We start from the raw sequence: 143649 nt of genomic DNA on the forward strand, positions 1-143649 counted from the left end.
ATGGCCAGGTCAGTAAATACTAACTTTCTAAAAGTAGTATTTACAATCGCAGGATATTAAAATAAACTTTACTAAAAGAAGTATTTTATTATTCTGAGTTCAGGCATACTAAACATAATTTTCTACCATGCTCTATGAGTCCACTGGGATTACAGGGTGTAGTAATTCCAGCAGCCAATTCTGGCCTATGGAGAGCAGGTAGCCTTCAAAATTGAAAAACGAAAATGGCTGTAATTCACTATTAAGACATGCCACACACATCAGGGCTTGTCCTACCTTATGCTTACAATGCACCCTGCCCTTGGGCCTACCAGAGGGGTGACTAATATGTAGTTAAGGGAAGGTTTAGGGACTGGCAAGTGGGTGCACTTGCGCAGTCAGAGCGACAGTACCAGACTGCGCGCAGGTTCTGCAGTGGCAGATCCTAGACACATTTTACTAGGCCGCTTCTGTGGGTGGCACAACCAGTGCTGCAAGCCCACCAGCGGTATTTGTATTTACAAGCCCTGGCACTCCTGGTGCACTTTACTAGGGGGCTGACAGTAAACCAAATGAACCAATCATGGACACCAATCAATGTAGACATTTTACCATAGGGAGAGCATATGCACCTTAGCACTGATCAGCAGCGGTAAGGTGCCCAGAGTCATAAATCAGCCAACAACAGATCAGGAAAAATACAGGAGGACGGCAAAAAGTTTAGGGATGACCCCACAAAAAGGGCCAGGTCCAACAGGGACCCTTGCTTCTAGTCAGGGAAAGGGGGTACACTCCTAAAATAACCCCTGCTCACCCCCTTGGTAGCTTGGCACGAGCAGGCAGACGCACCACAGGAGGTGGAGCCAGCATTGTGGAGGGAAGGCCCAGCCCTATTCAGGTCCCAGGTGCAACTCCTCCCACCCATCTACATGCAGATCTCTCTATTCAGCCCTTGTGAGAGGTTGGCCTGGCATATGCTGGTCACTAGTTATAGTGGCCACCTTGCACCAGTCCAATTTGACTCTTATGGTAGATAGGTTTAGACAACCTTTTAAAGAAAGCTATCCTAGTGGTAGCTGTGGAGGGCAGCCTTCAGGCTAAGTCTCTGAGGAATGTAAAGCAGCTTGTTTTACCTTATAATCTCTTGAATTACCAAATGAAAGGACACCACACAGGTATATATATCAAATATATATGTATTTATTTCTAGACACACTCTACTAATCTCTTTATGAGATTAGAAGCCAGGTACACATTCAAATGTCAACAGTTCTCAATAAATTAAGCACAAATATGGCTGGAGCCCTAGGGGCGTACCAGACCATATACTAAAAAAATGGGTTAACAAAGTCGACTTGCAAAATGACAAGGCCTAGGGCCTGGGGAATCGCTGGGGCTTCAATACTGCAGTGTTAGCAGGTAAGCAACAAGCCCACGGGAGACGCGTGCAGTGTCTAAACACAGCCGCGGGTTCCCGATTGGTTTCAATGGAGCAAGTCGCGGTTTGTATTTTAAAGTTCTTGGGCACTTCGAGGAAGTCAACAAGCAAGCCACTTACAAGGTAAGTACTTCGAGGGCCAACACACACTTGGGCACCGGAGTGCACGAGTTACCTCACCCAGGGAAGCCGGTGCATAGGTGTCTTTTGGTGTCGGGTCGAGGCGCTGTTTTCAATGGAGACCAAAGAAGACTTGCCGCTTGCGACGACTGGAGAGGTGTCCGCTGGAATCCGAAGATGGATTGAAGATGGAGAACACCTGAAAATTGAGGGGACAGTGTTCAAGGTCACTTGCCAGTGACCGGTGGCCAACAAGATGGATGACCACTGATGTTGCGTCGATTCAGGCTGTTGTTGGGGTTTTGACTCTTTGCTCACGAAGTCCAGGAGAGATTGATGATGACCAGCAGCTGGATTCGGAGTGTCCCACGATGTCTGCAGCTGATTGCGAAGTCGGCAACCAGATTGGAGCCAACAAGCTTTGGCAACTGCAAGTCTTGTGTAGACTGAAGATAGTCGATGATGCAGACCAGCAAGGTCTGATGGACTCACCCAGCAAGGGTAAGTGAGGGCAGGCCTGGAGCAACCAGAAGAGTCCTTTAAGTTGATGGGAAAGTCTTCAGGGGACTCACTATCCAACGGGCAAGCGACCGCAAAGATGCCGCCTCAGGAAATGCTTCACAGGAGCCCACAGTCACTCGGGACGGGGTAGGCAGCTGATGTTTGGTGCAAAACCAGCTGGAGGCTTGGGCCATAAATGGTCAAATGCACAAGTTCGTGGAACGTTGTTTAGGGTTTGCACTTGACAATAGTGCACGGTCCCCGGGTATTGCTGTTCCTCGTCATTTGTGGGGTCCACTCGCCACAGCTTCGCTGGAGTCTCACAGGGGCCATCAAGAAGTCAGGAAATCTACTTCTGGGGCAGCAGGGACTTCGAACTCCGGCGGGAGCGGGAACGTTTGCAACCATTGATTGAAGTTTCTGGTGCCTGCCAAGCAGGGGAGTCACTCCTTGACTCCAAGGGAGATTCTTCTGTCTTCCAAAGGTAGTGGAACATCGAAGGGCCAGGATTCTTCTTTGCAGAGCATCGTCCAGGGTTATCTGCTTTGCAATGGCAATTCTTGGTATCTTATAGTGAAGATAGGGGAGGGACTAGCTCTATGACCACTCCTCTAGGAGGGTCAGGGTAGTGGGTGGTTACACCCACTTCCCTTTGTCCAGTTTTGCATCAGAGCAGGGGCAGGTAGCCCCTGAACCGGTTTGAGCTGGCATATGCACAGAGGAGCTTACTGCTCCCCCAGTGCAGGACTTCAAAGCACTCTAAGAGTGCACCCACCCAGCTCCAATACACTAAATCCTGTCTGGGAGGTGGTAACACCTTCCTGTGACAGGATGCCTTTTGTTGGGCTTCCTCCACTGCGAGTTTCGGTCAGCAGCAGGAGGGCAGCCCAGTGTCTGTGCTGGTGGCATCCATTTTGTGATGCCAGGGCTCCTTTAGATTTCTACCGTTTAGTACAGTGGGTACATGTCATCCCCTCTAGAAGGGTGGGATCATACTCCCACACCAGTTACTGGTGTGGGGTTATGATTCCAAGTTGTTTGACACCAAACACAACATGTTTTGATGCAGTCATTCCAAAGTTAGCATTTACCGCGAGGTTATAATGCACTTAAGAGTATATGGTTTAACCGCATCCACAAACAGCAGCAGAGAATAGACTCTGCCAGCTGCAGAGGGGTCCTGCTCATGAAGAAGCACCCCCTCACATAGTAAACCAAGCACCCTGCCCTCAGGATTGATAGGGCCTACTATAGGGGTGGCTGATAGGTTTATATGTGTGTGTATGGTGAGATATAGGAATCTATACCTCAGTGAGGAGTGCTAACACTACCTCACACAGGCTGCAGTAGCAGGCCTGTGGTGTCAGATTGAGAATGCTTCCCAGGGGTGGCATAACATATGCTGCAGCCCCTGGTAGGCCTGTGAAGTACCAATGCCCTAGGTACCTAAGGCACCATATACTAGGGGCTCATAAGGTACCACAGTATCCAATCACTAGTGCATCTAATATGCACACCAAGTTGTTTAGAGAGATCAGTGAGACTGGGGCCCTGGTTAGCAGGGACCCAGGCAGACTATAGCCAGAAGCCAGTGTATACATCAGAAAAAAAAGTGGGGGCAACATAAGTGCAGATCCTACTCTCCTACAGCCCTGTGCTGACTCACCCTGCCTCCTGGAATCCCCCAGCCCCAGCCCCTGTCACTCAAACTCCAGACAAGTAACACACAACCTAGCAGAGGCAGGCTAGGATAGTTAGGCAAGAAAATACGTATTTTCTAAAAGTGGTATTTTACTAGGGTCTGGCAAGTGAACCAAACCAGCCTATCATGGAGTCACTAATTCATACATCAATTTACCACAGGGAGAGCATATGCACTTTAGCACTGATCAGCAGTCCAGAGTCATAAAACAGCCAACAACAGGTAGAAGAAATATAGGAGGAAGGCAAAAAGTTCAGGGATGACCCTGCAAAAAGGGCCAAGTCCAATAGTATGCCTGTGTGTGTATATATATATATATATTCAGTGAAAAAACCATAGGTTTCACACACGTTATAGTTAGGAATTAGCATTTAAAAAACCTTAGAAATTCAGTGAAAAAACCATAGGTTTCACACATGTTATAGTTAGCTGGACATTTTACTCGTAAAAAACCAATGAAATTGCCCCGTTATAGTTAGTTCAGCTAACTATAACTCGCGCGCCCGCAATGCACTGCTGATGACGTCACATATTACATCACTCATGACATGGTCAGTGACATCACTCATGACATCACTGATGACATCTCAAATGACATCACTGATGACACCATCCAGTGAATGTGTGTTTTTCTGAAAATTAAATATGTTTTATATATGTATATCTCAAGGTCGATGGAAGAATAAATGGGTATATTACTGTCTAAATGGATGATTTCTTTTTGAAAAATTGATTGTGTAACTGACTGATTAAGTGTATCATAGTGAATACATGGCTTAGTGAGTAATGTTTAAATATATAAATATCTGTATCAGTCTCTCACTTTGTGTATAAGTGGCTGCATGGGTTGGTGAGTAGCTACATGGGTGTCTATATAGGTTATTAGTTGGTTTTTTGAGTATCAGTCTGAAGGTCTGCATGGTTCGGTGGGGGGTATTACGTAGTGCATAGGTGCATGAATGAGTGACTCACTCTTTGTATGTGTTGAAGACAGCATGTGTGCAGGACTGCATGGGTGGATGAGTGTGTGTATGGGTGTGTTAGTGAGTGAATGACTGTCTCAATAGTGTTTTTATGAGTAACTACATATGTTTAAAACTAGTATATGTGACTATTGGTGTATATATGTGAGTATATGCAAGGGTGAGAGATTGGAAGAGTTCCTGTATGAATAAGTATGTGTTTCTATAAGTGATTGTTTAAAAGACTAAGTATGTGTAAGTTTCCGTAGAAGTAAGTATGGTGGTGTGTGTATAACTGTATATGCAAGTAAATGTATGTTTGATTCTTTATTAGCATGAGTGACTATGTGTGTGAGTAACTCTATGGATGAGTGGCATTGTGTAACAGGATGTATAGGTGTATGAGTACATATGATGACTGAGTACATGTATGAGTGACTCTATAGGACTGTTGGTGAATGAGTGGATGTGGATCTTAGAATTACTGAAGAGGTTGTTGTAACTGTTATTGGTATGTCCATTGTTTTTGAAAATTTTAGTCTCTATTTTTGAATGTGTGTGTCAAAGGTTATATTAGGGTGAGAGGAGGTCTGCCACTCTATCACAAGGATGATGTCATCAGTGATGTCATCAGTGATGTCATTTGAGATGTCATCAGTGATGTCATGAGTGATGTCACTGACCATGTCATGAGTGATGTAATATGTGACGTCATCAGCAGTGCATTGCGGGCGCGCGAGTTATAGTTAGCTGAACTAACTATAACGGGGCAATTTCATTGGTTTTTTACGAGTAAAATGTCCAGCTAACTATAACATGTGTGAAACCTATGGTTTTTTCACTGAATTTCTAAGGTTTTTTAAATGCTAATTCCTAACTATAACGTGTGTGAAACCTATGGTTTTTTCACTGAATTTCTAAGGTTTTTTAAATGCTAATTCCTAACTATAACGTGTGTGAAACCCATGGTTTTTTCAGTGAATTTGCAAGGTTTTTTAAATGTTATTTTTTTTTTTCTTCTATTTTTTCTAACATATTTTTTATTTAATTATCTTACCTTTTATAAAGACTATGATTACATTTTTATAATTCTTTAATATGTTTTTTTTAATATATTTTTTAAAATAAACATGTAAAATTTATTTGCAGTACTTTTTTTTTTAAAAATTTTTTTAGTACGCGTACCGTAAGCTTACGGTAAGCGTACGGTTTACGCAACGTCCGTAATCTATCTACGCTGCTTGCGTATAGTTACGCACTTTGCGTAGCCGCGCGTACTGCGCGTGGGACGCGTGCGCGCTTACGCCACACGCGCACGTTACGCGGAAGTGCCGGGTAGTGACTGTTATGCGCATGCGCGCATGCGCGTGTCTTTTTTACGCGCATGCGTACTTTTTGCCGTAAGCGTACCGTAAGCGTACCGTAAGCGTACGGTAGGTCATGTGATCTTGAAACACAACTTTTGATTGGTTGAAACTACTTTCAGTTCTAGAACTCTCCTACACCACACCCATTCCCCTCATTTCTGCTTGTGATCCCTTGGGAGAAGGAGCTGGTTTGTCTTTGGGATACGATGGCAGAACAGCAGAGCCCTTCTGAGAGTGAGGCTAGCACCAGCAGCACTGTCTTGAGGCAGAGAGCGAGGAAACAAAAGCCCTCTTATGTATGGGATTATTTTACTTTTCCTGAAGGCCAGCAAAAGGTGAATGCACCCTTAGTTACTTGCAGGCTGTGTCAGCGTGTACTTTCTAGAGGTAATCCTGACAGGAAGTATTCCTTTGGGAATCACACCATGAAGAGACACCTCCAGGATGTACACAGAAGGACACATGGTCATCTTTTTGGAGGTAACTCTTCAGAAAGACGAGCCAGTACATCCACAGCAGCTCAGCCTGGACCATCATCTGCAGGGCTGACTCCTTCTTCTGCAGGTCAGGTGAGCCCTTCATCTGTGGGGGGAGAATCTCCTTTTGCTGGCCCTCTGGAAATGAACCCTCGATTTCGGAAGGTTGATATTAATTGCACATTTTGTAAAGATCTAATTTGCCATAGGGAGACCAGTGTTTCCCTAGTGAACAACAAAATAGATCAGCACATTTGTCGCTTTGAATAATTTTCCCATGCTTCCTTTCCTCTGTCCCTGCATGAACACAACGGTTCTTTTAAGAGCCAACCTTATCTTTCATCTTTTTTTTACATATGTTTTTAAAAACTTTTTTTTATTTTTTTATTACCGTACGCGTACGGTGCGCGTACTTTTTTTTTATTTTTAAAAAAAAACACTAAAAATCATTTATCACATTACAAGGTCCTTGAGAGACTACTGTCACATTATAAAACCACTTTTCAGATTTTTTTAAAAGCCCATGTCCAGACTGCTACACTACAGCAAGGGCAACCAGCCTTAGTGATGCTGAATGTATTTGCATTACAGACTGAAACCTGAAAACCCCACTCGCTTGTAAATACTGTGCATGACTATACATGGCAAGCACATGGGTGTGTGCTAAGACTCTGCTTCTTCCCCCAAAAATTCGCTCCCCCTTTCCATCTAATGCAACTGTGAAATCACCAGAGCAATACGCAATAAATCTCTGCCTATAATTCCTCTCTGCACACAGAGTCATGTTTTCACATTAGTCCCAAAACGAAATTTCTTTGCCAATTTGAAAGCACACTTACTGCTCTTTTTTTTTTCGGGGCAAGTGAAAATCACTTTTACAGACTGACACATTATGAAACCACTTTTTTGGATTTATTTAAATGCACATGTCCAAACTGTTTTTTCAGACCACCACCATGTGTATTCTCGGTGACTGCCTACACTCCAGCAAGGGCAACCAGCCTTAGTGATGCTGAATGTATTTGCATTACAGACTGAAACCTGAAAACCCCACTCGCTTGTAAATACTGTGCATGACTATACATGGCAAGCACATGGGTGTGTGCTAAGACTCTGCTTCTTCCCCCAAAAATTCGCTCCCCCTTTCCATCTAATGCAACTGTGAAATAACCAGAGCAAGACGCAATAAATCTCTGCCTATAATTCCTCTCTGCACACAGAGTCATGTTTTCACATTAGTCCCAAAACGAAATTTCTTTGCCAATTTGAAAGCACACTTACTGCTCTTTTTTTTTTCCGGGCCAAGTGAAAATCACTTTTACAGACTGACACATTATGAAACCATTTTTTTTGATTTATTTAAATGCACATGTCCAAACTGTTTTTTCAGACCACCACCATGTGTATTCTCGGTGACTGCCTACACTCCAGCAAGGGCAACCAGCCTTAGTGATGCTGAATGTATTTGCATTACAGACTGAAACCTGAAAACCCCACTCGCTTGTAAATACTGTGCATGACTATACATGGCAAGCACATGGGTGTGTGCTAAGACTCTGCTTCTTCCCCCAAAAATTCGCTCCCCCTTTCCATCTAATGCAACTGTGAAATCACCAGAGCAATACGCAATAAATCTCTGCCTATAATTCCTCTCTGCACACAGAGTCATGTTTTCACATTAGTCCCAAAACGAAATTTCTTTGCCAATTTGAAAGTACACTTACTGCTCTTTTTTTTTTCGGGGCAAGTGAAAATCACTTTTACAGACTGACACATTATGAAACCACTTTTTTTGATTTATTTAAATGCACATGTCCAAACTGTTTTTTCAGACCACCACCATGTGTATTCTCGGTGACTGCCTACACTCCAGCAAGGGCAACCAGCCTTAGTGATGCTGAATGTATTTGCATTACAGACTGAAACCTGAAAACCCCACTCGCTTGTAAATACTGTGCATGACTATACATGGCAAGCACATGGGTGTGTGCTAAGACTCTGCTTCTTCCCCCAAAAATTCGCTCCCCCTTTCCATCTAATGCAACTGTGAAATCACCAGAGCAAGACGCAATAAATCTCTGCCTATAATTCCTCTCTGCACACAGAGTCATGTTTTCACATTAGTCCCAAAACGAAATTTCTTTGCCAATTTGAAAGCACACTTACTGCTTTTTTTTTTTTTCGGGGCAAGTGAAAATCACTTTTACAGACTGACACATTATGAAACCACTTTTTTTGATTTATTTAAATGCACATGTCCAAACTGTTTTTTCAGACCACCACCATGTGTATTCTCGGTGACTGCCTACACTCCAGCAAGGGCAACCAGCCTTAGTGATGCTGAATGTATTTGCATTACAGACTGAAACCTGAAAACCCCACTCGCTTGTAAATACTGTGCATGACTATACATGGCAAGCACATGGGTGTGTGCTAAGACTCTGCTTCTTCCCCCAAAAATTCGCTCCCCCTTTCCATCTAATGCAACTGTGAAATCACCAGAGCAATACGCAATAAATCTCTGCCTATAATTCCTCTCTGCACACAGAGTCATGTTTTCACATTAGTCCCAAAACGAAATTTCTTTGCCAATTTGAAAGCACACTTACTGCTCTTTTTTTTTTCGGGGCAAGTGAAAATCACTTTTACAGACTGACACATTATGAAACCACCATGTGTAACTACAACAAAAACAATTTCCATTTCTATTATTCATTTCTTAAGTTACCACATACATCCCCTCTCAAACTGTAAACTCACCTTTAAAATTAGTTAGTTGTGAAAGAAATGTGACACTCAAACAGCAGATTATCAGAGCCAGGATCTCTGTTGTGTTCACCTCTCTCCTCTCAGCAGAACCAGATAATGGCAAACTTTCCCTCTATTTTTCCACACATATACTTGTAAGTTTCAAATCTCAGTGCTTCCCCCTTTTTTTCAAATGTAATCACACATTTCTATTGGTTGAAAACCAACCCTTTTCCAAAAGTACCCTTCCCCCAACTTGACTTCTGCCTAGTACCCTTCCCCCAACTTGACTTCTGCCTGCTACCATAGCAACAGCTCATGGAACACTGCTGTGTTGAGTTAGGTCAGAAGTTCGCCAAACAATGTTTCAATTCCACAGAGCAAGAGTGCTTGACTTTTCAAACCTAACAGCAAATCCATAGTACTGTTCTTTGGTTACACATTTTTTTTTACCAATACAAAACATGCTTCTATTAATTTACACATACAGCCTAGTTTTTATTCTAGAATGGTATGAAACAGCCAATCAGTTCTTTTTGTTTTGAAAAAAATATGTATGCCTCCATTTCCAAACTGTCTTTCTTTTCATATTGCCATTCTACTGAAAGACACCTCCTGAGTGCATCCAGTTCTCCTTGGAAGATGTTCACAGTGTGGATTGTAGGGCACAGCTATGTTTTCTGGAGTGAAAAGTTTGCAGAGAAAACAGGTATGGTGAGAGACCTTGCTTTGCCAAATGTAGACATTAAATGGATCGGTCAGAGAGGGTTAAAGTGGCACCAATTGATGCCATTGGTGAAATCCTTCATGCAAATCCAACACCCTGACCTCATAATAGTGCACTGTGGTGGCAATGACCTAGGCACTTTGACTGGGGTAGGTCTGGAAATGCTTATGAAGGACAACTTTGCACAACTGTTTTCACTTTTCCCTAAAACTGCCTTTGTGTTTTCTAACATATGCCAAAGGCAAAAATGGAACTGGTCCAATCATTTCTGTCCACAGATTGACAAAGCAAGAAAGCACGTCAACAAATCTGTTTCTGCTTTCCTCCGTGACTATGGTATGGGTGCCATTTACCACAACAACTTGCGTTATGACATGCAAGACATTTATAGAGGAGATGGTGTGCACTTCAATGATGAAGGGAACAGAGTCTTCCTCTTGAACCTTAGACTCTGCATCGGTACTTACTTGTAGGTACCACTAAAAAAATGACTTCATAAACACAACAGCTCTTTTTAGAGCTCCCTAATTTCTAAACTCTTAAATCTGCTTTTCATTTATTTATTTTTATTTTTTTTACCGTACGCTTACCGTAAGCTTACCGTACGCGTACCCCGTGATTTTTTTTAAAATCAATAAATGTTTTTTTTGTACTTTTCTGTCCTTCTTTGACCCCCTTACAAATGTTAGGGGGTCTGTAACTCTCCTCATTGCCCCCTTTCCTTGTTTTCACTCTTTTTTTTCAGAGTGAAATACACAAAATGGCGGCCGCCGCTTCCTGGTTTCGGCCGATTCGAATGTTTACTAAGATCTAAGAGCCAATCAGAATCGCGCTCGCGCACGCCACCGTACGCTTACCGTAAGCGTACGGTAAGCGTACCGTAAGCGGGCTCAGATATATATATTGATTTAAAGGCTATTTTCTCAGAATCTACTGAACAGATTTACACCAAACCTACAAAAGGCACTTCCTTGACCTAGGGACTACCTCTCTGCCAAATTTTGAGTAATTCTGTTCAGCCGTTCGGGCTGTTGCTCGTTCTAAAGGTCCTATGGAAAAATGCATGGGAAAAACGCGTTTTGGGACCCCCCTTTTATCTCAGCCCCCGCTTGACGGATCCCCCCGAGACTTTCAGGGTAGGAGCGGAGCGTAGCGCCCCACCTATTTTGAGAAATTCGCGAGGATTCGTCGACCGGCGCCAAAGTTATTCAAAATAGAATGTTGAGGTTTTCCTATGGAAACGTGGTCCTAACTATAACTACCTACTGGCGACCGCCAGTAGGTAATATATATATATATATATATATATGTGTGTAGGCATGTATGTGAGTGTCTCTACGCGAGCAGCAGAAAGATGCAGCGCCCTCTTGTGCTGCACATGGTGCTGTTTGCGCTGATTATCTAGTGCAGGACAAACACACGGTGTTAAAAATCAGTGCAAACTGCACAACCTAGCGCACTCCACCACTTGTAGAACTCTGTGTAGTGTGGCAGAGTATTTTGGTCACTTCAGGGAGTTCCCACTCTGCCCAGTCGTAATTATATCTAAATAGGGGGATTACCCTACTACAATGGATGGCCTCCAACCTAGATTCTGAATGACGCTTCACTCGCACACTGCATGGATTATATGAATCAGAAACTGTCAGAGACTAGTAACAACAAGAACAGATTCTAACAGAACCCATAACACAGAACTTCATCAGGCTACATAAAGGATGATCTGTCTACAAACAGAGTCTAGCGCACACACGTTTTCATCAAATACTATGAGCAGTTACTTTTCTAAGGGACAAACTCAAGGAGCCGTGACAGTAAGAGTGAAAACAACCAGTCTTCATCAACAGAAGCGATTGCCCCTACCTCTAGTCTTATCTTCGACACTCTAATGGCAGAACTATCCAAAATTGGCACATACAGAGGGAAAATGGACACTAAACTTGTAGGAGTCTCAGACGAGGTAAAATAAATGTAGACAGAGCTGACCTCCTTTCAACACTGTCTTGACACCACAGAAAATGGAATAACAGATGTGAAAACAATTGGCTGGTCTCTGACAGGGGGCCAAACATATGGGCAATGAGAAGCAAGATTGCTGACCTGGAAGATAGGTCCTGCTGGTACAATGCCTGGTTTTAAGGAGTAGCGGAGAAGTCAGAGGGAGATGATCTTATTGACTCTGCAGAACATGATGCCCAAACTCCTGACAGCTGTTTTCAACGAACTGCAGGAGTTCCAGAGAGCACACAGACTCCAGCAGCAAAATGCATCCACTGCAAACTCACCCGACCAATGATTGACTTAATCTTGCAATACCAGCAAGCAGCAAGTAAAACAAAATAGGCCATTCATTTTCGACAATCTCCTGATTTATGTTTTAGCTGATTCTTCGTTTGAAACAAATGTCATTAGAAGGTGTTTTCTTTCTCAATACACACGACTTAAGCAAGGGCACAATAAATATGGTCTCCTGGGGCCCCCAGCAATGGGGATCTCAAGAGAGAGCAAGACATAAGGGTACGTGAATCAAGAAGACCTTGTGAAATTCTTGGAGACTTTGGTCTGGACTCTCATAGGAACCCAACCATTCATTACCAAACCAACCTTGAATATAGAACACAAGCGACCAAAAAGACTAACCCTGGGCAGAGTTGGCATAGAGCCACTACGCGGAGTTCCAAAAAATCAGTGGAACAGGAGCCCACGTCTTGCGGCCAGCCGAGGGTCCTGAGGAAATATGAATTTTGTGATCAGTTATGTCCCCTATCTTAGACCCCAACGGCTCCATGTATATGCTACAAGTACATGTATGTTCCCTCCGGTTCCAGTTATGAAGACGCAAACACATGTGCGTCCACCGTCAACCTGTCCTCTTTCAGATCCGCCATGAATGGGCCGGATATTCCATTCCTAAGTAAGAAAGGCCACCGACTTTATATGGCTCATTTACTCCATTTTGCAGTTCAGGCGAGTAGGCCCTGAATTCTGCCATCAAGCTTTTTCTGCCTCCTACCTTCGACAGCTCCAGTCTGAGCTCGCATCTGTACCCATGAACTTTGTCCTACTCCCTGCGCGGCTAACGGTGCCTGACTCGGCCTGTCTGCCTGCCAAAAACTGTATTTCACCTTCAAGATTATCTGCTCCGCTCCTCATCCAATGCATTCCTGTCTAGTAGTTTAAGTAAACATTCTTCCAGCTACCAAGCAAGGGGCCCGGCTTCTCTGTCTTCATGCAAGTAATTCATAGTCCCCGTTACTATGGAAGATTTCTGCCCCTCGCATCTCATGTAGACATTTAGACGCTTGTACACGCACTCACAGTCAGTATAGAATAGATTTCGTCCGAGAGACCTTTCCTTTTGGATAACACAGTTCTTTAAACATAGGATATTAGATATGATTTGGGATTAGGTTGACTTGACCCCCCAGACTTCTGTCTCCACATGTAGAGCTAAATGTCAAGTCCCCTTCACCCCCTAGTTGCACGTCAATCACACGTCATGCGGCTGCGCGCGCATCTATGCCAAGTATTTCTGCTGACATTGCAAGATTCTTTCATGGATCCACCCATTTGTGACATCATGTATAATGACGTTTTCTAGTTACGCCTACATGTCCGCCTATTTTAGTTACGCATGCATATCTTTATCTGTTTTATCAGCTGTTACGCCTCCTGCATCTATTTCACTGTAATGCCTTTTCTATAAAAATGATTACCTGTCAATAATGTATTGCTATTCCCTTCCTGAACCCCCGTGGTGATGGAATAAGATGCCTGCAGTTCGAACTGTAAAGGAATAAAGCCCTTTCAGAACCTCTAATACCACGGATTCTGCCTCTTATTATACTGAGTTATTCTTATTAGAGTTACCGCATCAAAAATAGTATAGGTAATTAAATATTTACCACATAAATTGGTACCCGAATAGGGACACTTTCTCATCTCACGCGCCGGAGGTGCGTTGCAGGCCCGGTCTCCTGCCACAGCTGGACGGACAACAACGCGTACCCGCAGGATTTCCTGTATCTCCCTCCTGCCAAGCGGGGGTGACTGAGGCTGCGATCAACACCCAGACGAGGCGGTGAGAAGTGCGAAGTATCCCGACCAGAGCCTAGCTGAGAGAGCAAGATCCGAGGTATACAGAGGCCCACCAGGTTCCGAAGTTCCGCGTCGAGTCGAGTCCAGTCCAGTCCAGTTCAGTTCAGTTCCGAGGCCTTCCGTTCCGAGCTACCAGGTGAGTACCATTGCTGGGGAGGCATTTAGACGTGCACATAGTCTGTGCCGGTCAAGACGGGTTTGGGTACACAAATCCGGTCTGCACTGTTTCAGCAGTGTATCTGTACTGTTTAGCAGTATATCCAGTATGTCTAGTATATAATTCAGTATCACCTAAGTGTCAAGTATTATGCCAAGTAACTAGTTCCCTATAGTCATTATTGTTCGTTAAATGTTAAATATTAAATGTTTAATACGTTTCGACATATTGTGGTGTGAATGACTGTTCATTATTGTGTTTTTTGTATTAAGTGTGTTCAAGACTAAGTAACCAGATCTCAAAATGCCGCTCTTTTCGAAATTAAGACAGATCAAAACTAGAAAAGGGGTACTCGAAGAAGCTGTTCCCATTCCTCCTAGGGACACTCCAGGGTACTTCATGTATCATAAACATGGCCTAGATGCCGTATTATTTCTTGATTTATGGGTGGACTACACCAAGGAATTACCAGAAAGTCAGAGGTGGCCCGCAGCTGGGACCTGGGATGCAGATTGCATCATGAGAGTAGAAGAAGAATTATGGAAAAAGAAAGCCAGACAATCACAGAAAGATGCCATTGAATTATGGCGTAAAGAATCCTATAGGCGTACAGAAAAAGCACTCAGACAGGAAGAGAAAGGTAAGGAGAATTCAAATAAAGCCCGAGAAAATCTATTAATTGAGGAAGGTACCCGAGTAAAATCAGAACAAGTAGACAGACAAAGAAACGCCCTTATGAATGGTATGTATCCTCTTCTGACCGAGGGGTTACCTAAGGCTACCCCGGAAATACCAAAAGACTTGCCACCTCCATTGTTTCCGATAAAAGCACATCCCAAAGGGCATCCCAAAAGCGCAGAAGATATTTTCCTTTCCTCCTATTTAGATGACGCAGCTCCCGAGTATGTTAACACCGCACCACATAGACCGCTTGCCGATGGTGCTCAACGCCAAGATCATTCGTCTGTACCTCCGCAACAACAAACTCCGACACACATCCAGACAAGCCCATCTGTTTCTACCGCTTTTCCCGCATCTACAGTTTCTGTCTTACATCCAACAAATCCTTTCACGCCCAGCACCTCAGACGGTGCTACAGGAGGTACGACAGACATTTTTTTTACGCCCCCTCGAGGAAATAAATTTTCCCTTAGAGAATTAGCACACCAACGTACGCCCAAACTAGCAACTCCCGACATGCTTAAAGAACTTCTAGTGGATTGTAGATATGATCCTGTGCCCGGTAAACGGGACGAAATGCTGCTGTCATCATTACGTATCCGACGAGCTACAATATATTTAGCGATGCTACCAGGAATGACGACACATTTAGAAAATATATATCACTTTGTCCAATCAGGGCGAGGTCCCGAAAGTATTAACAGAGCCATGGAGTACCAGAAAGCGGAGGTACAGGGGCAACTGTTACGTTTTTTCATAAACTGTGTAAAGGAAGACTGGGGTGCAATCTCAGCCTGTAAACAAAAGCAAGATGAAGACACTAGTGATTTTTATTCTCGATTCGAAAAATGTTTTGGTATAAATAGTGGCATAAAAATAAGTAGCGAGTCATATCCACATCTGTTTGTGACAAAATTAGTTGAAAATTCCCTGCCCCAAGTTAAGAATAGAGTATTGAAATTCGAGAGTACCTGGCAAGGTAACACCCCGTCACAAATGTTACAGATGTTACAATATCACCACAATAGAATTAGGGAGGAACAAGAACATGAACAAAGACGCATGAAAGACTCGAAAATGAAAATGCTTGTTGCCCAGTCAGTTCCAGTTGATAGTCATAGAAAGGGTATGACACAGTCCAGTGATTCAGCAGGTCCTGTGAAAGGGACATGCAACTATTGTAAACAGCCAGGTCATTATATACACGATTGTCCAGTTTTAAAACATAATATCGCCACAGGTAAAACACAGGAAAGACCACGGCCACCTAGACAGGATCAGAACCAACAAGGAGTCCCGCAGCATGCGCAGTCCATGCCAGTCCCACAACAGTCCTTGCCAGCTCCACAATAGGCAGCTCCACAACGGAACGTAGTTACATCACAGCAGCAGCCTATTGCTGCCACACAAGCAACAACGCAACAGATGTACCAGTATGCACAAACTGACTATCCCGATTATCAACGATACGTATGAAATAGCCTAGAGAGGGAAATTGGCTTACCCCTTATCGAGGTTCCTGTAGATCAAGAGGGACCTTATGTACATAGTGAACTATTAGGCCAAGACAGAAAATTTTTACTTGATACAGGGGCAAGCAGAACAACAATACGACGTAGTGAAGTTCCAGGGGCACCCCTCTCAGGCTCACAGAATATTTCCCTTGGTTTTTCAGGAAAACCTATTATTAATGAAGTATCACAACCCCTTCCACTCACGGTTGGTCCGTGGACACGAACTACAGATTTATTGCTTACTAAATCATGTCCAGAAAACCTGTTAGGTATAAAAACATTGAAAGCTCTAGGAGCTATAATATGTTGTTCTCCGGAAGGAGTAAGATTATTTTTACGTGATTTCAAGGGGCACTTGCAGGCACATGCATCAAAAAGAGAGTTTGCGAGTCCTTATTTGCGAATTTTAAGGAATCGCAAATAAAGACTCGCAAAACACGATGCAACAAAAACATTGCGAGAATATTGCGAATCGCTAAAAATCGCTAAATAAATTGCGATTTCGGCATTTGCGAACTCGCTATTAGCGATTTCGCAATTAGCGAAATCGCTAATACCGAAGTCGCTTTTTGATGCATCCTGATGACATCACAACCAGGAAGTGAGCAGCACCAGCCTCATTTCCAGTGCACAGTGTCAGGGAGAGGAGGGAGCTGGCTCTGGGAGCAGAACAGGAGTGTGACAGAGACAGAAGAAAAACTTGTGATATCAAATGGAAGCCTCACAAACAGCAGAGGAGAGCCAAACAGGCAGGAAACGCAAAATTAAATTTGCAGAAAAAGAAATTGACACCCTCATTGAGGGAGTAGTCCACAGCCATGACAAGCTGTTTGGAAAGGCATCATTGAAAGTGGCAGAGCAGGAGAAAAGGAAAATCTGGCTCCGGATCCAAAACAGGGTCAATGCCATTGGGGTGACACACCGCACCATTGAAGAACTCAAAAAACGATGGTACGACTTGCGCAGTCGGGCTAAGGTGCGCATAGCTGACCGCCTGAAGGAGGCAAAGAAGACAGGAGGGGGAACACCAACAGACACTGGGAACACTCCCATGGAGGACTTGATTGAATCCACCATCCAGCCAGAAGCTGTTGTTGGTGTGACCCAGCTGGACACGTCCGGAGCAGCAAACACATCTGAAGGTAAGATGAATGTATGTTTTCTTAGTGTTACAAAATGTAAAGGTAGAACTCGACCACAGCACAGCCCAAGTGCAGACCCTGAACATCCAGTACACAATGCATTCAGTAGGTGAGGGGCATTATGGGAGATGTAGTCAGGTCAAGCAGTTAAAATGTCAAATCTCAGAGTAACAACCCAAAAAAGCTTAATAGAGTATAAAATCATTTACAAAGGCAGAAATTTATTACTGTGCAATTAATATCACAGACATGAAATAATACAGTGTTGCACTGTTTCACCTCACAGATGCACAACGTGTAGAAGATGTGGATAGCGATTCCCCAGACATGCAGGACACCAGCGCAGGTGAACAGATGGACACACCTGTGGTGCAAATAAATCCCTCACGTCCAACAAAGTCACGCAGGGCTACTGTTCCATCCCTAGTCACCATGGAGTGTGAAGATGATGAGGCTGATGCAACACCAGGTGGCAGCCATGGCCAGACAACTTCCATCACACAAACACAACCACAGGTCCCCAGAACTAATCACAGAGCCCGGCGTAGGAGAGGAAGAGCACTCAGGACACAGCAGGAGGAGCAACCAAGTGATGTCTGGGGTGGTCTTGAGGGACAGATGCTCCGTATGCAGCGCCTGCAGACAAAAAACACACGATTAGTACAATTGCAAGTTGGCAAGATGGCTAGCAACATAGCAGTACTGTCAGAAAGTGTGCAGCAACTGAGCAAGGTGATGCATGAGGGAAATGTATCCCAGAAGAGACAGCATCGTCAACTAATGCTGCAATTGAAAATGTTTGCTAAATCAAACAATAGATTGGCCACGACAACTGCACTGCTGGCACGTAGGTCTGTGACCATGCAAACTGAAATGTGCCATTGGAGCGGCGATGTGGCTAAAGCACTGGACCAGGTCACCAATGCAGTTGATTTGCTAAATGCTTCCACAATTGCGGCCAACAATTCCACGCCCGAAGAGGGTAGTGAGGGTGGCTCAAGCCTAAGTAGTGTGGCAGTTCCAGTCCGCACTGCAGGAAGACGCAACACACGCAGCAGTACCCCCGCCGCTTCCAACATAACGGATGACAATGCTGGGTCTGACAGGCGTCTGGGTGTTCGTGGGAAAAAGCGCTAGACTGGCATGTACAAGTGCATTCCACTATGGTGACGTAACCATTTATTTGGATTTGACTTTTCACAGAGTGACAAGTGAATTGACATTTGCAAACCACTTATGTCCATTGCACTGGTCAGATTACAAGTGTGCTTGAACACTCATGGCAATTTTATTTAATTAAAGAATACTCTGATAGCAATAGTCAGTTTCTGTGTCATCATTACTCACCTCAGAAATAATTTTGTGTGATGTCAAATCTTCTCCTACGCCCTTCTGCTGCGCCTGCCCCTTGTGCTGCATGGTGTTGTGGCACTTGCTGGTTCCCATCCTCCGAATCGCTGTCAGACACCTCGATGTCCATTCCTCCCCTTGTCGCTATGTTGTGCAGCATGGCACATGCCGCTACTATCTTGCAGCATTGTTCAGGGTTGTACTTCAGTGCTCCACCGGTCTTATGTAGACATCTGAATCGGCTCTTCAACAGCCCAAATGTGCGCTCTATGATGTTCCTTGTCGAAATATGTGCTGCATTGTACCTCTGTTGATTGGCAGTTGTGGGATTGAGGTAAGGCGTCATTAGGTAATTACGCAAGGCGTATGCGCTGTCACCTACATGTAATGGAGCAAAGAGTCAGTGGCAGCTTCACATTGACATACGTACAATGACAGTGATAAACTATAACACATATTTACCAAGCAGATGTCCCTCTCCAAATTCTCCCCTGACAAGACGGGTGTGTATGCCACTTTGCCTGAAGATATAAGAGTCATGTGCACTCCCTGGAAATTGCGCAACAATGTCAGTGATAATGTTTTTGGCATTGCAAACAACCTGAATATTGAGGGAATGGTAAGATTTCCTATTTCTATATATATATTCCTGTGTTGCAGGGGGACATATTGCAACGTGGGTGCAATCAATACAACCCAAAACATGTGGGAAACGAGCTATCTGGTAGAACTCCTGTTTGGTTTTTGCAAGGTCAAGCGCGGTGGTAGGGAACTTGATATGAGACCCGATCACGGCCATCATGGCATCAAGGAATGCTTTCAATATTCTTGAAAGTGCGCTTTGTGACACACCTCCCGCAACAGCAATGACCCCCTGAAAACTGCCTGACGCCAGAAGGTGTAGGCAACATAGGACCTGCACATGCGTTGGGATGGCATTGGTCCTACGTGTCTGTCGTTGCATTATGGGGTCCAATTCATTGATTAGGTCATGGATCATTGCTGCATTGAGCCTATACTTGTCGTATATCTCATCCTCTTGCTGGCCTAGCAAAGTTATGCGGACTCTTAAGATGCGCTCATTCATTCGCCTCCGTCTCTGTGCGGCAGCCTGCAGCCTCATCCTCCTCGCCATCAGGTAAATCCCTGCCATTGTGAACAGTGCTGGCTCATTCTGGGTGTGTTTAAATGGGTTTCAGTTGGTTTTCACCTGTCTGTGATTTGCACTCATGATTACCACCTGGTTGTGATCCTTCTTATTTAGCGATCGCTAATTTGCGATTTTCATGGAAATCGCTATTTGCGATTTGTCATGCATACATTTTGCGATTCGTTGTTTGCGATTCGGTAATTGGGACACGCTAATACCGATTCGCTATTTGATTCGCAGAATGTTTTGCGATTCCTTATATTTGCGAAAAAATGGATTTTCGCAAATATACAGTTGATGCATTTCAACACTGACTTTTGCGATCGCAAACGGCCTATTTTTGCGATTCGCACCCTTTGCGATCGCAAAAAGGTTTGATGCATGTGCCTGTAAGTGTCCAGAGACATGGATCACCGACTACAGAATTTACCTACACATTTATGGGCACAAGGCCCCACTGATGTTGGTTGCATGAAGATTACACCATATCGAGTCACACTAAAAGCAGGAGTGGTACTACCACGAATGCGACAATACAAATTACCACCAGATGCTGTAGTGGCTTTACTGCAAATCATTGACGAGCTTATTGCCCAAGGAGTGGTTGTGGAAACCAACTCCAATGTATGTAATTCCCCGATAATTCCGATTCTTAAACGAACTGATCCAAAGGCCCCGCCAGTATATCGATTAGTTATTGATCTGCGCGAATTAAATAAATGCATTGTACCACAATACCCCGTGGTCCCAGACATTTCTTCATTACTGACAGCCATTGACTCCGAAGCAACGTTCTTTACTGTAATTGATCTCAAGAATGCCTTTTTCAGCGTCCCAATAGATCCGGAAAGCCAATACTTGTTCGGATTCAGTTTAAATGGACGAAGTTTTAAATTCACACGCGCACCTCAAGGATTCACAGAAAGCCCCAGCATCTATAGCCAAGCATGGAAACGAGAACTTGACAGTATCCATATGCCAGTTAACACTGCTTTGCTTCAATATGTCGATGATCTGCTGATCACCGCTCGCAGCGAACCTGAATGTGAAAAAGCATCACTGACGGTTTTACAGTTTCTGGCCGAAAAGGGGCACAAGGTGTCCCCTTCTAAGCTGCAATTTTGTGTCCAGCAAGTTGTTTATCTTGGGCACTCGCTGTCCAAGGAGGGAAGACAGCTTACACCTGATCGCATCCAGTTAATTGCTAACATGCCAATACCCAAGACACAAAAGGAGGTGCGGGCTTTTATAGGCCTCACTTCATACTGTAGGCAGTGGATCCCTCAATATGCATTCTTAGCAAAACCACTCATTCAGTTGACAACACAGGAGGCAGCCACATCGACTGTCCTCCCTTGGACTCAAGAACATACACAAGCCTTTGAAAGCTTAAAGAAAGCTTTATGTCAAGCACCTGTTTTGGCAACACCATGTTACAATAAACATTTTACACTCTTTGTTACAGAACGCGAAGGTACTGCCTTGTCAGTACTCACTCAGGAACAAGCAGGATCACACAAACCATGTGCCTATTTCTCTAGTACATTAGATCCCGTAGCTCAGGCCCTTCCTGCGTGCCTGAAATCAGTGGCAGCAACAGCTTTAGCGATCAGACAAAGCGACGCCATAGTATTAGGACATCCATTGACAGTACAGGTACCACATGCAGTAGAGGTTCTTGTGAACCGAACGCAAACACAACACTTGACTATAGCAAGACTTACCGGTTATGAATTAACATTGTTTCCTCATCTCGTTAGGATTTGGAATCATCGTCGTCTGTGTTAGAAGGAAGGCGGGGTCGCAGAACACCACCACTATCAGCAACACCATACATCGCTCCCGGAGGACCTCCTCCAGCTCTTGAAAGCAGGTCATGTGAAGAGCAGCCGATGAATCCCTCTTTTTGTGTCTCTGTCAGTGTACGCCAGTTAACGGCACTCCCCCTAGTGCACCAAGGCCATGATCAATTCCTACCTGCCCCTGACTTTCCACTCAAATCCCCACATCAATGGTGTCAGTAAAGAAATGTGTTTTGACATCTGCTTGGATACAGAGAAGGGCCAAGAAGAGGAGTGAATATTGGATGTTGACTTCTCTCAGCTTGTGTTTGACTGCTAGAAAAGTGTGACGTTTACATTGGACCCCCAGTGCATAGTCTGGGAAAATCCTCACTTTGGCATTGTCAATTGGCAAATTGTTCTTCTTGCTGTCCTCACTCAAGACCACGTCTCAGTCTTTATAGTGGATAAGGCATGCCACCAGGGGTCTATGCAGGACGCCCGGCAGGGGTCTCCTCGACAGGACCCTTTGATCCTGCTCCACTGAGAAGAATGATGAAAGTGTCTCAACGGGAACAAAGCTGCGAATTCAGGTTTCAAGATATGACTCTACTTCTCAGCCCTCCACGTTTTCAGGCAGGCCCATCAATCTTATGTTATTTTGCCGCGACCTGCCCTCAGCATCTTCCGCACGCTTCTCAAGGGTGCAAACCTGCTTGTGTAGCATATGCAGGTGGGCCTGCATGTCTTGTGTCTGCAGTTGGATAGTTGCCAGCTATTGTTACGTTAAGTGAACCCTGATGGAGAGTTTCCGATGATCATCTCTCAGTAGCTGAGATCTGTTGCTACTGCGTCTATTTTACACAGTCAGTATGCCCAAGAGAGGGACCATTCAATGGGGGAATGTAGTTTTCAAAATAATCATAGGGCTATGCCCCTTATGTTACGTTATTTAGATTAGCCTTATAATGCTAAATAATAATGATGGTTGTTGTGTTTGTAGACAACCCACTGAGCTGTAATGTTGATAATACAGTAGTATGGCATTGGACTGCTGGCAGCCATTTTGTATGACGGTTTAGGTATATTAGTAAATGTGCTCCAAACTGTGAATATGCTAGGCCCAAGTGATTGTCAATATTGTGCTGTTCACTGAGTTTTGCTCATACGTCAGAGGGAGCCGAGACTGTGCAGAATGAGCTTGGTTGGAGACAGGAATGTACACTCCTTCCAGATGGCGGCACAGCCCTAAAATCACTCCCTTATTCTTTGTCCAAGTTTGTAACTTTGCCATGTGGGCGTGGTTTGGAGGACTTCTGATGAATCTGTATTGTGTACTGTGCTGGTGGGGGTCAGTCCCTCAGCTCTCTGTGTCTGATGCAGGCTACAATGGACTCTCTGCAGAGATTAATAATAAACTGCTTGTTTGCATTCTCTACTGGCTGCCCGACTCTCCATTGATATAGGTAAGGCCGAGAGGTGGTTTAGAGGAAGATGGAGAGTTTGCGATATCCCAGGGCAGGTACGTTTGTATTCAGCAGAATTCATGGGGGCAGGACCGTTTTAAACTGGGTAAATAGAGGGAGGTGTATCGGATTTAACGGGTGGAATGTCTCATTACGTGGTGGCAAATCATTCACAAGAGTTAATCACTGATGCTTCAGAAACAGAGCGCGATGGATAGGGGAAACCTACATCAGTTCAAAGCGAGTGGCTGTTTTTTGAAGGGTTTTTTTCATTAAATACACACGGGCCATGTCGATAGTTAGTTAAGAAACTCTGTAGCATTAGGCAGAAGGGCGCTAGATAGGGGAGACCCACACCAGTTTTGAGCGAGTGGCTGTTCTTTGAAGGTCTTTCATTCAAATATACACGGGGTATGTTGGTAGTCAGTTAAGAAACTCCGCAGCATTAAGCAGAAGGGGGTGTTCACGGGGGCTGGGCATGATAATGAGGGGGATGTGTGTATATTTCATTTATTCATTCATTTTTTCGTTTTCACATTTGTGCACAATAATGTATGGAGTACAACAAGATGATTGATAGATAATAGTTTATTGTTGAAGATATGCATCATATTACATGTACATGCTGATTATTGATTATTAATTACGATATATTTTATTTGTAGTTACCCCTGACGAAGGACTCACGTAGTACGAAATGCATTGGGTTTTAATAAAAAGAACATGCCTGGGATGAATCATGCGTTTATCGTGTTTTTGACAGAAGTCCGGATGGTCTCATCAGATACATAGGAAACCTGGGAAATTGCATGATGTTCTTAGTGTGGATCAAGTGGAGTCGAGTTGAAGCAGAAAATTTAATGAATAATTACCTAAACACGGATTTAACTTAAACATTTGTGGACTTGTGTATGTTGCAGTGCGACTGGTTTTGGGGCGTAATGACGCCCCACCCAATTCACAAAAAAGCAGCCGCACCCGAGCACTTCACAGGTCTTTAAAATAAGGGTGGGCGTAGTTCGCGAAGTAGCACTTCGCGAAGCTACGCAAAGTGAAGTTCGCACTACGCGAGCTACGCGTAGCACTTCGCGAACTGCGAAGTAACATGTTCGCACTGTGCAAGATGTTGTTTTCAATGATTGCACAGTGCGGACAAGCAACCGGCACTGTGCAATCATTGAAAATGGCATCTTGCACAGTGCGAGCTGTAGTTTTCTGCTGCTCGAGTAGATTTTTCCTCGAGCTGCAGCTTTCTCAACGCGAACTGGTAGTTTCTCATCGCGAGCGGTCGCGAGCATACGCGACCCCTCGCAATGAGAAACCTGACCTTCTCGCGTTGGGAATCTCGCCGGGAGGTTTATTTTCCATGCTCGCGATCGCGAACAAGGAAAAAGTCTCGCCAGGATGTCATTTTGCTTGCTCGCGGTCGCCAACTTGACGTTGAGGACCGCGAGCAAGCAAAAAATGACCGCAGCACTACGCAACACTACGCTACGCGTGTTCGCACTGTGCTACGTGCAGTTCGCGTAGTGCGAAGTAGCGCGAACTTCGCAAACTACGCGAGCGTAGCGTAGTGCTTCGCCCAGGCCTACTTTAAAAGACCATTTGCATGTTAATGAGGCCTCGCTGTTGTTTCACCCCATATAAGAGCCCCTGCAGCTCCACTCTGCCGATTGCTTAAAGTTCAGCCCCCCCCGAAATTTTTGCTCAGCCCCCCCCCCCCCCGAAATTTGGCTCTAGTTGCGCCTCTGGTATGACATTGTCGGTGGCAGGCCCCTCGTTGTACGAAATAATATCGTAATAACCAGCGCAACTTACTTGAAATGGCCGGAACGTTGCGTGCAACAAGCAAATGCCAATGAATATCTAAAATGTAAATACGGATTGTTTTTAAAGGGCTGGTAGGGGTGGGATTAAATCATTTATTTGTTTACTTTTGTTAAAGAAAACTCGGCCCAAAGTCTCTTTAGTGAAACCGCAGGGAGTGAAAAAATAAATAATTTCAGCGATTACTAAGCAAAAACAATAAATAAAAGAAAAAAAAAAGCAGCATGGGGTTAATCCAATACTGTACAGAGTTCCTGCCGGCAACAACGGTTTCAGATGTTGTGGGCAGCTGCAGAGAAGGAGGGGAGGGGGGCAGGTCTGGGGCAGGTCTGGGGCAGGCTCAGCGGCTGATCACCGTGGCTTTTGCAGCTGAAGAGGTGATCCGGGGAGAGGCGGAGCCCAGCTGATGACGAAAGGGCAGTCTCCTTAACCTGGCCGCGGGGGAGGGGGGAGGTAGTCTGTTTTAAGTGGTGGAAGTGAGGGCACCCTACGGAGAAATGCATCGTCCAAACTGCAAACGAAACATAGCGGAAGAGTCTGAACCGGGTCGCTGATGAACTCCTTAACCTGGCAGCAGGGGTGGGAGGGGAGTTCCACAGGCAACCTGTGTTTGGTGGTGGGAGGGACGGCACCCTACGGGGAGATGGAGCTTTAAAGTTGAAAGCACGGCGCTCGTGAAATGGGCGCCGCGCTCAATAGTGTGAAGGTAAATAAAACAAGCATTTACAATGCAATGGTCTCGGCATTGTTAAAGTTAGAGCTATTGGCATTGCTCATGACACTCTCAAATGCGAGACCTATTGCATTTGTACCCACACACACAAAGCCACCCACACACACAGAGCCACTCTGCATCAAACGTAAAATAAGATAAAGCTGGAGACAAGGTCGAGAGCAGAGCACAAGACTCCTGTCCTTGGCTCCTGCGCAGCATCACACTCAGAAACTACAGCAAAAATTATTTTCTTTTTTGGATCCATTTCACAGGGATCAAATAAAAGAAAGTAGAGGAAAGAGAGTGAGAACCCCATCTTGATGTCAAGGTTTTCAGTAAGAGAAGAACTGCTAGACAGAAAGAGAGGGAGGAATGAAAGAGTGGGGGGGGGCAGCTGAAGAGGAAGAGCAGAAGCGGACACTGTATTTTTCTTCTCTAAGTAAGAAGGAAAAGACAGAGTCCTGTTACTTCTCTGCCGCCCGTGAACCATGTGAAATGCAAGCAGGAACAACATAGTTACCTTAACGCTTGTACTCACCGGACTTGAAACGCCGATCCAGCAGCAAGGAAGAGGCGAACCCACGTCCCCTCCGACCGCGCACAAAATGGACGAATCTTCAGACGCAGAGCGTAAAAAGCAAAACAAATTAAATTAATCTGAACCAATGGTAATTATGCTGGTCACAGTCCATTCCACTGTTTAGAGCTAATCGGTGCCATTCCATACGTAGATCAACCATGTACAAATCAGCCTTGACCCAAGTGCGAAAGCGCCTTGAAAATAATGACGAATGTTGTGTTATAATGCGAGCGGAAGGATGGAATATGGCTTATGTATATAGTTATACATGTATTACATGATCACACACAAGCATTCATGCACACCTTCACATAACGCTCATTCACTCATGCACCTGCACACATGAAGTGTTCAATGAGTGGTGACTATGATGACAAGTAGAATGTAATTACAGTATTTATGAGGTCCCAAAATGTTCACGTTAGTGTTGGAGACGGATTGCTTAGGAGCTGGTCGCTTTACTACGATGATTGTATGTGTGCCTACTTGTTTCATACTTGAAGAATAAAGAAGCTTTTAGAAACGCTGTCGTCTATGACTCTCCATAACAATGGCATCCATACATTCAAAGTCAAGGCGACATATAGATGGCAGCACCGTCCCTTGTTCCTACCCAACAACCCACATGGGTTCATTAGTTTCTTCCAGATTTCCCCCAAACATCTCAGACTCAACGTTTCATCCTATGTGCTTCATAAGAGACACCCTGCCCTTGGCTGCTGTTTATCTTTAGTAAGTGTGAGTAAGTAGCCCCCAAATTACCACACAACACAGCAAATCGTTCACCGTACAGGTATGTTACTCAAAAATTTCAACTACAATGAGGAAACTCAGGGATTTTTAAAAAAAATTCCGCATGGTCCCCCAAATTACCACACAACACAGCAAATCATTCACCGTACAGGTATGTTACTCAAAAATTTCAACTACCATGAGGAAACTCAGGGATTTTTTTTAAACATTCCGCATGGGAAGTTAATATGCAGAGAGTTGGACCCTGACAGCAGAATACCATTTATTTTTCTATGCACACATCTGCTCTCTACCTGTCAAGTGATTGAAACGTCACGTGTGGTTTCTTTACCCATCCCTAGCTTCTTAGGCAACAGGTCTTTGCAAGCTGGTGCCTCTAGGTCCTGGCTTTGCGATAAAATGAAAATCAGAACTGCTAAGAATGTGTGTGCTATGCCGATTCCTACTGCGAACTGAAAATGGCTCACATAATGCTTCAAATGTATATATTTCCAAACTTGTTGTACTGGAAGACTCCATGAATCAGGGTACATGGGCTATAACTGGGGTTGGGGCAGTGTAGGTTTGATGAAAGAGTACAGCACCATCTCCACAAGTCTGATAGGCAATCCTGTTGATACTAGGAAATGTGCACACTTCACAGTCTGAACCAGCCACCACTGCACACCAGCCAAAGCATACAAGCTGCAAAAAAATGGTCAACCTACAGCATACAGTAGTAAAGAATTAACTTGTAATATCAAAAGAAAGTGAACTTTAAAAATAGAGCGTATGAAAAGTCCATCCCTCATCTTCACAGGTAAATTCAAGCGGCTGCAGAAGACACAAGCTATGTGTTTTAGCTGATTGGGAGGTGGTGCAGGCAAGGGGCCTACAACAGCCAGGAGCTGCTTCAGGCAGGGAGACTCGGCTGGAGCTGTAAGAAACGGGTTCTAGGGAGGTAAGAAGCAGGGTGGTCCTGTGCAGCAGGAGGGGGGCAGGCACTTGGCATGCGGATTCAGAAGGTAGGGTGGCTGATTGGAGCATTCACTGCAGAAGGCAAGGGGGCTGGGTCAACAACAGGCCTGTGGTGCTACATGCAGGAAGCAAACTCTATCAGCATTGGGCGCAGGGGTGAAGCTGGCAGCGTGCTGGACAATGGCAGGCACGAAGTTATGGGACAGGAACAAGAAAATGGCCCAGGATAGCGACATGTAATGGGTCTGGAGCCACAGTGGAGCTTGAGATTCAGGGACATAAGGCTGCTGCAGGACAGGCAAAGGGCAGCCGGGGTGGGAAGAGGGGGCCATAGGGCTGCAGCAGAAGGGGAGCGGTTACGGATGCAACAGTCATAGAGCCAATAAATGCATCAATAGGAAACATTAGATCCCAGTACCAAATGTGGCATAAGCACGAGTAAGGAAAAGGGCACTGGGCTGCATGTGCATGCTCATCTGATATCCGTGCAGCAGGGATACGACTCTCACTATGCTGAACACTAGCCTATGTGCACTTGTCCCCGAACACTCTTAAAAGTGAAACAAAGAGCCCTGATGCAGATTCACAATACCATTTATCTGTGCCCGGCGCCACGCACTAACTCGGCTTCCCACCTTTTTAAACGGCGGAACATATCCTGCCAACTCTGTCCTGATCACGCAAACTCACCAAGCTTGCACTGCCCGGGCTCTCTGTCCCCGGCAATGGAGAAAGCCTCACACTTTGTTTCTGGTTTGTCAATCCTCTAAAACCGTGGGAAAAACGGGGAAGCAAAGCGGCGCTGCCGGTCCGAGAAGGAAAAATCCAAAGTCAGAAGCACTTTCCAGGGAGCTCTGAGAACAGAGCATGCCGCGCCTCCGACCCCTCACTGGCTGCATGGAAGAACAAGCCAGCTGTCCAAGCCACGCCCACTGTCATCCTATTGGGTAAAGGAAGCCCTTTCCTATAGGTTGAAGTAACAAGCGCAGCCTTCGGTAGCCGAGACACGAATCGTCCCTGTAAAAAAAAAAACACCCCACACCTCCTTGCTGGCTCCTCCGTTTCTTTTCCGGGACTTCCAGTTGCTTCTCCCCAACGAAAGTGAAGTCCCCAGCTGCGAGGTGCAGTCTGGTGTGTAGCGGGGGCTCACGTTCCAGACTCGCATGGCTGGCGGGGCCAGGGGGAAAGGCCGCTGCTGAACACAAGCCACGCACGCTGGGGTTCGGGTATATGCGGAGAAGGCCGAACCCCAATACTGCGCTAAACTTGCTGCCCCTGTGGGGGTCCATACACCACGTGGGCACGCCTCAGTGAACACTGAAGCCCATAATTATCACAAACCTGCAGGCACACTTTCAGCCGGGTGCTGAGCAGAGGAGCAGCGGCAGATCGGCACAAACGCCTGCAGGGTAAACAAGACACAACGCGCCAGTAGGCTCAAGCAGGGGAGAGAGGCTGCAGAGTGAACCCGAGTGGAGAGGCACCCGGAGGTGGTGGGAGGGTGAGAAGATGCAGACATGGAAGGCAAGGCGAGAAAGACGGAAGGTGGGGGCCGAGGGAGGGTTCTAGACGGACGCCGGGACACCACCGCCTTTCTCCGAAGCAGCGAAAAACTGCCTCGGAGAAACGCAGCCTCCTTTTCGGATTGGGGGGCGTGTTTTGCTGTTGTCTCCTCCCTGAGACTTCTCGCAAAAAACACGCCCCCCGATCCGAAAAGGACGGGGCAGGATTAGAGTGACGGGACCTCTTCTCCAATGGCTGGCCAGCATTTACTAGGCCAGCCAATGGAGAACAGGGAAGAAGAGGGGCGGGTTCAAGCCCCTCTTCACCCAAGTCATTATGTCTCGCGAGCGAGACTGCGCAAGCGCAGCCATCGCTAGCCGAGACCTAAAAAGGAAGAGCTACGAAACAAACAAGTGGGTTTACAATCAACACAATTCCTGTCCCGTGAGTCATCGTGGTTACATCAAAGCTCAGAGAGCAGCAGTGACTATAAACTAGCGGCGGCAGATGAACTGATTCGCCCACAATCACGGAACATTGCGTTAAAGCCAAACTTCCAAACTCGGCAGCTGGTGGTGGAAAATAAACAAGGAAGTAGTCCCTAAATGAGTAGATAACCCCGAGCAGCGGAACTAAACTGTAGTTGGTCAGTGCTGCTTCCTGCAAAACGGAAGAAAAACGAAGTGACGTTTCAGACCACCAGCCAATCAATGAGCTACATAAAAAGAGCAATGCCAGATTTAACCAATGGCAAGCCAAAATACAAATATAAACGCAATGGGTGGAGTTTCACCCAACTTACTAATTACTTAATGCCTCGGAGAGGCAGCGCATGCGCTGCCCTCTGCGAGACCTAAAAAGGACATTACGTTCTCCACCCTCAATAGTGCAGAAAGCCGAATGCCCTCCATCTGATGCTCCCTACACCGTAGGGCCCTCAGAGGAACTTGTCTATCAACTGAGCCAGCAGAGGCTTCATCCACGGACAACGTACGGTCGGCACATCTGTAAATGAGGCACGCAAAGGAGAGTTTGGCCTACGATAGAGGCCATGTGTGTGTATTTGAGCAAGTGTACTGTTGCTGCCTGACTTAGTCTCCTGTGATCATCACCAACAAATGTTTCACATTTTATTTGAAAGCAGAGAAAGGCAGCTAAATTCAGAAATACGAATTTTGCATCTTGTGATGGACAGGAAAGACACATTGGGGAATATTTACGACATTTTGGTGCAGGGCAGCGCCGCGAGCCTTCTAGCTGTGCTGCCCTACGTCAAAAGAAAAGGGCAGGGATGAGCCATATCTGCAGCATACGGTGCATTCCTGTCCTTTCTGCCAGCGCCGGCACACGGCCTGCAGCCGAGCACCAACGGAGACACCCTTGCAGGTGTCTGAGCACCAACGGAGGCACCCTGCAGGTGTCTGAGCACCAACGGAGACACCCTTGCAGGTGTCTGTGTTGGCATAATTGTTTTTGTGCAGGAAAGAACACCTTCCTGCATAAAACAATCAAAGGAGGTGTTTTCCTTGTTCTAAGTGTCCTGGCAAGAGGAAAAAACGAGGAGAAGTGTAGACATTTCTCCTCGTTACGCCTGCATTGGGCAGGCGTTAGTTTTGGCGCTGCGCCAGATACACTATGTGTAAATCAGAGGCTGTGTCAAAAAGCATCGGTGTTGCCTGGGAACTCCCACAGCAACACCCATGGAGCGCCCCTTCCGCGCAGAGTAAGGCATTGCCTTACTCCATATTTACAAGGCGATGGAAAGCCATGCAGGGTGGCTTTGTGTGGCCTTGCAGATATGGGCCGGCACGCTGCGTCTCCGGAATGTGTCACAAAAGTGACGCTCTGGTGGTGTAAAAGTGCTGCAGGGGCATTGTAAATATGCCCCATAGTTTTAATAGCGCATTGAAGTTACACATGTTTAATACTCAGTGACTGCTCTACTCCAGGGTGGGAAGTGCTGAAGAAGCGCTTGGTTATTGTGACTGGAAGAAAATGAGGGCCCTGCAGTTTGGATCGTAAAAGGAATTCACCCTTCCTTCCTCACTTAATCTCTCCTCTTTGTTTTCTTTACCTCACCCTCTCCTTCTCCCTCACCCTCACTCTCTCTCTCTCTCCCTCCCTCTCTCTCCTCTCCACCTCCCCTCTCTCCTGGTTCCCCCCCCCCTGCAGTGGAGAGAGCAGTATTCTACAGCCCCAGGGTGCAGAGCGGTGCTGGTCTCCGAGACGAGGCTGGAGATTGTCCAGGGTCTTCCCAGAATCCTCCGCGCTCTCTTCTGAAAACCTCGCTGTGCCTCCGTCCAGGTAAACACCCTTTTGTCTCTTGTTTCTGCATGTTGTGGCACATGACATGTTCATGTGTGTTAGGGTCCAGCCATGTTAGTGAGCGTCACTCTGGGACAGTAGATGCTGAAAGTGAGGGCGGGGGTTGAAGACGCAGGGATTGTTCAGTCTTGGGTAGTCGTGGTAAATTCAGGCTTCTTACTTCCACCGAGTGCAGCTCGTTGAACATATCTGCCTCATACCAGTGGTGTAGCAAGGAAGCCAAGAGCTCTCAAGCAGCTACAATAGTGGTGCAGAGGGCCCCTCACAGCACTGGGGCCCCTCACAGCCCTGGGGCCCCTCACAGCCCTGGGGCCCCTCACAGCCCTGGGCCCCGGTGCCACTACACCTGCTGCACGCATAGTAGGTACACCCCTGCCTCCCACCCCTCCCACCTCACCCTCTGACATGTAAATATGTTCCTAACATGTCGTGTTGTATGTACTAGACTGGTCAGGCTCACATCCCTCACAGTCCTTCGTCCCTGGTCTGTGGTACCTCCACCACTGCTGAGGCTCTTGTGTTACTGTGGACAGCATTTCTATCTCCAGCTGTGAAAAGACACACAAACACAAAGAGGGATGTGTGTCAGTGTCATTGACAGAAATAATGCCTGGTTTTCATATAGTGTCTAAAATATCATTTACATAAAGTGAATCTCTTTGAGTGTTGATTTTTTAACTCTATTGTGTGATACTTACAGTAGCGGCTGCTACTGGACCCGGGTGGTGGGCAGGGTGGGGGAAGGTGGATAAAAAAGTTTTAAAAAACACTTACCTGCGATGGCCGGCTGCCGCCACCTCTGTCCTCTTCTTCCTGTCTCCGGTCCGGCAGCAGGAAGCAGAAGGAAGCACCTGGGCTCCCAGGCTCCCCTGAGCCAATCACAAGGCTGCAATGCACCGCTGTGATTGGTCTGAGCGCCGTGGATCAGCCCTCAGACCGGGACATAGAGCCTTTGCATGTTCCTCATCAGGCTGTGTAATGCAGCCTGGTGGGGAAGATGCAAAGTGCGCATGACTGTTCGGCCGGCCCAAGACGGCCACCCAACCTGTCCAGCGCACTTAGGGAGTGCAAACCACTCCTCTCCCTGCCGTGGCCAGCCCCGCTCCGCGAGCCACTGAAAACGAAAATGATAATAACGATATGTTATCGTTTTAGTTTCCTTTTGGGTAGTGGGGCAACGCTCCTCCGCCTTAGCGGAGGAGCCGCCACTGGATACTTAAGGTAGAATATCTTTGTCAGACGATATTTACTCCACGATATTCTGCTGCCAGAGCCGCAAAGAGGAGTCACTCTCGGATCCCATCAAACTTTTCAACACTTTGTGCATGAACCACTTTATCAGGTTGATCTTCACTCCTCTCGTTTTCTCCTTCTCTTCCTCTCTGACTCCCGTTATCTCTCGCTTCCACTGTCTTTCTGCCAACTCTTTCCCTCTTCTTTTTCCTTTCTCTATCTCCCTCTCTTTCTCTCCTTTCTCTCTCCTCTCTCTTTCTCTATTACTGTTTCTCTCCCTCCTTCTGTTTCTCCTTCCTCCCTTTATCTATCTGAACCGGTCTCTCCCTCCTTCCTCCCTCCCTCCATCACTCTGTATCTGTCTCTCCCTCCTCCCCTCCTCCATCTCTCTGTACCTGCCTCTCCCTCCTCCCTCCCTCTATATCTCTGTACCTGTCTCTCGCCCTATCTCTCTGGACCTTTCTCTCCCTCCCTCTATCTCTCTGTACCTGTCTCACCCTCCGCCCATCTCTCCGTACCTGTCTCTCCCTTCCTCCATTTCTATGTATCTATCTCTCCCTCCTCCCTCTCTCTGTCTCTCTGTACTTGTCTCTCCCTCTATCTCTCTGTACCTGTCTCTCCCGCCCTCTATCTCTCTGTACATGTCTCTCCCTCCATCCATCTCTCTGTACCTGTCTCGCCCTCCTCCCTCTCTCTGTCTCTCTGTACCTGTCTCTAACTCTATCTATCTGGACCTTTCTCTCCCTTCCTCTATCTCTCTGTACCTGTCTCTCCCTCCATCCATCTCTCTTTACCTGTCTCTCCCGTCTCCCTCCCTCCATCTCTCTGTATCTGTCTCTCCCTCCTCCCTCTCTCTGTACCTGTCTCTCCCTCTATCCCTCTGTCTCTCTCTCTATCTCTCTGTACCTGTCTCTCCCTACCTCTATCTCTCTGTACCTGTCTCTCCCTCCCCCTCTCTATGTACCTGTCCCTCCCTCTATCTCTCTGTACATGTCTCTCCCTCCCTCTCTCTTTACCTGTCTCTCCCTCCCCCTCTCTCTGTACCTGTCTCTCCCTCTATCTCTCTGTACCTGTCTCTCCCTCCCCCTCCCTCCAACTCTCTGTACCTGTCTCTCCCTCCTCCCTCCCTCTATCTCTCTGTACCTGTCTCTCCCTCTATCTCTCTGTACCTGTCTCTCTCTTCCTCTTTCTCTACCCTTCTCTCCCTCCTCCCTCCCTCTATATCTCTATACCTGTCTCTCTCTACCTCCATCTCTTTGTACCTGTTTCTCCCTCCCTCCATCTCTCTGTACCTGTCTCTCCCTCCTCCCTTGCTCCTCTCTGATCTGTCTCTCTCTTGTTCTCCCTCCCTCCATCTCTCTGTGCCTGTCACTTCCTCCTCCCTCCATCTCTCTGTACCTGTCTCTCCCTCCCCCTCTCTCTGTACCTGTCTCTCCCTCTATCTTTCTGTACCTGTCTCTCCCTCCCTCCATCTCTCTGTACCTGTCTCTCTCTCCCCCTCCCTCTATCTCTCTGTACCTGTCTCTCCCTCCGTCTTTCTGTGCCTGTCTCTTCCTCTGTCTCTCTGTACCTGTCTCTCTCCCTCTCTCTGTACCCTTCTCTCCCTCCTCCCTCCCTCTATATCTCTATACCTGTCTCTCCCTCCCTCCATCTCTCTGTACCTGTTTCTCCCTCCCTCCATCTCTCTGTACCTGTCTCTCCCTCCTCCCTGGCTCCTCTCTGATCTGTCTCTCTCTTGTTCTCCCTCCCTCCATCTCTCTGTGCCTGTCGCTTCCTCCTCCCTCAATCTCTCTGTACGTGTCTCTTCCTCCCTTCATCTCTCTGTACCTGTCTCTCCCTCCCCTCTCTCTGTACCTGTCTCTCCCTCTATCTCTCTGTACCTGTCTCTCTCCCTCTCTCTGTACCCTTCTCTCCCTCCTCCCTCCCTCTATATCTCTATACCTGTCTCTCCCTCCCTCCATCTCTCTGTACCTGTTTCTCCCTCCCTCCATCTCTCTGTACCTGTCTCTCCCTCCTCCCTGGCTCCTCTCTGATCTGTCTCTCTCTTGTTCTCCCTCCCTCCATCTCTCTGTGCCTGTCGCTTCCTCCTCCCTCAATCTCTCTGTACGTGTCTCTTCCTCCCTCCATCTCTCTGTACCTGTCTCTCCCTCCCCTCTCTCTGTACCTGTCTCTCCCTCTATCTCTCTGTACATGTCTCTCCTTCCCTCTCTCTTTACCTGTCTCTCCCTCCCCCTCTCTCTGTACCTGTCTCTCCCTCTATCTCTCCCTCCCTCCATCTCTCTGTACCTGTCTCTCCCTCCTCCCTCCCTCTATCTCTCTGTACCTGTCTCTCCCTCCGTCTTTCTGTGCCTGTCTCTCCCTTTATCTCTCTGTACCTGTCTCTCTCTCCCTCTCTCTGTACACTTCTCTCCCTCCTCCCTCCCTCTATATCTCTATACCTGTCTCTCCCTCCCTCCATCTCTCTGTACCTGTTTCTCCCTCCCTCCATCTCTCTGTACCTGTCTCTCCCTACTCCCTGGCTCCTCTCTGATCTGTCTCTCTCTTGTTCTCCCTCCTTCCATCTCTCTGTGCCTGTCGCTTCCTCCTCCCTCCATCTCTCTGTATGTGTCTCTTCCTCCCTCCATCTCTCTGTACCTGTCTCTCCCTCCTATCTCTCTGTACCTGTCTTTCCCTCCTTCCTGGCTCCTCTCTGACCTGTCTCTCTCTCTCCCTCTCTCCCTCCCTCCATCTCTCTGTACCTGTCTCTGTCTCTCTCACTCTCCCTCCCTCCATCTCTTTGTACGTTTCTCTCCCTCCATCTTGCTGTACTTGTCTCTCTTTCCCTCCCTCCCTTCATCTCTCTGTACCTGTCTATCCCTCCTCCCTGGCTCCTCTCTGACCTGTCTCTCTCTCCCTCCCTCCCTCCCTCCATCTCTCTGTACCTGTCTCTCCCTCCCTCCCTCCCTCCATCTCTCTGTACCTGTCTCTCCCTCCTCTGTACCAGTTTCCCAGTACAACCTTCATGACAGACAAGGACGTCTCCCTGGACAGAGCTGGCCCAGGGTGAGGGATGAGCCTGGAACAGAAGATTTCTCTCCATGGAGAGATTTGCAGCCTCATCTGAGAGAGACTCTGTGTCTCCACAGAGGTGAGATAAATTTACCTTTTAACTTTCTTCACACACATTTGTTTTTTCAATTAAAATACAGATTGTTCTGGACATTTACATTTAATTTCAAGACTTGCACAGAGCAGTGCTTGTTTTGAATGTGTTTTTTGCAGACCCCCTCCTTCCATATATTCAAATTCACCTTTGCTCTTGGACAGACCAGAACAAACTCTGAAAGTGGTTCAGGCTTACCAGAGCCTGCACCGCTTGTGGAAAACTTGCACTTGTGGTTCTAAAAAGACAAAGTAAGATGGAGGCAGAGCCCGGGAGGGACTGAGAGAGGAAGGAGAGAGGGGACAGATGCCCCCAGTCCTTTGACTCCAGTGGGCAGCTGCACTCAGCACTTTGGACATACTTGGTGTCTGGGTTTGGCACTGGGTCAATGCTGCACATAACACAAGCTTGCTTCACCTCTGGGGGTTGTTTGTATGACAGCAGTAAAGATGCTTCGTGTATTCTGAGCTAATCTGCATTTACTTTCAGAGCTCTAATGCTATGTACGTTTATAGAGCAATGTGTACAAAGGAAGCTTGGATGATGTCATCAGTGATGTCTTCAGTGATGTCATCAATGATGTAATGGGAGTTGTCATCAGTGAAGTCATAAATGATGCCATAGAACATGTCATGAGAGATGTAATGTGTGAGGTCATAAGCAGTGCATGGTGGGGGCTCGAGGTAACTGGTGAATTTCTGTGATTTTTTAAGTTCAAAACAAGACTGTCACTGACAAATTCTTGTAACTATAACATTACTTTAACTTTTGTTTTTTTCAATTAATTTCTAGAGGTTTTTTTTAATGTGAAGTCATATTTTATTACCATACGGAAGTCCAACCCGGCAGGTGGGTTGGCCACGGGACCTTATGTGTTTTAAAGGGGAGGATTCCATGGCCCCCTCACAAGGGATAGGAACCCCATCCCCCAGGTATCATTCTTTTAAGGGGAGGAGGGGCCAAGTGCACCCCATCTTTGAGCCTTTTTAGGCCCTGGGGACCACATCCCCTAAGTCTTTTTCTTAAAGGGGGGGGCAAGTGGCCCCTCTCCCTGAGCCTTATTAGCCCCTGGGACCACATAATCCGGGGCATTTTTCTTATGAAAGGGGATGGGGGCCACATGGCTCCCCCTCACTGAGTCTTATTAGGCCTTGGGCACCTCATACCCTGGGCTGTTTCTTTTTAATTAATGAGGAGGGGGCAGTGTGGCTCACCTCCCTGAGCCTTATAATGCCGTCCCAGGGCCATTGTTTTTAAATCAAAGGAGAGGTGGGCCTCTTGGCCCCTCCTCCCCAAGCATTATTAGGCCCCGGGGACCCCACCCCTAAGGGCCATTTTTTTTTAGAAAAGGGAAGGTGGGCACGTAGTTCCCCTCCCTGACCCTTGTTAGGCCCAGGGGACTCCTTGGCCCAGAGCTGTGTTTTTTAATTAAAGGGGAGGTAGGGTACGTGGATCCCCTCGCCGACCCTTGTTAGGCCCAGGGGACCCCATTCCCAGGGTTTTTTTTTAATTTAAGGGGCGGGGGCCGTGTGGCCCACCTCCCGAGCCTTATTAGACCCTGAGGACCCCATTCCCCAGGGCCATTTTTTTTAATTACAAGGGAGGTGGGCTGTGTCCCCTCTTCCCCAAGCCTTATTAGGCTAAAACCCATCCCACAGGGCCCCCCTCCCCGATCCTTTTTAGGTACTGGGAAACCCATCCCCTGGGACAATTTATTTTAATTAAAGGGGAGGGGGGCTGCGCGACCCCCCTCCCCGTGCCTTCTTAGGCCCTGGGGATCCATCTCCTAGGGCATTTGTTTTAAAGAATGGGCTGGTGGGTGAGCCCTGTTGGGCCCTGGGGGCCCCATTTTCCAGGGCCCTTTTTTAAAAATTAATTGGAAGGGTGGCCACTCTTCCTGATCCTTGTGAGGCCCTGGGGACCCGATCCCCCAGTGCCTATTTTTTAACAAAAGGGCGGGGGGCCGCTAAGACCCCCTCTCTGAGACCCATAGCCCATGGGACCCCCATCCCCAAGGCCCTGTTTTTTTTATTAAAGGGGAGGGGGGCCACGTGGCCTCCCTCCCAACCCTTGTTTGGCCCTGGGGACCCCATCTCCCTGGACCACAATTTTTCAAAATGGGGAGTTTGGGGGCACGCAGCCTCCCTCCCTGAGCATCTACAGGCCACAGGGAGCTCACCCCTGGGGCCTAAATAATTCAAAATGGGAAAGGGGGGCACACAGCTTTTCCGGGACCCCCTAAATCGAGCCCACAATGTCAAAGGTGGGTGCGCCGGGTGCCCATACACCAATATATACTTGTGAGGGCCACAGGGGCAGCCCCAAGGCCCCTGCGACCCCATCCAGTTCCCCGCATGCAGAAGGAGCCGGCATTGCTCCCGTTGAGAGGGAGCAGCAACTAGCACTGCTCCCTCCGGGCAGGAGCAATATTTTGATCTGTGTGAGGGTTTGGGTATCCTATATGATATGATTGTGGGGCCTTATCGTGCAGTACATTCACAAAAACCCGTGTTGGGTCCAGTCTGGCTTGTTTACTCAACCTTAAGCTCAACCCTGGGTAGCTGTGGCTGTGAGCAGTAACGCTTAGAAACAAACTGTGTGTAAAGCATTTAACAGCACAAAACAATGAAATAGGGAAGTCACAACATACAAAAGAAAGCAATTTATAAAAAAATAATATTTTTCTATGAATTTCGAGAGACCTTGATAAACAAAATCAACCGAGACTTTTGAAATGTTTGAAACAGTTACTTCGGCTACTACGGCACCTGTTGGGTGACCACTTCTGGCAGGACAGGGATCTAGGGGGCCAGAGACAACACTTTGGACTGTTACCTGGGCACCAGAACCTTTTTAAAGCAAGATTCAAATTTTACAAGTCAACTGCTATAGAAATTAACAGAGTGGTCCAGATGCTGAGAGATGCAGGCAAAGGATGCTCAAAGGATGCTCTGTTTGTGTTGCAGTCAACAAGGGTGTCTTCCCACGCATGCATTACAGCGCATGCACTGTAACCATGCATAGACATTACCACGCATTGTTTTAAAACGCATATGTGTTTACCATGCATGCCTTTACAATGAGTTAACATTGTAAAGGTATGAATGGGAAAGGCATTTACCTTGCACTGGTGGTAAGGGCATATGCTGGAAACGGTGATAAAGGTGTCGGCGTGGTCAAGGCTTTCGGCATTGTTAGAAGAAATGGTGATACCCTTCCGCTTCCTCTTGTTGACCTGTGCCACACTGCGCCTCGTTGTCCTGTAGAGGTAAGGGGGATGGGGCCTGGGGCAGGGGGATTGTTTTCTTTTTATTATTTATTGGGTGCGGGTGTCCGGTTTTAGGACTCAGAGCCGGGGTCGGGTATTTTTTAAAAAGGGGGGAGGAGGGGAGAGGGGTGGAGGAGTCATGCTGGGGTCTAGTTTTAGGGTTCAGGGCAGGCGTTGGGTATATTTAAAAAGTGCCGGGGGCTGGAGGTGCACTGGTATATACTTTTAGGTTTCAGGGCAGGGGTTGATGTTGGGTATTTAAACAAGGGCTGGGGGCTAAGGAAGGGTGCCAGGGACCGAAAACCCTTACCACGCATAGGCCTTAAACATACATGCCTTAACAATGACATTTGTTGTATAGGCTATGCGTGGTATAGGCATGTGCATTGAAACGCATGCGTGGTACCGTCATACATTCCTATTTTAGAGCAGACTTATGAATATATGTTGTCATGGGGTAGGATGGCTTTGGCATTGGTGTGAACGGCAAAGTGGAACTGGCAGTGGAAACACTGTCATTCCAGTCTGCAGTGGCAGACTGAGTGCAGTTCTGTGCTTTGACGCACACAGGGTGGCACAAACCGTGCTTCAGCCCGGAGTGGCCTTCCATGCCTGGGTAGCATATCCCTCTGTCTATAAGCATTTATTTTCACTATAGATATGTACCTATCTTTGTATAAACATATAAAATAATTATGTTAAAAAAAAATCATCTTTGGTCTACATGTACTTGCTTCCATTGTGCATCTATGTACCTCCATGTACTTGGATCTGTGTGTCTGTTACTTTTCTCCTGAAAAAGCATTTCCAATGCACTCCCCTATTTCTCATCCTGTGCCTCTATCAATATCTTGAATCTATATATACTTACCTCCTTGATGCATATATATACTTTCAATGTACTTATGGATCTATACATTTATCACTTTCTTCTAATTCAGCATATCCAATGCGCTACCCTATTTCTCACCCTATACTTCTCTCAATATATCCTCTACATCCACTCTCTTTTATCCCAAACCCCATACCACTACTATGATCCCCAAAATAACCCTTTCTGGACTCTCTCCTACTCTACCCCTCCTTGCATCATCTGACACCTCTTTTACTATAACAAACCCCAAAACAAACCTTTCTAAACTCTTTCTTCTGACTCTTCCCCTCCACAACCTCTTTTTACTCACCGAAAAGCCTCCTCCTACTGCTCTGACCTCCAAAAAAAATCAAAATCCTTCACTCTCCTGTCCCTCCACTATCCTTTTCAATCAAAATAACAGACTAACATGTTCACCTCTCAAATTTCATATTCCACTATACTAATTCACCACTAATCCTGTCTGGGTTCCGGAGTAGTGTGCTACTCGCCAATAAAGCGCTTTCACCCCCCATCAGAGTTACAAGCACTATATCAATGCAAACCTTTTCCTTTTCTACCCCTCCCCAACCCTTCTCAATCTAAATAACTGACTAACATATCCACCACTCAAATTACTTTCATATTTCACTATACTAATTCAACACTAATCCTTTATGGGTCCTGGAGTAGCGTGCTACTCGCCGAAACAGCGCTTCGAGGCCTCGTCAGGAGTAGTAAGCGCTATATAAATGCAATTACAATAAAATACAAAACAATATACTACGGACTTACAAGTAATTCAACCCTTGCCAATATGGTGTATCTAATTTGACATGCAATTTGTACAGGGTCAGAGCACTGCTACTGAGGTCTGGTTAGCAGGTCCCAGTGCACTCTCAGAGTCAAAAAATCAGCAGCATCAATCCTAAAATGTAGGGGTGAAAAAGCCAAAAGATGTATTTCCTTACAATCTGTTTCCAAACAGATCAAAAACCTGTTCCCAGCCGGTGACCCATACAGCCACTCACACATCCACTCACAAACCCATACAGCCACTCACACACCTACTCAAACACCCACAAAATCTTTCACACACCCACAAAATCACCCAAACACCCACTTACAGACCCATTCATAAAAAGGCAAAATGGATCAGCCCGCTAACTATCATCTGACTTCCCTCATCAATATTCCCTCTAAACTCTTTGCTCAAACATTATTAAAATACCTATCTGCCTGGGCTTTTGATACTGGGCAGATCCCTGTGGAGCAAGAAAGTTTCACACCAAAGCACTCAACAATGGACCACGGTCTCACACTGTGGGGAGTCGCAGGGAAGTCCATGGTGTCCATAGGTGGCCTTTGCTGCTGCTTCGCCGACTTCAGAGCGGCATTCGACAGGATGGACAGAGGAACACTTTGGCGAAAACTCCTGCAGTGGAATATATCTGGAGCCCGGTTAGGCCGTGTGATGAAGATTTATAGTGACAATTGGGTCCAAGTCGACCTGGATGGGCTAGGTAGCCTGTCAAGTAATATTCCGGTACAGAGCGGCTTACGGCAGGGGTGTGTCCTAGCACCCCTGCTGTTTAGTCTGTTCCTTGCAGACGCCCTCAAACGTTAAGTTGCAAGCATAGTTACTCTACAAAGATTGGGGGTGGCATATCAGCTGCCTTATGTACGCCGATGATCTAGTGGCGATGGATCTCACGCCTATAGGGCTCCAACAAAAATGAAATGCCCTAAATTCTAAATATAATGATTAGACGCCATGTAGGCGGTCGTAAACTGCGGCTTGTCCTGTGCCCAGGAAAAGGGCCACAGCACAAGCCGTAGTGGAAAAAAGAATTTGTGCACATCCATGCACCGTGTGCCAGGCACCATGTGGTGCCTGGATGTATGGGGGGCAATACATGTTCCCACAGGCCACTTAGCAGTGGCCTACAGGGGATGGGGGCCCTGCTAGGGGCCCCCAAAGTCCCTTTCTGGCTGCCTGTTGATGGAGGTGGGACCGCCATATAAAGGAACTCGGAAAGAGATATCCTAAACCCTACAGCACTGCCTGCGCAGGCACCGCCCCATTGTAGAGTTAGGAATCTGACTGCCGTCCAGACGGGATCTTTGGTTCTGTTGGAGGCAGTGGTTCTACCCCCAAACCTCTGCATCTTGACTGCCGACATTGTAATCCGGCTGTCAGACCGATTCCCAGAATCTCGGACGGACCGCCACTGACGGCCTGTCAGCCTGCCCAACATCATGATGACCCCCAATGTTGGTCCTCCCCTCAGGTCGGTAGTGTTGCGCCTCTAACTGGTAAGCAGTTGCTGACCGCATTAAGAGGATGCCCTGACAAGGTTGGGTCTGGAGATGAAAAATTTGACCTTGCCAGTAAGGTTTATTAAGAAAGGGGTATATGTATCAAACAAAATTGCGATCGCAAACGTCGAAATTTGCTGAATTTCGGCATTTGCGATCGCAATTTAGCTAAGTGGTATGTAACAGCCTGCGTAAACCAAAAAAGTCTTGTGGTCTATATGTACAGGAGAGAGAAATGAACAGAGACATGCAAAGAGAAACAAGCCTCGAAGTGCTGTATAGCTAGAAGGATTTCCATCAACAACCAATAAATGGTCGATTTCATCATCTGGACATCCAGCCTTCCCACCACTATCAACCTCTCCAACAAGAGGTATTTGTTGTGGTTAGGTGTCAACCAGAACACCGAAGGTGCAAAAGGGAAGGGACAAGAAAACAGCGTGGATTCCTGTCTTGACCAGAGCGTGTGTCACTAATTGATGAAAGAAGTGCAGTGCAGAAAAAGTGAGATAAAAAGGAATTTAGAGGAAGAAAAGAAAATGTATTCGAGATATTCCATCTAATCCGTGGATTAAAAATGGTGCAAAGAACAGCTTTAAACAAATAGGCTGTGTTACAGTACGGTCGACATGTTTCAGCTTTTTTCGACCCAGTGGTCAAATAGCTTTCCTCAGGACCTTATACCATGTTTGTACTGCTACTGCAACAATTTATGTGAACAAGAAAAAAGAAAAAATATTAAGTGTGTTAAAATACAACCTTTGCGGTGTGCATCCTTTCGTGTAAACGGTATATCTATATTACCTGTTTAGCACGAGGAATATGCCTCACCTCACCCGGAAACAACTCAGGTTGAAGGAGGCCCCGCCCTATCCGTCGGTACCTCAGCGACTTCCCGAGTCAAGTGGGAGTATGTAACAGCCTCACAAAATAAGGAATCGCAAAATAGCGATTCCCTATTTTGCGATTGTATTTAAGGAATCGCAAATTGCGATTCCTTAAATGCAATGTACGAGGCACAGAAAATGTGCAATTTGTCCATAATGAATCGCAAATTACCACTAACTTCAAGTTGGTGGTAATTTGCGATTTCCTTGAAAAATTCACTTTTTTGCATTTTTCAAACTGCCATGTGGCGCACATACATGGCCTCAGGGCATGTATTTGCACCACATGTACACACATGCACATTTCAGGGGTGCAACAGGGTGTCCTTTTGGCACCCTGGCACCCTTGAAATAGCATTCTCAATTTGCGATTCTCTAATTCAGAATCGCAAATTGAGAATGTCTTCCCATTCATTCCTATGGGCCTCTAGGCCGATAGGAATGAATGGGGAGGTATTATTTAATTGCGAATCGCAATTTGCGATTCGCATTTATGGAATATGTAGGATTTGCAAAAATATTTGCTAATCCTACATACATACAGTTTTGCTATTCTCAAATAGCGATTCCCTAAAAATCGCTATTTGAGAATCGCAAAACTGTTATTTGATACATATGGCGCATGGTCCCTTGTGATTGTGATAAGTTGTGTTGGAGGGAGGACCACCGGAGAGTCGGGTAGACTATTCCGGGGCACCTTCCTACCGCAAAGTTATAGCCGAGCGCCGCTGAGAAGCCCCCTCGGGGAGGTCCTTCTCCTATGATCGTACTAGGCCCAGTAACACCACCACACAGGACTCGGTATCAGTTGCTTGACTTGGTTCTTTATCAACAGTATTACGTTCAATATTTACAGTGGGATCGAGGGATCCAATAAGAGTCTCAATGTCTTTCAAAAGGGATAGGGTAGCGGGACAGTCTTCGTACCATCCAGGTACGGAAAGGCTCTGCGCCAGACCTTGAGTGCTGGTCTCAGAGCGGCTCGGACGTGGGGAGCCGCGACGGTGTCTGCAGGGCTCGGGTGGTAGTTCCGCTTGGGTCGAGCCGTGACACAGTCAGCAGGGCTCCGGTGGTAGGTCCGCTTCGGTCGAGCCGCGACGAGGTCAGCTGGGCTCCGATGGTGAGGTTCAACAAGGTCGGGCCGCGACAGCGTCAGCAGGGCCCCAAAGGTTCGTGAAGGTCTTTAAGCACGGTGGAGCCGCGACGTCGTCAGCAGGGCTCAGAGTGTGGGTTCAGGATGAGTCTTCTTCCGTAGGGTCAGCCGCGATCCGATCAGCAGGGCTCTTGACTCCAGGATACAACTGTTGTCCTGTTGTCGGGTCGCCCCAGATATAGGACTGGAGCCCTTTGATGTCCGGACCCTTGCGTCCGGAGGGGGCGGAGAGGCCGGGTAGGGAGCGGCCAGACGCCCAGCAGGAGAGGCGCCAGGCCCCAGAAACTGTGGGGCGATCGCACCTAGGTGTGGAAGGACGGTTGGGGGTACCATCGATACTGCCCTCCGCCGGGAGTGGGAAGGGTTCACGTGGTATCCCCCGGGCCAGGGGTTGGCGCCTCGATGTCGGGCCTCGCTGGGACAGAGGCCGGGTGGAGCGGGGTCACGTAGGTGGTCACGTGGAGTGACGTATAATCCAAAATGGAGGAGCCCCGAGGTGCATGGGACCTCGTGCGGCTTAGCGAGGGGGAACAGGACCACGCCACGAGGCCGGCTCCAACACACGTCCCCCCCAGCTGAAGGCAGGGAGAGTCACCCATCTCCTTGGGGGTTCTCCTCGCCGAGGCGGAAGAATCTGGACAGGCCGTCAGCATTGGCGTGGTCGTTGCCGGGCCGGTGTTCCACGGCGAAGTCCATCCCTTGCAGCGAGATGGACCATCGCAACAACTTGGGGTTCTCGCCCCGCATCTGCATGAGCCACCGCAAGGGCCGGTGGTCAGTTTGGACTCTGAAGTGGGTGCCGAAAAGGTAGGGCCGGAGCTTCTTAAGAGCCCATACCACGGCGAAGGCCTCCCGCTCGATGGTGCTCCACCTCTGTTCTTGTGGCAGCAGTCGGCGGCTGATAAAGGCCACCGGTCGGTCGAGGCCCTCGGCGTCCATCTGGGAGAGGACCGCCCCGACCCCGTACTCCGAGGCATCGGTCTGGACTACAAATTCCTTGCTGTAGTCAGGGGCCTGTAGCACAGGGGCAGCGCACATGGCCGCCTTGAGGGCCTCAAAAGCGGTCTGACAGCGGGGCGTCCAGTGCACCGCCTTTGGCTGTTTCTTGGAAGTGAGCTCCGTAAGGGGGCCCACAATGCTGCCATAATCCTTAATGAAGCGTCGGTAGTAGCCTGTGAGGCCTAAGAAGGCCCGGACAGCGGTTTGGGTTGCGGGGGGCTCCCACGCCTGGATGGCGTCGACCTTTAACTGGAGGGGCGCCACCTGGCCACTCCCCACCTGGTGGCCCAGATAGGTCACAGATCCTTGACCGATCTGGCATTTACTGGCCTTAATTGTGAGCCCGGCTCTTTGGAGAGCGGCCAGGACTTCCCCGAGGTGTCCTAGGTGCGCGGCCCAGTGGTTGCTGAAGACTGCAATGTCGTCGAGGTAGGCCGCGCTGAAGGCTTCTAGTCCGGCCAGGACCTTGTTCACTAGCCTCTGAAAGGTCGCTGGGGCGTTCTTCATACCGAAGGGCATTACCCGAAAGTGGTAGTGCCCATCGGGGGTGGAAAAGGTGGATCGTTCCTGGGCGCCGGGAGTGAGCTTGATCTGCCAGTACCCAGCGGTGAGATCAAAGGTGCTTAGGTAGCGGGCGGCCCCTAAGCGATCGATCAGCTCGTCTGCTTGTGGCAAGGGGTGGGCATCGGTCTTGGTGACTGCGTTCAGGCCCCGGTAATCGACACAAAATCTGAATTCCGGGGCAGTGCCGGGGGCGGCGGCCTTCGGCACCAAGACTACCGGGCTGGCCCACGAGCTGTCTGATGGCTCGATGACTCCGAGGGCGAGCATCTTGGAGACCTCGGTCTGTATACAGGCTCGGACTCGGTCAGGTACTCTGTAAGCGCGGTGTCGCACAGGAGGGCTGTCCCCGGTGTCCACGTCGTGGACGCACCAGGGGGTCACCCCGGGCGTGAGGGAGAAGAGGGCAGCGAAGGGTTGCAGCAGCTTCTGGCAGTCATGGCGCTGTTCTGGTGTCAGGGTGGCGGAGAGGCGGACGCCCTCCAAGGAGCCGTCTTGGCCCGAGGACCCCAGGAGGTCTAGTAGGGGCTCGGAGTCACTTTCGCCCCCATCGTCGGTAGCCAGCAGCAGGCTTAGTTCAGTTCGGGCAAAGTGGGGCTTGAGCCGGTTGGCGGGCAGGACCCGGAGGGTGTTCCTCGGGGACTCCATGTCGACCAGGTACGTGACGGGGCTCTTCCTCTCAACTACCTTGAAGGGCCCGGTCCACTTGTCCTGCAGGGCGCAGGGGTCCACGGGTGACATGACCCAGACTTGCTGGCCCGGCTCGAACTCGATGGTTGAGGCATTTTCGTCATACCAGCGTTTCATGTCTTCTTGGCTGGCTTCGAGGTTGGCTTCGGCGAGGGCCCGGAACTTCCGAGTCTGGTTCCGCAGGGTCAGGAGGTACCGGTAGACGTCGGGAGGGGCATCTTGGACTTGCGCCTCCCAGCCCTCCTTGACCAGGCTGAGGGGCCCTCGGACGGGGTGCCCATACAATAGTTCGAAGGGGCTGAAGCCCAGGGATTTCTGTGGTACCTCCCGATAGGCGAAGAGGAGGCAGGGCAGCAGGACATCCCATCTCCTCCTCAGGGGCTCTTCCAGACCCTTGATCATTCCCTTCAGGGTTCTGTTGAACCGCTCGACCAGTCCGTTCCCCTGGGGGTGGTAAGGGGTAGTGAATTTATAGGTGACCCCACATTGTTGCCAGATGGATCTCATGTACTTGGAAATAAAGTTCGTACCCCTGTCGCTCACCACTTCTCGGGGGAACCCCACCCTGGAGAAGATGCCCATCAGGGCCCGGCCCACCACTGGAGCTGTCACGGTGCGGAGTGGGATGGCCTCGGGGTATCGGGTGGCGTGGTCGACCAGTACCAGGATGAAGCGGTGTCCCAGGGCGGTTCGGGGGTCGAGGGGCCCCACGATGTCGATCCCCACTCGTTCGAACGGGGTGTGGATGGCTGGAAATGGTTGGAGGGGGGCTTTCACTCGACCCCCAGTCTTCCCGCTAGCCTGGCAGGTCGGGCAGGACCGGCAGTGATGGTCTACGTCTCTTCTCATTCGGGGCCAATAGAAATGGGTCACTAGGCGGCTGTAAGTTTTGTCCCGCCCGAGGTGTCCGGCGAGGGGCACGTCATGCGCCAGGTTCAGGAGGAACTCTCGGAATCGGAGGGGGACCACCAACACCCGGCCGGCCCCCAGTTCGGCGACTTTCTGCTCGCTATACAATAAGTCATTGTCCCAATAGACCCAGTGTGTTCCCGTGGGGTCCCCCGCGGCCTGGGCGGCCGCTTGCTGTCGGGCCCCCTCGAGGGACGGGCAGGCCTTCTGCTCTTGCTGGAATTGTTCGCGGGTGGGGCCCCCGTCGTGGCGCCACTGGGCCAGCTCGGGGATCTCGCTGAGGGAGGCGACCTCTTCGGGAGAAAGTTCGGATGGCCCGGCCTCTTCGTCAGGTTCCTCCGTGCCGGAGGAGGGTGGTAGTTCGGGGCCCGTCGGCTGGTCGGGGGCCGCGGCAGCGGCTGGTTGGGCGGTCATGGACCGGGTGGTGGCGCAGGCCCACTCGGGCAGTCCTAGCATCCCCAGATGCTCTCGGCGTTCCACCTGGGTCCAGGGGGAGCTCTCTAGGTCATTCCCCAGGAGGCAGTCCACTGGGGCGTCGTCGCGGACAGTTACTTTTAGGGTGCCGGACACTCCTCCCCACTCGAAGGGGATCCTGGCCTTCTGGCACATGCTCTCGGTGTTGTCCGCGGTCCGGACAGGGCATAGGACATGTGGCAGGATTTGTTCGGGGGTCACCAGGTGGCAGCGGACAGCGGTCACACTGGCCCCAGTGTCCCGGAGGGCTTCGGCCCGTCGTCCATTGATGGTGACCCACTGCTGGTACTTCTGGGTGTTGCTTGGGATGGCCGCTCGGGGCACCATTTCTCGGGAGCCCAGGCATACAAGCGACATGGCAGCTGGTTACCACTCGGGGGACCCTCCGTCGTGGTTTTCCTCCTCGTCTTCTCCCTCCCCCAGGGCTGCGGCGGCTATTTGCCGGGGAGGGGGCCCAGCGGTCCCGTTCCGTCGGTTCACGGGGCAGGCCGGGTCGCTCGCATAGTGGCCAGTCTGCTGGCAGCCGAAGCAGGTCACTGTCGGTCGTGGTCCAGGCCGTGCGATAGGGGTCCCCCTTCGGCCCAGGGTCGGGGACGTGTGGTTGGTGGCTTGGCCTCGTGGCGGGCTTCTGGGCGGCCCGGCCGGGAATTCTCGACTGCAGTGTGACCCCCCTCCTCCGCCTCGCTGGCGGGGAGGTCGCGTGGTACTCCGTTGGTAGTCCCCCACGGGGTTCCGGGGGACCCGGGTGTTGACCCATCGGTCGGCTTTGGCGGCGAGCATCCGGGGCTCGGTCAGTTTACTGTCCAGGAGGTGTTGCCTTAGTTCAACAAAGCAGTTGTTGGCGAGGTGCTCCCAGACAATGAGGTCGAACAGTTCATTGTATGAGGTGACCTTGCTCCCTTTTATCCATCCTTCAAAGGCTCGGCTGAAGAAGTCCACGTATTCGACCCACGTGGTACCGGAGAGCTTCTTGCAGTCCCGGAAGCGCTGCCGGTACATCTCGGCTGATAGTCCGTAGCGTGTGAGTAGGGCTTCCTTCATGTGGTCGTATGATGTCATCACCGCGTCGGGGAGTTGCAGCAGGGTATCCCGGCCCTCGCTGAGGAACCTCCCCCATAGGCCGGCACCCCAATTCTTCCGGGGTACCCGATGGGAGGTCATGGCTACTTCGTATGCTCGGAACCATTGCTGGATGTCGTCATTTTTATAGTACTCCTTGACGACATCCTTGGGGATATGAACCTTTGGCTCGGTCAGTGGCAGCGCGTCCCGGGCTCCGGGGGTGCTGGTCTCCCCCGTTTTAGATTTTAGTTCAAGTTCATTGAGGCTCCTCTCGTGCTCGAGGGTTAGCCGTCCCTCCTCTAGTTCCCGATGCCGTTTCTTTTCCTCGATTTCTTCTTGCAGCTGTAGTTGCTCCAAGGCTATTTTCTTCTCCGCCAGTAGGAGCTCCCCGTCCAGCCGGAGTCGGGCGAGGTCCATTTCGTGTGTCCGGACCCTCTCCCGTTCTCGCATTTCTTCGTGGGAAAGGCTGGTTTCTGGGACGTTTCGCCCCCCATCTGTCGGGGTTGGGGTCGGCAGGTTTCCGTCCCGGGCCGAGGTCCCTTCGGCTCGGGGTGGAGTGGTCTCGGGTTCTGCCCAGGCTTTCAGGGCTTTCTGCATTTCTTCCTTGGTGCCCAATCCTGTGGTTGGGATCCCTTTGTCCTTGCAGAATTGTTTCAGTTCTTTGTGGGTGTATTCTTCCAACCTTTCTGGCTGGAAGGCTGCGGCCACGGGTGACTCTTGGCCGTCCATGGTTCCCTTTTCTTTTTCCGTCTGGTTAGGTAGTGGGTGCGTTACTTGCCTGTACGATTGCGTCTGGCTCGGATCCCGTCGCTGGCCACCAAATGTTGGAGGGAGGACCACTGGAGAGTCGGGTAGACTATTCCGGGGCACCTTCCTACCGCAAAGTTATAGCCGAGCGCCGCTGAGAAGCCCCCTCGGGGAGGTCCTTCTCCTATGATCGTACTAGGCCCAGTAACACCACCACACAGGACTCGGTATCAGTTGCTTGACTTGGTTCTTTATCAACAGTATTACGTTCAATATTTACAGTGGGATCGAGGGATCCAATAAGAGTCTCAATGTCTTTCAAAAGGGATAGGGTAGCGGGACAGTCTTCGTACCATCCAGGTACGGAAAGGCTCTGCGCCAGACCTTGAGTGCTGGTCTCAGAGCGGCTCGGACGTGGGGAGCCGCGACGGTGTCTGCAGGGCTCGGGTGGTAGTTCCGCTTGGGTCGAGCCGCGACACAGTCAGCAGGGCTCCGGTGGTAGGTCCGCTTCGGTCGAGCCGCGACGAGGTCAGCTGGGCTCCGATGGTGAGGTTCAACAAGGTCGGGCCGCGACAGCGTCAGCAGGGCCCCAAAGGTTCGTGAAGGTCTTTAAGCACGGTGGAGCCGCGACGTCGTCAGCAGGGCTCAGAGTGTGGGTTCAGGATGAGTCTTCTTCCGTAGGGTCAGCCGCGATCCGATCAGCAGGGCTCTTGACTCCAAGATACAACTGTTGTCCTGTTGTCGGGTCGCCCCAGATATAGAACTGGAGCCCTTTGATGTCCGGACCCTTGCGCCCGGAGGGGGCGGAGAGGCCGGGTAGGGAGCGGCCAGACGCCCAGCAGGAGAGGCGCCAGGCCCCAGAGAGCTGTGGGGCGATCGCACCTAGGTGTGGAAGGACGGTTGGGGGTCCCATCGATAATGCCCTCTGCCGGGAGTGGGAAGGGTTCACGTGGTATCCCCCGGGCCAGGGGTTGGCGCCTTGATGTCGGGCCTCGCTGGGACAGAGGCCGGGTGGAGTGGGGTCACGTAGGTGGTCACGTGGAGTGACGTATAATCCAAAATGGAGGAGCCCCGAGGTGCATGGGACCTCATGCGGCTTAGCGAGGGGGAACAGGACCACGCCACGAGGCCGGCTCCAACAAGTTGCTACGCACACTACACTTTATAATGTTTTACTTGGGCGATATGAGTCGCACGCTTCTTAGTAATCTGTCACTCTCTTTCTTTTTCAAGTGTTTTTAATATATGTACGACTTTGGGCTGCTGATCATCTATTGGGTTTTAGTGTGGAGAAATATTAATGCTCATATTGTTATATCCTCAAAAGCCGAAGTCATGTGTTGGCTGAATTGATTGAAATGTGTGCTGCGCACTACTGATTTTATGATCCTCGTGATTGTTTATATTTATGCATTGGGTAATGAGCAATATTTTTGTAAGAATTTATTTCTTAGAAATTAAGGGGCAGATTTACAATAACTGGCGCATCCCTGTATATCAGCAGGGATGCATGCGCCAGTTATTGTGCGTCACAGCTCCACCACCATGGATGCGCCGCATTTAGAATGCGGCGCACCGCGGGGCAAAAACGGCACAGATGCGTGACGCATCTGTGCCGTAAAAGTGACGCATTGCTGGAGTTGTGTCGCAAGCTCTACACAGCTCCAGCAATGCTCTGGGGGGCCCTATCTTGTTAATGCTGTGTCAATCCTTACGCCTGCTTCATTCAGGCGCAGGGTTTTGACGCAGCATGGGCCTAAAAGTGACTGAGTGAAATCTTGTAGAATTCACTCAGCCACTTTTAGGAGGCGTTCCTGCACCGGAACGCCCCCCCCTGCGCAGGAATGCCTACATGTGGCGCAGGGCTTTACAACGTGATGCATCTCCCAGATGCGTCACGTTGTAAGTACCCCGCACCATGGCGCAGTCTTTGCGCCGCCGCTGCGTCACAAAAGTGACCCAACGGCGGCGTAAATGAGGCGCAAGGGGCTTGTAAATCTGCCCCTCAGTATTTTGACTTGACTGAACCCATACAGTCACTCACACACCCACTCTCAGACCCATACAGTCACTCGCACACCCACTCACAGACCCATACAGCCACTCAAACACCCATTCACCGACCCATACAGCCACTCACACACCCATTCACAGACACATAAAGCCACTCACACACCCACTCACAGACCCATACAGCCACTCTAACGCTGTTGGACAGGCCTCACAAACGGCTCGCTCCCTCCCCGCTCGACGGGGCCCGAACCCCGGCCCACCTGGCATATCCCCGCAACAAGCACCTGTACTCCGTCTCCCGACGGACCCTCTGCCCTCGGACCCCTACTCATCACGGGGTCCCGCCCCACCGGCTTTCCCGGCCGGGTCAAGCCGCCATCTTGGGCCCTGCACCACGCGGCCGCACGGCCTCCCCTCGACCCTAACCCCGGGCCTGGCCGGCCCCGACATCCCGGCACCACCATCCACCCAGGAGGTGAGCGGACCACTTGGCAGGTCAATGGGAGAACGAAGTGTCAAGGGCTCTCCCCCGCCAGGTGCCGACCGCCCCCAGCTCCCCCAGGCACTGGCTCCACCCCCTGCTGGGTGTCTGGACCCCTTCATCCCGGACCCTCCGACCTCCAAGTGCGAGGGTCCGGACATCAAAGGGCACCAGCCCTATAACTGGGGCAGCTCCGGAGCAGGAAGGCAGTTGTATCCTGGAGTCGAGAGACACCGAGTGAACTCAACCCTGACGGTCTACTGGCGCTGCCGTAGCCGCTCTTGTGAACCATCGTCCTGCCTGCTGGCGCTGCCGCGGCCTTCTGCAACCTTCACCTTCCTGGGACCTGCTGGCGCTGCCGCGGCCCGTTGTAACGACCATCCTCACCGGGACCTGCTGGCGCTGCCGCGGCCTTCTGCAACAGTCACCTTCCTGGGACCTGCTGGCGCTGCCGCGGCCCGTTGTAACGACCATCCTCACCGGGACCTGCTGGCGCTGCCGCGGCCTTCTGCAACAGTCACCTTCCTGGGACCTGCTGGCGCTGCCGCGGCCCATACCACCTAATCACCAAGCTCGAGGATTGTGAGCTCATCATCATCTCATCCGAACTACCTGATTGGTAAATAGACTGTCCCGCTACCCCCTTCCCTACCTTGCGAGACTCTAATCGAGGGGACCCCGGAGTCCAGACCTCCTTGTACCATTTAACCGTACCTTAAATAAGTGCTTATAAAGAACACTGAACCTTATCCGTGTGTGATATCTGTCTGTGGGGGGGAAGTTACTTGTCTGTACGATCGCTGGAGACGGCTCTCCCCGGAGACCTCTCCTCCTGACCCCGGCCGACCCTCCCGGTCCATCTACCTTTTCTAACATTGGTGGCCAGCGGCGCGATCCGAATCAACGCGTAATCGTACAGAGAGTAGCTCACCCCACGACAAAGCACGATGTCGACCAAAGATAGCAGCTCCACCGAGAAGTTCCAAATGGAGAAATTAGAAGAATACAACCACCGCGAACTGAGACAATTTTGCATAGAACTTGGCATTGCTACCACCGGCCTGAGTACCAAGGATGATCTAAAGCGCGCTCTTGAGTCATGGACAGAAACTGGGGTCACAGGACCCTCCGACCAAAACAGCATCACACCAGAGGGGAACGCCACGGCTCCCGAGGAGCAGGGAACGGGCCTCTCACAGGAGGAGATACGAGAAAGAGACAGAGTCAGATTACACGAATTAGAGATGGCACGACTCAAGATGGATGGGGAACTTAAGTTGGCTGAACAGAAAATCAACCTCGAGCATATGCGGCTTCGAGAGGAACGAGAAGAAAAGCAGAGACAAAGAGAGCTGGAAGAGAAAAAAATAACGCTCGAGCACGAGCGCCGACTGGCGGAAATAGAACTGCGCAAACAGAATAAGGAACTTGGGGTGCCTGAGCGACCACACACCCCGGGGCCTATTGAGAAAAAAGTTCACATCCCCAAGGATGTGGTCCGCGAGTATGTCCGAGAAGACGACATACAACAGTGGTTTAAAGCCTATGAGATCGCAATGACCTCCCACCGGATCGACCGGAGTGATTGGGGAGCCGGACTTTGGGGGAGATTCATCAACGAGGGTCGCGATGCCCTGCTGCAGCTCCCCGATCACCAAATGTCGTCCTACGACCACATGAAGGCTGCCCTCCTCACCCGCTACGGCCTCACGCCCGAGATGTACCGCCAGAGGTTCAGAGATTGCACCCGGATCCCAGGTACAACTTGGGTGGAATACGTGAACTATTTCAGCCGGGCCTTCGAGGGTTGGATCAAGGGAAATCAGGTCACCACCTACGAACAACTCTTCAACCTTATGGTATGGGAGCACCTATCAAACAACTGTTTCGTCGAGCTCAGGCAGCACCTACTCGACAGTAAGCTGACTGACCCACGGCAGCTCGCCGCCGAAGCTGACCGGTGGGAAAGCACCCGAGTGGGCCGGAGAGGGCCCCACGACCAGAACAGAAGCAACCAAGGCCAGCACCGTCCTCGGGGAGGAGGAGGGGGCCAGGGGCGAGGGAGAGACACCTTACCAGCAACACCCGTGGCCAGCACCCCACCTCCGGCCGGCCGGGGCAACCCCCCATTGCGGCCTGGGTACCGAGCCCACGTCACGTGCCACCGGTGCCAGCGACTAGGCCACTACGCCAACGATCCGAACTGCCCGCTAAACCAACCACCCAAGCCCCGCCAGGTAGCTGCCGCTGCCCTGGGGGAAGAGCAATCTTCGGAGGGACCCGAGGAGTATGAGCCGGACCAGCAAGGGTGGGAACCGGCCGCCATGGTCCTGGCATGCTTAGGGGGAAGGGACATGGTTCCGCGGGCTCCCCTACCCGCCAACACCAGAAAATATGGTCAGTGGGTGACCATTAATGGACAGAGAGCCGAGGCCTTGCGTGACACCGGCGCCAGCGTGACGGCCGTCCGCTGTCACCTGGTGAAGCCCGAGCAGATCCTGCCGAACATTCTCTGCCCCGTCCGCTCGGCAGATAACTCTGAGAGCATGTGTAAGATGGCCTGCGTCCCGTTTGAATGGGGAGGGGTCTCCGGCCTACTGAAGGTGACGGTCCGGGACGATGCCCCCGTGGACTGCCTCCTGGGGAATGACCTCGAGAGTTCCCCGTGGGCCACCATCGAGAGAAGAGAGCACTTGGGGATGCTGGGCCTCCCGGACTGGGCCTGCATAACCACCCGATCCATGGCCGCCCGTGCCGCCCCCCGATCAGAAGAAACCGAATGGCCAGCACCTCCGCCCCCGGTTGCCCTCGTAGAGGACAACGGCGAGACCGACCTCCCGGACCCGACTACCGAGGAAGACGCGCAACACCAGGACCTCCCGGATCTGGCTCAGTGGCGGCAAGAAGGGGGGCCCACCCAAGAACAGTTCCGCCAGGAACAAAAGACCTGTCCCTCCCTCGAGGGACTCCGCCAACAAGCCAGCACCCAAACCGCCGGGGACACCACAGGAACCCACTGGGTCTACTGGGATAACGACCTGCTCTACAGCGAGCAAAGAATCGCCGAACTGGGGGCCGGTCGAGTTCTGGTGGTACCGCTCCGCTTCCGAGACTTTCTGCTCAACCTAGCCCACGATGTCCCCCTGGCTGGACACCTGGGCCAGGACAAAACGTACAGTCGCCTGGTGACCCACTTTTTTTGGCCGAAAATGAGGAATGACGTCCTGAACCACTGCCGATCGTGCCCCACATGCCAAGCCAGCGGGAAGAGTGGCCGGAAGCTGAAGGCCCCTCTACAACCCTTCCCGGTGGTCACCACCCCGTTCGAGAGGGTGGGGATAGACATTGTGGGACCTCTGGACCCCCGCACGGCACAAGGACACAGGTTCATCTTGGTACTAGTGGACCATGCCACCCGCTACCCCGAGGCGGTGCCTCTACGGACAGTGACCGCCCCAGTGGTTGGCCGGGCCCTGATGGGGATCTTCTCCCGGGTAGGCTTCCCCCGAGAAGTCGTCAGCGACCGAGGCACGAATTTCATATCAAAGTACATGAAGTCCCTCTGGCAACAATGCGGGGTCACCTACAGATTCACGACCCCCTATCACCCCCAAGGGAACGGACTAGTGGAGCGTTTTAACCGCACTCTCAAAGGGATGATTGGGGGATTGGAAGAACCTCTCCGTCGCCAGTGGGATGTACTGCTCCCGGGCCTCCTCTTCGCCTACCGGGAAGTGCCCCAGAAGTCCCTCGGTTTTAGCCCCTTTGAACTCCTATACGGACACCCTGTGCGAGGGCCCCTCAGCCTAGTCAAGGAAGGTTGGGAGATGGCCCCCCTAATGACCCCTCCAGACGTCTTCAAATACATCCTGGCCTTACGAAACCAGACCCGGCGCTTCAGGGAGATGGCCAAGGCGAACCTCGAGGCCAGCCAGGAGGACATGAAGAGGTGGTATGATCACAATGCCTCCTCCGTTGAATTCGAGCCGGGGCAGCAAGTATGGGTGATGTCCCCCACCGAACCATGCGCCCTGCAAGATAAGTGGACGGGGCCCTTCAAAGTGGTCGAGCGCAAAAGCCCCGTCACTTACCTCATCGACATGGGGTCCTCCCGGAACCCCCTGCGGGTCCTCCACACCAACCGGCTCAAACCGCACTTTGTGCGCTCCGAACTAAGCCTCTTGATGGCTACAGACAGTGGCACAGAAGAAGACTCCGAGCCCCTCCCGGACCTCCTGAGGACTCAGGAGAAGGACGGCTCCGTGGACGGGGTCCGGCTCTCGGACGCCCTCACGTCAGAGCAACGCCAGGACTGCCGGAACCTCCTGCTGCAGTTCGCTGCCCTGTTCTCCCTCACCCCCGGGGTCACCCCCTGGTGTTTGCACGACGTAGACACCGGGGACAGTCCCCCTGTCCGGCACCGGGCCTACCGCGTACCAGATCGGGTACGGGCCTGCATCCAGGAGGAAGTGGCCAAGATGCTCACGATCGGGGTCATCGAGCCCTCGGACAGTCCCTGGGCCAGTCCGGTCGTATTAGTTCCCAAGGCCGCTGCCCCCGGCTCCGCTCCTGAACTGAGATTCTGCGTCGACTACCGGGGCTTGAACGCTGTCACCCGGACCGACGCTCATCCCATCCCCCGAGCAGACGAGCTGATCGACCGGCTGGGGGCCGCCCGCTACCTTAGTATCTTCGACCTAACGGCGGGCTACTGGCAGATCGGCCTCACACCCAGGGCTCAGGAACGGTCAGCCTTCTCTACCCCCGATGGCCACTATCAATTTAAGGTCATGCCCTTTGGCATGAAGAATGCCCCCGCCACGTTCCAACGCCTTGTGAACCAGGTCTTGGCAGGGCTTGAAGAATTCAGCGCTGCCTACCTGGACGATATCGCTGTATACAGCCGCCACTGGGCCGACCACCTCCGCCACCTCCAAGAGGTCCTGCAAGCCCTCCAGCGGGCCGGCCTCACCATTAAGGCCGGCAAGTGCCAGATTGGCCAAGGGTCTGTGACCTACCTTGGGCACCAAGTGGGGAGCGGGCTGGTGGCCCCACTACAACTTAAGATTGCTGCCATCCAGTCCTGGCAGCCCCCCGTCACCCAGACCGAGGTCCGAGCCTTCTTGGGGCTCACCGGCTACTACCGGCGGTTCGTGAAGGACTACGGCAGCATCGTGGGGCCCCTCACGGGTCTCACATCCAAGAACCAGCCGAAGCGGGTCAACTGGACTCCTGATTGTCAAGCGGCCTTCGAGGAGCTGAAGGCCGCCCTGTGCACCGCCCCGGTGCTCCAGGCCCCCGATTACAGTCGGGAATTTGTGGTGCAGACCGACGCCTCCGACCACGGCATCGGGGCCGTCCTCTCTCAGCTGAACCCCGAAGGTCATGACCAGCCGGTGGCCTTCATCAGCCGACGTCTCCTGGCCCGAGAACAGCGTTGGAGCACCATCGAGAGGGAGGCATTTGCAGTAGTGTGGGCCCTCAAAAAGCTCCGACCCTATCTCTTCGGTACCCACTTCCGGGTACAAACCGACCATCGACCCCTGCAATGGCTGATGCAGATGCGGGGGGAGAACCCAAAACTCTTGCGCTGGTCCATTTCCCTGCAGGGAATGGACTTCACCGTGGAGCACCGACCAGGCCAAGATCACGCCAACGCAGATGGCCTGTCCCGCTTTTTCCGCCTCGACGAAGAGAGTCCCCAAGGAGATGGGTGACTCTCCCCGCCTTCAGCTGGGGGGGACGCATGTTGGACAGGCCTCACAAACGGCTCGCTCCCTCCCCGCTCGACGGGGCCCGAACCCCGGCCCACCTGGCATATCCCCGCAACAAGCACCTGTACTCCGTCTCCCGACGGACCCTCTGCCCTCGGACCCCTACTCATCACGGGGTCCCGCCCCACCGGCTTTCCCGGCCGGGTCAAGCCGCCATCTTGGGCCCTGCACCACGCGGCCGCACGGCCTCCCCTCGACCCTAACCCCGGGCCTGGCCGGCCCCGACATCCCGGCACCACCATCCACCCAGGAGGTGAGCGGACCACTTGGCAGGTCAATGGGAGAACGAAGTGTCAAGGGCTCTCCCCCGCCAGGTGCCGATCGCCCCCAGCTCCCCCAGGCACTGGCTCCACCCCCTGCTGGGTGTCTGGACCCCTTCATCCCGGACCCTCCGACCTCCAAGTGCGAGGGTCCGGACATCAAAGGGCACCAGCCCTATAACTGGGGCAGCTCCGGAGCAGGAAGGCAGTTGTATCCTGGAGTCGAGAGACACCGAGTGAACTCAACCCTGACGGTCTACTGGCGCTGCCGTAGCCGCTCTTGTGAACCATCGTCCTGCCTGCTGGCGCTGCCGCGGCCTTCTGCAACCTTCACCTTCCTGGGACCTGCTGGCGCTGCCGCGGCCCGTTGTAACGACCATCCTCACCGGGACCTGCTGGCGCTGCCGCGGCCTTCTGCAACAGTCACCTTCCTGGGACCTGCTGGCGCTGCCGCGGCCCGTTGTAACGACCATCCTCACCGGGACCTGCTGGCGCTGCCGCGGCCTTCTGCAACAGTCACCTTCCTGGGACCTGCTGGCGCTGCCGCGGCCCATACCACCTAATCACCAAGCTCGAGGATTGTGAGCTCATCATCATCTCATCCGAACTACCTGATTGGTAAATAGACTGTCCCGCTACCCCCTTCCCTACCTTGCGAGACTCTAATCGAGGGGACCCCGGAGTCCAGACCGCCTTGTACCATTTAACCGTACCTTAAATAAGTGCTTATAAAGAACACTGAACCTTATCCGTGTGTGATATCTGTCTGTGGGGGGGAAGTTACTTGTCTGTACGATCGCTGGAGACGGCTCTCCCCGGAGACCTCTCCTCCTGACCCAGGCCGACCCTCCCGGTCCATCTACCTTTTCTAACAAACGCCCATTCACAAATCCAGAAAACCTCTTACACACACACATATACACAGATTACCCTGAATTGTGATTTTTTACTTTTTAAAATGTAATATAATAATAATTGTGAAAATAAAATGTATTTATATAGTTGTAAAAATTAGTATTACTAGATTAAATTTATAGGTGGAATTTTAGTAAAATGTATATAAAAAACAGTGAAATTCACTAAAAAACAAAGGTTACAGACACGTCATAGTTAGAAATTAATTTTTTAAAATGTAGAAATTCACTGAAAAAGACGAAGGTTACAGTGACATTATATTTGGGAAATAGAATTTAAAAAACAAAGGCTACAGGGACATTATGGTTAGGCTCAGATTTTACATGCAGAAAGTCAGCAGTTATGGTTACCTGAGCTAACGCACTGCTTATGACCTCACATATTACATCACTCATACTGACATGGTCAGTGACATCACTGGTGATATCACTAATGACATATCAAATGACATCACTGATGACATAATCCACCAATGTAAACTTCAATATATTTACTAAAATACCATTAAATCTTTTTTTTAAAAATGAATGAAGAAGGATGACTGACATACAGCACAGGGCTCGCTGTACGCTTAACAACTACTACACTCAGCTATTACTCAGGAGAGAGTCGTTTGTGGATAATCCGGCCTCTTAAAATTCATTGCTCTAACAGCTAATCAGCAAAGTAACAAATCAAACCAAACAGATAACTCTATCGGAAACCAGAACACCACCATTCGCCAGCATGGAAAGAGGTTTTAATGGATATGTCAGTTTTGCACATAACACAACAACACACAACCAGAACAGAGGTCTCAGTGGACAAGGCACTATGGGCCTGATGTATCAAAAGATACTACCCATTCTGTGTCTATGGGAAAATGTGTTGATGCTTAAGGGCCTATGTCACAAGCCACTAGTAAAATCATCCTTCATCCTGGAGAAATGTACGAGCAGGGAGGTCAGTGTGTTGTAGATGTCTATGACACAGAGTCATCACACAGGAGAAAGGTCTTAGTGAACAGATGAAGTTATTGTAATGTATACTACAGTCATTCATGGTGAAGGGCAGGGGTCTAAGGAAACTGGGCAATATGTGGCGAAACAGAACTATACTCAGCCATCACTGCGGAGCGACGTCTCAATGAACAGGGTAGACTGTCGCAAAGCACTACCATACACATACATCGTCAGTAGACCTGTGACAGTGTAGAGCCTGAGAAATATTACATCCGCTTTAATTACACGATTATAGATCAGATGACATATGTTACAAATAGTATCACTAATTAGTAGTACAGAAAGAATAGTAATTTAACTTATGCAATAGTTTGGTAAATATCTATAAGTCTCAAAATCGTTTACAAAATGTTAACACTCACTGGATGATGACATCAGTGATGCCATCAGTGATGTAATTTGAGATGTCATCAGTGATGTCACTGACCATGTCATGTGTCATGCAATATGTGAGGTCATAAGCAGTGCACTGCAGAAGCGTATGTTATACTTAGCTCAGGTGTTAGACCTGGCACCTTGGCGTGAGTCTCCCTTCCTCTTTTTGTTGCTGTGCCTCATGTGATTTTATGGTGTTGGCCGCTCAGCGCGCTGTGCCACTGCCAACCAGTGTCGCAGTGCGAGTGCTCCCTTGTAAATTGTATATGTTGGTTGGATTCCATGATTGGATTGTTTGATTTACTATCAGACCCCAGTAAAGTGCGCCAGGGGCGCCAGGGCATGTAAATGCAAACACCGCTGGTGGGCTTGCAGCACTGGTTGTGCCACCCACAGAAGCGGCCGGTAAAATATGTCTAAGGTCTGCCATCGCAGAACCTGCGTGCAGTCTGGTACTGACATGCTGACTGGCAAGTGCCCAAACTTGCCGGTCCCTAAAACCTTCCCTTAGCTGCATGTTAGTCACCCCAATGGTAGGCCCGCGGGCAGGGTGCGTTGTAAGCCTAAGGTAGGACAAGCCTGGATGCGTGGCATGTCCTAGTAGTGAATGACCGCCATCTTGTTGTTCACTACTGCAAGGCTACCCTGTTCTCATAGGCCAGTATGGGCGGCCTGGATTGTTACACCCTATGATCCTAACCGACCCAGGGAACATGGTAGAAGATCGAGTTTAGTATGCCTGAACTTGGAATAATAAGGTACATCTTTTCGCAATGTTTATTTTAATATTCCGGGTTTGCAAATGCCGCTTTTAGAAAGTTGGCCTTTGCTTGCCTAAACATTTCAGCCCGCCTCTGCGTGATGTGTATCTGATGTCTGGCTGGTGTGAGTGACAGGGCTGGGGGAACCCAGATGGGCAGGGCTAGGTAGCCTGGTGGTGAATGGGACGATCGACAGGTAGATGGGTGGGAGGAGTGCTCCTAGGCTCTGAATAGGACAGTACTCTGCCACCTCAATGCCGGCTCCGTCCCCTGTGGAGCGTCTGAGGACTCTGCCCTGCACTCTGAAAGGAGAAGCCTGCATCGCGTAAACAAAGTGCTCAGAAACCGGACTGAACTAGGCAAGGGCCCCCCTGGCCTGGGAGAACAAAAGATTCGCTGTACAAATGGAGGAGCCCTGCTCCTGAGAAACTAGATCCGCTTTTGACCAAGAAGAATCTCTGCCTGAGGAGGGGGCACCGGGAAAGCTGTAGGAGGAAGACTGTCCCTATCCTGAGGGATTGGCCTGCAGTGGTGACCTTGCTGCCAAAGGGGAGAAGAGAAACTGTTGCTGAAGACTTTGCTTTATTTTTACTTTCAAGACTTGTGCTTTTCCAAAACGATCTCCAAGGGCTTGGAACTGAGCTTGCCCCCTGAACGGAGCCCCAGGACCATTGGGCTCTACCTGATCGTCACTCGCCTGCCGCTGGACTGTGGTGTCCTTTCCCTCGCCGGAGCTGTGACCCTCGTGCCCCAGTCCCTCCCTGAGCCGTGACCAGGACTGCTTAGCCGCCCCCGCCTTGGGAAGAGCCTCGCTCGATCGGAGCCGCTCCCCCTACGCTGTGCTGGGCTGCCCCTGTCACCTCGCTCGCCGGAGGCTCGCTGTGCACCTTCACCCTCCCGCCGGAATCGGCGTTTGTGAGCATCTCCAAGCCTCGGACAGCCCGGACGTACTCTGCGTGCCCGGCTGCCCCGCTTTGTTCACCCGCCACCTGCAACACCCGCTCTTGTCGTGAGCCTGAAGATCAGACCCCCATCGTGAAGTGTGGGAGCCTCGGACGCCGCCTCGCCCTTCTGTCGAAGAGCCGCTGGAATCCCGCACCCGCCTTTGCGTCAAGAAACAAGGTACTGTACTTACGAACTCGACCGCGAGCTCGCATCGGATCCAGGGTCCGCAACGTTCTGATTTCCCTGTCATCTGCCGTGTGCTTCCCGGTCGCCGCTTCAGCACGGAGTGCGCTGAGGCCTGCAGTTACCTTGTGCCCACCTAAAGAACTTTCCGTAACAAAGAGAACTTGACCGTATTCCAAAGAATTGTGGCCCCATCAACGTTACTGGGCCTTGTATTTGAATCTGCTGAATCTACATAAAAGCTTATTTTTATATACTACCTGATTGGTGTCCGTTTGTGGTGCATGCAAGGGATTTACTGTATGTGTAATTGCATTTGCTTAACCGTGTACGCCTGAGACTTAGCCTAGACTGCTCGCGCCACGCGCCTAGAGGGTGAGCAGGGGTTATTCTGGGGAGTCATCCTTCGCCCTGACAAGAAGTAAAGGGTCCCTGCTTGTTGTGGGTTCACACCTGCGTCAACCAGAGCCCCCTCATTTCTAACATCAGGTAACTATAACTGCTGAATTTCTATGGTTTTGTGTGTGTGAGATCCAAGTCTAATTATAACGCCCCTGTAACCTTTTTTTTTCCAGTGAATTTCCACATTTTTTAAAGTTCTATTTCCTAACTAAACGCCACTATAACCTTTGTTTATTATTGTGAATATATATATATATATATGTATATATTACCCAGTGACAGTCGCCACTGGATGGTTATAGTTAGGTCTGCTTTTTCATAACCATGCCCGCTTTTGGTTTGCTAATAACTTTGGCACCGTTTGACAAATCTTCCTCAAATCTTTCACAGAAAAAAACAAAGTCACTTCAGCTTCTTCCTGGAAAGTTGAAAGAGTAATCAGCCAAGCGGGGGCCAAGAAAAAAGATGGGTTCAAAACAGAGAATGTCCCCATACATTTTCCATAGACTTCTTTAGGCACTGCTACTGCAAAAACGTCTGAACGGAATTACACCAAAATCAGCAGGAAGCTAGATCTTGGTTTGCAGAGTGTGCTTTTTGTGATTTGGTGTAAATCCGTTAGGTCGTTTTTCCAAATGCTGAGACGCAATAAAAGAACTGCCACGAGTAATGCATTTTTGGAAATGCAAAAATGGTTCTTTGGGGAAGGGACCACTTGTTTCCCCACCCGAGATGTCACTAGTTTGTGGACTGCATATACATTGTCACTTGTCAATTACACGTATACAAGGCCACCTCAGTTTGCCGAGGTAAAGGGAGTGTTTGGTTTTGGTTATCCGGGACCTTGCCTATACCATAAGAAGCCACTAGGAGCGGGATACCCAGGTTATGATAACAATACATATTGTGATAACTTCTATATGGAAGAGCAGAATGTTACGTTGGTGGGTTGGCATTATAAGGAGTTGACAGTGCCTCAAGAAGCTGGTTATTACCCTGTTTGTTGTCCTATAATAAACAGCACTGACACTTCTCTATCCATGAATTGTTCAGGGATAATATTATACACAAATACGGTCCCTTTGGTGAAAAAAGAAGATTCGAGCACTTGTGGAATGAAGTCCATACCTAATTTTTTTGCTCCTTAGGCTCCGTAGTCCTCATCCGAGGACGTAAATTGTACCCAACAGGTCCAGGCACTGGAATCATTGAACACTTTAACAGCCGTTCGGGTAACCAACAAAACCTGTTCAGAACTAGGGCTGGTCGGAATTTGCGTAGTCACGCTACGCAAAGCTCCGCGAAACAGCAAAAAATCTCCACGAGCACGCAGAAATTCTGCGAACACGTGGAATTGCTTGTTCCGCCCATTCGCGATGCTTTTTTCCTGTTCGAGAACGCTGTTTGCGTGCTCGGGGGGAAATATCTCGCGAACGCACATTTTGGGCAATTCCGCATTCTCCAAGGAACGGGGAATTACCCAAATTCCACAAATTCCGCAAGCGGAACCGAATTTACTGCCCAGGCCTATTCAGGACCTTTCCACCTGGGCTCCAAGATTTTCTTCCTCTGGAAGTTACAAATCAAAATGCAGTCCCCAGCCTGGATGTTGTTCCCAGGCCTCTCTGGATTAGGAGGCAAGGAATCCTGCACCTGTTGGTGAATAGAACGTAAACTCTCTGTTAACTGTCCAAGATAATCAAGCAATACAGGATATTTAATGTCAGAGAATCATCTAAGACGGGGGACGTCCCAAACATTTGCTGGGCACCAGAACACCACCTCATAGGTCATTTCTGCGTGCTCGCGGAGATGTTTTGCTGTTTCGCGGAGCTTTGCGTAGCGCGACTACGCAAATTCCGACCAGCCCTAGTTCTGAACAGGTTTTGTTAGTTACCCGAACGGCTGTTAAAGTGTTCAATGATTCCAGTGCCTGGACCTGTTGGGTACAATTTACATCCTCGGATGAGGACTACGGAGCCTAAAGAGAAAAAAATTAGGGATGGACTGCGTAAGATAGGGAACGTACTGGTTAGCAGTACCAACGTGAGATTGGAATAAGTGGAATTCTGTATTTTTTTTACCTTTTGTTGTTTGAACATTATTGGATAGAGTGTGCTCTAGGAGTGTACTACTTAAGTCGGCGTGGGATAGCCTAGGTCGAGAGTTTAGGACAGAACAAGCACCACCGCCGGTGCTCAAGTACACCAACAAATTGATGTACAATAGGAGCCTGTGACAGTGAGGCTCAGATGGACACTGGAAACATTTATATTATTCTTTGTATTTTCTTCTTTCAACCCATCATGCATCCTTTTGGCAGAAAAGATAATGTGGAGAAGCTGCCAATTGTTATTATGCAACGTAGTGTGGCGTGGGCGCTCTGAACAAAAATTGCATGTGTGCTTTTCCTGATAACGTTTATAATAATACTATGTGGGGTATTATGGGTTTTAAAGGATACGCAAAGTGTGCCCGTACACCGTGGGGGTAAGGTCATCTCCCTGAGACGCATTGGTTGAAATGGCCAGATGCTCTTCCACTAGCACTTTTGTCTCCTAGAACAACAGCACATTCTAGAACGGGACTATCACCCTGCCGTCTCTTGGATTTTTGCCAATTTCAGTTTGAGCGTACCATTGTACTTCTCAACCAATTACGCTGACTGCAGTTGATTGGCAGCATGAAATTTCTGTTTAATGTGTTAACCTTCACATACTAATTTAATCACTTCCCCATTAAAATGACTTCGGTTGTCACTCCAGATACTTCGGGCATGCTGAAACAAGGAAAAAACTCTTTAAGGAGTACTTTAGCAGTTGTAGTGGCCGTATTGTCCTTAGTGGAGTAAGCCTCCATCCATTTTCTGAACGTGCATATAACCACTAGGATATACATATGGCTATTACATCGTTCTAGTTCGAGGAAGTCCATCTGAAGGACCTCAAAATGAAATGTAGGTGGTGCAAAATTCCTAGATGGTGTGGGGGTGCCCTTCCCTGGATTGTGCCTCGTGCAAAATACAGCTTTTCACCAAATGCACAGCGGTCTTAGAAATGTTATAATTGCAACAAACAGGGGCCAAAAATTAGATAATGCCTTTTGCACTATTATGAGCCGGACCATGGGCCATAGTAACTACAGGAAGTACATATTCATTGGGTAACATCCCTTTCATTGGTTTTGCTTTGTTCTCCAGACTTGTCAATCCAACACCCTTCCTCATCTAATTGTGCTGTGCTTTCCTGACATTTTGCTAATTCTTCTATTGTGGCCTCACTTTGTATTTCCTTTACACTCTCAACTGTGTTTTCAAACATTGTCTTCTCTGGAACCCATCTAGCTAGACCTACGACAAACATTCTTTTGATCTAGCTTCGAGCAGTCTCTTTAGTTGTCTGATCTGCAAATGCATTTCCTTTGCCCACGTCATCAGTTACACTTTATGATCGCCATCCTCTTAGGGAGTGTCAGTGCAGATAGCAGTCGCAAAATCAGCTGCCCATGTTGTATTTTCGTGCCATGCAATGTTCAGAAACTTCTATCAGCATACAATCGTCCAAAGTTATGCGCAACCTTAAGAGCATACTGGTTGTCTGTATAAATATTGACAATTAATCCTTCACTTAATTCGCAAGCTCGAATAAGGGCGACAAGCTCTGCAGCCTGTGGGGACTGTGATATCTCTACTACTGTATGTAATGTGGTAATAGCATAAGCTGCTGTAGTGGTGCCATCTGGTAACTTGAAACAAGAGCCATCGACATATAGTTCTCCTTGAGGGTCAGTTAGGGGACATCAGTCAAGTCTACCCGTCCTTTCGTCTCTTCCTCTGTTCGGAAAATACAGTCATCTTTATCAACTGTATCATCCTCGGAAGGAGGGGCAGTAGCGTGGCTGGATTCAGAGTGACACATCTTTTGATCTGAATATGCTTAGCAAACAATGTCAATTCATAACTAGTTAGGTGCTTTGTCCTTTTCTTATTCAAAAGTGTATCCACAGCATGGGGTACCATAACTGTGAAATCTGTATAAAGTACGAGTCCAGCCGATTGTCTAATTGAAGTGTTAACAGCCGCGACTGCTCGGAGACAGCTCCGGAGGGCCCTTGCGTCAGGATCAAGCACAGCAGAGAAATAAGTGCAAGGTCTCTGTATTTTACCAAACTTTTGAGTCAGAAGGATAGAACTATTACATACATTACCTGTTGTTTCTTCGACAACTCCCTTACCAATTAAATCCTGAACAATTTTAAGAAGGGCCCGTCTCCTTCCTTTGGTATTTTATACTAAGGAATACGAGGCAATATGGCATTATCCTTTACTTGTTTGGAAACTGGAGATGTATGCAATAGGCTAACATCAGTAGCACCAGTGGCCCACAAAGTGGGGATATTGGATCAAATTCAGGTGGAAGAGGGGCATCCTTAGATAAACATTGTCTAGTACCTACGTCCGGGCCCATGGTTATATAAACACTGTCTGGGGAACAATAAATAGTAGCATGCAATTTCTTCAATAAATCCAAACCCATCAAGTTCTCACCACAATCGGAAGTTAAAGGAAACGGAGAGTCCACAGTAAAAGAACCAATAGTACGGGCAAGGGGACGCAAAATGGGGCTTTCAACCGGTTCTCCTGTAAAACCCACCAAAACATTATTATGGCCAGACAGGGCTGCCCCAGGGACCATGTGTCGGGAACTCTTTGCAGCACCTGTATCCACCCAAACGTCCTTATTCGATCCTTGCAAATCCGCCTTGACATATGGACCATGCTGATCTACAGGTATGTGTACTGGTCCCGTACCCTGTTCCTGGCTGTCCTAGCTACTATAAGACATACTGGTCGCATCATCAAAATCATAGTCGTCATTATAATACTGACCTGCTTTGTAATTATCAAAATAATTGTCAGAATGGCCCGCACAGGATGTATTATTTGGCTGTCTGCGTGTCTCATGACCGCTATTGCCATTACCCTGTCCCCGCGTGGCTGAAACTTTCTGCTGAAGTACGGGGCACTCGCTGCGCCCATGACCCTCCTCCTTACAATAAGAACACTGATTCTGCCCAGAGGTGTGACCGGAGGCTGCCTAGTACGCTGGAGCTGTCGCTGAGGTCCCCGTCCCCTGGTATTACCCCAAAATGCTTGTTGCAACAATACCTTTGTCTTCAAATCCTTATGTTTCTTATCAGTTTTATCCTTTTCCTCATTATCTCTGTGTACATAATATATTTAAAATCACGGAAGGTGAAGATGTAGACCAAGTACTTTCAGACGCCTGAAGTCTAGACATTATTTCAGGAAGGAGATTAATAACAAACCTGTCAACAAATAAACAAACGCGCTTCCCCCTCCGTAGACATATCCTGCCCACTATAATCCAAAAACGTCTCTTTGAAGCTGTTGAAAAAATCAGACACACTTTCATCTTTCTTCTTCTTCTTTCCCAACTAACTTTCTTAGTCGGGATGGGTATATGCGTGTATGCCATGATACGACCAGGCAAGGCAAGCAATTCAGTATGTGGTTTATCACCTGACTTCCTCTCCTGATCCCAACCCCTGATCACATCCCAATTTCCCCCCAGCTCGGCAGCATGGTCTTGGGTATGCACCTGTCGCCAGATATCAACTGGAACTAGGAGACCAAAAAAAAACAATTCAATGTCAGCAAGAGTCATCACAGTAGAAGAGGCCGCCTCCGTCAGTTCTTCATGGTAAGCAGTTGGATTTTTCCTAGGATCGGGTAAAGCAGTCTTAAGGGCCAACTCTTCACTGCTTTTCCATGGAGAATAAACCCACTGTTCATGAAAACGGGCAGCCACACCCGGTCTGGTAATTACTCCATCCCGATCCTTCACTTCAGGTATTTCCGGACGGTAAATAGGGTGAACCTCTCGCATTTGGGAACTGAGTTATCTGAGTGGGGCTCCGATCATGTAATCTACCTCTATAAGCAATTAAAGTTGCAAGATTCCCAAACACTTATCCTGGCTCCAAATGAGTGACATATACACAGTCTTTAATCTCAAACAAAATGTGAGGGGTTTCCGTCCCAATGTGTGTTTGCCAAAGATCAATCAATGTGGCAGACATATATTTAAGAGCATGCCGCTGAATAAAGGGTTCAAGACCCTGCACAACTTCCCACATATCCTCGACACTATAAATCACATTACAAGCCCACCGCACAGCTTGATCATTTATTACCTGTTTCTCTTCATCCCCTACCTCAGATCGCACTAACGAGCCTATTCGCTCCCTAAATGTGGCCAGATCTCTATCTCCGACCCACGTACTGGGGTATCAACAATCGAAGATAATGGAGGATGAATGACTGGGGTCGAAGTGACAGGCACTGTAGTAGTCAGAGATTGTGGTTGGGGAGAAGGAGTAGGAGGTACGCTAGCTGGTGCAGTAGGCATAACAACTGTAGAACCAGGAGCACCCTGGACAGGTTGTTGTGGCTGATGGGGAACAACAGGATATATTTGCTCCGGAATATATGGTGGTGGGGGTCGGGTATCTAACAAAGCCTCCTTGAAAGCATCATCCTTCTCCTGAACCACATAGTACTTATCAATATGCACCCTAAATCTACTATCTTCACGCTCTATTCCTGCCTCCTGCTTCTCTTTATCATAAGCTACCGCCTTTTGCATTTTCCCTTTCCTAGAGTCTCTCTTCGATTTCAAACGCCTCTGTCGAGCCTCCTTCTGCCAAGTATGAACAGAGCCAAACATAGACTGTCTGCTATGTCTTTTGAACAACTGTTCCTGAAGAAATCCAATCTTCTATTCATCAAAAGAGCCTGTCAAAGGCCACTGTATTTCTGATGGTCCCTCGTATATTTGTGCCATATCGTCCTAAACATAATAGGGCCAAGGCCATGTTTTATATACATATAATAGTTAGGAGTGCCCTCTGGAGGCGTAGGTTGGGATTCTGCCAACTGCACATCCATAGATCAACAACCACAAAACAATCCCCGAATTTACTGAAACTGGGCATTGCAAAGGAAAGAAACAAAATCGTTATTTTACCTGGCAGAGTATTTGCAAACACTTTTCACCAAATCAGCCATCAGACTAAAACAAAAACAAATTACAGTGGTACCACATTCGCATAGAACCAAAACAGACTCACCTGATATCGAAGACACAGATAGACCAGCTCTCCACTGCTGACTCTTTGGACCAAACAGTCAGATCATGGGTTCGCCATTCAGGACCCCAGTCAGGATGACCAAAGGGCGAGGCACCCTTCGGTGGCACAGAGGCAGCAGCTGCCAGTAACAAACTATTCGTGCAGAGATCCCTGAGCATTTAGTCCGACCTGATGATGCTCCCGTCTTCCCCTCCGGTTATGGACAAGGGATGGGGCACAACCCGAAGGGGTCCCTGTTCAGGCGCCGTCTAGGGTCACTTGGGTCAACCACCGACCACCTCTCAGCCTTCCTTGCCATGAAGAGTCAGAGAGTCAGTGGAGAATATATAGCAATAATTGTTTGTTCATATACGCTCAGAGCTGAGCCACGTCTGTAGAGTCTCTAGAAGTTGTACAGAGGGAACTGAGGAATCAAACGTATAAATACATTATACATAGCACGGTCAGCAAAGAACAGACCCATTATGGAGTTTTCCAGGCAGCTGCAGCTAAACAAAGAAGAACACATAAAAAAAGGTTTCTACTCCCTTATCGTACCCAAGACGGCCCAGTCCAAGGCCTTTGCACATTGTGCTACGTTCAAAGTACCAGACAGGTGGGAGAGGGCCTCTATCTAGTTAGAAAGCTATGCGCTGGCACCAACTGCTCATGATTGCTGAAACTAAACTTAGCAATAGACATTTCTCGGAATAAGCTAGGGCCGGTTTTGATCAGCTTACAAAATGGACGACAGAAAAGCAAATGGTGTCGCGAATGCTAACTTATACATGGGATTATCCATGTAGTAATGGACCTAATCCAACAACAGTAGTTTCCCTGCCTGCACTACAGTGTTTGCTCCCGCCTGGCGGAAAATCTTTCAAATCAAAATCGATGTCTGCTGCCAGTCGGCGGCAAATTTAAAAACGCTATGAGCAGGCCCAATGTTCTAATTAAGGGGAGGGGGCACACGGCTCCCCCTGAGCCTAATAGGGCACCTGGGGACCCCATCTCCGAGGCCATATTAAAAAATAAAGTGAAGGATGGCCATATTCAAACATGAAGTCAATGGAGGATGCATGACCCCACTCCCAGAGCCTGTAAAAAGCCCAGTGGAACCCATCCCCCAGGGCTGTCACTTCACAGAAAAGAGAGAGAGGCTTCGCTGACCACTTCTCTGAGCCTTTAATCGACCTGGGGGCCCATCTCCAGGTGCTGGCTCACTTACTGATCTCAGAGAGCCCACCACTATGGCACAGTAGTTTCCCTGCCTACACTACCGTGTTTGATGCTATCAGGCGTGATCATTTTAAAAAACCCGCCAAACTGGAGCAAACCCTATGTCTGCTCACAGCCAGCGGCAGATTTAAAAATACTCCCACCGCTGAGAGCAGACTTGTGTTCTGTTTCCTGCCTACATTGTTGCGGGTAGGGAAACAAAAAGCATATTGCCCCCGTCCAGAGAGATAAAAATAGGTTTCAGATGGATGCCGAGGCCACCACTTCTTCTTTTAAAAAAAAGACTGGCCTCAGGGGACATGTCCCGATGGGCCTACTATGGCTCAGAAAGGGGGATACCACATCCCCTCCCCTTTGTTATATTTGTTCCCAGGGATGTGGTCCCTGGGGCTTACTATGGCTCGGACAGGGCCCCCTTCCCTTTTTAAGTTGTTTTTGGCACTGGGCTTATTATGGCTCATGGAGCGAGGTTGCACACCACCCACCCCTTAGATTTTATCCCAGGAGATGGGTATCCCAGGGTCTAAGTAGTCTCGGGAGGAGGGTCGCATGCCCACCTCCCAATTTTAAGTGCAATTGGTGCCACGGATGGAGTCCCGTGGACCGATTAAGACTCGAGGAAGGGAGCTGCATGCCTCCTCCCATTAGATTTTGGCACTGGGAAATGGGGTCACCGGGGCCCAAGTAGGCTCGAGGAGGAGGCTGCTCTGCCCCCTATCCTTTTTAATCGTATTTGACCCCAGGGGATGGGTCACCATGGCCTTTTAAGGCTCAGAGAAGGGTGGGTGCATGCCCACTTCCCTTTAAAATATATTTTTGGGCCCTGGAGGATGGGGTCCCTGGGGCCTGAAGGGCAACCCTACTCTGCTCATGCCTAAGGCTGTGCATGATGTGGGCTTCATTACCTGCAGGTTTGTTGGCTGCCTCCGGATGGGTTGTCACCAGGGCTGTTGCAATCCCCTGCTACGCATGGCTTAAGGACGTGCACAGCAGGGGTTGACTTTACATATGGTAATAAAATATTACTTTACATTAAAAAAAGCTAGAAATTCACGGAAAACACTAAAGGTTAAAGTAACATTATAGTTAGGTGTGATAAAAAGATCTATTTTGTTTTTTTACAAAAACGTAGCAATTCACTCAAAAAAACAAAGGTTAATTGACGTTATCATTAGGTGAATATCTCGGTGACAGCATTAACGTTTTGATCTCAACAAAAACACAGAAATTCACCAGTTATAGTTAGCACCACTAACTATTACTTACGCCCCGCCATCCACTGCTTATGGCCTCACATGTTAAATCACTCATGACATGTTTTATGACATCATTTATGACATCACTAATGACAACTTAAATGACAAAAACAAGTTTGGCATTATATCTAGGAAAGTAAGTGCAAAATAGCTCAGAATAATATAACACATCATTAATGCATCAGACGACAATCCCTAGAGGTGAAGCTTCTGTTATGTGCGTCATTGACCCTACACCATACACTCCACGGGTAGCCGAGTTCATGTTGACTATGAGCCACAGATAAAAGAGTAACCTCTACTGCACACGGCGTTCAATCTGTCGAACAACCAAGTTCCCGCAGATACTCAAGCCCTGTTCCATAACTAATCCCGCACTACGGACACTCTTTACTTGTGTCAAACCCCTGACAGTCACTGAACCTACACTGAGAAATGAAGTGGATATCAGTAGAAACGTGGGCACAGTAAACAGTGTTTGCACTATGGACACAGTTTTCTCTGTACCACACTGTTTCCAGACAGGGAAAATCTCATGAGAAATACAGCACAGAGTATTAAAAAGTATCTACTAAGAACAGTGAACACTCAACGCAAAACGTGTCCAAAGAGAGAGTATTCATTAAAATAACCAAAGTCTGAAGGTGCTTAAGATCATACCACCAGCAGGCTTCATACTGTGGTGAAAACTCTAAGGGTCCCATCTTCTGAAGCAAAACAAGCACATGTACATAGGTTACTAACTGGGGCACACGGTCTTCTATGTTATGTAGACATTGTCATGCTGAGGCGATTCTCTTCAATAACTCAAGGCTGCCTACAATACTTAGGGCCTCATTTACAAGCTTTTGCAGTCGGGCAGCGCCACAAGTATTCTTGCAGCGCTGTCCTATGTCAAAAGAAAAGGGCAGAAATGAGTCGTATCTATGAAATATGGCACATTCCTCTCCTTGTCTCCAGCGCTGGCGCACAATTGGCTGCCATGCGCCAACGCAGGCACACTTGCACCATGGTGCAAGGATGTCTGTGGTGTGGAAATTATTGTTTTTGTGCAGAAAGGAACAGTTTCCTGGATGAGAACAATCACTGGAGGCAGTTTGCTCCTTCTATGTGAGCTGCTGAATGCGGCACACACAGAAAGGGGAAAAAAACGAGGAGAAATAAAGTTACTTCTCCTCGTTGCTCCTCCCCTACGCCTCTCCTTGGGAGGCGTAGGCTTTTGACGCATTCCCACATTTACATAGCATTGTAAATCTGGGACTGTGGCAAATGCCATGGATGTTATATGGGAACCCCCACCGTAACGCCCATGGTACGCCTCCCCATCGCAGTGTGAGGCAACGCAGCAACATGCGCTGCATTGCCTCACACCATATCTACAAAGCTGTGAAGAGCCACGCAGGGTGACTTCACGTGGCCTTGTAGATATGGCACTGCACTGCGTGCTGCAGAAACGTCAGTAAGAGTCAAAAACAGTGACATTCCGGCAGCACACAAGGGCTTGCAAATGAGGCCCTTAGTTTTTAGTATGTAGGATCTTTCTTTAACCTGTTGGAAACTTTCTGCAGAAGCAAAACATTTGTGTGGAACATACCGTTATAAGTTTTCAACTGTCACCTGCACACAGTGCTGCTCTTCAATACAAAGATTTATAACTTATTCAATATCTCTGCACACCTATGATGCATTAAGCAGCAGATGCATTTTCTAAACCCTTACACCCTCAGTTACTACATGTTCAGTTGGAAGGGTGTGTCAAACTTGGTTACAACACTCAACACTGACTTCAGTAAAACAACACTTGTCGTTATTATCAGGTGACATTGATTTGGCAGATTTTATTACAGGGCCTGCTGGTCCAAGATCAAAATGATTTATTTATGCAGCTTACAATGAAATCTGGAAGCTATCTCAAATTGAAGCAGCTACACGTTTAAGGGCAATATACCAGAATAGTCTTGAAAAAGTGCCTGCTGTTGTTCATAATAGTATTTACACACTTTCTTCCCGCATTTACACATTAGACAATATTGTTTCATCTGTTGTTGACATTGTACAAGAGGATGTTTTGAATCATGGTCAAAATCAATTGCGTTCAGTTATGCAATTTGCGTGGACTTTACAGACTCTAAAAATGGGGAAAGTTCCATGGGATTATTTGAAAGCCACATCTTTATTTTTGCCTTTTAACTTAGCAAACAAATAGCAGTTTATGTCCATGAAAGATGCTACGTATTCTCTTTTCCATATTGAGAAGTTAGATCCGTTACCATTCTCTGGCAGAAACAGACTCAGCTGTCTGGCTCGTCTATGGGGTAATAACTCTCCCATTTTCCTTGTTTGAATTTACCTCTTGCATGAAACATTATCCACTAGGCCGCTGCGAACCCTTAGGCAGTGCATTTCTACACCAAGTTTGGTCGTTACCATTCACACACAGATGCTTTCGGGATGACAAGGAGGTATACCTAACTGGGGACTCATGTGATACAACAATAGGTCACTCTCTTGTTTGCAAAAATATTAAATTGCATGGGGCTTGTAACCTTACGGCCCCGAATCTTGCATGTGTTTTGAAAGGTATGCCAGTGCCAGCTATAACACCAACCTTCACTCTGCTTGCAAACAGTAGCTATTTGCTTTTAAATAATGAGGAATGCTGCGGCATGCTGGCCGGCATCCCTTACATTGTGACGGTTTCTCAGAGAGTGGTTTGCTGTAAAAATTTGCTTTTCCCACCCCCACACAGGAGGCTTGATAACTCGATTTGGCCTTCCATTCCGACCCTGAAGGCTGACTTCAACAAGTTGAGCAGAATAAGAGCATTATTATCCCAAAAAGAAGTTTCGCTCACATCTGCCCGTGAGACATTCTTCCTTCACGTGGCTAACACCCATACAGAAGTACAAGCCCTTTTCAATACTGACCTCACACTACATTCCGGTGCATTGATTCACACTATCTTCAATGCTTCTAACACTGGAGGTTTGGCCCATTTTTTTAAAGCTGTGGGCTCTGGCCTTGTGACCTCTTTCCAAACAATATTTGCTGTGACACCGGCATTTATTCATTCTATTTTTTCCATCGTCTTCGGTGGCTTGTGTTAGACCTGGCACCTTGGCGTGAGTTTCCCTTCCACTTTTTGATGGTGTGCCTCGATTGTTTTGCTGGTGTTGTCCGCTCAGGGCACTGCGCCATGGCTAATCCGTGCCGCAGTGCAAGTGCTCCCTAGGTAAAGTGTACCTGTAATTGATGTTCATGATTGGTTTATTGGATTCACTGTCAGTCCCCAGTAAAGTGCACCAGGGGTGCCAGGGCTTGTGAATGCCAATGCTGCTGGTGGGCTGCAGAGCGTGAGACGGATACAGACGTCTGTGCGGAGAAAACTATTAAGTGGCGATCGTTTTGACGGCACCACTCATTTCCAGTTGAATAATTCACTGTGAAGAATCCCTGATTAATTCAGATGTCGGCTGAGAACTCTAATGAGAGACAAGGAAATTAAAATCCTATACCACTCTGACTCCAGGCAGCCAGCCCAACTTTTTGTCCTGAGGAAGACCCGCTCTAGATGCACACAACCCAGCACTACTATATAGGGTCGAAACGTCGACGTGCTCTGTCCAAATTGTCCACGCACTTCCACAATCAGAATTAGGAAATCATGTCCAATTGTGGTTAATGCTCTTGATTTTTGGACTCTGTCTGTATCACTTTATTTTTGTTATGTTTGTTATTTGTGTATATGGCAAATGTGATTTTATGTTAATGAGTCTATGTAAGCACTGAATGTTCTATGTTGTATTTGTATTATGGTTGGTTAGACCTGTAAATGCACACCTTTGTGAGAGAAAAATTTCCGGACACTGATTATAGAGTAAAAATTAATTTAATTTCTGAATCCTTTCGTTCATGTGTGTACACTCCCTTTTTTGCTCTGTGAATGAATATTTACTTAATGAGATTTAGCATTTAATGCATGTTTAACTAAGCTTACCAATTCCCAACAGAACCATCTTTTGCCTTTATCACAAATGCCCAGGTTCTGAGGGTTACTGGGTTACCCCATTATCTTTAATGGCTGGTGGGCTTGCAGCGCTGGTTGCGCCACCCACAGAAAGCGGCCTTGTAAAATGTGTCTAGGGTCTGCCACCGCAGACCCTGCGCGCGGTCGGGGACTGTCGCGCTGACTGCGCAAGTGCCCCCACTTGCCAGTCCCTAAACCTTCCCTTACCTACATATTAGCCACCCCTCTGGTAGGCCCACGGGCAGGGTGCATTGTAGGCATAAGGTAGGACATGCCCTGATGTGTGTGGCATGTCTTAGTAGTGAATTACGGCCCTTTTCGTTTTTCACTATTGAAGGCTACCTGCTCTCCATAGGCCAGAATGGGCTGCTGGAGTCACTACACGCTGTGACCCCAGTGGACTCGGAGAGCATGGTAGAATGTCAAGTTTAGTATGCCTGAACTCAGAATAATAAAATACTTCTTGTAGTCAAGTTTATTTTAATATCCTGGGTTTGTAAATACTACTTTTAGAAAGTTAGTATTTACTGACCTGGCCATTTCAGTCCGCCTCTGCTGTGTGTGTGTGTTCTGCCTAGCAACAGTAGGAGCAGGGTTGGGGAATCCCCAGAGACAGGTTGGCTGCCAGGTGGTGGGTAGAGAGATGACACCAGGATGGGTGGGAGGAGTACACCTTGACTCTTGAATAGACCTGTGCTCTGCCACCACAAAGCCGGCGCCGCCCCCTGTGGAGCGGCTGATGTCTCTGCCCTGCTGCTGAAAGGAAAGAGCAGAGTCACCATAACAAAGTGCTCCAGAACTGGACTGGGCCAGGCCCAGGCCCCCTGGCGCTAAAGAACAAAAGAATCATGGTATAAAAGTAGGAGCCTGGCTCCTAAGAAATCAGAATCCTGTTTTACCACAAAGAACCTCTGCCCGACTAGAAGGAGAAGAAGACGCTGGAGGAGCTGGCCTGCTGCTTGCCTTGCTGAGAAAGGAGAGGAAGAGACTACTGAAAAGACTTTGCTACTTTGTGCTTTAAACATTCTCCAAGGGCTTGATCTGAGCTTGCCCCCTGAACTGAACCCCAGGACCAGTGGGTTCTCTGTGCTTTTGCTCGTCCTCCGATTCGAGCCGTGTGTGCATCCCGCTGGAAAGAGACTGCGCCCCTCATCGCCCCTCCTAGGGCCGTGACACTCAGGAGCTTGCCTGCCTCAACCCCGTGAGAGCCTCGCTCCGTCCGGAGCCGCTCTCTGTCCCCGGGCCAGGTTGCCTGCACCCCTGTCACCGCCTGCCACTGCCGGAAACCGTCCGACGACTGTGATCTACGCCGGGTCATCCAGCTGCACCGACCGTGCCCTGTGACCCCGCTTCGCTATCCCCGGACATCTCAGGCCGCGCCGCCCCCGTTGTGGAGACACCCCTGCACCGCCGTGCTGAGGGTCGCTGGCCGCGCCTGCCTACCTGCCCACACCCGCTGATCGAGGACCCAAGACACGTCCCAAGCTGAGAGTCGCACCGACCTGTGCCGACTCTCCACGTCACGAAAGAAGTTCCAGTATCGGGCTCGGGGCCCGCAACGCCTTATTTCCCCGTTCGCAGGAGCCGATCTCTGTGAGTACTGGAACCACAAGTAACATTTGCAAGAGACTCCAAAGTATCCATTTGAAACTACGAACCAAGAACATTTGCCTGCTTTACAACCTGGTGGCATAGCGAAAACGTTATTGGTCTTGTGATAAGTCTGCTGAGAGATATATACCTATTTTTACATAAAGAAGCGTATTTTTCTACATATCCAAGTCTGGTGTCCGTTTCTGGGGGGATTGATGTATTTACTGTGTGTGTGATTGTAAGTGCTTAACCAACAACGCCTGAGGAATCGCCTTGGCTGCTCACGCCACGCACCTAGAGGGTGAGCAAGGGTCATTCACAAGGGGTTATCCTGCGCCCTGACGTAGAGGAGAGGGTTCCTGCTTGACACAAGGGCAACCTTGCGCCAACCAGAGACCCCCAAGTCTAGCAGCTTGCCACTATTATTTGCCTTAGCCGCTAGAATTCTGCTGGTGATTTGCCTACTGTGAAATGGATGCTCTTCCTGTGGCCCTGTACAGCCAAGACCGGCTGCAAATGCTCTGTAGCCGTATAGAACACAGCTGCAAACCTGGAAATCTGGTGCTTTTAATGTTGCAAGGCATGCATGTTAAACACACTTGGAGAAACGCTTTCCAGGATAGAAGAGCTGTGCTCGTCCAAAGATGTAAATTCCCGTATCTGAACTCGGAGGAATGGGGTCCCCCTGACGAAGTCTGGAGGTCTTCTATAATCATAATAAACTAGCTTCTAGCACAGGGAGGGTGTCAAGGCACTATAGTCCTGTTCCCCCTATCATTATAATATGATTTCTCCTTTTGTTCGATATGGAATTGTAACACTGCTGATTTGTTTGATCTTCTGCATTTTGCTGCTAGTATCGGCGCGTGTACTGCATTATAGAGCACGTTAGTTAAAATAAACATTTTAAACTATTCCTTGACTCTATGTACTCATGTTGTGGACAAGTAGTACGAGAGTTTGAACGAAAGAGTGTTCTTGTTTCCACGTATCCTGAGAGGGACGAAGTAGCCTGTTCTATGATGTCTAATCACTGGTAGCTTTGCTGTAGCACAGAGAACGAATGAGACACTATAGCTAGTCAGATTGGTGTTCTGGGCACCGAGGTGGATATTTTGGTACACCACTACACACTGAGGTCCTGGTTTGCTGCTCATAGTTCTCTGTATGTGCAGAAACCCTGCAACAGTAGTGGCTACAGGTGAGTGGAGTGCAATGGAATAGCATAAAATGGAGTGACGTAGAGTGGAGTCATGTAAACTGGAGTGGCATAGAGTGTAGTAGCTTTCAGTGTACTGGAATTCAGTGGAATAGGGTACAGTGGAGTGTTGTAGACGTAGTGGCAGATAGTGGAATCACGTTTAGTGTAGTAGCATAGAGTGGAGTGGCATAAAATGGAATAGCATATAGTAGAGTAGCGTACAGTGGAGTGGCATGTAGTGGAGTAAACTTATCGTGCAGTACAGTAGAGTGGGGTATAGTGGAATAACATACAGTAGAGTGGCATAGAGTGGAACTGCATACACTGTAATAGTGGAGTGGCATACACTGGATTAGCATAGAATGCAATACCGTAGAGCGCCTTGAGACCCTCACGGGTAAGTAGTGAGCTTTACAAATGTTCTGATTGATTGATTGATAGAGTGGAGTACAGTACTGTGTCAAGGAGTGGAATTGCGTAGAGCGGAGTACCATAAGGTGGAGTGGAGTACAGTGGGTTTGCATACAGTGTAGTGATGTAGAGTGGAGTGGCGTACAGTGGGATAGTGTATAGTGGAGTTGGGTACAGTAGAGTGGTGTACAATGGAGTGGTGTAGACTGAAGTGTCATATAGTTAGGCTATCCTGTTTTAGGTTTATACCTAAACTAACTGATAAAAACCAACTCAAAGGGAAATAGCCCTCACCATATAAACACTGATAAACACCTGAACTACCACAAAATAATTGCCATACAGAGAAAGGAAAAGGAGAGTGAAAGAGTCATTTTTTCCTACCTGAAGGGGCCAATGCAATGTAACTTTGTTGTACATGCTAGCGGTAAGAAAGACTGGGCTAGCATTATTCTGCTTGAGATTTGTTGTTTAGGGATGCCACTAAAATATTGTTTCTTCTTCCTTTTGCTTTTATCAGTTTTGTGGTCTTTGGTCTAATGATGCAGGATTCAGAAGCATGTTTTAGGTCTTATTTATTCATTTTATAAACTGTAAAGAATGAGGAAATATCAAAATCATATTTGAACTTTTGGCTGGGTTTGATTCTTTCACTGATAGGTGAAATGGCTGGTTTCATAAGAATCTTTTCCAATATGTACCATCACATTTACCCACTGACAGAAAATGGGTGAAACCCTTAATAAATCCGCCCCCTTTTCTAGGGAGTCAGTATTGATAGTAGGTGAAGTGTCAAACGCCCCCGGCTTTAAACATTCAATGCAAGCTGTAGTGAGAGGTATACGTATATGTCGCAGAACATGTCCCAGAGAATCGCAATCTTCAGGTGCACCAGAATTGGCATGGACAACTATGCCAGTGGCCAGAGTTAGCAAATGGCGCACTGGCTGTTTTGGCGTTGCCCTTCTCAAGTGCCAATGTTAAGAGGGCCTTTTCACAGAGAAAAGTTTACTTGGGAAGGAAAGAGCGGGCGCATGTCCAAAAATGCACTGAAAAAGCATTGTACGGTGTACTACAATAAGTTTGATTTGAAATGATGTATTTGGACCTCATATACACTGTACGTACACAGTCAATACACCATGCGCTATCAGTGCAGAAACCAAGCAATAATAAAAGCAAAACATTCCATAAACACCGGAAAACACTCTTTCTAGGTTTTTAATCGCGTACAAATGTGTAACCACTGATAACCACTGTTTTTAAGGTATTGAAATCACTGGTAAAACCCCACCAGAATTTACCAAAAATAGAAATTGAAAACAGGAAAGCCTACATATAGTGTAGTGTGGTAGATTAGAATACCATTCAGTGGAGTGGTGTACAGTGGAGTGGTGTACAGTGGAGTCATGTACAGTGTAATGGGGTAGAGTGGAGAGGCGTAGAGTGCAGTGGCAAAGAGTGGAGCATAGAGTACAGTAGAATGTAAGGGTGAACAGTGGAACAGCTTAGGATATAGTACATACAGTAGAGTGCCATACAGTGCAGGGGCATGGACCGAAGTGGAGTACAGCGGATAGGGTAGAATGGAATAGCATACAGTGGAGTAGAATCCAATGCAATAGTGTAGAACCGAATGACGATGAATGGAGTATCATACACTGGAGTGGTGTAGAGTGGAGTATGGTACAGTTGAGTGTCATACAGTGGAATAACGTACTGTGTTCTGCCGTACAGTGGTGTGCAGCAGAGTGGAATAGCGCATAGTAAAGTAGCGTATAGTTGAGTATAGTGGAGTGAAGTAGACTGCAGTGGTGTACAGAGGAGTGTTGTAGAGTGGAATACCATACAGTAGTGTGGCATAGAGTGGAGTTGAATACAGTCTAATAGCGTAGAGTGTACTGGTGTACAGTGGCATAGCATAAAGTAGATTAAAATGTAGTGGAGTACAGTGGCATAGCATAGAATGTATTGGCATACAGTGGAGTGGCATGGAATGCAGTGGCATACAGTGAAGTGAAGGTAGAGTAGAATACCATACAGTTGAGTGGCACACAGTGGAATGGCATCCAGTGGAATAGTGTAGAATGTAGCAGAAGAGTGCAGATGCATACATTGAAGTGGCTCAGGGAAGAGAGGTGTACAGTGAGGTGGCATACAGTGGTTAAGTGTAGCGTGGAGTTTCATACAGTGGAGTAGCATATCGTGTAATCGAGGAGAGTGTAGTAGAATACAGTGGAGTGGCGACAGTGGAGTAGCTCACTGTGTGGAATAATGTAGAGAGGGGTAGACTGGAGTGGAGTGCAGTGTAGTGGGCTATACTGGAATAACATACATTGTAGTGGTGTAGAATGGAGGTGGGTATAGTGTAGTAGCATAAAGTGAAGTGGCATACAGTGAAGTGGTGTAGAGTGGATTGGCATAGCGTGCGATAGCTTATAGTGGGTGGACTGGAATGATGCACATTACAGTGCGGGATCAATCAATCAAACATTTATAGAGTGTACAAATCACCAGTGATGGTCTCGAGGTTCTGAAGATGTGGCTGCTGTGTGGTGGGTTGTTCATTCGAACTTCCAGGTCTTGAGTTCTCTCCTGAATTTTTGTAGTGACGGCGCAGTCCTGCAGTACCAGGGAAGTGTTAGAAACCCCAATGTACCCCAATATAGGCCGATGTAGATTGCGCAACCTTTTACCTACATTTGTCCAACCATTGTTCTACATAACGGTTCTGGTGCTGACCTTTTACCTAGTTAAGTGCTGAAATTTTTTTGTGTGGTTTTCTTCAAAAAAAAGCTTTATTTATTATGCATGAGGATTCTTAGTATACCAGCAGGATTACCAATTTCTGCATAATAACTCTGTACAAGGGTCACAACTACCGTCATCCTTGGCTGACATGCCCACAGTACCATGACACATCTAGGTGGCACCCCTAGGGGTACCTTTCGGGTATATAAATACCACATCTTCGCTGGGCAAGCCAGAGGAGAAAACATCCATGCTGACAGAGGACGCTGAAGTCCCTGCACGCAGACACTCCAGCTCGCAGTGGTCTGACATTCCTCGCGGGGTGTCCAACTAAAGACCAATATAGGGTCCTTCATTCTCTCACATCAGGTACTGGGTTGGGACTTTCCTAGGGGGATTCTTGGCTATACACCAACATACATGCTAGGTACACTTAGATACATCTAGTTAGGGTTTTCACCGTAAGAGTACTCGTGGCTGTAGGAGAGTAGGATCTGCTTCACATGGGTACCCCCACTTTTTGCTGGTGTTTCTCTGTTTTTCGACCTTAGTCTGGCTGTGGCCCTGCTAATCAGGCCCACAGCCTAGCTGCTTCCTTTCTAAAATGGTTTGCATGTACATTAGGTACATATCTAATTGTATTCTGGAGTGCCTTATAAGCCCCTAGTATATGGTATACTAGGTACCTAGGGCATAGGTACCTCAGAGGCCTACCAGGGGCTGAAGCATGTATTATGCCACCCCTGGGAAGCACTCCAAAATGGCAGCACAGGTCTGCTACTGCAGCCTGGGTAAGGTTGTGCTTGCACCCCTTACTGTGGTATAGGCTACCTATATCCACCTATATATACAGACACATATAAACCTATAAGTCACTCCTATGGCAGGCCTTGACAATCCTGAAGGCAGAGTGCTTGGTTTTGTGTGAGAGGGTGCCCAAGCATGAGCTGAAACCCCTCTGCAGCTTTTGGAAATACTTCCTTATGGCTGTTCTGTGATACAGCCATACCATATACTCTTAAGTGCATTATAACCTCGCGGTAAATGCTAACTTTGGAATGGCTGCATCAAAACATTTTGTGTTTGGTGTCAAACATCTTGGAATACTACCCCCCCCCCCCTGCCAGTTCTGGCGGCAGGGGTAGCTTTCCACCCTTCTAGAGGGAGAGACATGTTCACACTGGTCTAACCCGGTAGGACCTTCTTGAGCCCCGGCATCACAAAATGAATGCCTCTGCCACAGACATGGGTCTGGCCTCCTGTTGCTGACCGAAACTCCGGCAGGGAAGGCCTGGACAATGGGTTTCCTGTCGAAGGGTTTTAGTTCCCAGTCTGGCCCTGCAGAGATCAAGACATGGGGTGGAGGGAACATTAGCACCAGGACAGGAGAGCACATCATTACCAGTGATGAAGAGTGAACCAGTGGAAGGGTTGGAACACTGTGTGTTGTGGGCAGAGCAGTGCATAGGTGGGACTTTGGGTGGGACAGTGGCTTGTCTGAGGTCACACAGGTTGTCAGTAACTCTCTCTGCAGTGCTGGGGTCTCTGGGTGACAAATGCAAAAAGAACAATTGATGGACAGAATGCAGAGCAATGTCATACATTCACCCCAGTACAGAGATCTGGGCCTAAATCCATCATTTTTTTTGCTCACCATGCCATTCCAGTTTAGACCCAGCCATATGAAAATCAGTCTTGACCCTGCGAGGAACAGTGACTTGTCTGAGGTCACACACTGTGTGATTACCTCTCTCTGCAGTGCTGGGTTCTCTGGGTGGGACAGTGACTTATCTGAGGTCACACAGTGTGTCAGTAACTCTTTCTCCCCTCAGCAGTCCTGGGGTCTCTGGGTGGGACAGTGACTTGTCTGAGGTCACACGGTGTGTCATTAACCCTCTTTCATCTCTCTGCAGTGCTGAGGTCTCTGGGTATGACAGTGACTTGTCTGAGGTCACACAGTGTGTCAATAACCCTCTCTCATCTCTCTGCAGTGTTGGGGTCCCTGGGTGGGACAGTGACTTATCTGAGGTCACACAGTGTGTCATTGACCCTCACACATTTCTCTGCAGTGCTGGGGTCTCTGAGGGTGGGACAGTGACTTGTCTGAGGTCACACAGTGTGTCATTGACCCTCTCTCATCTCTCTGCAGTGCTGGGGTCTCTGGGTGGGACAGTGACTTGTCTGACATCACTCAGTGTGCCACTAATTCTCTCTCATCTCTCTGGAGTGCTGGGGCCTCTGAGTGTGGGACTGTGACTTGTCTGAGGTCACACAGTGTGTCATTAACCCTCTCTCATCTCTCTGCAGCGCTGGGGTCTCTGGGTGGGACAGTGACTTGTCTGAGGTCATACAGTGTGTCATTAACCCTCTCTTATATTGCTGCAGTGCTGGGGCATCTGAGGGTGGGACAGTGGCTTGTCTGAGGTCACACAGTGTGTCATTGAACCTCGCTTCTCTCTCTGCAGTGCTGGGGTCTCTGAGGGTGGGACAGTGACTTGTCTGAGGTCATACAGTGTGTCATTAACCCTCTCTTATATTGCTGCAGTGCTGGGGCATCTGAGGGTGGGACAGTGACTTGTCTGAGGTCACACAGTGCGTCATTAACCCTGTCTCATCTCTCTGCAGTGCTTGGTCTCTTGGTGGGGCAGTGACTTGTCTAAGGTCACACAGTGTGTCATTGACCCTCTCTCATCTCCCTGCAGTTCTGCGGTCTCTGAGGGTGGGACAGTGACTTGTCTGAGGTCACACAGTGTGTCATTAACCCTCTTTCATCTCTCTGCAGTGCTTGGTCTCTTGGTGGGGCAGTGACTTGTCTAAGGTCACACAGTGTGTCATTAACCCTCTTTCATCTCTCTGCAGTGCTGGTGTCTCTGGGTGGGGCAGTGACTTGTCTAAGGTCACACAGTGTGTCATTAACCCTCTTTCATCTCTCTGCAGTGCTTGGGTCTCTGGGTGGAACAGTGACTTGTCTGAGGTCACACAGTGTGTCATTGACCCTCTCTCATCTCTCTGCAGTTCTGGGGTCTCTGAGGATGGGACAGTGACTTGTCTGAGGTCACACAGTGTGTCATTAACCTGCTCTCATCTCTCTGCAGTGCTGGGGTCTCTGAGGGTGGGACAGTGACTTGTCTGAGGTCACACAGTGTGTCATTAACCTGCTCTCATCTCTCTGCAGTGCTTGGTCTCTTGGTGAGACAGTGGCTTGTCTGAGGTCACACAGTGTGTCATTAACCCTCTTTCATCTCTCTGCAGTGCTGGGGTCTCTGGGTGGGACAGTGACTTGTCTGAGGTCACACAGTGTGTCATTGACCCTCTCTCATCTCTCTGCAGTGCTGGGGTCTCTGGGTGTGGCAGTGACTTGTCTGAGGTCACACAGTGTGTCATTAACTCTCTTCTCCCTGCAGTGCTGGGGTCTCTGGGTGGGACAGTGACTTGTCTAAGGTCACACAGTGTGTCATTACCTTTCTCTCCTCTCTCTGCAGTGCTGTGGTCTCTGGGTGGGACAGTGACTTGTCTGAGGTCACACAGTGTGTCATTACCTCTCTTTCCTCTCTCTGCAGTACTGTTGTCTCTGGGCTGGACAGTGAGTTGTCTAAGGTCACACAGTGTGTCATTACCAATCTCTCCTCTCTCTGCAATCCTGGGGTCTCTGGGTGGGACAGTGACTTGTCTGATGTCACACAGTGTGATATTACCTCTCTCTCATCTGTCTGCAGGGCTAGGATCTCTGGGCGGGGCAGTGACTTGTCTGAGGTCACACGGTGTGTCATTAACTCTCTCTCCTCTCCCTGCAGTGCTGGGGTCTCTGGGTGGGACAGTGACTTGTCTAAGGTCACAGAGTGTGTCATTAACTCTCTCTGCAGTGCTGTGGTCTCTGGGTGGGACAGAGACTTGTCTGAGGTCACACAGTGTGTCATTACCTCTCTCTCCTTTCTCTGCAGTGCTGCTGTCTCTGGGCTGGACAGTGACTTGTCTGAGGTCACACAGTGTGTCATTACCTCTCTCTACTCTCTCTGCAGTGCTTCTGTCTCTGGGCTGGACAGTGACTTGTCGGAGGTCACACAGTGTGTCATTAACCCTCTCTTCTCTCTGCAGCGCTGGTGACTCTGGATCCAGACAGGGCTAATGAGGACCTGGTGCTGTCCGAGGACGGGAGACGTCTGAAATGGGCAGACAAACCCAACAGATTTACTGTCATTTCCTCTGTGCTGGGGCGGGAGGGGTTCACCTCAGGGAGGCATTACTGGGAGGTGCAGCAGCTGCAGGGGTGGGTGGATGTGGGGGTCGCAGGAGAGGCTCTGAGAGGGGGGAGGGTAAGTGGTAGGTTACCTGATTGCGAGTTCGGGGCTGTGCCTTCTTATGGTCGGAACTTGTATTTCACCTTCTCTCCCTCCCCCCTGTCCGCCCGTCCGCTCCCCCAGAAGCTGGGGCTCTACCTGGACTATGAGGGGGGGCGGGTCTCCTTGTACAACGCAGACACTTTGAAGCATCTCTGCACCTTCAAGTGGAACTTCACCGGGGGGGTGCAACCCTACTTCGAGCTCGGGGCTCAGACAGAGCTGCGCCTGGTGTAACAGAGCCCCCCTCGCCCCCCTCAACCCCCCTCAGCCCCCCCACCCCCTCAGTAACAGGGCAGAGGCAGACAGGAGCCCTCTTTGATTTCCTGCTTCTCCTGGTATTAACCCCCCTTAACTGGGGGCTGCCCCCCTATTTCTTCCACTGCCCCGGGACAGACCGCCCCCCTTGCGGGGTCCTGTGGTAATGTGGTTCTAACATGCTTCTGGTTTGGAATGCGTTGAGCTCATGGAGCAAGTGTTCCGACTGTCGTATTAAGATTCTGAAATGTTCAGTTGCTCCTGAGCCCCTTCCTGGTTGGATGTATCCTTTTAATAAACCATCTACAACCAGCAAATCCTGAGTGGTACATCTCTACAAAATTGGCGACGACCGGGATTGTTTTTGTTTATCCAAAGACCAGGAGGGGGCAAGAGGAAAAAGCGGTGCAGTCAGTTAAAGGATTTATAGCTGTTGTCTGTTGAAACCAGCACCTTTCAACCTTCTGCGACTCTCTCGATGAGCGAGGTGAAAATTATTCAAACCTTCACTGCTCCGCCTTGAGGAAGAGCAACTCGACGTGAGTACGAGGTACACGAAGTATTTCTATGAAGAGTCGCTATGTTGCCATGGTAACGAGTCCGCAACAGATCTCGGTGAGTTAAGGCCGAGCGCAGCAAAAAAAAAACGGACTTATGAAAAAGGGGGCTTGCCGAATCTGTGATGTTATGTTGTCTTTACGTAGCCTAAATTGACATTATTTTCGGAGCCTAAACACATTTCAAGGGAAAGTGTTGTGCTCAAGACGGCCACACGCTCGTATCTGCAGCTCGTGCTCCTCGAAGTGAAAACAATTAACGCGCTCGCAGCTGCCTTGCTTACATCGTTCACCTGCTCAACCTGTTTGCAAGTCTCATTTCAAGCTCAGTCACATCATAAAGAAGGGAATGAAACATGGAAGTTCCTACCTCGGGTTCTCCTCCGTTGTTCCCTCGTCTTGAATAAAGAGACCATAGAGTTTTCAGTTCCACGTCTGGTGTTTTGGTTGGTGACTGCAGCACTCCCAGTGGTGATCATAATTATTGCAAGCTGGTGTTTTCTTCATTTTTCTGCACATATTCATTTGGTGGAAAGGGTTCTTGTTGTTTCAATCTTAAGTCATTGCATGTTTATTTTTCTTCTTGATTTTTGACGCTGTCATTAATTCTTTGTTGTGCGCATTTGGTGTCTGACGATATTTGTTCAACATTTTTTTAAAAAAAAGAAAAACTCTGCCTTTATTGTCAACATGCAAAATATCACAGCGCCAGCCTCGTTTTTACAAGATCCCGGAGACCCACCTCTAGAGTGGAAACTTTGGATTCGCTCATTTAAAGCTTATTTAGTAGCCATTGATGCTACCAAGTTTAAACCAGACAGAAAAAAAGGTTTAATGTATTACCATCTCGGTGTTGAGGGGCAAAATGTATTTGACCACCTTCCTGACTATGATGGTTCCGATGAGGATATTGATGAGTTTGATGCAGCTATTTTTCAACTTGACAAGTACTTCGCAAAATCGAAGAATTTAGTTGTTCACAGGTTTAAGTTTTTCACTAGAACACAAAAGCCTTCAGAGAGTATTGACTCCTATGTGACTGCTCTGAAAGTATTAGCTTCCACATGTGAATTTGAAGGATTTACTTCTCAGTTGATTAGAGATCAACTTGTGGCTAGGTGCAGTTCAAAAAAGATACAAGAACGTTTGCTTACTTGTAAAAACCCGTCACTTGATAAGGCTATTGATATAGCAAAGAGTATTGAGGGATCGGGTCAAGATGTCAAGTCTCTTGAGGAATCTCTCAACAAAACTTGTATCTCGGGAGCTGTTGTGAATAAGCCTGCGACACCTGTTGATCAAAAAAGACAGACTACTGCAGCCAGACCTGGTTTTCAAAACTTTGCACAAAGAAAATTATTTTGTTTCAAGTGTGGGTCACCTAATCATGTTTCTTCCTTTAGATATTGTCCAGCGCTTGGTCAACAGTGTAAAAAGTGCAATAGATGGGGTCACTTTTCAAAAGTCTGTAGGGGTGGAAGATTCAATAATCCTATTCGCTCTGTGTTGACTGAGCACAATGATGTGGAAAATGAAAATTCTAGCACCAATGTTGAATTAATGTTGGGGGTTAGGTGTGTAAAAGAGCTTAATTTCTCTTCAGTTGTTGATCCTGAAGTGGAGATTTGGATTGATGGAGTGTCTATCAAACTCCTGGTAGACACTGGTGCTCGCATTACCATCATTGATCATAAGAAGTACATGTTTTCTTGGAGTGGTGTCCCTTTGCTTCCCCCTGATGTCACTACGGTGGCATTTGAAGGCAGCAAAGTAGATTTACTTGGGTATTTTGTAGCCAATATCAAGTTTCTTGCTTCAAACATTAAGGGCAAAGTTTATGTTGCTCGCAAGGGTATTAATGTCCTAGGATTAATTCATCAAGCAGAGTTGAAGCTTGTTATTAGGCCTGGTTCCAGTAATCCTGTCACTGTTGAGAGAAGTGTTTCCGGCTGTTGCTGTTGTTCCATAGAATTGTCTAGTGACAATAAGGTACAAGGGAGATCAGAGTTGAATTGGGAGAGGAAATTTGAAAAAGTTTTCCAAGACAAATTGGGGACAATTTCGGACTTTATTTTTACAATAAAAGTCAAACGTCAAATTGTTCCAGTCAAACATAAGCTACGTAATATACCTCTAAGTGTAAGAAAAGAACTTTCTGATATGCTCTTGCACTTATGTGAACAAGGCATTATTGAAAAGGTTGAGGGGACTCTTTGGTTGTCTCCCATAGTTCTCGCGAAGAAAAAAAATGGAGAACTTAGGATGTGTGTGGATTTGAGGAGTGTCAATAAGGCGATTTGGGTGGATAATTTTCCTCTGCCAAGGATTGAGGATCTTATTACCAAAATTGGTCATTCTTGTTGGTTTACAAAGCTTGACCTTAGGTCCGCTTATCATCAAGTGGTATTAGATGAATCTTCTCGCCATCTGACTGCTTTTGTTACCCCAGAGGGTACTTTTCAGTTCTGTAGGATGCCCTTTGGCATTGCCTCTGCAGCAGCAGTCTTTCAGAGATTGATGTCAAGCATGTTTGATCATTTATCTCAAGTGGTGGTTTTCCAAGATGACATTTTGGTGTTTACTGAAAGTGAAGCTGAACATAATCTAGTAGTAGAAAATGTTTTGAGTATATTGGAAGAAAGAGGTGCCACTTTAAGGAAAGACAAGTGTATTTTCAAAACCAAGGAAATAGAGTATCTGGGTCATGTTTTTTCAGCTGAGGGTATCAAGCCAAAACCTTGCTTTGTTAAAAGCATTTTGGATGCTCCTGCTCCAAAGAACAAAGACCAATTACTCTCCTTTTTGGGTCTTTGCGAGTTTTATGCTAAATTTTTGAAAAATTTTGCAAACTTAACAGAAGCATTTAGACCCTTACTTAAGAAAAATGCAGATTATAACTGGTCTGAGTCTTGTGATCAGACCTTTAGGGTTATAAAAGAGAGAATCATCAATGCTCCAGCTCTACAATCATTCTCAGAGAAAAGGGATACTGTTGTCACTGTGGATGCTTGTGAATATGGTTTGGGGGCTGTTCTTACTCAATTGGAGAATGGACGTGAGTTCACTATTGGTTTTGCTTCACGTACTTTAAGGGACACAGAACGTAAATATTCTGTGATCGAAAAAGAGTTGCTTGCTTGTGTGTGGAGTGTTGAGAAATTCAAAGCTTATGTTTGGGGCAGACATTTCACATTAAGAACTGACCATTGTCCTTTAGTAAATATTCTATCGGGAAAGAAGATCAAACGCACCACTGCCAGGATTTCAAGACTTGCTGCTAAACTGTTAGAGTTTTCATTTACAATAGAGTACATTCCTGGGGGGAAAAACTCCCGAGCTGATTGTCTTTCTCGTCTTCCCATTGATGAAGGTGACAGTCATGATTGGGAAGACGAGATCGAAGAATGTTTTATTGCATACATAGGAGATGCAAGCTTTTCGGAGAGCGAGTGGATTTCTGCATTGGAATCAGATTGCACGTTAAGTGAAGTCATCAAATTTTTGCGGTCAGGTTGGCCAAAAGAATCTTTGTTGTCCAGAGAGGTACAACCTTTTTGGAAGGTTGCAGATGAATTATCTTTGGAGGGTAACTTGCTAGTTCGTGGAGAGAAATTAGTGGCACCTTTTTCGCTTTATCAGCAGGTGATAAAGTTGGCTCACAGTGGGCATTTGGGTTCCACTCTGACTAAGAGGAAAGTCAGGGAGAGATTTTGGTGGCCTCGCATGGACTCACAGATTGAAGATTTTGTATTGAACTGTACCAAATGTAAGTCTAGTGATAAGGTGTTAATAACGGAACGTGAAGTTGAGTCAGTAAGTTTGTGCCCAAAGAGAGTGTGGCAACGTGTTAGCGTTGATTTTCTAGGTCCATACCAAATTTTACCTCATAATTTGAGATACTTTATTGTGATGGTAGATCATCTCTCCAGATGGGTTGAGGTCGAACCTGTGTCAGAACCAACCACAAGAAAAGTCCTTGAATGTTTTTTTAAAGTGTTTTCTAGAGAGGGTTTTCCAGCAGAACTTTTGACTGATAATGGGGTTCAATTTGTTTCATCTGAAATGTCTTCTTTTTTAGAGAATTGTAAGATTAGACATTTGAGAACACCTCTTCATCACCCCCAGAGTAATGGGAAAGTTGAGCGTTTTAATAAGGTGTTAGTTGAATGCATACAAGCTTCCATTAAGAGCAATATGGATGTGGCTCAATCGATTCATGAACTGGTGTGGTCTCACCGCACCACTCCGCATTCTGTCACTGGAAAATCTCCTTTTCAACTTATGAGAGGTAGAGAGGCCGCTACTGAATTGTGTCCGTTTTGGATTCTTAAGGTGTTGCCCAAACCAGGGAATGTTGGCATTTGGTGTGAAACTGCTGAGTACAATTCGAATTTGTTTAATTCCAGAAAATTGGAGAACAAAAAGGGTTCGTTGACGAAACCTTGCAAGCTAAAAGTAGGGGATTGGGTTCGTGTTAGGAATCCTGTCTTGGTTGGTAAGGGATTTTCCAAGTACAGAGATCCTGTTCAAATTTGTGAGGTGAGGAAGAATGCTGTGAAGCTTTCTGATGGCAATTGGTGGGGTATTTCTCGTGTTGCATTCATCCCACGTGATGATTCTGTCCCAAAGGTAGTTGCAGAATTACCAAGAGGCGAGTCTGTTCCGCGTAGGAGTGATCGTTTACACAGGAGGCCCACAAGATTTAATGATTTTGTTTCTCATTAAAGTTTTAAAGGGGAGGGAATGATGGTTGGTGTTTTATTATTGAACTGTTTCAATGTGGGGATTCTTTTCATGTTTCTTAAGAGTTGTATGCATTGATTTAAATGCACTCTTAGTTTGGATTTGTATGTACTTAGTAATGTATAGGTGGTGTATTGGTTTTTTACTGTTTTTAATTTGCTTCTTTTCTTTATCTTAAAAAAGGGGGATGTGTGGTAATGTGGTTCTAACATGCTTCTGGTTTGGAATGCGTTGAGCTCATGGAGCAAGTGTTCCGACTGTCGTATTAAGATTCTGAAATGTTCAGTTGCTCCTGAGCCCCTTCCTGGTTGGATGTATCCTTTTAATAAACCATCTACAACCAGCAAATCCTGAGTGGTACATCTCTACAGGTCCACAACTACTTTCACCTGGGGGGTGCAGCGCTGCCATGTTATTCCGCAATACCATGTGGACACACGAAGGAGTTGGGAGTGGAAGACGTCCCCCAGGGAGGGAGGGAGCGGGGAGCTGGAGATGTCCCGAGGGAGGGGTAGATGACCCCGAGGGAAGGGGGAAAGGGAGATGTCCTAAGGAGGGAGGGGGAGCAGGAGATGTCACTGGCGGGGGCGGGAGATGTCCCTGAGGGAGGGGGGAGTGGGATATGCCCCCCCCCAGTGAGGGAGAAGAGGGAGATGTCTCCAACGGAGGTGGGAATGGGAGGTGTCCCCGAGGACAGAGGGTGGAGTGTGAGATGTCCCCAAGGGTGGGGAGCTGGAGATGTCCCAGAGGGAGGGGAAAAAGGAGATGTTTCCAAGGGAGGGGGAGCAGGATATGTCCTTTAGAGAGGGGGGAGCAGGAGATGTCCCAGACGGAGGGGGGGCGTGAGATGTCACCCAGGGAAGGGGGAGCAGGAGATGTCACCAAGGAGGGAGGGGGAGTGGAAGATGTCCTCCAGGGAGAGGGAGCAGGAGATGTCCCTGATGAGTGAGGGGAAGCGGGAGATGTCCCGAGGAGGGAGTGGAGAGGTGGAGAGGGAGATAGCCCCCGGGAGGGGGGGCAGGAGATGTCTCTGAGGCAGGTGGAGCGGCAGAAGTCCCGGGGAGAGGGGGGTGGTAGATGGCCCAGAGAGAGGGAGGAGTGGGAAATGTCCCTGAGGGAGGGGAAGCGGGAGAAGTCCCAGACAGAGTGGGGGAGCAGCAGATGTCGCCAAGGGAGGGAGGAGCGAGAGATGTCCCTGAGGAGGGAGGATATGCGGGAGATGTCCTCCAGGAAGGGGGGAGCGGGAGATGTCCCGCAGATAGAGGGTAGCGGGAGATGTCCCTGAGGAGGGAGGGGGTGCAGGAGATGTGTCTAGGGGAGGGGGAGAGGGAGATGTCACCATGGGAGGGGCTAGCGTGAGATGTTCCCGAGGAGGGAGGGGGAGCAGGAGATGTGTCTGTGGGAGGGAGGGAGGGAGATGTACCCATAGGAGGGGGTAGCTGGAGATGTCCCTTAGGAGGGAGGGGAAACAGTCAATGTCTCCCAGGATGTGAGGAGCGGGAGATGTTCTCAAGCGAAGGGTGTGCGGGAGATGCCCCTGAGGGAGTTAGCAGCTGGACATGTCCCAGAGAGAGGGAGAAGTTGGAGATGTCCCTGATGGAGGGAGGCATGAGTGGGAGATGTCCCTAAGGGAGGGGGGTATGGGAGATCTCCCTGAGGACGGAGGAGGGAGCAGGAGATGTCCCCGATGAGGGAAGGGGTAGCGGGAGATGTCCCTAAGGAGGGGAGTGCAGGAGATGTTCCAGTGGGAGGGGGGAATGGGAGATGTCCCAAGGGAGGAGGGAGCTGGAGATGTACCCGAGGAAGGGGGGGGCGGATAATGTCCTTAAGGAGGGGAGGCAGGAGATGTCCCAAGGGAGCGGGAGATGTGCCCAAGGGAGGGGGGAGCAGGAGATGTCCTAAGAGAGGGGGAGGGAAAGTTGTCCCAAGGATGGATGGGTGAGCGTGAGCTGTCTCGGTGCCAGGGGGAGGGGGGGAAATCCCAGAGGGAGGTGAGAACTGGAGATGTCCTGAGAGAGGGGGAGGGAGAGTTGTCCCAAGGATGGATGGGTGAGCATGAGATGTCCCGGTGCCAGGGGGAGAAGTCCCAGAGGGACTGGGAAGTGGGTGATGTCCCCGAGGGAGGTGAGAACTGGAGATGTCCCAGAGAGAGGGAGGAGTTGGAGTTGTCCCTGAGGGAGGGAGAAGCGGGAATTGTCCCTGAGGGAGGGGGAGCGGGAGATGGCCCTGAGGGAGTGGGGGAATGGTAGATGTCTCCAAGGGAGGGGGAGCAATAGATTTCCCAGAGGGAGGGGGAGCAGTAGAAGTCCCAGGGGGAGGGGTGGGAGATGTCCCTGAGGGATGTGGGAGCGGGAGATGTCCTCAAGCGAATGGTGTGCGGGAGATATTCCTGAGGGAGGGGGGAGCAGGAGATGTCCCTGAGAGAGGGGGGAGCGGGAGATGTCTTTGAGAAAGGGGGGAGCGGGAGATGTCCCTGAGGGAGGGAGGAGCGGGAGTTGTCCCTGAGGGAGGGGGAGCGGGAGATGTCCCCGAGGGAGGGGGGAGCAGGAGTTGTCCCTGAGGGAGTGGGGGAATGGTAGATGTCTCCAAGGATGGGGGAGCAACAGATTTCCCAGAGGGAGGGGGAGCGGGAGATGTTCCTGAGGAGGGAGGATGTGCAGGAGATGTCCTCCAGGAAGGGGGGAGCGGGAGATGTCCCCCAGGGAGGGGGTTTCAGGAGATGACCCTTAGGAGAGAGGGGGAGCAGGAGATGTTTCTGGGGGAGGGGGAGCGGGAGATGTTCCCCAGGAAGTGAGGAGCGGGAGATGTCCAAGAGGGATGTGGGAGCAGGAGATGTCCTCAAGCGAATGGTGTATGGGGGATGTCCCTGAGGGGGGGGAGCAGGAGATATCAGCAAGGGAGGGGGTAGTGGGAGATGTCCTTGAGAAAGGGGGGAGCTGGAGATGTCCTTGAGAGAGGGGGTAGCGGAAGAAGTTCCTGGGGGAGGGGGGAGCGGGAGATGTCCCCGGGGAGGGGGAGCAGAGATGTCTCCAAAGAGGGAGTGTGGAGAGGGTGATGTCCCCGAGGGAGGGGGGAGGGGGAGATGTCCCCAGGGTTGGGGGAGCCGGAGATGTCTTTGAGGGAGGGAGGCGGGAGATGTCCCAAGGGAGGGGGAGATGTGCCCAAGGGAGGGGTGAGCAGGAGATGTCCTGAGAGAGGGGGAGGGAAAGTTGTCCCAAGGATGGATGGGTGAGCGAGAGATGTCTCGGTGCCAGGGGGAGGGGGGGAAGTCCCAGAGGGAGGTGGGAACTGAAGATGTCCCAGAGAGAGGGAGGAGTTGGAGATGTCCTTGAGGGAGGGAGGAGCGGGAGTTGTCCCTGAGGGAGCGGGAGATGGCCCTGAGGGAGTGGGGGAATGGTATATGTCTCCAAGGATGGGGGGACAACAGATTTCCCAGAGGGAGGGGGAGTGGGAGATGTCCCTGAGGAGAGAGGATGTACGGGAGATGTCCTCCAGGAAGGCGGGAGATGTCCCCCAGGGAGGGGGTTTCAGGAGATGACCCTGAGGAGAGAGGGGGAGCAGGAGATGTGTCTGGGGGAGGGGGAGCCGGAGATGTCCCCCAGGATGTGAGGAGCGGGAGATGTCCAAGAGGCATGTGGGAGCGGGAGATGTCCTCAAGCGAATGGTGTGCGGGAGATATCCCTGAGGGAGGGGGGAGCAGGAGATGACCCTGAGAGAGGGGGGAGCGGGAGATGTCCTTGAGAAAGGGGGGAGCGGGAGATGTCCCTGAGGGAGGGAGGAGCGGGAGTTGTCGCTGAGGGAGGGGGAGCGGGAGATGTCCCCGAGGGAGGGGGGAGCAGGAGTTGTCCCTGAGGGAGTGGGGGAATGGTAGATGTCTCCAAGGATGGGGGAGCAACAGATTTCCCAGAGGGAGGGGGAGCGGGAGATGTCCCTGGGGAGGGAGGATGTGCAGGAGATGTCCTCCTGGAAGGGGGGAGCGGGAGATGTCCCCCAGGGAGGGGGTTTCAGGAGATGAACCTGAGGAGAGAGGGGGAGCAGGAGATGTTTCTGGGGGAGGGGGAGCGGGAGATGTCCCCCAGGAAGTGAGGAGCGGGAGATGTCCAAGAGGGATGTGGGAGCAGGAGATGTCCTCAAGCGAATGGTGTATGGGGGATGTCCCTGAGGGGGGGGGAGCAGGAGATATCAGCAAGGGAGGGGGTAGTGGGAGATGTCCTTGAGAAAGGGGGGAGCTGGAGATGTCCTTGAGAGAGGGGGGAGTGGAAGAAGTCCCTGGGGGAGGGGGGAGCGGGAGATGTCCCCGGGGAGGGGGAGCAGAGATGTCTCCAAAGAGGGAGTGTGGAGAGGGTGATGTCCCCGAGGGAGGGGGGAGGGGGAGATGTCTCCAGGGTTGGGGGAGCCGGAGATGTCTTTGAGGGAGGGAGGCGGGAGATGTCCCCGAGGACCTCAGTCTGTGAATAAAATGCACCACAAAGCTGAATTATTCATTGAACTCACTGTGTTGTCTCTTCTTTATTGGGGCTCCTTTGTGTGAAGGGGGAGGCTATATAGCCATCCCCCACCATGCTGGCGACCTCTTGTTCGCCTCGCACGCCGCATTTTCGGAAGTGTCCCGGGATCCGCGCTTATTTGCGGTTGTTAGACGGACCGGGAGGGTCGGCCGAGGACAAGGGGAGAGGTCTCCGGGGAGAGCCGTCTCCAGCGATCGTACAGATAAATAACTTCCCCCCCCACAGACAGACACCACACCAGGAGAAGTTTTAGCATTCTTTATAGGCAATTTCTTAAGGTACGATGAAAAGGTACAGGGAGGTCTGGACTCAGGGGTCCCCTCGATTCAAGTTTCTCAGGATGGGGAAAAGGGGGTAGCGGGACAGTCTGGTTACCAGTCTGGTAGTTGAGGTGGTATGGTGGATAGCTCACAATCCTCGAGCTCGGTGTTCTCGCTTGGACGGGCCGCGGCAGCGCCAGCAGTTCCCGGTGAAGATGGTCGAAACACGGTCCGCGGCAGCGCCAGCAGGTCCCGGTGAAGATGGTCGATACACGGTCCGCGGCAGCGCCAGCAGGTCCCGGTGAAGATGGTTGTTACAACGGACCGCGGCAGCGCCAGCAGGTCCCGATGAGAATGGATGTTGCAGAAGGCCGCGGCAGCGCCAGCAGGCAGGTCGATAGTTCCCAAGGCAGGGCTACGGCAGCGCCAGTAGTCCGTCAAGGCTGAGTTCTCTCGGTGTCTCTCGACTCCAGGATACAACTGCCTTCCTGCTCCGGAGCTGCCCTAGTTATAGGACTGGCGCCCTTTGATGTCCGGACCCTCGCACTTGGAGGTCGGAGGGTCCGGGATGAAGGTGTCCAGACACCCAGCAGGGGGTGGAGCCAGCGCCTGGGGGAGCTGGAGGCGATCGGCACCTGGCGGGGGAGAGCCCTTGACGCTTCGTTCTCCCATTGACCTGCCAAGTGGTCCGTTCACCTCCTGGGTGGATGGTGGTGCCGGGATGTCGGGGCCGGCCAGGCCCAGGGTTAGGGTCAGGTGGAGGCCACGCGGCCTCGTGGCGCAAGGCCCAAGATGGCGGCTTGATCCGGTCGGGGGAGCCGGTGGTGGTTCGGTCCCGTGATACATGGAGGTCCGGGGGCAGGAGTTCCGTCGGGAGACGGGGTGCAAGTGATTCTTGTGGGTAACACCTGGCGGGCCGGGGCTTGGGCCCTGTCATGCGGGGAGGGAGCAAGCCCTTCGTGTGGCCTGTCCAACAGCGGTGAATGCTGTGCCCCCCTTCCCCGAAGTTGGGCGGCTGTGCCCGGCTCCTGCCGTGGCGGCGTTCGCCATGGGGGGGAGCAGCTCCCGGGGACAAGGGTGGCAGTACCCCTCCACAGGTCGTGGCCGGCGCTGTTACCGGGGAGTGGGCATTTAGTATTTGCGGGCCCAGAGCAATTTGTACGCTCCGGCCGGGACCCGGCCCAACTCGGGCGCCATGGGTTGCCGCTGCTGGTGGTCGCGGGGCTCTGTCCCAAGTGGTATCGGGGTGGGGAAAATAGCGATCCTTTTGAGCCTCCCTCCTCTTCCTGGTTATTGCCTGCCGGTAGCTCCCGCCAAGCAGGGGTATGCGGCTCCCACCAGCAGGCCACTTTCGGGGCCCTGACCCCCACGCCTGCCTTCGCCTACCTCTCGGGGGGAGGAACGGGGTTGCACTCGCAGGAGTGGAAGGAGCACGACAGGACTGTTGCGGGAGAGGGGGGGAGCCCACCAGTTTGCGGTCGTGGCTGGTCCCGCCCGGCGGGGACAGGCAGAGCAAACCGAACCTTCACGGTTTCCCCTTGCACCCAGTCTTACCCGACTGGTCCACGGTGCCTTTCCCGGTGTATTAGCGGGCCCCGTCCACTGCTTTCCTCGCGGCTCATGGCACCTGCAGCCGCGCAACCCCTCCATGACACCTTCCCGGCCCGCGTGTTCCCCCAGGAGTGGGCCAGCGAGGCACGCTCAGACTGGTCTGCAGCGCATGGCTATAGGGTGCGGCGCTTCAGCTATCCCTGCCCCTGCCAGGCAGTGACACACGCTACCCCTGCCTAGTACCCCCAGCCCCAGGAGTGGGCCAGCGAGGCACGCTCAGACTGGTCTGCTGCGCATGGCTATAGGGTGCGGCGCTTCAGCTATCCCTGCCCTTGCCAGGCAGTGACACACGCTACCCCTGCCTAGTACCCCCAGCCCCAGGAGTGGGCCAGCGAGGCACGCTCAGACTGGTCTGCTGTGCATGGCTATAGGGTGCGGCGCTTCAGCTATCCCTGCCCCTGCCAGGCAGTGACACACGCTACCCCTGCCTAGTACCCCCAGCCCCAGGAGTGGGCCAGCGAGGCACGCTCAGACTGGTCTGCTGCGCATGGCTAGAGGTTGCGGCGCTTCAGCTATCCCTGCCCCTGCCAGGCAGTGACACACGCTACCCCTGCCTAGTACCCCCAGCCCCAGGAGTGGGCCAGCGAGGCACGCTCAGACTGGTCTGCTGCGCATGGCTAGAGGGTGCGGCACTTCAGCTATCCCTGCCCCTGCCAGGCAGTGACACACGCTACCCCTGCCTAGTACCCCCAGCCCCAGGAGTGGGCCAGCGAGGCACGCTCAGACTGGTCTGCTGCGCATGGCTAGAGGGTGCGGCGCTTCAGCTATCCCTGCCCCTGCCAGGCAGTGACACACGCTACCCCTGCCTAGTACCCCCAGCCCCAGGATTCGGCCAGGGAGGCACGCTCAGACTGGTCTGCTGCGCATGGCTAGAGGGTGCGGCGCTTCAGCTATCCCTGCCTCTGCCAGGCAGTGACACACGCTACCCCTGCCTAGTACCCCCAGCCCCAGGAGTGGGCCAGCGAGGCACTCTCAGACTGGTCTGCTGCGCATGGCTAGAGGGTGCGGCGCTTCAGCTATCCCTGCCCCTGCCAGGCAGTGACACACGCTACCCCTGCCTAGTACCCCCAGCCCCAGGAGTGGGGCAGCGAGGCACGCTCAGACTGGTCTTCTGCGCATGGCTGGAGGGTGCGGCGCTTCAGCTATCCCTGCCCCTGCCAGGCAGTGACACACGGTACCCCTGCCTAGTACCCCCAGCACCAGGAGTGGGCCAGCGAGGCACGCTCAGACTGGTCTGCTGCGCATGGCTAGAGGGTGCGGCGCTTCAGCTATCCCTGCCCCTGCCAGGCAGTGACACACGCTACCCCTGCCTAGTACCCCCAGCCCCAGGAGTGGGCAGCGCCAGCAGGTCCCGGTGAAGATGGTCGAAACACGGTCCGCGGCAGCGCCAGCAGGTCCCGGTGAAGATGGTCGATACACGGTCCGCGGCAGCGCCAGCAGGTCCCGGTGAAGATGGTTGTTACAACGGACCGCGGCAGCGCCAGCAGGTCCCGATGAGGATGGATGTTGCAGAAGGCCGCGGCAGCGCCAGCAGGCAGGTCGATAGTTCCCAAGGCAGGGCTACGGCAGCGCCAGTAGTCCGTCAAGGCTGAGTTCTCTCGGTGTCTCTCGACTCCAGGATACAACTGCCTTCCTGCTCCGGAGCTGCCCTAGTTATAGGACTGGCGCCCTTTGATGTCCGGACCCTCGCACTTGGAGGTCGGAGGGTCCGGGATGAAGGTGTCCAGACACCCAGCAGGGGGTGGAGCCAGCGCCTGGGGGAGCTGGAGGCGATCGGCACCTGGCGGGGGAGAGCCCTTGACGCTTCGTTCTCCCATTGACCTGCCAAGTGGTCCGTTCACCTCCTGGGTGGATGGTGGTGCCGGGATGTCGGGGCCGGCCAGGCCCAGGGTTAGGGTCGGGTGGAGGCCACGCGGCCTCGTGGTGCAAGGCCCAAGATGGCGGCTTGATCCGGCCGGGGGAGCCGGTGGTGGTTCGGTCCCGTGATACATGGAGGTCCGGGGGCAGGAGTTCCGTCGGGAGACTGGGTGCGGGTGATTCTTGTGGGTAACACCTGGCGGGCCGGGGCTTGGGCCCTGTCATGCGGGGAGGGAGCAAGCCCTTCGTGTGGCCTGTCCAACAGCGGTGAATGCTGTGCCCCCCTTCCCCGAAGTTGGGCGGCTGTGCCCGGCTCCTGCCGTGGCGGCGTTCGCCATGGGGGGGAGCAGCTCCCGGGGACAAGGGTGGCAGTACCCCTCCACAGGTCGTGGCCGGCGCTGTTACCGGGGAGTGGGCATTTAGTATTTGCGGGCCCAGAGCAATTTGTACGCTCCGGCCGGGACCCGGCCCAACTCGGGCGCCATGGGTTGCCGCTGCTGGTGGTCGCGGGGCTCTGTCCCAAGTGGTATCGGGGTGGGGAAAATAGCGATCCTTTTGAGCCTCCCTCCTCTTCCTGGTTATTGCCTGCCGGTAGCTCCCGCCAAGCAGGGGTATGCGGCTCCCACCAGCAGGCCACTTTCGGGGCCCTGACCCCCACGCCTGCCTTCGCCTACCTCTCGGGGGGAGGAACGGGGTTGCACTCGCAGGAGTGGAAGGAGCACGACAGGACTGTTGCGGGTGAGGGGGGGAGCCCACCAGTTTGCGGTCGTGGCTGGTCCCGCCCGGCGGGGACAGGCAGAGCAAACCGAACCTTCACGGTTTCCCCTTGCACCCAGTCTTACCCGACTGGTCCACGGTGCCTTTCCCGGTGTATTAGCGGGCCCCGTCCACTGCTTTCCTCGCGGCTCATGGCACCTGCAGCCGCGCAACCCCTCCATGACAACTTCCCGGCCCGCGTGTTCCCCCAGGAGTGGGCCAGCGAGGCACGCTCAGACTGGTCTGCAGCGCATGGCTATAGGGTGCGGCGCTTCAGCTATCCCTGCCCCTGCCAGGCAGTGACACACGCTACCCCTGCCTAGTACCCCCAGCCCCAGGAGTGGGCCAGCGAGGCACGCTCAGACTGGTCTGCTGCGCATGGCTATAGGGTGCGGCGCTTCAGCTATCCCTGCCCTTGCCAGGCAGTGACACACGCTACCCCTGCCTAGTACCCCCAGCCCCAGGAGTGGGCCAGCGAGGCACGCTCAGACTGGTCTGCTGCGCATGGCTATAGGGTGCGGCGCTTCAGCTATCCCTGCCCCTGCCAGGCAGTGACACACGCTACCCCTGCCTAGTACCCCCAGCCCCAGGAGTGGGCCAGCGAGGCACGCTCAGACTGGTCTGCTGCGCATGGCTAGAGGTTGCGGCGCTTCAGCTATCCCTGCCCCTGCCAGGCAGTGACACACGCTACCCCTGCCTAGTACCCCCAGCCCCAGGAGTGGGCCAGCGAGGCACGCTCAGACTGGTCTGCTGCGCATGGCTAGAGGGTGCGGCACTTCAGCTATCCCTGCCCCTGCCAGGCAGTGACACACGCTACCCCTGCCTAGTACCCCCAGCCCCAGGAGTGGGCCAGCGAGGCACGCTCAGACTGGTCTGCTGCGCATGGCTAGAGGGTGCGGCGCTTCAGCTATCCCTGCCCCTGCCAGGCAGTGACACACGCTACCCCTGCCTAGTACCCCCAGCCCCAGGATTCGGCCAGGGAGGCACGCTCAGACTGGTCTGCTGCGCATGGCTAGAGGGTGCGGCGCTTCAGCTATCCCTGCCTCTGCCAGGCAGTGACACACGCTACCCCTGCCTAGTACCCCCAGCCCCAGGAGTGGGCCAGCGAGGCACTCTCAGACTGGTCTGCTGCGCATGGCTAGAGGGTGCGGCGCTTCAGCTATCCCTGCCCCTGCCAGGCAGTGACACACGCTACCCCTGCCTAGTACCCCCAGCCCCAGGAGTGGGCCAGCGAGGCACGCTCAGACTGGTCTTCTGCGCATGGCTGGAGGGTGCGGCGCTTCAGCTATCCCTGCCCCTGCCAGGCAGTGACACACGGTACCCCTGCCTAGTACCCCCAGCCCCAGGAGTGGGCCAGCGAGGCACGCTCAGACTGGTCTGCTGCGCATGGCTAGAGGGTGCGGCGCTTCAGCTATCCCTGCCCCTGCCAGGCAGTGACACACGCTACCCCTGCCTAGTACCCCCAGCCCCAGGAGTGGGCCAGCGAGGCATGCTCAGACTGGTCTGCTGCGCATGGCTAGAGGGTGTGGCGCTTCAGCTATCCCTGCCCCTGCCAGGCAGTGACACACGCTACCCCTGCCTAGTACCCCCAGCCCCAGGAGTGGGCCAGCGAGGCACGCTCAGACTGGTCTGCTGCGCATGGCTATAGGGTGCGGCGCTTCAGCTATCCCTGCCCCTGCCAGGCAGTGACACACGCTACCCCTGCCTAGTACCCCCAGCCCCAGGAGTGGGCCAGCGAGGCACGCTCAGACTGGTCTGCTGCGCATGGCTAGAGGGTGCGGCGCTTCAGCTATCCCTGCCCCTGCCAGGCAGTGACACGCGCTACCCCTGCCTAGTACCCCCAGCCCCATGAGTGGGCCAGCGAGGCACGCTCAGACTGGTCTTCTGCGCATGGATATAGGGTGCGGCGCTTCGGCTATCCCTGCCCCTGCCAGGCAGTGACACGCGCTACCCCTGCCTAGTACCCCCAGCCCCATGAGTGGGCCAGCGAGGTACGCTCAGACTGGTCTGCTGCGCATGGCTATAGGGTGCGGCGCTTCAGCTATCCCTGCCCTTGCCAGGCAGTGACACACGCTACCCCTCCCTAGTACCCCCAGCCCCAGGAGTGGGCCAGTGAGGCACGCTCAGACTGGTCTGCTGCGCATGGCTAGAGGGTGCTGCGCTTCAGCTATCCCTGCCCCTGCCAGGCAGTGACACACGCTAGCCCTGCCTAGTACCCCCAGCCCCAGGAGTGGGCCAGCGAGGCACGCTCAGACTGGTCTGCTGCGCATGGCTAGAGGGTGCGGCGCTTCGGCTATCCCAGCCCCTGCCAGGCAGTGACACACGCTACCCCTGCCTAGTACCCCCAGCCCCAGGAGTGGGCCAGCGAGGCACGCTCAGACTGGTCTGCTGCGCATGGCTATAGGGTGCGGCGCTTCGGCTATCCCTGCCCCTGCCAGGCAGTGACACACGCTACCCCTGCCTAGTACCCCCAGCACCAGGAGTGGCCAGCGAGGCACGCTCAGACTGGTCTGCTGCGCATGGCTATAGGGTGCGGCGCTTCGGCTATCCCTGCCCCTGCCAGGCAGTGACACACCCTACCCCTGCCTAGTACCCCCAGCCCCAGGAGTGGGCCAGCGAGGCACGCTCAGACTGGTCTGCTGCACATGGCTATAGGGTGCGGCGCTTCGGCTATCCCTGCCCCTGCCAGGCAGTGACACACGCTACCCCTGCCTAGTACCCCCAGCCCCAGGAGTGGGCCAGCGAGGCACGCTCAGACTGGTCTGCTGCCAATGGCTAGAGGGTGCGGCACTTTGGCTATCCCTGCCCCTGCCAGGCAGTGACACACGCTACCCCTGCCTAGTACCCCCAGCCCCAGGAGTGGGCCAGCGAGGCACGCTCAGACTGGTCTGCTGCGCATGGCTAGAGGGTGCGGCGCTTCAGCTATCCCGGCCCCTGCCAGGCAGTGACACACGCTACCCCTGCCTAGTACCCCCAGCCCCAGGAGTGGGCCAGCGAGTCACGCTCAGACTGGTCTGCTGCGCATGGCTATAGGGTGCGGCGCTTCCGCTATCCCTGCCCTTGCCAGGCAGTGACACACGCTACCCCTGCCTAGTACCCCCAGCCCCAGGTGTGGGCCAGCGAGGCACGCTCAGACTGGTCTGCTGCGCATGGCTATAGGGTGCGGCGCTTCAGCTATCCCTGCCCCTGCCAGGCAGTGACACATGCTACCCCTGCCTAGTACCCCCAGCCCCAGGAGTGGGCCAGCGAGGCTGGCTCAGACTGCTCTGCTGCGCATGGCTATAGGGTGCGGCGCTTCATCTATCCCTGCCCCTGCCAGGCAGTGACACACGCTACCCCTGCCTAGTACCCCCAGCCCCAGGAGTGGGCCAGCGAGGCACGCTCAGACTGGTCTGCTGCGCATGGCTATAGGGTGCGGCGCTTCAGCTATCCCTGCCCCTGCCAGGCAGTGACACACGCTACCCCTTTCTAGTACCCCCAGCCCCAGGAGTGGGCCAGCGAGGCACGCTCAGACTGGTCTGCTGCGCATGGCTATAGGGTGCGGCGCTTCGGCTATCCCTGCCCCTGCCAGGCAGTGACACACGCTACCCCTGCCTAGTACCCCAAGCCCCAGGAGTGGGCCAGCGAGGCACGCTCAGACTGGTCTGCTGCACATGGCTAGAGGGTGCGGCGCTTCGGCTATCCCTGCCCCTGCCAGGCAGTGACACACGCTAACCCTGCCTAGTACCCCCAGCCCCAGGAGTGGGCCAGCGAGGCACGCTCAGACTGGTCTGCTGCGCATGGCTATAGGGTGCGGCGCTTCAGCTATCCCTGCCCTTGCCAGGCAGTGACACACGCTACCCCTGCCTAGTACCCCCAGCCCCAGGAGTGGGCCAGCGAGGCACGCTCAGACTGGTCTGCTGCGCATGGCTATAGGGTGCGGCGCTTTGGCTATCCCTGCCCCTGCCAGGCAGTGACACACGCTGCCCCTGCCTAGTACCCCCAGCCCCAGGAGTGGGCCAGCGAGGCACGCTCAGACTGGTCTGCTGCGCATGGCTATAGGGTGCGGCGCTTCAGCTATCCCTGCCCTTGCCAGGCAGTGACACACGCTACCCCTCCCTCGTACCCCCAGCCCCAGGAGTGGGCCAGTGAGGCACGCTCAGACTGGTCTGCTGCGCATGGCTAGAGGGTGCTGCGCTTCAGCTATCCCTGCCCCTGCCAGGCAGTGACACACGCTACCCCTGCCTAGTACCCCCAGCCCCAGGAGTGGGCCAGCGAGGCACGCTCAGACTGGTCTGCTGCGCATGGCTAGAGGGTGCGGCGCTTCGGCTATCCCAGCCCCTGCCAGGCAGTGACACACGCTACCCCTGCCTAGTACCCCCAGCCCCAGGAGTGGGCCAGCGAGGCACGCTCAGACTGGTCTGCTGCGCATGGCTATAGGGTGCGGCGCTTCGGCTATCCCTGCCCCTGCCAGGCAGTGACACACGCTACCCCTGCCTAGTACCCCCAGCACCAGGAGTGGGCCAGCGAGGCACGCTCAGACTGGTCTGCTGCGCATGGCTATAGGGTGCGGCGCTTCGGCTATCCCTGCCCCTGCCAGGCAGTGACACACCCTACCCCTGCCTAGTACCCCCAGCCCCAGGAGTGGGCCAGCGAGGCACGCTCAGACTGGTCTGCTGCACATGGCTATAGGGTGCGGCGCTTCGGCTATCCCTGCCCCTGCCAGGCAGTGACACACGCTACCCCTGCCTAGTACCCCCAGCCCCAGGAGTGGGCCAGCGAGGCACGCTCAGACTGGTCTGCTGCGCATGGCTAGAGGGTGCGGCACTTTGGCTATCCCTGCCCCTGCCAGGCAGTGACACACGCTACCCCTGCCTAGTACCCCCAGCCCCAGGAGTGGGCCAGCGAGGCACGCTCAGACTGGTCTGCTGCGCATGGCTAGAGGGTGCGGCGCTTCAGCTATCCCGGCCCCTGCCAGGCAGTGACACACGCTACCCCTGCCTAGTACCCCCAGCCCCAGGAGTGGGCCAGCGAGTCACGCTCAGACTGGTCTGCTGCGCATGGCTATAGGGTGCGGCGCTTCCGCTATCCCTGCCCTTGCCAGGCAGTGACACACGCTACCCCTGCCTAGTACCCCCAGCCCCAGGTGTGGGCCAGCGAGGCACGCTCAGACTGGTCTGCTGCGCATGGCTATAGGGTGCGGCGCTTCAGCTATCCCTGCCCCTGCCAGGCAGTGACACATGCTACCCCTGCCTAGTACCCCCAGCCCCAGGAGTGGGCCAGCGAGGCTGGCTCAGACTGGTCTGCTGCGCATGGCTATAGGGTGCGGCGCTTCATCTATCCCTGCCCCTGCCAGGCAGTGACACACGCTACCCCTGCCTAGTACCCCCAGCCCCAGGAGTGGGCCAGCGAGGCACGCTCAGACTGGTCTGCTGCGCATGGCTATAGGGTGCGGCGCTTCAGCTATCCCTGCCCCTGCCAGGCAGTGACACACGCTACCCCTTTCTAGTACCCCCAGCCCCAGGAGTGGGCCAGCGAGGCACGCTCAGACTGGTCTGCTGCGCATGGCTATAGGGTGCGGCGCTTCGGCTATCCCTGCCCCTGCCAGGCAGTGACACACGCTACCCCTGCCTAGTACCCCAAGCCCCAGGAGTGGGCCAGCGAGGCACGCTCAGACTGGTCTGCTGCGCATGGCTAGAGGGTGCGGCGCTTCGGCTATCCCTGCCCCTGCCAGGCAGTGACACACGCTAACCCTGCCTAGTACCCCCAGCCCCAGGAGTGGGCCAGCGAGGCACGCTCAGACTGGTCTGCTGCGCATGGCTATAGGGTGCGGCGCTTCAGCTATCCCTGCCCTTGCCAGGCAGTGACACACGCTACCCCTGCCTAGTACCCCCAGCCCCAGGAGTGGGCCAGCGAGGCACGCTCAGACTGGTCTGCTGCGCATGGCTATAGGGTGCGGCGCTTTGGCTATCCCTGCCCCTGCCAGGCAGTGACACACGCTGCCCCTGCCTAGTACCCCCAGCCCCAGGAGTGGGCCAGCGAGGCACGCTCAGACTGGTCTGCTGCGCATGGCTATAGGGTGCGGCGCTTCGGCTATCCCTGCCCCTGCCAGGCAGTGACACACGCTAACCCTGCCTAGTACCCCCAGCCCCAGGAGTGGGCCAGCGAGGCACGCTCAGACTGGTCTGCTGCGCATGGCTAGAGGGTGCGGCGCTTCAGCTATCCCTGCCCCTGCCATGCAGTGACACACGCTACCCCTGCCTAGTACCCCCAGCCCCAGGAGTGGGCCAGCGAGGCACGCTCAGACTGGTCTGCTGCGCATGGCTATAGGGTGCGGCGCTTCAGCTATCCCTGCCCTTGCCAGGCAGTGACACACGCTACCCCTGCCTAGTACCCCCAGCCCCAGGAGTGGGCCAGCGAGGCACGCTCAGACTGGTCTGCTGCGCATGGCTAGAGGGTGCGGCGCTTCAGCTATCCCTGCCCTTGCCAGGCAGTGACACACGCTACCCCTCCCTAGTACCCCCAGCCCCAGGAGTGGGGCCAGCGAGGCACGCTCAGACTGGTCTGCTGCGCATGGCTATAGGGTACGGCGCTTCGGCTATCCCTGCCCCTGCCAGGCAGTGACACACGCTACCCCTGCCTAGTACCCCGAGCCCCAGGAGTGGGCCAGCGAGGCACGCTCAAACTGGTCTGCTGCGCATGGCTATAGGGTGCGACGCTTCGGCTATCCCTGCCCCTGCCAGGCAGTGACACACGCTACCCCTGCCTAGTACCCCCAGCCCCAGGAGTGGGCCAGCGAGGAACGCTCAGACTGGTCTGCTGCGCATGGCTATAGGGTGCGGCGCTTCAGCTATCCCTGCCCGTGCCAGGCAGTTACACACGCTACCCCTGCCTAGTACCCCCAGCCCCAGGAGTGGGCCAGCGAGGCACGCTCAGACTGGTCTGCTGCGCATGGCTATAGGGTGCGGCGCTTCGGCTATCCCTGCCCCTGCCAGGCAGTGACACACTGTTAGAAAAGGTAGACGGACTGGGAGGGTCGGCCGGGGTCAGGAGGAGAGGTCTCCGGGGAGAGCCGTCTCCAGCGATCGTACAGACAAGTAACTTCCCCCCCACAGACAGATACCACACACGGATAAGGTTCAGTGTTCTTTATAAGCACTTATTAAGGTACGGTTGAATGGTACAAAGAGGTCTGGACTCAGGGGTCCCCTCGATTAGAGTCTCGCAAGGTAGGGAAGGGGGTAGCGGGACAGTCTGTTTTCCAGTCAGGTAGTTCGGATGAGATGATGATGAGCTCACAATCCTCGAGCTTGGTGGTTAGGTGGTACGGGCCGCGGCAGCGCCAGCAGGTCCCAGAAAGATGGACGATGTACGGTCCGCGGCAGCGCCAGCAGGTCCCGGTGAGGATGGTCGTTACAACGGGCCGCGGCAGCGCCAGCAGGTCCCAGGAAGATGGACGATGTACGGTCCGCGGCAGCGCCAGCAGGTCCCGTTGAGGATGGTCGTTACAACGGGCCGCGGCAGCGCCAGCAGGTCCCAGGAAGATGGTCGATGTACGGTCCGCGGCAGCGCCAGCAGGTCCCGCGGAGGATGGTCGTTACAACGGGCCGCGGCAGCGCCAGCAGGTCCCAGGAAGATGGTCGTTGCAGAAGGCCGCGGCAGCGCCAGCAGGCAGGACGATGGTTCACAAGAGCGGGCTACGGCAGCGCCAGTAGACCGTCAGGGTTGAGTTCACTCGGTGTCTCTCGACTCCAGGATACAACAGCCTTCCCGCTCCGGAGCTGCCCCAGTTATAGGGCTGGTGCCCTTTGATGTCCGGACCCTCGCACTTGGAGGTCGGAGGGTCCGGGATGAAGGTGTCCAGACACCCAGCAGGGGGTGGAGCCAGTGCCTGGGGGAGCTGGGGGCGATCGGCACCTGGCGGGGGAGAGCCCTTGACACTTCGGTCTCCCATTGACCTGCCAAGTGGTCCGCTCACCTCCTGGGTGGATGATGGTGCCGGGATGTCGGGGCCGGCCAGGCCCGGGGTTAGGGTCGGGTTGAGGCCACGCGGCCGCGTGGTGCAGGGCCCAAGATGGCGGCTTGACCCGGCCGGGGAAGCCGGTGGGGCTGGAACCCGTGATGAGTAGAGGTCCGAGGGCAGAAGATCCGTCGGGAGACGGGGTACAGGTGCTTGTCGCGGGGATATGCCTGGTGGGCCGGAGCTCGGGCCCTGTCGTGCGGGGAGGGAGCAAGCCATCTGTGTGGCCTGTCCAACATGCGTCCCCCCCAGCTGAAGGCGGGGAGAGTCACCCATCTCCTTGGGGACTCTCTTCGTCGAGGCGGAAAAAGCGGGACAGGCCATCCGCGTTGGCGTGGTCTTGGCCTGGTCGGTGCTCCACGGTGAAGTCCATTCCCTGCAGGGAAATGGACCAGCGCAAGAGTTTTGGGTTCTCCCCCCGCATCTGCATCAGCCATTGCAGGGGTCGATGGTCGGTTTGTACCCGGAAGTGGGTACCGAAGAGATAGGGTCGGAGCTTTTTGAGGGCCCACACTACTGCAAATGCCTCCCTCTCGATGGTGCTCCAACGCTGTTCTCGGGCCAGGAGACGTCGACTGATGAAGGCCACCGGCTGGTCATGACCTTCGGGGTTCAACTGAGAGAGGACGGCTCCGATGCCGTGGTCGGAGGCGTCGGTCTGCACCACAAATTCCCGACTGTAATCGGGGGCCTGGAGCACAGGGGCGGTGCACAGGGCGGCCTTCAGCTTCTCGAAGGCCGCTTGACAATCAGGAGTCCAGTTGATCTGCTTCGGTTGGTTCTTGGACGTGAGACCCGTGAGGGGCCCCACGATGCTGCCGTAGTCCTTCACGAACCGCCGGTAGTAGCCGGTGAGCCCCAAGAAGGCTCGGACCTCGGTCTGGGTGACGGGGGGCTGCCAGGACTGGATGGCAGCAATCTTAAGTTGTAGTGGGGCCACCAGCCCGCTTCCCACTTGGTGCCCAAGGTAGGTGTTAGAAAAGGTAGATGGACCGGGAGGGTCGGCCGGGGTCAGGAGGAGAGGTCTCCGGGGAGAGCCGTCTCCAGCGATCGTACAGACAAGTAACTTCCCCCCCACAGACAGATATCACACACGGATAAGGTTCAGTGATCTTTATAGGCACTTATTTAAGGTACGGTAAAATGGTACAAGGAGGTCTGGACTCAGGGGTCCCCTCGATTAGAGTCTCGTAAGGTAGGGAAGGGGGTAGCGGGACAGTCTATTTACCAATCAGGTAATTCGGATGAGATGGTGATGAGCTCACAATCCTCGAGCGTGGTGGTTAGGTGGTATGGGCCGCGGCAGCGCCAGCAGGTCCCGGTGCGGATGGTCGATACAACGGGCCGCGGCAGCGCCAGCAGGTCCCTGGAAGATGAACGGTCCGCGGCAGCGCCAGCAGGTCCCGGTGAGGATGGTCGTTACAACGGGCCGCGGCAGCGCCAGCAGGTCCCAGGAAGATGAAGGTTGCAGAGGGCCGCGGCAGCGCCAGCAGGTCCCGGTGAGGATGGTCGGTACAACGGGCCGCGGCAGCGCCAGCAGGTCCCAGGAAGATGAAGGTTGCAGAGGGCCGCGGCAGCGCCAGCAGGCAGGACGATGGTTCACAAGAGCGGGCTACGGCAGCGCCAGTAGACCGTCAGGGTTGAGTTCACTCGGTGTCTCTCGACTCCAGGATACAACTGCCTTCCTGCTCCGGAGCTGCCTCAGTTATAGGGCTGGTGCCCTTTGATGTCCGGACCCTCGCACTTGGAGGTCGGAGGGTCCGGGATGAAGGTGTCCAGACACCCAGCAGGGGGTGGAGCCAGTGCCCGGGGGAGCTGGGAGCGATCGGCACCTGGCGGGGGAGAGCCCTTGACACTTCGGTCTCCCATTGACCTGCCAAGTGGTCCGCTCACCTCCTGGGTGGATAGTGGTGCCGGGATGTCGGGGCCGGCCAGGCCCGGGGTTAGGGTCGAGGGGAGGCCAGGCGGCCGCGTGGTACAGGGTCCAAGATGGCGGCTTGACCCGGCCGGGAAAGCCGGTGGGGCTGGACCCCGTGATGAGTAGGGGTCCGAGGGCAGAGGGTCCGTCGGGGGACAGGGTACAGGTGCTGGTCGCGGGGTTATGCCAGGTGGCCCGGAGTCCTGGCCTTGTCGAGCGGGGAGGGCGCGAGCCGTCTGTGAGGCCTGTCCAACAGTAGGTCACAGACCCTTGGCCAATTTGGCACTTGCCGGCCTTAATGGTGAGGCCGGCCCGCTGGAGGGCTTGTAGGACCTCTTGGAGGTGACGGAGGTGGTCGGACCGATATCGTCCAGGTAGGCAGCGCTGAACTCTTCGAGCCCCGCCAAGACCTGGTTCACAAGGCGTTGAAACGTGGCGGGGGCATTCTTCATGCCAAAGGGCATGACCTTGAATTGATAGTGGCCATCGGGGGTAGAGAAGGCTGACCGTTCCTGAGCCCTGGGTGTGAGGCCGATCTGCCAGTAGCCCGCTGTTAGGTCGAAGATACTAAGGTAGCGGGCGGCCCCCAGCCGGTCGATCAGCTCGTCTGCTCGGGGGATGGGATGAGCGTCGGTCCGGGTGACAGCGTTCAAGCCCCGGTAGTCGACGCAGGATCTCAGTTCAGGTGCGGTGCCGGGGGCAGCGGCTTTGGGAACCAATACAACCGGACTGGCCCAGGGACTGTCCGAGGGCTCGATGACCCCGATCGTGAGCATCTTGGCCACTTCCTCCTGTATGCAGGCCCGTACCCGATCTGGTACGCGGTAGGCCCGGTGTCGGACAGGGGGACTGTCCCCGGTGTCTACGTCGTGCAAACACCAAGGGGTGACCCCGGGGGTGAGGGAGAACAGGGCAGCGAACTGCAGCAGGAGGTTCCGGCAGTCCTGGCGTTGCTCCGAAGTGAGGGCGTCAGAGAGCCGGACCCCGTCCACGGAGCCGTCATTCTCCTGAGTCTTCAGGAGATCCGGGAGGGGTTCGGAGTCTTCTTCTGCACCACTGTCCGTAGCCATCAGGAGGCTAAGTTCTGAGCGCACAAAGTGTGGTTTGAGTCGGTTGGTGTGGAGGACCCGAAGGGGGTTCCGGGAGGACCCCATGTCGATGAGGTAAGTGACGGGGCTTTTGCGCTCAACCACTTTGAAGGGCCCCGTCCACTTATCCTGCAGGGCACATGGTTCGGTGGGGGACATCACCCATACTTGCTGCCCAGGCTCGAATTCAACGGAGGAGGCATTGTGATCATACCACCTCTTCATGTCCTCCTGGCTGGCCTCGAGGTTCGCCTTGGCCATCTCCCTGAAGCACCGGGTCTGGTTTCGTAGGGCCAGGATGTATTTGAAGACGTCTGGAGGGGTCGTTAGGGGGGCCATCTCCCAACCTTCCTTGACTAGGCTGAGGGGCCCTCGCACAGGGTGCCCGTACAGGAGTTCGAAAGGGCTAAAACCGAGGGACTTCTGGGGAACTTCCCGGTAGGCGAAGAGGAGGCACGGGAGTAGTACATCCCACTGGCGACGGAGGGGCTCTTCCAATCCCCCAATCATCCCCTTGAGAGTGCGGTTAAAACGCTCCACTAGTCCGTTCCCTTGGGGGTGATAGGGGGTCGTGAATCTGTAGGTGACCCCGCATTGTTGCCAGAGGGACTTCATATATTTGGATATGAAATTCGTGCCTCGGTCGCTGACGACTTCTCGGGGGAAGCCTACCCGGGAGAAGATCCCCATTAGGGCCCGGCCAACCACCGGAGCTGTCACTGTCCGTAGGGGCACCGCCTCGGGGTAGCGGGTGGCATGGTCCACTAGTACTAAGATGAACCTGTGTCCTTGTGCCGTGCGGGGGTCCAGAGGCCCCACAATGTCTATCCCCACCCTCTCGAACGGGGTGGTGACCACAGGGAAGGGTTGCAGAGGGGCTTTCAGCTTCCGACCACTCTTCCCGCTGGCTTGGCATGTGGGGCAAGATCGGCAGTGGTTCAGGACGTCATTCCTCATTTTTGGCCAGAAAAAGTGGGTCACTAGGCGACTGTACGTTTTGTCCTGGCCCAGGTGTCCAGCCAGGGGGACATCGTGGGCTAAGTTGAGCAGAAAGTCTCTGAAGCGAAGAGGTACCACCAGAACTCGACCGGCCCCCAGCTCGGCGATCCTTTGCTCGCTGTAGAGCAGGTCGTTATCCCAGTAGACCCAGTGAGTTCCGGTGGCGTCCCCTGCGTTTTGGGCGCTGGCTTGTTGGCGGAGTCCCTCGAGGGAGGGACAGGTCTTTTGTTCCTGGCGGAACTGTTCTTGGGTGGGCCCCCCTTCTTGACGCCACTGAGTCAGATCCGGAAGGTCCTGGTGTTGCGCGTCCTCTTCCGTAGTCGGGTCCGGGAGGCCGGCCTCGCCGTTGTCCTCTACGAGGGCGACCGGGGGCGGAGGTGCTGGCCATTCGGGTTCTTCTGATCGGGGGGCGGCACGGGCGGCCATGGACCGGGTGGTTATGCAGGCCCAGTCCGGGAGGCCCAGCATCCCCAGGTGCTCTCTTCTCTCGACGGTGGCCCACGGGGAACTCTCGAGGTCATTCCCCAGGAGGCAGTCCACGGGGGCATCGTCCCGGACCGTCACCTTCAGCAGGCCGGAGACCCCTCCCCATTCAAATGGGACGCAGGCCATCTTACACATACTCTCAGAGTTATCTGCCGAGCGGACGGGGCAGAGAATGTTCGTCAGGATCTGCTCGGGCTTCACCAGGTGACAGCGGACGGCCGTCACACTGGCGCCGGTGTCACGCAAGGCCTCGGCTCTCTGTCCATTAATGGTCACCCACTGACCGTACTTCCTGGTGTTGGCGGGTAGGGGAGCCCGCGGGACCATGTCTCTTCCCCCTAAGCACGCCAGGACCATGGCGGCCGGTTCCCACCCTTGCTGGGCCGGCTCATACTCTTCGGGTTCCTCCGATAATCGCTCTTCCCCTAGGGCAGCGGCCGCTGTAGGAAGGTGGATATCTGACTATGGTTACCCCCAACTTTTTGCCTAGTGTCTAGCTGGTTTTTCGACTTAGTTGGCCTGAGATCCTGCCATTCAGGGTCTCAGGCTGTCTGCTCTCTCTGTAAAATGGACTCCATGTACCCTAGGTACATAACCAATTGGTAAGGATCACCTTATTGGACCCTGTACAGTGTACCCTAGGTACCCAGGGCATAGGTGTACCCTAGGCCTCCCAGGGGCTGCAGCATGTATTATGCCACCCCTGGTCTGGCCTTCCAATCAGACACAACTGGCTGATCACTCAGCTGGGGCAAGGTCGTGTAATCACCCCTTGCTTAGGTGTAGTATTCCTATACCTACCTTATATATAGACACATGTGTACCTATCAGTCACTCCTATGGCAGGCCTTAACAATCCTGGAGGCAGAGTGCTTGGTAACATGTGAGATGGTGCTCTAGCATGAGCTGAGCCTGTCTGCAGCTCTCGGAACCATGTCCTTATAGCTGTTCTATGATATAGCCTACCATATACTCTTAAAGTGCCTTATAATCTTAAACGGTTATGGTAACTATGGTTGGGCTGTATCAAAACATGTCGTGTAAGGTGTCTAACACTTTGGAATAATACCCCCATACCATTTCTGGTGATGAGGATATTATCCCTCCCTTCTAGAGGGAGAGACATGTTAAAATCATACTTTGCTGTGTAACCTCTGACCAAAGCCTCAGCATCACAAAATGGATGCTGCTGCCACGACACAAGTCTGACCTCCTGCAGCTGGGAGTGATCCCAGCCAGGGAGGCCTGGACAATAGGTTTCCTGCTTGGGGAGGTGCTAGCACCTCTCCAGACAGCCTTTAGTGTATTGGGGCAGGGTGGGCTGAAAGGAATGAGACATGCCTGGGGCACACAAGGTGTTCCTTGCATAGTCCAGTTCAAACCGGCGCTGGGGCACTCCAGCCCCAGCTCTGGCGCGAAACTGGACAAAGGGAAGTGGGTGTAACCACCCCCTCCCAGGTCCCACCCATAATGCGTGACCTAGCAGGTATCCCAGCCCCCCAGATTAGTATAAGAGTGGGAGTTGGGCCTCAAGACTTTAGATTATCCTGAACCTGCAACTTGAACAGAAACTCTGGACCTTCGACATTCGACGAAAGAAGAAGACTGAAGAATCTCCCTTGTGGCCAAGGAGTGGCTACCCTGTGCAAACAGGCACCATCAAGAGACTACCCTTTGCTTTGTGAAACGTTCTACGAGGAACCGACTGCAGAGCCCGACCAGAGCCTTGACTTCCAGACTTCTCCGACCCTCATCCACATCTGCAGCAGAGCTGAGATCCGTGGAGGCGACGAGCGACGTGGGACCGGCTACCTGGGAAAAGTGGCTAGTAACTTACAGCGCAGCTTCTGAGGCACCCTCGAAGTTGTGCACCGGGGATTGAGAAGCCCCACCCCCAAGCACCATCTGCACCGAAGACCAGCCCCCCACACTCAACGAGTCCTGCGTGGGGCCCTTCAGCATTTTCCTGCTTGCCGCGTCTGTCCGGTTGCTTGCCCGCTGGCTAGTGGCCTTTGTGACGACGCATCCTGAAATCTTCTGCGCTGGTTTGGCTCCTCCAGACTGGCTCCTGCTTCCCTGCAAAGAAGAAGCACCCCAGACCTTCCTGGTCTGATCCTGAAGCAAGTCCTCCGTTCTTCGTGGGTTCCGCTTGCCAAGGCCTGGTGAGTCCTAGCCCAGCTTCGACGCCGCCGACAGCAAGAGCCTTCGTGGGACAGCTCGCCTCCTGGTCCTGGTCGTCCTCGACGCTTCCTGGTCCTCCTGGCTGCAGCGACAAGCTTCACCTTCACCTGCAACTCTTCACGACATCGTCTGGTTCCTTCCTGGTTCCACTGGCTAGTGATCTTGACTCTGTCCCCTCTGCTTGCAGGTCTCTTCTCTTCTTGATCCCAGCCTTGGGATCCACCGGACACTCTTCACTGACCGCCTGTCAGCATCTTTCTTCAGGCATCCATAGGAGTCGACGAAGAAACCCGACGCAACTTCACCCCTATGCACCCGCAGCCTGTGGGCTAGGTAACTTGGGTACTCCGGTGCTCATCAGGATAGTGACTATCCTAGTGTCTAAGTTTCAAGTCTCAACTTCCTAGCTACTCCGGAAGTGTCCTAAATCTATCTATTTCTAAACTGTACTATTGCTAGTGACTTTTACGCATTACGCGTGAGTGTTTCCACTCTGCACACGAATCCCGTGGGCCTCCCACTTCCTATCCTGTGGTAGTCTAGTGTAGCCCCAGCGATTCCCCAGGCCTAGGCCTATTCTATTTCCGTGACAGTGGTTCTTATACCACTTACTTAGTATATGGTTTGCGTGGCCCCTAGGGCCTAACTGTATTACTTACCTGTGTGACTTACTGTATGCATTAATAAGACTGTGTTGTACTTACCTCTAATCTCATAAAGAGTGCTGAGGGTTTTCTTAGAATAAATACACTTTATTTTATATATATATCTGTTGTGGTGTCCTTTCATTTGGTATTCAAGGGATTATATATGGTATCACAGCTGGCTTCACATGCCATTCAGAGTTTAGCCTAAGACTGCTCTTGTCCATGCTACCACTAGGATAGCTGGTCTATAAGGTTGACTTTACAACCAATCACCATAAGGGTATTTGGACTGATATAAGGTGTACACTATAACTAGTGACATCATACATCAGGCCAACTTCTCACATTGGTGAGCAGCGGTTGGGATCTGAGCTTGCTGTTGTAATACCATTGTAATCTTGAGATACTAAATTGAAAGATCACGCAGATATTGTCTAGGTACATATAACATAGTTTATTATACTTAAGTCCTACTGGACTTAGTAGTTGTAGGTTGAAGGGAGTAACACACCCTGACTACAACTACTAGAGAGGTTTAGTAGAAACAACTAGTGTAGGTAGGTGCACACACCACACCCTCACTAGATCATGCCTCTGGGAGGAGATCAAGTAGATGCTCTCTCAGGAGGGGCAGGTCTGCAGAAGACCCCCTCTAGGTATGATACCTTCACATTCCAGGAGATGAGACATTTGTGTACCTCCAGAGGAATAAAACAGGGTTCCAACCCTACCCTTAGACAGCTAGTGGAGCTTCTGGAGGCCTATGATGCTGAAAGAGCTGCCAGGGATGGTGCCATAGCTATAGATAAGGGTCTACCCACCACAGATGAGTCAGATGGGGCTTCAGAGGAAGAGGTAGACAGCCAGGGCCAAGTAGGAAGACTTAGCCAGGCAAACCTAAGTTTACATGGGAGTTTGCATGGGGTCTCCCCATACAGACCCACAAGTAGGCTTTCACAGAGAAGCAGGAGGGACAGATCCCCTTCAAGGGAATCCATCCACTCCCATGTTTCTAGCATCTCTAATGCTTCCTCTCACAGGGGAATGACTTCACCTGAGAGAAAGGAGCATAAAGCCAGAATGAGGGAAGCTAATCTGAGGATTCAGAGGGAAGAAATTGCCCTTGCCAAGGAGAAGCTTGCTCTGGCTAGAGAGCAAAAATTGTGTGGGTCAGAACCCACTGGTGGCAGCAACATCCCTGGAGATAGGGATAGGTCTTATGACCATAGAAACCTAAGCAAGATAGTCCCCCCATATCAGAATGGGGATGACATCCACAAATGGATGATTGCTTTGGAGAGGGCCTGCAAAGTACAGCAGGTACCCCAAAGTCAGTGGGCAGCTATCTTGTGGCTCTCCTTTTCTGATAAAGGTAGAGACAAGCTCCTCACAGTCAGTGATGAGGATGCAAACAATTACAAAGTCCTGAAGAGTGCTCTGATAGATGGGTTTGGCTTAACCACTGAGCAATATAGGTTGTTGTTCAGAGACACCCAGAAGACACAGACACAGGACTGGTCTGATTTTGTGGATTGTGCCACTAAGGCTTTGGAAGGTTGGTTAACTGGCAGCAAGGTGCAGGACTATACAGGATTGTACAACTTGATTATGAGGGAGCAGATCCTTAGTAATTGTCAGAACCAGCTTCTCCATCAACACCTGGTAGACTCAGATTTGACCTCTCCCCAAGAATTGGGAAAGAGGGCAGATAAATGGGTCAGGACCAGGATTAGGCCTAAAAATCAGGGTGGTGACCAAAAGAAAGATACCACCAAGCCTCAAGAGAAGGGTGGGGATAAAGCAAAAGAGAAATCTTCCTCAGGGCCCCAAAACTCCACACAGGGTGGTGGGTCCCAAGCTCCCTCCTCTACCACAGTTAAAAAGCCTTACTGCCATGTGTGTAAAACACCTGGGCATTGGAAAACTGACAGCAGTTGTCCACAGGCTAAAAACAAAACTGTTCCTCCAACTACTCCTGTCACACCACCTATTACTGTCAGCAGTAATCCCCCAGGTGGTGGGAGTGCCCCCAAAAATTTGGTTGGGTTTTCTTGGGGAACACAGGGGGATCCTGGCTTAGCCAATTCCCCTACAGCAGCTACTCTTGTCTGTGATGGTGGCATGGGGTTTGCCAACTTCACTGCCTGTCCCAACACTTTGGGTAGGTACAGACAGGAACCCTACATCAATGGTAGAAAAGCTGAGGCCTACAGAGACACTGGAGCTAGCATCACTATGGTGGCCCATAGGCTAGTTCCCTCTGAGCAGCTTTTGCCTGGTTTCTCATACCAGGTAACTAACATTGATGGCAAACAAAATAGTCATCCCATGGCAGAAGTATGTCTCAGCTGGGGAGGGGTCACTGGCCCTAAAAGGGTGGCAGTGTCTCCAACCTTGCCTGTGGACTGCTTGCTGGGGAATGACTTAGAACTCTCAGCTTGGGCTGGAGTTGAACAAGACACCCATTCCAAAATGGTAGGCCTTTCCAAAAAGGGTAGTGGGGTTGTGCCAGTCACAACCCCTGTCCAAGTAGCTTTCCTCCCTGAAAAGGTTGGAAGGGCAGTGGTAGCCACAGCCCAGGCACAGACAGACTTCCCTGTAGGGACTGGCAGAGCTGTGACAGTCACAGCTCAAACACAAACTGAGTGCCTTCCTGAAAAGGTTGGCAAGGCTGTAATGGTCTCAGCCCACACTCAGACTGATATAGGTGTAGTGAAGCCTGAAACTATGGATCACTCCACACAGACAGAGAGTAGTGGGGAGGAAGAAAAGTCTCCCTCCCCCCAGACATTAGGAAAAGGTCAGCCTCCTCAGGGATCTGACCTCACCCCTTGTGAAGGAACTGCCCCAGAGGTAGCCAGGCCTGGCCTGGCAGAGCCTCTGATGTCAGTGGCCCCTTCCAAGGTGGGACCCAGTCTGGTGCAGGTAGCCTGCCTCTCTCTACCCTGCCTCAGTCAGCCCAGGGCTGCAGAGGTCAGGGAGGCCAGTGGACCCCAAGAGGGCCCCTGTCCACAAGAACCCCCCCCTCAAAAGAATGAGGATTGCCTGGTTAGTTGCCCTAGCCAGGTGATGGGTAAAAACATTCCTGAGGGATCCCCTTCACAGGTAGTTAGGGACCTCCCCCAGAGGGATTCTGTTGGGCACAGGCAAACCTGGGACCTTAGGGCCCCAAACCTGACCTGTCCCTCCAGTAAGCCCACAAAAGGGACCCAGCCTCCAGCTTTAGGTAGCCAGAGGCTGACCCTGAGAGCACAGTGCAACTCAGTTAGAGAAAGAAAGGCATCCATGGTGGAGGATGATTGGAGGAAGCTGAGGCCTCACTTTGAGGACACTCACTTCAGTACTCCATCTCAACACCAGCCTTTTTCTTTGCAAAGACACACCAAAGGTAGAGATTCCCTATGGTGGAGACCCTATGATATCTTTAGGATGAGGGATTGCTTAGTGGACCATGAGACAGGGGGTAACCATGCCAGTGCTGGTTCTTCCTTATATGGCCACTCAGGCAATAGAGGCTTACCTTGTAAAGGCCAGCCTTATCTCCTTTCGTTTGGGGGGGGGTTGTGTAGGAAGGTGGATATCTGACTATGGTTACCCCCAACTTTTTGCCTAGTGTCTAGCTGGTTTTTCGACTTAGTTGGCCTGAGATCCTGCCATTCAGGGTCTCAGGCTGTCTGCTCTCTCTGTAAAATGGACTCCATGTACCCTAGGTACATAACCAATTGGTAAGGATCACCTTATTGGACCCTGTACAGTGTACCCTAGGTACCCAGGGCATAGGTGTACCCTAGGCCTCCCAGGGGCTGCAGCATGTATTATGCCACCCCTGGTCTGGCCTTCCAATCAGACACAACTGGCTGATCACTCAGCTGGGGCAAGGTCGTGTAATCACCCCTTGCTTAGGTGTAGTATTCCTATACCTACCTTATATATAGACACATGTGTACCTATCAGTCACTCCTATGGCAGGCCTTAACAATCCTGGAGGCAGAGTGCTTGGTAACATGTGAGATGGTGCTCTAGCATGAGCTGAGCCTGTCTGCAGCTCTCGGAACCATGTCCTTATAGCTGTTCTATGATATAGCCTACCATATACTCTTAAAGTGCCTTATAATCTTAAACGGTTATGGTAACTATGGTTGGGCTGTATCAAAACATGTCGTGTAAGGTGTCTAACACTTTGGAATAATACCCCCATACCATTTCTGGTGATGAGGATATTATCCCTCCCTTCTAGAGGGAGAGACATGTTAAAATCATACTTTGCTGTGTAACCTCTGACCAAAGCCTCAGCATCACAAAATGGATGCTGCTGCCACGACACAAGTCTGACCTCCTGCAGCTGGGAGTGATCCCAGCCAGGGAGGCCTGGACAATAGGTTTCCTGCTTGGGGAGGTGCTAGCACCTCTCCAGACAGCCTTTAGTGTATTGGGGCAGGGTGGGCTGAAAGGAATGAGACATGCCTGGGGCACACAAGGTGTTCCTTGCATAGTCCAGTTCAAACCGGCGCTGGGGCACTCCAGCCCCAGCTCTGGCGCGAAACTGGACAAAGGGAAGTGGGTGTAACCACCCCCTCCCAGGTCCCACCCATAAGGCGTGACCTAGCAGGTATCCTAGCCCCCCAGATTAGTATAAGAGTGGGAGTTGGGCCTCAAGACTTTAGATTATCCTGAACCTGCAACTTGAACAGAAACTCTGGACCTTCGACATTCGACGAAAGAAGAAGACTGAAGAATCTCCCTTGTGGCCAAGGAGTGGCTACCCTGTGCAAACAGGCACCATCAAGAGACTACCCTTTGCTTTGTGAAACGTTCTACGAGGAACCGACTGCAGAGCCCGACCAGAGCCTTGACTTCCAGACTTCTCCGACCCTCATCCACATCTGCAGCAGAGCTGAGATCCGTGGAGGCGACGAGCGACGTGGGACCGGCTACCTGGGAAAAGTGGCTAGTAACTTACAGCGCAGCTTCTGAGGCACCCTCGAAGTTGTGCACCGGGGATTGAGAAGCCCCACCCCCAAGCACCATCTGCACCGAAGACCAGCCCCCCACACTCAACGAGTCCTGCGTGGGGCCCTTCAGCATTTTCCTGCTTGCCGCGTCTGTCCGGTTGCTTGCCCGCTGGCTAGTGGCCTTTGTGACGACGCATCCTGAAATCTTCTGCGCTGGTTTGGCTCCTCCAGACTGGCTCCTGCTTCCCTGCAAAGAAGAAGCACCCCAGACCTTCCTGGTCTGATCCTGAAGCAAGTCCTCCGTTCTTCGTGGGTTCCGCTTGCCAAGGCCTGGTGAGTCCTAGCCCAGCTTCGACGCCGCCGACAGCAAGAGCCTTCGTGGGACAGCTCGCCTCCTGGTCCTGGTCGTCCTCGACGCTTCCTGGTCCTCCTGGCTGCAGCGACAAGCTTCACCTTCACCTGCAACTCTTCACGACATCGTCTGGTTCCTTCCTGGTTCCACGTGATCACTGGCTAGTGATCTTGACTCTGTCCCCTCTGCTTGCAGGTCTCTTCTCTTCTTGATCCCAGCCTTGGGATCCACCGGACACTCTTCACTGACCGCCTGTCAGCATCTTTCTTCAGGCATCCATAGGAGTCGACGAAGAAACCCGACGCAACTTCACCCCTATGCACCCGCAGCCTGTGGGCTAGGTAACTTGGGTACTCCGGTGCTCATCAGGATAGTGACTATCCTAGTGTCTAAGTTTCAAGTCTCAACTTCCTAGCTACTCCGGAAGTGTCCTAAATCTATCTATTTCTAAACTGTACTATTGCTAGTGACTTTTACGCATTACGCGTGAGTGTTTCCACTCTGCACACGAATCCCGTGGGCCTCCCACTTCCTATCCTGTGGTAGTCTAGTGTAGCCCCAGCGATTCCCCAGGCCTAGGCCTATTCTATTTCCGTGACAGTGGTTCTTATACCACTTACTTAGTATATGGTTTGCGTGGCCCCTAGGGCCTAACTGTATTACTTACCTGTGTGACTTACTGTATGCATTAATAAGACTGTGTTGTACTTACCTCTAATCTCATAAAGAGTGCTGAGGGTTTTCTTAGAATAAATACACTTTATTTTATATATATATCTGTTGTGGTGTCCTTTCATTTGGTATTCAAGGGATTATATATGGTATCACAGCTGGCTTCACATGCCATTCAGAGTTTAGCCTAAGACTGCTCTTGTCCATGCTACCACTAGGATAGCTGGTCTATAAGGTTGACTTTACAACCAATCACCATAAGGGTATTTGGACTGATATAAGGTGTACACTATAACTAGTGACATCATACATCAGGCCAACTTCTCACAGCCGCTACCTGGCGGGGCTTGGGTGTTTGGTTTAGCGGGCAGCTCGGGTCATTGGCGTAGTGGCCTAGTCGCTGGCACCGGTGGCACGTGACGTTGGCTCGGAACCCAGGCCGCAACGGGGGGTTGCCCCGGCCGGCCGGAGGCGGGGTGCTGGCCACGGGTGTTGCTGGCAAGGCGTCTCTCCCTCGACCCTGGCCCCCTCCTCCTCCCCGAGGACGGTGCTGGCCTTGGCTGCTTCTGTTCTGGTCGTGTGGCCCTTTCCGGCCCACTCGGGTGCTTTCCCATCGGTCAGCTTCGGCGGCGAGCTGCCGGGGGTCAGTCAGCTTACTGTCGAGGAGGTGCTGCCTGAGCTCGACGAAACAGTTGTTTGACAGGTGCTCCCATACCATAAGGTTGAAGAGTTGTTCGTAGGTGGTGACCTGACTCCCCTTGATCCAACCCTCGAAGGCACGGCTGAAGTAGTTCACGTATTCTACCCAAGTTGTACCTGGGATCCGGGTGCAATCTCTGAACCTCTGGCGGTACATCTCGGGTGTGAGGCCGTAGCGGGTGAGGAGGGCAGCCTTCATGTGGTCGTAGGACGACATTTGGTGATCTGGGAGCTGCAGTAGGGCATCGCGACCCTCGTTGATAAATCTCCCTGTTGGACAGGCCTCACAGACGGCTCGCGCCCTCCCCGCTCGACAAGGCCAGGACTCCGGGCCACCTGGCATAACCCCGCGACCAGCACCTGTACCCTGTCCCCCGACGGACCCTCTGCCCTCGGACCCCTACTCATCACGGGGTCCAGCCCCACCGGCTTTCCCGGCCGGGTCAAGCCGCCATCTTGGACCCTGTACCACGCGGCCGCCTGGCCTCCCCTCGACCCTAACCCCGGGCCTGGCCGGCCCCGACATCCCGGCACCACTATCCACCCAGGAGGTGAGCGGACCCCTTGGCAGGTCAATGGGAGACCGAAGTGTCAAGGGCTCTCCCCCGCCAGGTGCCGATCGCTCCCAGCTCCCCCGGGCACTGGCTCCACCCCCTGCTGGGTGTCTGGACACCTTCATCCCGGACCCTCCGACCTCCAAGTGCGAGGGTCCGGACATCAAAGGGCACCAGCCCTATAACTGAGGCAGCTCCGGAGCAGGAAGGCAGTTGTATCCTGGAGTCGAGAGACACCGAGTGAACTCAACCCTGACGGTCTACTGGCGCTGCCGTAGCCCGCTCTTGTGAACCATCGTCCTGCCTGCTGGCGCTGCCGCGGCCCTCTGCAACCTTCATCTTCCTGGGACCTGCTGGCGCTGCCGCGGCCCGTTGTAACGACCATCCTCACCGGGACCTGCTGGCGCTGCCGCGGACCGTTCATCTTCCAGGGACCTGCTGGCGCTGCCGCGGCCCGTTGTATCGACCTTCCGCACCGGGACCTGCTGGCGCTGCCGCGGCCCATACCACCTAACCACCACGCTCGAGGATTGTGAGCTCATCACCATCCCCTCCGAATTACCTGATTGGTAAATAGACTGTCCCGCTACCCCCTTCCCTACCTTACGAGACTCTGATCGAGGGGACCCCTGAGTCCAGACCTCCTTGTACCATTTTACCGTACCTTAAATAAGTGCCTATAAAGATCACTGAACCTTATCCGTGTGTGATATCTGTCTGTGGGGGGGAAGTTACTTGTCTGTACGATCGCTGGAGACGGCTCTCCCCGGAGACCTCTCCCCCTGACCCCGGCCGACCCTCCCGGTCCATCTACCTTTTCTAACACTCCCCCAAAGTCCGGCTCCCCAATCACTCCGGTCGATCCGGTGGGAGGTCAAGGCGATCTCATAGGCTTTAAACCACTGTTGTATGTCGTCTTCTCGGACATACTCGCGGACAACATCCTTGGGGATATGGACTTTTTTCTCAATTGGCCCCGGGGTGTGTGGTCGCTCAGGCACCCCCAGTTCCTTATTCTGTTTTCGCAGTTCTATTTCCGCTAGTCGGCGCTCGTGCTCGAGCGTTATTTTTTTCTCTTCCAGCTCTCTCTGTCTCTGCTTTTCTTCTCGCTCCTCTCGAAGCCGCATATGCTCGAGGTTGAGTTTCTGTTCAGCTAACTTGAGTTCCCCATCCATCTTGAGTCGTGCCATCTCCAACTCGTGTAATCGGATTCTGTCTCTTTCTCGGATCTCCTCCTGCGAGAGGCCCGTTCCCCGCTCCTCGGGAGCCGTGGCGTTCCCCTCTGGTGTGATGCTGTTTTGGTCTGGTGTGACGCTGCTTTGGTCGGAGGGTCCTGCGACCCCAGTTTCTGTCCATGACTCAAGAGCGCGCTTTAGATCATCCTTGGTACTCAGGCCGGTGGTAGCAATGCCAAGTTCTATGCAAAATTGTCTCAGTTCGCGGTGGTTGTATTCTTCTAATTTCTCCATTTGGAATTTCTCGGTGGGGCTGCTATCTTTGGTTGACATCATGTTTTTGTCGTGGGGTGAGCTACTCTCTGTACGATTACGCGTTGATTCGGATCCCGCCGCTGCCACCAATGTTAGAAAAGGTAGACGGACCGGGAGGGTCGGCCGGGGTCAGGAGGAGAGGTCTCCGGGGAGAGCCGTCTCCAGCGATCGTACAGACAAGTAACTTCCCCCCCACAGACAGATACCACACACGGATAAGGTTCAGTGTTCTTTATAAGCACTTATTAAGGTACGGTTGAATGGTACAAGGAGGTCTGGACTCAGGGGTCCCCTCGATTAGAGTCTCGCAAGGTAGGGAAGGGGGTAGCGGGACAGTCTGTTTACCAGTCAGGTAGTTCGGATGAGATGATGATGAGCTCACAATCCTCGAGCTTGGTGGTTAGGTGGTACGGGCCGCGGCAGCGCCAGCAGGTCCCAAAAAGATGGACGATGTACGGTCCGCGGCAGCGCCAGCAGGTCCCGGTGAGGATGGTCGTTACAACGGGCCGCGGCAGCGCCAGCAGGTCCCAGGAAGATGGACGATGTACGGTCCGCGGCAGCGCCAGCAGGTCCCGGTGAGGATGGTCGTTACAACGGGCCGCGGCAGCGCCAGCACGTCCCAGGAAGATGGTCGATGTACGGTCCGCGGCAGCGCCAGCAGGTCCCGGTGAGGATGGTCGTTACAACGGGCCGCGGCAGCGCCAGCAGGTCCCAGGAAGATGGTCGTTGCAGAAGGCCGCGGCAGCGCCAGCAGGCAGGACGATGGTTCACAAGAGCGGGCTACGGCAGCGCCAGTAGACCGTCAGGGTTGAGTTCACTCGGTGTCTCTCGACTCCAGGATACAACTGCCTTCCCGCTCCGGAGCTGCCCCAGTTATAGGGCTGGTGCCCTTTGATGTCCGGACCCTCGCACTTGGAGGTCGGAGGGTCCGGGATGAAGGTGTCCAGACACCCAGCAGGGGGTGGAGCCAGTGCCTGGGGGAGCTGGGGGCGATCGGCACCTGGCGGGGGAGAGCCCTTGACACTTCGGTCTCCCATTGACCTGCCAAGTGGTCCGCTCACCTCCTGGGTGGATGATGGTGCCGGGATGTCGGGGCCGGCCAGGCCCGGGGTTAGGGTCGGGTTGAGGCCACGCGGCCGCGTGGTGCAGGGCCCAAGATGGCGGCTTGACCCGGCCGGGGAAGCCGGTGGGGCTGGAACCCGTGATGACTAGAGGTCCGAGGGCAGAAGATCCGTCGGGAGACGGGGTACAGGTGCTTGTCGCGGGGATATGCCTGGTGGGCCGGAGCTCGGGCCCTGTCGTGCGGGGAGGGAGCAAGCCATCTGTGTGGCCTGTCCAACACACACGCTACCCCTGCCTAGTACCCCCAGCCCCAGGAGTGGGCCAGCGAGGCACGCTCAGACTGGTCTGCTGCGCATGGCTAGAGGGTGCGGCTCTTCGGCTATCCCTGCCCCTGCCAGGCAGTGACACACGCTACCCCTGCCTAGTACCCCCAGCCCCAGGAGTGGGCCAGCGAGGCACGCTCAGACTGGTCTGCTGCGCATGGCTATAGGGTGCGGCGCTTCGGCTATCCCTGCCCCTGCCAGGCAGTGACACACGCTACCCCTGCCTAGTACCCCCAGCCCCAGGAGTGGGCCAGCGAGGCACGCTCAGACTGGTCTGCTGCGCATGGCTATAGGGTGCGGCGCTTCAGCTATCCCTGCCCCTGCCAGGCAGTGACACATGCTACCCCTGCCTAGTACCCCCAGCCCCAGGAGTGGGCCAGCGAGGCTGGCTCAGACTGGTCTGCTGCGCATGGCTATAGGGTGCGGCGCTTCATCTATCCCTGCCCCTGCCAGGCAGTGACACACGCTACCCCTGCCTAGTACCCCCAGCCCCAGGAGTGGGCCAGCGAGGCACGCTCAGACTGGTCTGCTGCGCATGGCTATAGGGTGCGGCGCTTCAGCTATCCCTGCCCCTGCCAGGCAGTGACACACGCTACCCCTTTCTAGTACCCCCAGCCCCAGGAGTGGGCCAGCGAGGCACGCTCAGACTGGTCTGCTGCGCATGGCTATAGGGTGCGGCGCTTCGGCTATCCCTGCCCCTGCCAGGCAGTGACACACGCTACCCCTGCCTAGTACCCCCAGCCCCAGGAGTGGGCCAGCGAGGCACGCTCAGACTGGTCTGCTGCGCATGGCTAGAGGGTGCGGCGCTTTGGCTATCCCTGCCCCTGCCAGGCAGTGACACACGCTGCCCCTGCCTAGTACCCCCAGCCCCAGGAGTGGGCCAACGAGGCACGCTCAGACTGGTCTGCTGCGCATGGCTAGAGGGTGCGGCGCTTCGGCTATCCCTGCCCCTGCCAGGCAGTGACACACGCTAACCCTGCCTAGTACCCCCAGCCCCAGGAGTGGGCCAGCGAGGCACGCTCAGACTGGTCTGCTGCGCATGGCTATAGGGTGCGGCGCTTCAGCTATCCCTGCCCTTGCCAGGCAGTGACACACGCTACCCCTGCCTAGTACCCCCAGCCCCAGGAGTGGGCCAGCGAGGCACGCTCAGACTGGTCTGCTGCGCATGGCTATAGGGTGCGGCGCTTTGGCTATCCCTGCCCCTGCCAGGCAGTGACACACGCTGCCCCTGCCTAGTACCCCCAGCCCCAGGAGTGGGCCAGCGAGGCACGCTCAGACTGGTCTGCTGCGCATGGCTATAGGGTGCGGCGCTTCGGCTATCCCTGCCCCTGCCAGGCAGTGACACACGCTAACCCTGCCTAGTACCCCCAGCCCCAGGAGTGGGCCAGCGAGGCACGCTCAGACTGGTCTGCTGCACATGGCTAGAGGGTGCGGCGCTTCAGCTATCCCTGCCCCTGCCAGGCAGTGACACACGCTACCCCTGCCTAGTACCCCCAGCCCCAGGAGTGGGCCAGCGAGGCACGCTCAGACTGGTCTGCTGCGCATGGCTATAGGGTGCGGCGCTTCAGCTATCCCTGCCCTTGCCAGGCAGTGACACACGCTACCCCTGCCTAGTACCCCCAGCCCCAGGAGTGGGCCAGCGAGGCACGCTCAGACTGGTCTGATGCGCATGGCTAGAGGGTGCGGCACTTCAGCTATCCCTGCCCTTGCCAGGCAGTGACACACGCTACCCCTCCCTAGTACCCCCAGCCCCAGGAGTGGGGCCAGCGAGGCACGCTCAGACTGGTCTGCTGCGCATGGCTATAAGGTGCGGCGCTTCGGCTATCCCTGCCCCTGCCAGGCAGTGACACACGCTACCCCTGCCTAGTACCCCCAGCCCCAGAAGTGGGGCCAGCGAGGCACGCTCAGACTGGTCTGCTGCGCATGGCTATAGGGTGCGGCGCTTCGGCTATCCCTGCCCCTGCCAGGCAGTGACACACGCTACCCCTGCCTAGTACCCCCAGCCCCAGGAGTGGGCCAGCGAGGCACGCTCAGACTGGTCTGCTGCGCATGGCTATAGGGTGCGGCGCTTCGGCTATCCCTGCCCCTGCCAGGCAGTGACACACGCTACCCCTGCCTAGTACCCCGAGCCCCAGAAGTGGGCCAGCGAGGCACGATCAGACTGGTCTGCTGCGCATGGCTATAGGGTGCGACGCTTCGGCTATCCCTGCCCCTGCCAGGCAGTGACACACGCTACCCCTGCCTAGTACCCCAAGCCCCAGGAGTGGGCCAGCGAGGAACGCTCAGACTGGTCTGCTGCGCATGGCTATAGGGTGCGGCGCTTCAGCTATCCCTGCCCGTGCCAGGCAGTGACACACGCTACCCCTGCCTAGTACCCCCAGCCCCAGGAGTGGGCCAGCGAGGCACGCTCAGACTGGTCTGCTGCGCATGGCTATAGGGTGCGGCGCTTCGGCTATCCCTGCCCCTGCCAGGCAGTGACACACGCTACCCCTGCCTAGTACCCTCAGCCCCAGGAGTGGGCCAGCGAGGCACGCTCAGACTGGTCTGCTGCACATGGCTAGAGGGTGCGGCTCTTCGGCTATCCCTGCCCCTGCCAGGCAGTGACACACGCTACCCCTGTCTAGTACCCCCAGCCCCAGGAGTGGGCCAGCGAGGCACGCTCAGACTGGTCTGCTGCGCATGGCTATAGGGTGCGGCGCTTCGGCTATCCCTGCCCCTGCCAGGCAGTGACACACGCTACCCCTGCCTAGTACCCCCAGCCCCAGGAGTGGGCCAGCGAGGCACGCTCAGACTGGTCTGCTGCGCATGGCTATAGGTTGCGGCGCTTCAGCTATTCCTGCCCCTGCCAGGCAGTGACACACGCTACCCCTGCCTAGTACCCCCAGCCCAAGGAGTGGGCCAGCGAGGCACGCTCAGACTGGTCTGCTGCGCATGGCTATAGGGTGCGGCGCTTCGGCTATCCCTGCCCCTGCCAGGCAGTGACACACGCTACCCCTGCCCAGTACCCCCAGCCCCAGGAGTGGGCCAGCGAGGCACGCTCAGACTGGTCTGCTGCGCATGGTTAGAGGGTGCGGCGCTTCGGCTATCCCTGCCACTGCCAGGCAGTGACACACGCTACCCCTGCCTAGTACCCCCAGCCCCAGGAGTTGGCCAGCGAGGCACGCTCAGACTGGTCTGCTGCGCATGGCTAGAGGGTGCGGCGCTTCAGCTATCCCTGCCCCTGCCAGGCAGTGACACACGCTACCCCTGCCTAGTACCCCCAGCCCCAGGAGTGGGCCAGCGAGGCACGCTCAGACTGGTCTGCTGCGCATGGCTATAGGGTGCGGCGCTTCGGCTATCCCTGCCCCTGCCAGGCAGTGACACACGCTACCCCTGCCTAGTACCCCCAGCCCCAGGAGTGGGCCAGCAAGGCACGCTCAGACTGGTCTGCTGCGCATGGCTAGAGGGTGCGGCGCTTCGGCTATCCCTGCCCCTGCCAGGCAGTGACACACGCTACCCCTGCCTAGTACCCCCAGCCCCAGGAGTGGGCCAGCGAGGCACGCTCAGACTGGTCTGCTGCGCATGGCTATAGGGTGCGGTGCTTCAGCTATCCCTGCCCCTGCCAGGCAGTGACACACGCTACCCCTGCCTAGTACCCCCAGCCCCAGGAGTTGGCCAGCGAGGCACGCTCAGACTGGTCTGCTGCGCATGGCTAGAGGGTGCGGCGCTTCAGCTATCCCTGCCCCTGCCAGGCAGTGACACACGCTACCCCTGCCTAGTACCCCCAGCCCCAGGAGTGGGCCAGCGAGGCACGCTCAGACTGGTCTGATGCGCATGGCTAGAGGGTGCGGCACTTCAGCTATCCCTGCCCTTGCCAGGCAGTGACACACGCTACCCCTCCCTAGTACCCCCAGCCCCAGGAGTGGGGCCAGCGAGGCACGCTCAGACTGGTCTGCTGCGCATGGCTATAGGGTGCGGCGCTTCGGCTATCCCTGCCCCTGCCAGGCAGTGACACACGCTACCCCTGCCTAGTACCCCCAGCCCCAGAAGTGGGGCCAGCGAGGCACGCTCAGACTGGTCTGCTGCGCATGGCTATAGGGTGCGGCGCTTCGGCTATCCCTGCCCCTGCCAGGCAGTGACACACGCTACCCCTGCCTAGTACCCCCAGCCCCAGGAGTGGGCCAGCGAGGCACGCTCAGACTGGTCTGCTGCGCATGGCTATAGGGTGCGGCGCTTCGGCTATCCCTGCCCCTGCCAGGCAGTGACACACGCTACCCCTGCCTAGTACCCCGAGCCCCAGGAGTGGGCCAGCGAGGCACGCTCAGACTGGTCTGCTGCGCATGGCTATAGGGTGCGACGCTTCGGCTATCCCTGCCCCTGCCAGGCAGTGACACACGCTACCCCTGCCTAGTACCCCAAGCCCCAGGAGTGGGCCAGCGAGGAACGCTCAGACTGGTCTGCTGCGCATGGCTATAGGGTGCGGCGCTTCAGCTATCCCTGCCCGTGCCAGGCAGTGACACACGCTACCCCTGCCTAGTACCCCCAGCCCCAGGAGTGGGCCAGCGAGGCACGCTCAGACTGGTCTGCTGCGCATGGCTATAGGGTGCGGCGCTTCGGCTATCCCTGCCCCTGCCAGGCAGTGACACACGCTACCCCTGCCTAGTACCCTCAGCCCCAGGAGTGGGCCAGCGAGGCACGCTCAGACTGGTCTGCTGCGCATGGCTAGAGGGTGCGGCTCTTCGGCTATCCCTGCCCCTGCCAGGCAGTGACACACGCTACCCCTGTCTAGTACCCCCAGCCCCAGGAGTGGGCCAGCGAGGCACGCTCAGACTGGTCTGCTGCGCATGGCTATAGGGTGCGGCGCTTCGGCTATCCCTGCCCCTGCCAGGCAGTGACACACGCTACCCCTGCCTAGTACCCCCAGCCCCAGGATTGGGCCAGCGAGGCACGCTCAGACTGGTCTGCTGCGCATGGCTATAGGTTGCGGCGCTTCAGCTATTCCTGCCCCTGCCAGGCAGTGACACACGCTACCCCTGCCTAGTACCCCCAGCCCAAGGAGTGGGCCAGCGAGGCACGCTCAGACTGGTCTGCTGCGCATGGCTATAGGGTGCGGCGCTTCGGCTATCCCTGCCCCTGCCAGGCAGTGACACACGCTACCCCTGCCTAGTACCCCCAGCCCCAGGAGTGGGCCAGCGAGGCACGCTCAGACTGGTCTGCTGCGCATGGTTAGAGGGTGCGGCGCTTCGGCTATCCCTGCCCCTGCCAGGCAGTGACACACGCTACCCCTGCCTAGTAGCCCCAGCCCCAGGAGTTGGCCAGCGAGGCACGCTCAGACTGGTCTGCTGCGCATGGCTAGAGGGTGCGGCGCTTCAGCTATCCCTGCCCCTGCCAGGCAGTGACACACGCTACCCCTGCCTAGTACCCCCAGCCCCAGGAGTGGGCCAGCGAGGCACGCTCAGACTGGTCTGCTGCGCATGGCTATAGGGTGCGGCGCTTCAGCTATCCCTGCCCTTGCCAGGCAGTGACACACGCTACCCCTGCCTAGTACCCCCAGCCCCAGGAGTGGGCCAGCAAGGCACGCTCAGACTGGTCTGCTGCGCATGGCTAGAGGGTGCGGCGCTTCGGCTATCCCTGCCCCTGCCAGGCAGTGACACACGCTACCCCTGCCTAGTACCCCCAGCCCCAGGAGTGGGCCAGCGAGGCACGCTCAGACTGGTCTGCTGCGCATGGCTATAGGGTGCGGTGCTTCAGCTATCCCTGCCCCTGCCAGGCAGTGACACACGCTACCCCTGCCTAGTACCCCCAGCCCCAGGAGTTGGCCAGCGAGGCACGCTCAGACTGGTCTGCTGCGCATGGCTAGAGGGTGCGGCGCTTCAGCTATCCCTGCCCCTGCCAGGCAGTGACACACGCTACCCCTGCCTAGTACCCCCAGCCCCAGGAGTGGGCCAGCGAGGCACGCTCAGACTGGTCTGCTGCGCATGGCTATAGGGTGCGGCGCTTCAGCTATCCCTGCCCTTGCCAGGCAGTGACACAGGCTACCCCTGCCTAGTACCCCCAGCCCCAGGAGTGGGCCAACAAGGCACGCTCAGACTGGTCTGCTGCGCATGGCTAGAGGGTGCGGCGCTTCAGCTATCCCTGCCCCTGCCAGGCAGTGACACACGCTACCCCTGCCTAGTACCCCCAGCCCCAGGAGTGGGCCAGCGAGGCACGCTCAGACTGGTCTGCTGTGCATGGCTAGAGGGTGCGGCGCTTCAGCTATCCCTGGCCCTGCCAGGCAGTGAAACACGCTACCCCTGCCTAGTACCCCCAGCCCCTGGAGTGGGCCAGCGAGGCACGCTCAGTCTGGTATGCTGCGCATGGCTATAGGGTGCGGCGCTTCAGCTATCCCTGCCCCTGCCAGGCAGTGACACACGCTACCCCTGCCTAGTACCCCCAGCCCCAGGAGTGGGCCAGCGAGGCACGCTCAGACTGGTCTGCTGCGCATGGCTATAGGGTGCGGCGCTTCGGCTATCCCTGCCCCTGCCAGGCAGTGACACACGCTACCCCTGCCTAGTACCCCCAGCCCCAGGAGTGGGCCAGCGAGGCACGCTCAGACTGGTCTGCTGCGCATGGCTATAGGGTGCGGTGCTTCAGCTATCCCTACCCCTGCCAGGCAATGACACACGCTACCCCTGCCTAGTACCCCCAGCCCCAGGAGTGGGCCAGTGAGGCATGCTCAGACTGGTCTGCTGCGCATGGCTATAGGGTGCGGCGCTTCGGCTATCCCTGCCCCTGCCAGGCAGTGACACACGCTGCCCCTGCCTAGTGCCCCCAGCCCCAGGAGTGGGCCAGCGAGGCACGCTCAGACTGGTCTGCTGCCCATGGCTATAGGATGCGGCGCTTCGGTTATCCCTGCCCCTGCCAGGCAGTGACACGCGCTACCCCTGCCTAGTACTCCCAGCCCCAGGAGTGGGCCAGCGAGGCACGCTCAGACTGGTCTGCTGCGCATGGCTATAGGGTGCGGCGCTTCAGCTATCCCTGCCCTAGCCAGGCAGTGACACACGCTACCCCTGCCTAGTACCCCCAGCCCCAGGAGTGGGCCAGCGAGGCACGCTCAGTCTGGTCTGCTGTGCATGGCTATAGGGTCAAGACAGTCTCACGGCGCCTGAGTTAATCGTGGACCATGTAGGTTTCAATTGTTTCAATATAAGTATGGTCTGGGCAATCGACCCAATCGGTGTAGCAAGTGTCCACCCAGCTGGTCATTGTTCCCTGCCCTATACTAGCGCTCATGCATGTTGGTGGGGACAAGGTGGGGCGCTCGAGTGAGGTCCACCTTCTCTTTAGTTTTGTTGGTTTTGAAGTAGGTAGGAACTGTACTTCTCTCCTCAGGGGGCTTTGCACCGTAGCGGGCTCTTCTTGGACGTGGCGCCACTGTGCCCAGCTGTCCATCTGTTGGTATTATATCAAACCGCTTATTTGGGAAATTACACTGCAACGAGAGGCGCTGTGAAATGCTGAGCTGCATTGGGCAAGTGGGCACGAGGGCCTTCATAAGGAACATCTGCTGGCACCATCTAGAGACAGGTACCATGTACCCTGGCTAGGCATCCCTTTGCAACCATGGGCAGGTTTCAGGTTGCTTCAGTAAGACATATTCACACGCGCTTTAGCCACGGCAGCTGGCTGGAGGTGGTAGTTGTCATCTGACAAGTGTGCTGCGGTGCATAAAAAGTTTGGAAACAGGACAAGGGCAAGTAGTTGCACAGAATGTTCCCCTCTGGCTCTGGCATTGTGAGAAGTTGGCCTGATGTATGATGTCACTAGTTATAGTGTACACCTTATATCAGTCCAAATACCCTTATGGTGATTGGTTGTAAAGTCAACCTTATAGACCAGCTATCCTAGTGGTAGCATGGACAAGAGCAGTCTTAGGCTAAACTCTGAATGGCATGTGAAGCCAGCTGTGATACCATATATAATCCCTTGAATACCAAATGAAAGGACACCACAACAGATATATATATAAAATAAAGTGTATTTATTCTAAGAAAACCCTCAGCACTCTTTATGAGATTAGAGGTAAGTACAACACAGTCTTATTAATGCATACAGTAAGTCACACAGGTAAGTAATACAGTTAGGCCCTAGGGGCCACGCAAACCATATACTAAATAAGTGGTATAAGAACCACTGTCACGGAAATAGAATAGGCCTAGGCCTAGGGAATCGCTGGGGCTACACTAGACTACCACAGGATAGGAAGTGGGAGGCCCACGGGATTCGTGTGCAGAGTGGAAACACTCACGCGTAATGCGTAAAAGTCACTAGCAATAGTACAGTTCAGAAATAGATAGATTTAGGACACTTCCGGAGTAGCTAAGAAGTTGAGACTTGAAACTTAGACACTAGGATAGTCACTATCCTGATGAGCACCGGAGTACCCAAGTTACCTAGCCCACAGGCTGCGGGTGCATAGGGTTGAAGTTGCGTCGGGTTTCGTCGTCGACTCCTATGGATGCCTGAAGAAAGATGCTGACAGGCGGTCAGTGAAGAGTGTCCGGTGGATCCCAAGGCTGGGATCAAGAAGAGAAGAGACCTGCAAGCAGAGGGGACAGAGTCAAGATCACTAGCCAGTGATCACGTGGAACCAGGAAGGAACCAGACGATGTCGTGAAGAGTTGCAGGTGAAGGTGAAGCTTGTCGCTGCAGCCAGGAGGACCAGGAAGCGTCGAGGACGACCAGGACCAGGAGGCGAGCTGTCCCACGAAGGCTCTTGCTGTCGGCGGCGTCGAAGCTGGGCTAGGACTCACCAGGCCTTGGCAAGCGGAACCCACGAAGAACGGAGGACTTGCTTCAGGATCAGACCAGGAAGGTCTGGGGCGCTTCTTCTTTGCAGGGAAGCAGGAGCCAGTCTGGAGGAGCCAAACCAGCGCAGAAGATTTCAGGATGCGTCGTCACAAAGGCCACTAGCCAGCGGGCAAGCAACCGGACAGACGCGGCAAGCAGGAAAATGCTGAAGGGCCCCACGCAGGACTCGTTGAGTGTGGGGGACTGGTCTTCGGTGCAGATGGTGCTTGGGGGTGGGGCTTCTCAATCCCCGGTGCACAACTTCGAGGGTGCCTCAGAAGCTGCGCTTGAAGATACTAGCCACTTTTCCCAGGTAGCCGGTCCCACGTCGCTCGTCGCCTCCACGGATCTCAGCTCTGCTGCAGATGTGGATGAGGGTCGGAGAAGTCTGGAAGTCAAGGCTCTGGTCGGGCTCTGCAGTCGGTTCCTCGTAGAACGTGGGCAAAGCAAAGGGTAGTCTCTTGATGGTGCCTGTTTGCACAGGGTAGCCACTCCTTGGCCACAAGGGAGATTCTTCAGTCTTCTTCTTTCGTCGAATGTCGAAGGTCCAGAGTTTCTGTTCAAGTTTGCAGGTTCAGGATAATCTAATAATCTTGAGGCCCAACTCCCACTCTTATACTAATCTGGGGGGCTGGGATACCTGCTAGGTCACGCCTTATGGGTGGGACCTGGGAGGGGGTGGTTACACCCACTTCCCTTTGTCCAGTTTCGCGCCAGAGCTGGGGCTGGAGTGCCCCAGCGCCGGTTTGAACTGGACTATGCAAGGAACACCTTGTGTGCCCCAGGCATGTCTCATTCCTTTCAGCCCACCCTGCCCCAATACACTAAAGGCTGTCTGGGGAGGTGCTAGCACCTCCCCAAGCAGGAAACCTATTGTCCAGGCCTCCCTGGCTGGGATCACTCCCAGCTGCAGGAGGTCAGACTTGTGTCGTGGCAGCAGCATCCATTTTGTGATGCTGAGGCTTTGGTCAGAGGTTACACAGCAAAGTAGGATTTTAACATGTCTCTCCCTCTAGAAGGGAGGGATAATATCCTCATCACCAGAAATGGTATGGGGGTATTATTCCAAAGTGTTAGACACCTTACACGACATGTTTTGATACAGCCCAACCATAGTTACCATAACCGTTTAAGATTATAAGGTACTTTAAGAGTATATGGTAGGCTATATCATAGAACAGCTATAAGGACATGGTTCCGAAAGCTGCAGACAGGCTCAGCTCAGGCTAGAGCACCATCTCACATGTTACCACGCACTCTGCCTCCAGGATTGTTAAGGCCTGCCATAGGAGTGGCTGATAGGTACACATGTGTCTATATATAAGGCAGATATAGATATACTATATCTAAGCAAGGGGTGATTACACGACCTTGCCCCAGCTGAGTGATCAGCCAGTTGTGTCTGATTGGAAGGCCAGACCAGGGGTGGCATAATACATGCTGCAGCCCCTGGGAGGCCTAGGGTACACCTATGCCCTGGGTACCTAGGGTACACTGTACAGGGTCCAATAAGGTGATCCTTACCAATTGGTTATGTACCTAGGGTACATGGAGTCCATTTTAAAGAGAGAGCAGACAGCCTGAGACCCTGAATGGCAGGATCTCAGGCCAACTAAGTCGAAAAACCAGCTAGACACTAGGCAAAAAGTTGGGGGTAACCATAGTCAGATATCCACCTTCCTACACAACCCCCCCCCAAACGAAAGGAGATAAGGCTGGCCTTTACAAGGTAAGCCTCTATTGCCTGAGTGGCCATATAAGGAAGAACCAGCACCGGCATGGTTACCCCCTGTCTCATGGTCCACTAAGCAATCCCTCATCCTAAAGATATCATAGGGTCTCCACCATAGGGAATCTCTACCTTTGGTGTGTCTTTGCAAAGTAAAAGGCTGGTGTTGAGATGGAGTACTGAAGTGAGTGTCCTCAAAGTGAGGCCTCAGCTTCCTCCAATCATCCTCCACCATGGATGCCTTTCTTTCTCTAACTGAGTTGCACTGTGCTCTCAGGGTCAGCCTCTGGCTACCTAAAGCTGGAGGCTGGGTCCCTTTTGTGGGCTTACTGGAGGGACAGGTCAGGTTTGGGGCCCTAAGGTCCCATGTTTGCCTGTGCCCAACAGAATCCCTCTGGGGGAGGTCCCTAACTACCTGTGAAGGGGATCCCTCAGGAATGTTTTTACCCATCACCTGGCTAGGGCAACTAACCAGGCAATCCTCATTCTTTTGAAGGGGGGGTTCTTGTGGACAGGGGCCCTCTTGGGGTCCACTGGCCTCCCTGACCTCTGCAGCCCTGGGCTGACTGAGGCAGGGTAGAGAGAGGCAGGCTACCTGCACCAGACTGGGTCCCACCTTGGAAGGGGCCACTGACATCAGAGGCTCTGCCAGGCCAGGCCTGGCTACCTCTGGGGCAGTTCCTTCACAAGGGGTGAGGTCAGATCCCTGAGGAGGCTGACCTTTTCCTAATGTCTGGGGGGAGGGAGACTTCTCTTCCTCCCCACTACTCTCTGTCTGTGTGGAGTGATCCATAGTTTCAGGCTTCACTACACCTATATCAGTCTGAGTGTGGGCTGAGACCATTACAGCCTTGCCAACCTTTTCAGGAAGGCACTCAGTTTGTGTTTGAGCTGTGACTGTCACAGCTCTGCCAGTCCCTACAGGGAAGTCTGTCTGTGCCTGGGCTGTGGCTACCACTGCCCTTCCAACCTTTTCAGGGAGGAAAGCTACTTGGACAGGGGTTGTGACTGGCACAACCCCACTACCCTTTTTGGAAAGGCCTACCATTTTGGAATGGGTGTCTTGTTCAACTCCAGCCCAAGCTGAGAGTTCTAAGTCATTCCCCAGCAAGCAGTCCACAGGCAAGGTTGGAGACACTGCCACCCTTTTAGGGCCAGTGACCCCTCCCCAGCTGAGACATACTTCTGCCATGGGATGACTATTTTGTTTGCCATCAATGTTAGTTACCTGGTATGAGAAACCAGGCAAAAGCTGCTCAGAGGGAACTAGCCTATGGGCCACCATAGTGATGCTAGCTCCAGTGTCTCTGTAGGCCTCAGCTTTTCTACCATTGATGTAGGGTTCCTGTCTGTACCTACCCAAAGTGTTGGGACAGGCAGTGAAGTTGGCAAACCCCATGCCACCATCACAGACAAGAGTAGCTGCTGCAGGGGAATTGGCTAAGCCAGGATCCCCCTGTGTTCCCCAAGAAAACCCAACCAAATTTTTGGGGGCACTCCCACCACCTGGGGGATTACTGCTGACAGTAATAGGTGGTGTGACAGGAGTAGTTGGAGGAACAGTTTTGTTTTTAGCCTGTGGACAACTGCTGTCAGTTTTCCAATGCCCAGGTGTTTTACACACATGGCAGTAAGGCTTTTTAACTGTGGTAGAGGAGGGAGCTTGGGACCCACCACCCTGTGTGGAGTTTTGGGGCCCTGAGGAAGATTTCTCTTTTGCTTTACCCCACCCTTCTCTTGAGGCTTGGTGGTATCTTTCTTTTGGTCACCACCCTGATTTTTAGGCCTAATCCTGGTCCTGACCCATTTATCTGCCCTCTTTCCCAATTCTTGGGGAGAGGTCAAATCTGAGTCTACCAGGTGTTGATGGAGAAGCTGGTTCTGACAATTACTAAGGATCTGCTCCCTCATAATCAAGTTGTACAATCCTGTATAGTCCTGCACCTTGCTGCCAGTTAACCAACCTTCCAAAGCCTTAGTGGCACAATCCACAAAATCAGACCAGTCCTGTGTCTGTGTCTTCTGGGTGTCTCTGAACAACAACCTATATTGCTCAGTGGTTAAGCCAAACCCATCTATCAGAGCACTCTTCAGGACTTTGTAATTGTTTGCATCCTCATCACTGACTGTGAGGAGCTTGTCTCTACCTTTATCAGAAAAGGAGAGCCACAAGATAGCTGCCCACTGACTTTGGGGTACCTGCTGTACTTTGCAGGCCCTCTCCAAAGCAGTCATCCATTTGTGGATGTCATCCCCATTCTGATATGGGGGGACTATCTTGCTTAGGTTTCTATGGTCATAAGACCTATCCCTATCTCTAGGAATGTTGCTGCCACCAGTGGGTTCTGACCCACACAATTTTTGCTCTCTAGCCAGAGCAAGCTTCTCCTTGGCAAGGGCAATTTCTTCCCTCTGAATCCTCAGATTAGCTTCCCTCATTCTGGCTTTATGCTCCTTTCTCTCAGGTGAAGTCATTCCCCTGTGAGAGGAAGCATTAGAGATGCTAGAAACATGGGAGTGGATGGATTCCCTTGAAGGGGATCTGTCCCTCCTGCTTCTCTGTGAAAACCTACTTGTGGGTCTGTATGGGGGGACCCCATGCAGACTCCCATGTAAGCTTAGGTTTGCCTGGCTAAGTCTTTCTACTTGGCCCTGGCTGTCTACCTCTTCCTCTGAAGTCCCATCTGACTCATCTGTGGTGGGTAGACCCTTATCTACAGCTATGGCACCATCCCTGGCAGCTCTTTCAGCATCATAGGCCTCCAGAAGCTCCACTAGCTGTCTAAGGGTAGGGTTGGAACCCTGTTTTATTCCTCTGGAGGTACACAAATGTCTCATCTCCTGGAATGTGAAGGTATCATACCTAGAGGGGGTCTTCTGCAGACCTGCCCCTCCTGAGAGAGCATCTACTTGATCTCCTCCCAGAGGCATGATCTAGTGAGGGTGTGGTGTGTGCACCTACCTACACTAGTTGTTTCTACTAAACCTCTCTAGTAGTTGTAGTCAGGGTGTGTTACTCCCTTCAACCTACAACTACTAAGTCCAGTAGGACTTAAGTATAATAAACTATGTTATATGTACCTAGACAATATCTGTGTGATCTTTCAATTTAGTACCTCAAGATTACAATGGTATTACAACAGCAAGCTCAGATCCCAACCGCTGCTCACCAATGTGAGAAGTTGGCCTGATGTATGATGTCACTAGTTATAGTGTACACCTTATATCAGTCCAAATACCCTTATGGTGATTGGTTGTAAAGTCAACCTTATAGACCAGCTATCCTAGTGGTAGCATGGACAAGAGCAGTCTTAGGCTAAACTCTGAATGGCATGTGAAGCCAGCTGTGATACCATATATAATCCCTTGAATACCAAATGAAAGGACACCACAACAGATATATATATAAAATAAAGTGTATTTATTCTAAGAAAACCCTCAGCACTCTTTATGAGATTAGAGGTAAGTACAACACAGTCTTATTAATGCATACAGTAAGTCACACAGGTAAGTAATACAGTTAGGCCCTAGGGGCCACGCAAACCATATACTAAATAAGTGGTATAAGAACCACTGTCACGGAAATAGAATAGGCCTAGGCCTAGGGAATCGCTGGGGCTACACTAGACTACCACAGGATAGGAAGTGGGAGGCCCACGGGATTCGTGTGCAGAGTGGAAACACTCAAGCGTAATGCGTAAAAGTCACTAGCAATAGTACAGTTCAGAAATAGATAGATTTAGGACACTTCCGGAGTAGCTAAGAAGTTGAGACTTGAAACTTAGACACTAGGATAGTCACTATCCTGATGAGCACCGGAGTACCCAAGTTACCTAGCCCACAGGCTGCGGGTGCATAGGGTTGAAGTTGCGTCGGGTTTCGTCGTCGACTCCTATGGATGCCTGAAGAAAGATGCTGACAGGCGGTCAGTGAAGAGTGTCCGGTGGATCCCAAGGCTGGGATCAAGAAGAGAAGAGACCTGCAAGCAGAGGGGACAGAGTCAAGATCACTAGCCAGTGATCACGTGGAACCAGGAAGGAACCAGACGATGTCGTGAAGAGTTGCAGGTGAAGGTGAAGCTTGTCGCTGCAGCCAGGAGGACCAGGAAGCGTCGAGGACGACCAGGACCAGGAGGCGAGCTGTCCCACGAAGGCTCTTGCTGTCGGCGGCGTCGAAGCTGGGCTAGGACTCACCAGGCCTTGGCAAGCGGAACCCACGAAGAACGGAGGACTTGCTTCAGGATCAGACCAGGAAGGTCTGGGGCGCTTCTTCTTTGCAGGGAAGCAGGAGCCAGTCTGGAGGAGCCAAACCAGCGCAGAAGATTTCAGGATGCGTCGTCACAAAGGCCACTAGCCAGCGGGCAAGCAACCGGACAGACGCGGCAAGCAGGAAAATGCTGAAGGGCCCCACGCAGGACTCGTTGAGTGTGGGGGGCTGGTCTTCGGTGCAGATGGTGCTTGGGGGTGGGGCTTCTCAATCCCCGGTGCACAACTTCGAGGGTGCCTCAGAAGCTGCGCTTGAAGATACTAGCCACTTTTCCCAGGTAGCCGGTCCCACGTCGCTCGTCGCCTCCACGGATCTCAGCTCTGCTGCAGATGTGGATGAGGGTCGGAGAAGTCTGGAAGTCAAGGCTCTGGTCGGGCTCTGCAGTCGGTTCCTCGTAGAACGTGGGCAAAGCAAAGGGTAGTCTCTTGATGGTGCCTGTTTGCACAGGGTAGCCACTCCTTGGCCACAAGGGAGATTCTTCAGTCTTCTTCTTTCGTCGAATGTCGAAGGTCCAGAGTTTCTGTTCAAGTTTGCAGGTTCAGGATAATCTAATAATCTTGAGGCCCAACTCCCACTCTTATACTAATCTGGGGGGCTGGGATACCTGCTAGGTCACGCCTTATGGGTGGGACCTGGGAGGGGGTGGTTACACCCACTTCCCTTTGTCCAGTTTCGCGCCAGAGCTGGGGCTGGAGTGCCCCAGCGCCGGTTTGAACTGGACTATGCAAGGAACACCTTGTGTGCCCCAGGCATGTCTCATTCCTTTCAGCCCACCCTGCCCCAATACACTAAAGGCTGTCTGGGGAGGTGCTAGCACCTCCCCAAGCAGGAAACCTATTGTCCAGGCCTCCCTGGCTGGGATCACTCCCAGCTGCAGGAGGTCAGACTTGTGTCGTGGCAGCAGCATCCATTTTGTGATGCTGAGGCTTTGGTCAGAGGTTACACAGCAAAGTAGGATTTTAACATGTCTCTCCCTCTAGAAGGGAGGGATAATATCCTCATCACCAGAAATGGTATGGGGGTATTATTCCAAAGTGTTAGACACCTTACACGACATGTTTTGATACAGCCCAACCATAGTTACCATAACCGTTTAAGATTATAAGGTACTTTAAGAGTATATGGTAGGCTATATCATAGAACAGCTATAAGGACATGGTTCCGAAAGCTGCAGACAGGCTCAGCTCAGGCTAGAGCACCATCTCACATGTTACCACGCACTCTGCCTCCAGGATTGTTAAGGCCTGCCATAGGAGTGGCTGATAGGTACACATGTGTCTATATATAAGGCAGATATAGATATACTATATCTAAGCAAGGGGTGATTACACGACCTTGCCCCAGCTGAGTGATCAGCCAGTTGTGTCTGATTGGAAGGCCAGACCAGGGGTGGCATAATACATGCTGCAGCCCCTGGGAGGCCTAGGGTACACCTATGCCCTGGGTACCTAGGGTACACTGTACAGGGTCCAATAAGGTGA

The 143649-nt window shown here is 52.4% G+C and overlaps 1 protein-coding gene and 1 long non-coding RNA gene across 2 annotated transcripts; one reads left to right on the forward strand and one right to left on the reverse strand.

Moving 5' to 3' along the window:
• Positions 1-17813: 17813 nt before the first annotated feature.
• LOC146813580 (uncharacterized) lies at positions 17814-19342 on the reverse strand. Its single transcript, XR_014966998.1, has 2 exons — positions 18960-19342; positions 17814-18248 (listed from the first exon to the last, which is right to left on the reverse strand). It is a non-coding gene; the product is annotated as an uncharacterized LOC146813580 (long non-coding RNA).
• Positions 19343-23387: 4045 nt separating this feature from the next.
• On the forward strand, positions 23388-87630 carry LOC146813581 (butyrophilin subfamily 1 member A1-like). Its single transcript, XM_085615447.1, has 4 exons — positions 23388-23415; positions 31867-31998; positions 36236-36379; positions 87152-87630. The coding sequence occupies exons 1-4, from the start codon at positions 23388-23390 to the stop codon at positions 87628-87630; spliced, it is 783 nt and encodes a 260-aa protein (XP_085471573.1).
• Positions 87631-143649: the final 56019 nt, after the last annotated feature.

Source organism: Triturus cristatus, chromosome 7 (genome assembly GCF_964204655.1).
Source record: "Triturus cristatus chromosome 7, aTriCri1.1, whole genome shotgun sequence".
Lineage (NCBI taxonomy): Eukaryota > Metazoa > Chordata > Amphibia > Caudata > Salamandridae > Triturus > Triturus cristatus.

Bases quoted from the DNA above. Each gene is read 5' to 3' on its own strand.
- LOC146813581 (XM_085615447.1), top strand. From the start codon at position 23,388: ATGGAGAGTTTGCGATATCCCAGGGCAG. The intron at 23,416-31,866 runs GTACGTTTGTAT...CCCCCCCTGCAG, and splicing joins TTTGCGATATCCCAGGGCAG to TGGAGAGAGCAGTATTCTAC. The intron at 31,999-36,235 runs GTAAACACCCTT...CCTCTGTACCAG, and splicing joins CTCGCTGTGCCTCCGTCCAG to TTTCCCAGTACAACCTTCAT.